The sequence below is a fragment of the Nansenia antarctica genome, assembly GCF_963989245.1.
Source record: "Nansenia antarctica genome assembly, chromosome: 2".
NCBI lineage: Eukaryota > Metazoa > Chordata > Actinopteri > Argentiniformes > Microstomatidae > Nansenia > Nansenia antarctica.
The window spans coordinates 68241831-68386009 of NC_137675.1; the positions used below are offsets into that span (position 1 = coordinate 68241831).

At 40.5% G+C, this 144179-nt stretch overlaps 1 protein-coding gene across 1 annotated transcript; it reads left to right on the top strand.

The window, feature by feature from the left end:
* Nucleotides 1-31319: 31319 nt before the first annotated feature.
* Nucleotides 31320-102969, top strand: hs3st4 (heparan sulfate (glucosamine) 3-O-sulfotransferase 4; the record flags this gene model as incomplete). Its single annotated transcript, XM_080550639.1, has 2 exons — nt 31320-31963; nt 102315-102969. The coding sequence occupies exons 1-2, from the start codon at nt 31356-31358 to the stop codon at nt 102967-102969; spliced, it is 1263 nt and encodes a 420-aa protein (XP_080406765.1). The 5' UTR covers nt 31320-31355.
* Nucleotides 102970-144179: the final 41210 nt, after the last annotated feature.

Genomic DNA, 144179 nt, shown 5'->3' on the forward strand with positions numbered 1-144179 from the left:
ATCCTGCATAGACTGTACAGAGACAGAAGACAATCAAGACACAATAAAGGCAATAAAGGCATATACTGTAGGAAACTAGATCCTTCCATAGGAATGACAGCAGTATGTGCTTTGATGCACTCATCAATCATATGCAAATGACCCAGGGGCAGGGTTTGTCAGATGTTCTTGTGATACCATTTGTCCATTCTATAGATGTAAGATGTAACTGTGTTCTGAATCTCTTTTAAGAACAATTATTGCTCTTGCTTTATTATTCTAAAGTACCTTCTTTGATGTTGTGTCTAAGGCTTTAGTACATGAGTCTAGAAGTACATGAAAGACAATGGTTTCTGCTCTGGTTGTGATCACTGGATGATTGCAGTTGGATATCAGAAGTACAGAAACAGTGCAGAAGTGCAGGAGCTGTCTGAGGAGTTCTCTTAATCTCTCAAGATCACAAGCTGTACAATATTTTGTGACAGGTATGGGTACAGAACATGCCTTTGTATGAAAATGAGAGAGCATCAAAAGCTACATTCAGTGCATAATCAATGACACATTTATATTAGAGTGGATTTGCTACAGTGCCTGAGTCAGAAAGTTGATTTGTTGGTCAAATGGGAAGACATTTTGTCACAGATTAGAGTAAATGTGTGAATTCCTGTGGATCACAGCATGTTCCATTCTGACCCTTACAGTAGGTCTTGTCCATGATGAAGTTTGAGTATATTTTCATGTGAGACAGAGGAATTTGAATCAACTTTTAAGTATTGCATTTGCGTAACCAAGACTTCATCTTTTTTGGTGATGATAGAAAATAAAGTATGAGATCTGACCTCCTCAAACCCATACAATACTACAGTACATCCTTTACACATGCACAAGTTAGCATGCTAATAGTATACTCTATGCCTAGAACCTTTTTACCAGTCACATCACACCCTGTCATGTTATGATGTTTCGTTTCTCAATCATATCTCACTGTTTTGCCATTTACATAAATTAGAATGTATCTGCTTAACGCACAACAAATAATCCAATGAGCTAAACCAATTATTCAGCTTCTGTCAAAGTAATTACTCCACCTACTGTTTCCATTAATATAATGGAGCTTATTTCTGAAGCTGCGCTTGTGTGAAAATCAAGACACCTTGAAATATGAAAGATTAGGTTCCATGTTTGGTTGACAACGCAATCATATACTTATCAGATGACTTGACAGAAATACAAACAAAACGCAGATCCAATTCTCTACATCTGAAATGTACTAGAGAGGGAAGTTGAAATTCACAGCTGTTGAGTTGGTCAGATTCAATATGTCTGTGACCTACATGTAGCTGTTGAAGATCAGCATGGCCTGAGGGCAGTACAAATACTAATCGAGTATGCATCAGCAAACAGCTGCCATTGTTGTTATTGTAGTGTAATCACCAATCATTAAAGCAGCAAATACTAAGGGGGAGTCTCAGCTTCGATATTTACCTTTCCAGTCATAAAATCGAGTCAAATAGTGCGGAGCTCCCCCATGACCAGTGTACTCCTACATGTTTATATTTGTCAAAAGAAAACCAATTCATTTTGTTCAGCAACACATACAGTAAAACAGTAAAGTGTAGTTGATATACACATTATCATTATGGACATTATTGTCCACAAGATGCTGAACTAAAGTAATATGGTATTTTAGAGACCCTATTCTACTATATCCTTCTCTGTATATATCCATGCATGTTCAACTTGCACTTGTACAAGAATGTGTACAGTACAGTACCGCATGTACAATATGTGTACAGTATGTATGTACAGTTTGGTTCTGGGGTTGGTTGGCTGACATTTGAATCCATTTTAGGATGGAATCTAGGAGGAGATGCAGAGATAAGAGAGCTCAAACAGCTGTGAGGCAGCTACTATATGGCACTTCATACTTCAACATCCTGTGTCATGTTGGAACAGTGAGGTCCTATGTTGCACACCACACATATGACAGGAACTAGTGCTATTATGCGTTGCATGCATTATGGATTTTTTTTTGAGAGCGAGTGGATAGCTCCCTGTACAGAACTGTCTCCCTGAGAAAAAAGTGCCAATTATATTATTAAAGCTGTCTGTACCAGTGACCTTTTTGCATTTGCTCTGTATGCTATTACACTCAATCAAGAAAGGTCAGCTGTGGACGTGGGTACCATGCAAAACCATCTGTTTTCTCTATTGTGTTAGCTGTTTGTTCATTCTGACCTAACCTCAGTGAATCATACACTTGGATATTTGCTCACGCCGGCCAGAGGGAATTTGCATTTGATTTGATATTTGCTTCCTTTGATAGAAAATGCAATACTGTGGATTGTGTAATACCACAATTATTGGTAGGGGCAGTTACTGGGGCCAAGGGTAGATCCTGTATAGAAAATGTATAATGAGAGGATGCATGGTTTAGTTTGCAGTTGAACACTGTTTTTTTTTTTTTTTTTTTTTAAGTTCCAAAAGGTTTGTACAGTGCACAGCTCCAGATGCTGGGAGATGTGTACATAATAATTGAAAACCCAACAATAGCTCGCTGGCGTTCTTGTTTGCTCAGACACATTTGAATGAATCACTTTCAAGGTCAAAATACGTTTAAGTTTTAGAATTTAAAAAGGCACTCACCTTTTCCAGGGTTCAGTCTCTCTCACTGTGGTATAATAGACCGTAGCAGAGTAACTAGGGTAAAAGAGGGTTTTGTACCTGTCCTCAAATTACTACTATTCTCATACTGTATATTATACAGGACGTGAGCTCTGTCTGTCCTTGGGTCAATCAGGAGGGCTTTGAATTGTTTAAAAACAAACAGAAGCATCGATGGTTACCTTGGTGACCATGATTGATTACTGTTACATTCGAGAGAAGGAACCCAACAATAGATCATTTGAGTCTCAACATAGAGTGGCATATTCACAGACAGCAATGATCATTAACAGTAGGAACAGTAATAGCCAGACTATACACATAGGTAATGATACTGTAAAACATTCCATTGTTGAGTGTTTCTAGCAGACTTTATAACACCTGTGTCTCAGAGACAAATCATAAAGGTTGACAAGGGAGCCATCCAGTGGAGAAAGTCTGAATCTTCTTATTCATTATTGGACAGTTTTTGCATTGCCATTGGCTGATTACTTTTTACCTGCAATAGCTGTGAAGCTTGTCACAGTATTTATAACTTATTATAATCAATACAGTACATACAGTTTTATAGAGCTGAGGTTAAGTTGAACTGTCAATTTACACACACACACACACACACACACACACACACACACACACACTCGCACGCACGCACACACACGCACGCACGCACGCACGCACGCACGCACACACACACACACACACACACACACACACACACACACACACACACGCACACACGCACACACACACACACACACACACACACACACACACACACACACACACACACACACACACACACACACACTGACAATCATACTAAACTTTTAGTTCTAAGAAAACAGAGGCTCTGAATGGAAATACTAAAGACCAACTGAAATTAACATTGAATATTCTCTGTCCTTGAGGACATCAATACACTCAATCAATATGTTTTGTCTCTGCAGGAGAGGCTTTATATCCAATATTTCATTGGCACTGCTGAACTACTTGGGATACTGCAACTACAGTATCTCTATACTCAAGGACATACATTTGGAAGGACAGTGGGCTAACCACAGGATGTTTGATGCAGATAGTTTCAGCCAAATGTGTGTAATTCTATTTGTCTGCCCAGAATGAGATGTACTGTAGCGCCCCCCACAGACTGACTTATGTTAAACCAAATTCAGTGGTGACTTGTTTTAGAATGTTGCCTTGCTTTTTTACACAAGAAGATGATAAAGCAAACCTTTCACAAACTAATATTCCAGACAGCATCAGGAAATAGCAGCACCGGTGTATCTGTCAAGCAGTGCACTGTATTTTACTGTGACCTGTGAGTTTTCAGAGTAAAAAATAAGACTGCCTGAAACTTAGCAGAGCAACTTCTACCAGAACAAAAGCATACATTTAGCCATATGTTATCACAGCCTCAAATTCATTATTGATTTGTCTTCCATGTTGCAATGAACTTTCTAATTGTGTTGAAAGTGACCCACATGGTAATGTATGAGTGACTTCAACTCTGTGTGACACCTCAGACCAAATTGAAAACAATGTTCATGATGAAAATTAGGTGATTAAGATATGATAGCAAAAAAAGTCTCCTTCAGCCTTAATGAATAATTACAAAGTTAGGTCCACAGGTTCTCTCTGTTGATAACCCGCTTAAATACTGCAACAAATGTCAAACAAATGTCTCACATTCAATTTCCTTCATACAAGTTGAAAATGATGCTGTTATTCCACTAAATGTATACCATCATATAATACTTCAATTGAGAGCTCTTTACAGCCTGTCAGAGGAGAAACTCTATGTAAGATATAGCCACTATAGCCCTTCTCCAGCATGTACTACCAGTCTATGGGTTCCAGAGCATTGACTTTGTTTGATGGGAGTTGTCATGAAAACCACACAACAAAACACTTTTGGATGAATGATGGCAAATTGAATTTCGTCTCCATTTGCTGAATGCCCTTGTACATGGATGCCTATTGACATCTGTACCAGGGAGGCCCAAATGACCAAAACCTCAAGTCAGATCAATAATCTTTCAGCACCGTAGTATGGCCAATCTATGTGAATAATTAACAAACTAATATCTCAGCAAAAAAGTGTTTTATGGGTCCTTAGAGTAGGTATGATCTACTTACACTCATTTCTAAACATTTGATACCTCTAGATGTCCATCAAGGAAAGCCAGTACATACACAGGCTTTGAATAAGATATGTCATCATACTCCATTCATCTTTGTCATTTTGACAACATTGTCTATCAATCAATAACTGTGGTGAAAACTAGTCAACATGAATAATGGGATAAATTAGGATTCCAAAAAGTTATCGATTATGAATTTGTCCTTGTCCTGGAACTCACAGAGCTTAATGCTGTTTGTGAAAGGAGCTCTTCATTCTCTTAATTTCACAACTTTAGGAAACAGTACGCTATCTATCCTAAACTCATCCTGTAATCCAAGGCGCAGGTTGTTTGCATTATGCCTGAAGTGGGATTTTGTAACATTGCCCTTTAGAAGTAAGGATGCAGTGGAGCTCATGAATCATGGCCGCAGTGCTTATCTGATACCCTGGTGGAGAATGCAATGCCAGAGTGCCAGAGAGAAAAGCCTGACAGCTGTGAAAATCAGCCCAGAATATTTTATGGGAAACAGGCTTTGTAGCAATCATGGCATGAGGCCTTGGCAAAGTGTAGGCCAGAAACATGGAGTCTGAAGTTATGTCTCTGTCTCCTAGGGTAAACAAGCCAGCATACATTCATTAGGGAGCTCTTGACTGGGCCTCAAATGTGTATTGACCAGCTGTGGAGAAATGAGAACCATTTCCCTCTATGAATTGAACACATTTGTTACCGCTTAGGATTGATTCTTTGTCATGGCAAGCATCAATACCTGATTGATTTGAAATAAGGAATTATGTTATCTCAACAAAATTGATCCTGGGGAGAAAATAAATAAATACTTATCTCTTTTTGACAGAATGACAAAATGGGGTCCAGTTGTGGCATTAAACATGAAAAAATAGGGCTGTGTTTTGAAACAAAATAGTTGCATTTTAATGCATTTAACAGCTTTATTGTGTGCACTGGCCAGCAGTAGTCCCCCCACCATCCCACCACCACCAACTCACAATGCCCTGGAGAAAGCTATCCAACAAAGCAACTCTGACATGGCATCAGTATTACATTTAACTGTGGTTTGAGAAGCCATTACCTTGGCACAGAGTAGACAGCTTTATTTAATCTACAAGCTGCCAGGCCTGTCCCCTTCCCAGATTGGCACAGCAGGTGCTTGTTCCTCCAATCTGTGGGGTTTGGCATGAATAATGTAATTTGATTAAATCAGGGGGCTGGAAAATCTGGCAAGGAATACGTTCAAATCAGACACCTCCAGGTAAAGGTATTATTATTAGTATTAACCACACAGTCTCAATCTTAGGGTGGACATGTGATGGCAACAACATTAGCTTTAATACATTGTCCTGCTTGCTCTTTTTTGTGTGTGCTTTTTACCAGAAGAGTTATTTGAGGTATTTGGTATAACTGAATATTGCTTATATTCACACATGTATGAATCCATATAATTTAAGATATATTTTAACATCTGGGCCGTATTTATTAAGTGTTTAGTGCTGATCTACGATCATTCATTCTAAACTAAAATGCTGACCCTAGATCAGCACTCTGAGACGCTTTATGAATATGGGCCCAATGATGTTTGCCTGGGTAACATTATATTGAGATATACAGTATGTGATATACCTCCCATATTGAATGGATATTCTTTTCATTATCTTGCTTCAGGATGGAGGGGCATTGTCCACGCTTGTCATTCATAGTGGGCCATTAACTCCTCCCATACATACAAGGACAAGGATTTCATTTGTAGGGGTAATTATGCCAGAGCAGAATGAGATGTCAGGACCACAGCATGAGAGATCAAATGCCATGGGGTCCTGCATTGTGAAGTCAGGAACTGAGGAATAAGAGCTTATCCAGGCTAGGGGGGTTAAAGACACAGCTAGAGTAAGTGTCAGAGATATCATGTTGGTGTCAGGGGGAGGTAGGAGAGAGTTGTCCTGCTGTTGAATTAGACCCTGACCATGCTGACACACTCTTTTTACCTCTCTGTGAACACATGTGAGCTCTGGGCACACATAGACTTACTTTGATCTTCAAATCTGTGGGGAGCTGATCCCCTACATCTCTAGATTTTAATTAGATACATATTATTCTGAAGTAATGGTAAAGATCCAGTCTTCAATCTTTACCATTGAAGATTGTGCTGATGGATAATTCGACCATTATAATGTATAACTGATGTGATTAACACTTTAACCCCCTCCCCAAACACACACACACACACACACACACACACACACACGCACGCACGCGCGAGCACACACACACACACACACACACACACACACACACACACACACACACACACACACACACACACACACACACACACACACACACACACACACAAGGAACTCTTTAGACACCTATTTGAAAAGCACTTTTTCGGACTGTTGTTCTGACTCATGTTTTCTTATAGTGCTGCTGCATCTCTCCATTCCTATTTCTCTGATAGACAGAATATAAATTGAAAATTTATATTGTCTTCTCCTGCAGACCCTGGTTTGCAAAAAAAGGCATTTTTCATGACTCTTGAAAAAGAGAGGGTATGTTGGTGGTGTCATCTGCTATGTGAGTTCTTGAGTTTTCCCTATACTAGATGATTTGTCCCACACCAAATCCCTGCCGTTTGTTGTGGGATGTGATCAAGTGTGCAGGCGTATCTGTAATGCATCATTGTGCTGCGCCACACAAGGCAATGCCCTAGTAAGTCCTCTTCCCCAGACCATTAGAGGGCATGTCTCTTCTCATTTCATTTTACAGTGGTAATTTACACAGGGCCTGACATGGTTAATCAAATAACTAAGCTTTTTACTCTACTTTTCCTGGTCTGGTCCATGCACTGTTAGTTGGGGATAATTGTGGGTCATGTTTTTTTACTTCATTTGCTGTTACTTAAATATTGTATTGTGTTGTTTTATTATTGCTGGCTTTTGCAGACAATAGGCTCTGGTTATTGAGCCACTACACATGTGCAGGAACAGTAATTCAATGCTGGGAGGTATGCGATCGAGTCTGCCATGTCCAGCAGATGGCAGTAGCTGAACAGGAATACTGTCCATTAGTTAGGGATAGCTGGATCTATGCTTTCACTTTGAGGTTTAGCTCTTCACATGTGAAGAATGAGAGCATAGAACCACCCAAACACTATAGTAGCACTTTTAATCGTGTCTAGATTTATGATGTCAACAGAGTAGAAATGCTCCCTGCTTCTTGTTTGAGATGAAATGAAATGAAATGTGTGTGTGTGTGTGTGTGTGTGTGTGTGTGTGTGTGTGTGTGTGTGTGGACATTAAATAAGAGGAGGGCGTTTTGGAAGGTGATAGAAAAAGGCCTTTGCCTCATATTCAGTGAAGTAAGTGCCCCTGTGAGTCATCCCTCAACCTTTTAGAGAGCAGAGTGAGGAAAGACATGAGGTGAACTTATAACCAAGCACTACATCAGACAGGAATGAATTGAAAGACGAAGTGTAAATTGCAGCAACTCCAAGAGAGATGAAAGGCAGAACCGAAGAAAGTTGAAATTGGAACTTAAAACAGGCCACAAAAAAAAAGAAGATGAATAGCAAATATAGATTGACTGTATCTAGTGCCTCACTCACCATGTTCTCCCTGTGGCAGGGTTTCTCATTTCCATAAAAGTTTAGTACCTTCATCTGACAAGAGAAAATACTTGCTGCTGCTCTAAAAGAACACTGGCCATGAAGAATGTTCCATTCACTAGCTCCCCTTAAAATACAGAATCTCCTTCAAGGTCCTCCTCCTCACCTTTAAGACACTCCATGGCCTGGCTCCCCTGCCTACCTAATGGCGCTTTTCCATTGACCAGACCGGTACGGCTTGGTACGGCACACATTTGAAAGTACGATATACTACGGGTAGGACATGTATGCCGACATGTGTGAAATGGAGCAACACGGAAATCTACCGGCATTTGGCTCATGTGTGAACGGCGAAAATGCATGTCTAGCATAGGCACAGCACATCGCCATAATAGCGATTTTTTTTGTTATGCTTGTTGTAAAGAAAAGTTCTATGATGCATTGAAATGACATTAAACTAAGATAATAAGATGGTTATCATAATTTCATCAAATATCAAATCTTTATTAATAAGTAATTACAGAAAAAGTAAATGACATTTTCCGAGAGCGAAATCTGTTGTGGTATTTAAAAATGGCGGTTAAGGGTGAACTCTATGAACATGGGATGACGATGTTGTGACGATTTCCATTGACCAATCAACGGTCTGCAGCGTCACACGTCACACACAGCCTGGCAAAAAGTACCTTTCGCTACCCCTATGGAAGCGGAGCTAAAATCGGCACGGCTCGGCACGGCTCGGTACGGCTCGTTGGCAGTGGAGAAAGCAAAACAAACCGGGCACACACGGTACGGTATGGTACGGTACGGTAGTGGAAAAGCGCCATAAGTAACCTACTCCACCCCTGCACCCCTGCACCCCTGTACGTGGTCTCCGATCCTCCAACACTGACCTTGTTGTCATACCCAGCATTAGGTGAGGCACACACTTGGCAACCAAGCCTTTTCTGCTGCTGCATCCACCAGCCATCCGATGCTCTGATACTTTCAATTCAAGATCAGACTCAAGACCCATCTGTTCAGACTCGCCTTACTACAGCAAGGCATGGGTTTTGAGTAACACGATTCCCTATAGTTTTTTGTATTTTTGTTTTCTTTTTTTGTACAGTGTCCTTGAGTCTTAGAAAGGCTTTTAATTAAATCTATTATTATTATTATTATGATTATGATTATGATTATGATTATTATTATACATACGTATGGGTATGTGTGTGCATATTTGCATGTGTATTTACTATACACATACTGTACCTCATTCAATTATTCATCGATTTAGTAATCCATTCATTAACTTTAAAACGATGCATACTGTACTACTGTATGACAGCAGTTTCATATGACACTCAACAATGGAGAATATGGGAGTCCATTGTAATGTGGAGCTGCAGAGTAATTGGCCCACAGTGACACAACTAAACAATACAGTAAGAGTTCTACCAAATTAACATTTCAAAGGATTTCTCAAAAGGATTTAAGAGCTGAACGTCTAACGTCAGACAGAAGCCACAAATGAGGGGTCAACCAACAAATGACCTAATGTTAAATAAGTGTGACAAGGAAGAGTGATAAATGTGTGAGATACATCTGAGGATTTATTCTTCCCCTGAAAGCTCTCCAATCCTGTCAAAAGAGAGCCATATCATTATCGCTGAGAAGGATTGTTTGTTGCCTGCTGAAGAGGTCCAAGGATGACCTTAATTATCTGTGCCATCATGCAGAGGGTGTATTACAGAGTTACTTGAGAAGCCTCTGGAAAGTATGCTGCATGTTATATTTTGATTGTGTGGCAAGAGCTGATACCCCCTCTCCTCTCCCCACGTGGAATCTGACGCCAGCACTAGGGCACTCTGGGGATGGATTCAGCAGGACGAGGCATTCAGCCAAATAGCACTGCCTCACAGCTCTGCAATTTGTCTTCCACCTCCACTGGACACTCCTCATGAAAACAAATGCACTCTCACCTTTGTAGCAACGGCGAGGAAGTACACAACATTATTAGTGACAACGATTCATTATGGGATGCTCACGGTTGTTATGGGATTCTTCAACACCACCCCCTTAGGATCCAGTTAGCCCCATATATGATTGCAGTAAAATTGGATGTGGGGAAAATATTAAAGTGAATGATATTTAGTGACCTGTGCTGTCCAGTGATGTTTGGCCTAAAGGGTTTCAGGACTACATCAAAGATAATAACAGAGAGCAAGTGTTGAAAATGCACTCCAGGGTCAGAGGCCAGATGCTGTATAAGCACTCCTGGTGCAGAAAGATCATAAAACATATGGTTGTCTATTGATTTTCAGGTATTTCTCTGTGTTTCTGTGTGGCCAGTGGCTGAAACAGTGTGGGATAGACATGTTTGTCATCTTTATGAGTGCATTTACCGTGCCTATGAAAAAGTGTAACTATAAAAACCTTGTAACTCAAGTTATTTCTTTTTTCTTTACTGAACAGTACATTTCAACCTACATTCTCCAATCTCTTACTCATATGACAATGTGAGAAAGCGAAAACATGACAATGTGAGAAAACAAAAAGAATGTCATGCACTGTAATCATGAAATGAATTGATACAATTAATGAATCTATGACATAAAAGAGTTGTGTTGTGGTGTCATCTGACCAAGACAATGATTAAGTAGAGTGCACATCAAACTGACAGTGTCATTGTGTTGGCTTACTTTAATAACAAAAAAGATGTAGCAACACCAAGAGTGACCTTTTCACATTGTAGGTTGTAACTTTCATTCAGTTGTGCTTAACATGAAGGTACGGAAAGGTCGTTGTAGGCTTGAGGGTGTAAACACTTTAATCCCTGTTTTAAAAGGATTTCAATGAAAATGAACTTTGTTTTTCATCCCTAATCAGAATTATGGTGGATATCTTTTTAATCAGCTATAGATTATGGGGAGGGTCCATGTCTCTGCTTGTTTCGTTGTTTAGTGGGACAGAATGAGTTCAATAATGCCAGCTCATATTCAGGCTAATTGAGTTTGTGTCTTCAAATAAATGCAGGTGGTGGCCTTTGTATCCCGGGCCTATTGCCACTACTGGCCATGATTGACTTCAATTATAGGCTTTGGGGATTAAGTTGACCCAGGGTGGAAGTAGATTGTCTCGCTCTGCATACATAAATGAGTTATCAATCCTTTATCTAGGGTAGCATCACAACTCAATTCACTGAGTGCTTCAATGGAAATGCTGTCACTTTTATGGAGCTATTAAATGCTAGGACTTATTTTCTCCCCTAGAGCCTAACAATCACACTCCGATTCATTTGCCACAAAATTACTTTGTCATCATTGTTTCCCATCAATCCACCACAAATGCCCTTGTTTAATGTCTTTTCCTAACAAGTCATCAGATATTATATCATATTGTTCAGAAGTCATTATGGTGGAGTTTCCTTTGTCTAGTTGTGAGAATAGGTTCTGTATGAGCCACATTGCAGATTGCCTCAGTGATCACATGGTGGGGCACATTCCAAAACACTTGCTCTCTAGTGGGCACTCATTTATAAAGTGACTGGGTTTGGGATTACCTGTGACATGCATGTTCTGTAACATTATGACCAGTGGAGTATAGATAGAGGGTGTTGTGTTTGCCAGTAGCCTTCTACACCCCTACTATCATGGGCATACTGTACAGTATCAAAGAGGCACTATGGTTTAAGATTATCTGGCCTTTCGTATCATTCTGAACACAACGGAAGGAAAAGGATTAGCATGCTTCAACTGATATGGATTTCTATACCATGGCTTGATCCTACAGTAGATTAATTAAATTAATATAATCTACATTATTCATCACACATACACTACCGTTCAAAGGTTTGGGGTCACTTAGAAATGTCCTTGTTTTTTAAAGAAAAGCACTGTTTTTTTCAATGAAGATAACATTAAATTAATCAGAAATACACTCTATACATTGTTAATGTGGAAAATGACTATTCTAGCTGCAAACATCTGGTTTTAATGGAATATCTACATAGGTGTATAGAGGCCCATTTCCAGCAACCGTCACTCCAGTGTTCTAATGGTACATTGTGTTTGCTAATCGCGTTAAAAAACTAATGGATGATTAGAAAAACCTTGAAAAACCCTTGTGCAATTACGTTAGCACAGCTGAAAACGGTTTGGTTAGAGAAGTTGCACAAATGGCCTTCCTTTGTTGAGTATCTGGAGCATCATATTTGTGGGTTCAATTATGCTCTCAAAATGGCCAGAAAAAGAGAGCTTTCATATGAAACTCGACAGTCTATTCTTGTTCTTAGAAATTAAGGCTATTCCATGTGAGAAATTGCCAATAAACGGAACATTTCCTATAACGGTGTGTACTACTCTATTCAGAGAACAGCACAAACAGGCTCTAACCAGAGTAGAAAGAGAAGTGGGAGGCCCCGGTGCACAACTGAGCAAGAAGACAAGTACATTAGAGTCTCTAGTTTGAGAAATAGACGCCTCACAGGTCCTGAACTGGCAGCTTCATTAAATGGTACCCGCAAAACACCAGTGTCAACGTCTACAGTGAAGAGGCGACTCCGGGATGCTGGCCTTCTAGGCAGAGTGACAAAGAAAAAGCCATATCTGAGACTGGCCAATAAAAGGAAAAGATTAATATGGGCAAAAGAACACAGACATTGGACAGAGGAATTGAAGGAGAAGTGTTATGGACAGACAAATCGAAGTTTGATGTGTTTGGATCACACAGAAGAACATTTGTGAGAAGACGCAGAACAAGTGAAAAGATGCTGGAAGAGTGCCTGATGCCATCTGTCAAGCTTGGTGGAGGTAACGTGATGGTCTGGGGCTGCTTTGGTGCTGGTAACGTGGGGGATTTGTACAAGGTAAAAGGGATTTTGAATAAGGAAGGCTATCACTCAATTTTGCAACGCCATGCCATACCCTGTGGACAGCGCTTCATTGGAGCCAATTTCCTCTGACAACAGGACAATGATCCAAAGCACACCTCCAAATTATGCAAGAACTATTTAGGGAAGAAGCAGGCAGCTAGTATTCTGTCTGTAATGGAGTGGCCAGTGGAGTCACCAGATCTCAACCCCATTGAGCTGTGGTGGGAGCAGCTTGACCGTATGGTACGCAAGAAGTGCCCATCAAGCCAATCCAACTTGTGGGTGGTGCTTCAGGAAGCGTGGGGTGACATTTCTTCAGATTACCTCAACAAATTAACAGCTAGAATGCCAAAGGTCTGCAATGCTGTAATTGCGGCAAAGGGAGAATTATTTGACGAAAGCAAAGTTTGAAGGACAAAATTATTATTTCAAATAAAAATAATTATTTCTAACCATGTCAATGTCTATTTTCTATTCATTTTGCAACTCATTTGATAAATAAAAGTGTGAGTTTTCATGGAAAACATGAAATTGTCTGGGTGACCCCAAACTTTTGAACGGTAGTGTACATTTTAGGTAATGTAAATTAATGTATATGTAACATTAATGTGTCTATGAAAAATGTGATGATAATAATCTGCCCTTTTTCTATTAATTTGCAGTCATCAGGAGGTTCTCATAAGATACTGTGTCAACTGTGTGTACTATAGCCACCATTAGGGTTTATCTAAAAGACATATCCACTAAAAAAATCAATGCAACAACACTGGAAGTGAAACAGAGTGACGATCCTTGTTTCAGTTAAGCATGACAAACATGCATGCAGCATTCAGATATCCAGTCGTCTCGTACTTTGCCCGCTACGTCAGTGGCTGTGTGTGATAGCATGCAGGGGAGAAAGTGCAGGGTCAGAGGCAGCCAGTGCAGCTGTGCATGTGTCACTGGAGTTAATGGAGGCGACGGTGGCTCTACTGTAACAGATTACAGCAGCTCTGTCAGAGGAAGAGGGGAGGCTAGGCCTGCAGCCCATCCATCACTGGGCCTGTCTCTCCTCTGCCTTAGTCTCCCTAAGCCGTGTGATAAAGGTGCATGTCAGCTCCCCTCTGCTGCTCAACTGCATCCAATCCCTGCAGAATCCACACACAGACGCTCTGGGCCTGCCTGCTTGCATGCAAGGGGAGGCTTAACACTGTGAGTCTGTACCTGCATCATGCAATGTGCACAGCAGGACTGTTACATACGTAGGCTTCAGCTTACACCTCCTCTGTTCTTTGGATGCCTGAGCAACTCTGAGAATTCCGGCCACATTTTTTTTTTTCTGCATAAAACGTAGTTCTCTCTCTGTTACCAAAGGCAATTATATGGGCCTGTGCTTATTGTGTGGTAAATCCCCAATCGGCTTGTCTGCTCAGGGGACTCTAGAATTAATCCTGGCTGGGTGACAGAGAGAGAGGGAGAGAGAGAGAGAGAGAGAGAGAGAGAGAGAGAGAGAGAGAGAGAGAGAGAGAGAGAGAGAGAGAGAGAGAGAGAGAGAGAGAGAGAGAGAGAGAGAGAGAGAGAGAGAGCAGTGCAGTGCAGTTGTTCTCATGGCATTAATATCTTAGCAATATGAGTTAACTTTGTTCAGGTTAACAACCACTTGGCAGTTGTCTCTCCATGCTCAAGATTACAACATTAGAAAGTATTTAGCCCATCAGGGCAATAAGCTTATGCTTCTTTTGAGATACTGTACATGTGTAAGCAGCTATTAAGTTGTCTCATTTCACAGTGAGTAGCCAGTATTCTAATTATTAGTCATGGAGAAACTATAGTGAGATAGTTCTATCTTTTATCGTTCATCCAATCCAGCACCAAACTCCGGACCTTTGGCTACAGAGCCTTCAGTGTGGCAGCCCCCACCCTCTAGAACTCTCTACCCAAGGATATCTGCGACTCTTCAAAGCTGCCCTTGAAACCCACCTGTTCACCATTGCATTCAACCTGTAGTAGCTGTTTCACTGTTTCTTGTTTTGTGTGTTTGTCTCTCTGGCTCTGTTCTGTTTGTCCCATTCCCTTGTAAAGCGACCTTGGGCATGTGAAAGGCATTTAAATTATCATTATTATTATTATTTTAGATATGTTCAAGGAAAATATAGACGGTTTTGGTGACCATTGAAACCCATGTTGAGTTGTAATATGAACAGTATCACAATTATTTCTTCAACCTTAAATAAGAGTTTTGTGAACATTATGAAGTTGGTTTGCTGTTCCTAGATTCATCAGTATGGGTTAGAAGTGGGGTTCTAAGAATTGTATTGAGCCCAGGGGTAGTTCAGTCGAGTGAGACTTGAGTCAATTCAATTTACTATACAGTAAGTAACTAGTAAGTAAGCTTAAGTAATACCTAACTAATCCAACAGTAAATATCATGTCCAGACTGAAGCAGTTGAAGAAAGAGAAAGTGTGAGATAAACAGAAAATCTGTAAAAAGGTATGATACATTTTGCAATAGGTGTGCTTCTGGGGGATAGATAGCAGGCACTGAGGTGTGACATTATGGAGGGTACCGAGTGGGTGAAATGGGGCCACTGCACATTGCACTTTCAAGTGGTTATATTTTAATAAGTATAATGACTATCAAAACTTTAATACATACAACCTGAGTTATACCGCTCTGCATGTTCGAAAGTTTAAATGGTATGTTTTACATAAAAGATGTAGGAGGAGAAGCAGGTAGAAGAAAATATGGTAAGTAAATTAAAACAACAGCAGTATGTTGCTTCACACGCACACTAATAATGTAGAAGTACTTGTATGTACAGTGATCAAGGTAAAGCGTGTAGGAGGCGTAAATCTGCACGCTTACACAAAACACTACTGTACATTATTGTTATTGTTGAGATTGTACATTTACAACCTGTATCCTGTGCATATGACCAATAAACTTTGACTTCACTTGACTTCAAGTGGTTATATATTATTTGGGGCGCCTGGTGTGGCTCTCTAAGGCGCATGCCACGTAATCGCAGGGTCCCTGCTTCGATTCTGGCCATTGACCTGTCCTGTATGTTGTCTCCTCTCTCTCACCCATCCTTGCTGCCAATCTCTACTGTCTCTATCCCAATAAAGCAGAAATGCCCATAAAACATATAATATATATATATATGTACACTAGCTATGTAATACTATGACGACATGGGGTTTAGGCAGCATTTAGGCAGCATTGCAGCATTAGGCATTAATGTTGTATGGTAAAGGTCAATTGTCAGAGGAAGGCATTGGCAAACTAAAAACACTTTTGTCAAAAATGAACGCAACCACTGTCTGTACATGCAGTAATACTTCCACTTACATAACAGTTAGGCAGTATTAGGCATTAACGTCTAGTGGTTAAGGTAAGAGGAAGTTGTCAGCGGAAGCCATTAGCAAACTAAAAGCACTTTAGTGTAAAACTGCCCCAAAGTCAACTCGAACCTGAGATACTGTAGCCCTCCCTAGCAAAGGATTCTTCCTTTTCTAGCTTCTTGCTGGTTTCCATTGCCTGACACGTTTAGCCCACACGCATGTTTAGCCCGTAACAACTATCGTGTGCAGGCACACATACCCTATAGATGACTGGAATGAGTTTATCATGCATTGATGAATTGAAGAACACTGATTACTTACATTTTCATTGAGTCAAGGAACACTCAATTTCGGTTGCTTTACAAGGTCTGTGCTCAGAGCAGCACATTCTCTTTCAAAGCATTGTGTATGGGTGTATCATTTGCATTTCTTCCTCAATTACATTCACTCATTCATTTCAATGTTCTCATTAACTGAGAGGGCTTTACAGAAGCTGTATGTTATAACACATGTTAGTGCAGTAGGGTTAGGGTTAGGGTTAGGTTAGCAGGGTTAGGGTTAGGGTTAGGGCATAGGATCTTGCCACACTACTAATTATGTGATTGAACACTAGAAGAGCTGTGAGGGGTCATGGTGACCCCTGTGAGTAAAAATGTTTTCTATCTTTGCACTCAATCAAATTTCAAGACCCTCCTTTCATGACTTTTCCTATATATGTGCGTTCTACCACCCAGTATCCTTACATTTTTTAAATCACTTCAGGATAAAATAGTATAAAGCTGTTTTGCAGTTTTTCTGTGTAGGAGGCAGGCTAAAAAAAGAAGCGCCCTCTAGTGATCTCTGTGTTCTAAAAAGGGGGTCTATTTGACCCCCAAGGCGGCTCTACTAGTAGGTAAAATAGGCATGGCTGTTATAGTGTTAAACATAACATAATAATAAAACAAGTTCCAACTAGGCATGAGAGAAGCTTTTGTACAGTTCCTTTACTCAAAAATACAAAATACAAAATACAAAATGAAAGTAACCCTTCCTTTTTCTAGCATTGTGACACCTGATATATATATCTACATATCATATAGCTTGATCTATAATCCCACATCTATAATCCCACATTTCATAGCATAATTATTCTTTCATAGGAGCAGGGTTGAAGTTTTTGGAAATCTGCCACCTCCACAGAGATATTCAGTTTGACGTCCCAAACAACAACATCCTCCCTAATAATAATATAAACACCCCAGACATGGATGTGCAGTGTTGAACCTGTTGTGTTTCTGTATGCACTCAATTAAAGGATGTAGCCACCAGAGACAGAAAGGCGAAAGTCAACCCTAGCAGTAACAACATGTTTATATGCAAACCGAGTGTCGGGTAGGATACTCCATTTGACAAAGTCCTTTTTCCAAAACAAGGAAATATTTCATTCAAGGGATCTCATTTCCTGATTGCTAACGTTTAGAAAATAGTCATTACAACCATTAGTAAGCTTTAATGTTACATACTGGTCCTTTAAGCTTATGGTGGCAAGAACAGATATACTATACTATACTAACATGTGTTTCCAACTGAGGAATTTGCCTTCAGCAAACATGTTCATGTTAGATGTGTATATTTACAGTCAGTGTGTCTATACTGTGTACTGTGTATACTATATATTCATTGGATGTTGTATTTTTTATGACACCACTCTGTTATGTAAGAAATGTGTGTTTATGGGCAACAGATGTATGGTCATAAACAACATGGTATTTGTATACGTTTTGATGACTATGGATTTCTTGAGCCCTACCATTATGGCTGTATCACTCACAATAGTCCCTAAAATAAATCTGGGAAATATAACATGGCCACAAGAATATTAACATCCATCCATTATCACATATCTTTCTGATGTATATTTACCTTCCTGGCTGACTTAAAAGCCTCATAATTCATGAATATGAGGCATTCTGCAATTATCCATGTCCCCTAACAATTTGAATTCTATTCTGTTTTGATTAAATGCGTAGTACAACGATCAATACAGTCATGCTTTGCTGTCTAAAAATTGAGCTCTCAGCCTGAAGCATAATTTCCTCAGTGGTTTATAGCAACTGGGCCTCAAATTAATGCTAGATGACCAATATGCTGCAAACCTTTTTCAGATTGTTTTTTAAATGCACCTATTTGTTTAAATCTCCAATCTCTGCCCTATCATTATGCTTTTCCATTAAGCCTAAAAGGCAGACAGAAAGCTGGCACATTGTACAGTAGGTGTCCTAAACAGACATCTGTGTGGCACTCAGCCTGGCCTGAAATACATCAAAGCTGTAAATACATGGATTCAATTAGTTGACATAAAACAATTAAACTTTCCTCCTAATTTGGTAAAGTGATGGATGCTCCTATAATAGCACACAGACAGGCGGAAAAGTATCATTGAATGTTTCAGCCGAACAATTGCGGTAAAAGGAAAAGACTGTAATATGAATTGCTCCTGCCTCATAATGAAACTTTGCTTTTCATTCTACATTCAATTTCCCTTCATCCCATTGTGCTGTATCATGGGACCTTGAGGTGTGTTGGACGACATGTTCTCTCAGAGTGAATAACTGTTGTGAGGAATACAGGGTCAGACTTACATTCATTTTGCAAAGGCCTTCTGATGATTCTAACACGAGCAGGGTGCTATTGGTAATAACTCAGTATCTGATACTGTATCTAATCCAGGTACTTGAAGTCTGTACTTGTAATTGGTATGTTTTTTGGGTCTTTTCCCAACAACACATGGGTCTAAGAGAGGCAGTACATATCAATGTAGTGAGAGCAATAGAAACATTATTAATGTGTTAATTTACAGGATAGGCGAAGTGTGCTAGGCTCAGGAGACAGCAATTTTTGGACCGAAGGAGATAAAGCTCAAGGAAACTATTTCTATGATGATGGGGATCAAATAGAACATATGAATTATTAATCACAAGCGTTTTGTCCCTGATGCCCTAAGGAAAAAGTGGCTACTGCTAACACAATCCCCATCTCATTTATTTTTATGGAAAAGTTATTAAAGTGTGTACTTGAGATCAAATGGTTAGCACAAGAGGAAACATGTGAGAATAATGAATGTCATAGCCCCGGCCAGAGCATTTGTGGCTTTTAACAGGCAATAGGAAATCTTCAGCCACCCAGCAATAAATTATGACCAAGATAAACTTCAATCCTCTATATTTATTTTATTATTTGGCTAATAATTCATTTTCAGAAGACAACAGTTGGCTGTCTAGTGGTTAGACTGACTTTAGGGGTTTAAAGATGATACAGAACATAATACTCATTAGGAAACCTGTATTATTCCTCAACAATATTCCTGAGATAAACCAGGTCTAACCCATTTATCAAAATATAGTATCTCTTGTTATTAGCATATTCTGCTGCATGCAGTACAATACAGTAGGCACCATGATGCATTATTTAACTTTCATACCTCAGAATTCCATTACAGAAGATAAACGCTCTCTAGCTATGATAATTAACCTGCTTTAGTTGTGGGCAACTATGTCTACTCATGGCCATGCTTACAATGATAATAACAGTAATTCTATGTGAACTATTAACTGCTGCTGGGGACATCCAATCAGGACAGTCTACAATACCTGTATATTGTTAAAAGCATACTGTATGCCATATAACTATGGTACAGATCTTCTTCTCTAACCCATCTATTTATCAATAGAAAAGGTATCTGACTTTTAGCAAATGTCACAGGTAATGAATTAAGGATTATACTCTCTAACACGTTTTTTTCTCTAACAACATAGACATGTGTTTTTTATGTTGCCGCTCCAGGATACCACATTATTTCATGAGACAAATAACACTGAAATAGATGGCTGTATATTTGGGGAAACTGAATCCAATACATAACATAGTTGGATATGTGTGTGTGTGTGTGTGTGTGTGTGTGTATTTTCCCATCTGAAGTACTGATGATGACGCTCACAGCAGTCCTCTGTGGTAGGGGGAGCTGATGAAGAAGTACAGAGCCATGGCCACCGGTCAGCAGTGTTTATGGCTAGTGTCATCATGGCTGACAGTCTCCCCCCTGTATGATTTATACACTTCCGACAGCGACCGGCACCTGCCGAGGGGAAGCAGCTTGCCTGTGGAGGAGTATAGAATTGTTTCATACATAGGTGTCCTTGATGCCTGAAGATGTAGTGGTATGATTTCTTTGGCATTACTGTCTAAATACTGTATGACAGTATGAGAATGGACAACAATATTTGGGGCTATGTTGAGTATCTATTGAAGGCCTCTGTATTTACTTTATACTGTAATTATTCACAAGGTCTCATTGCGGTCAGCACCCCATCCGCCTTCACCATATCAGAGTGGAGAGATGAGGAGTAAATCTACCAATTGAAACTGGGCATGATTAGATGGCCATGGTAGTATGTTGAAAATGTTGCTAGGACACCGGGGTCAACAACAACCCCAATCTTTGCCATAAGTGCATGTTATTTTGTAACCACAGAGAGTGATAACCATGGTTTCAGCACCTACTTCCAAACAATGACATGAGGATAGAGTAAAGGGGAAACAGTCCAGTGATGTTTTACCCTAGTACAGTATCATATTGCAAGTAACATTCTCCCATCGGATGTCAGCCTACTTTAAGCCTATTTTGTTTTATCTGTAGTTGTATGTTGCAGTTCATGAAAAAAACATTTGATGAACACACCTACCAGCTCTTTGTAACAGAGCATGATCATTTTCAAGCCATCTTTAATTGAATTCTGCATTTGTCATTTTGAGTACAATCGTCGACCGTACACCATAAACTAGCCACCGACATAAGCAGTGCATTGAAGTTATTATATAATTAGGTATTAAATAGGTAATACATTCTGAGCTTGGCTCTGGGGACAGTTACATTCTCACATTTCTATCACATTTCTCTTTTAAATGACACATTTTTGTTCTTGCAGAGCACAGATAAGACTAATTGGACAGTTGAGAGGCTCATGAATTGATGATATGGCTTGTGTTGCTTTCCATTCAAAACGTGGTGTGAATTAATGAAAAAGGTTTCTCTCCTGTTCTTTGAGTTCTCAGTGACCTTGGGTACGTTTGTGGGATATTTCTTTGTTTTTCTCATTTATTTTTGTGTCTCCTTTCGACATTGACAAATGAGGCATTACATGCATACTAATCTGACACATGGGGAGAGTATTGTGACACTCTATATTTGAATACTCTGAATAATCTGAGTCATACTGTAAGTGTTCGAATCAAAGTCCTCTGGCAGTTGAGAGTGTTTTTGCTTGGGCTGTAAATGCCATTTTTGTTACATCTTATGGTCTTGATTTAAATAGGATTTGTACAGAACAGCTGGGCAATATATTCTATATTGTATCAACATTGCTGTCAATCGATATGTTTCGAAGCAGAGACATCCATCACACTTGTGTGATCACTGAAGGCCATGTTGCAATATTCATGACACTTTGTGAATGCTTATATCCTATTATGGAAGTATACATCAATGTTTACACACCATGACTTCCTTGTCATGCAGAGAGTAATCAAGCAGCATTATAGCTATTGTACACATGCTGCATCATTCTATACACATTAGCCATCAGCTGAGGGTAAGGTAGGCAGTGATGATCTTTCTTTGAATAATCTCAAATAGACCTCTATCTTTATTACAATAACTGTTCAGTGTTGAGCAAATTGGTTGCTAAAACAGGTTTTTCTTCCTTACAAAATGATGTCACATTTCAGTGATAAGAACTCAATATATCCTGGAAGAAATGGAAACACTAAATCTGAATCTTTATCTCTTTTCTCTTGACACAGTAGATGAACTCAGAACCTCTGTCCATGTATTTTCCAAGCGCTGCGAGCAAGAGTGTATTCTTAGTTGTTCCTGTGAAATTTGGATGTTACCACTTTCATTGACTCTGTATGGAAAAGTACAGTATATACTTGATAGCTCAGTATCTGATCCATTTCCTTTTATCACATGGCATAGCCAATGCTAAATACTAAAAGGCCAACAATATTATGGCTGACTGCAGTTCAAATTGACTAATGGAATTCTATATGTGATGTTCGATATGCAGAGAAAAGCACATTTTCTTGAAAAATAAAATGTTCTGTGTCTCATCATCTCCTGGACTCTCTAAGGGCACAATGATCCCCTGTTAAAAATGACTTAACACTGACTGCAAATGATCCCTCCTAGACAATGATAAAGTTGATGATCTCTGGTGTCGATTTTCTGGGTGGTTCAGGGCTATAAATCTTACTCACCAGCAAAACCTTTTTCACCTTGTAGTTCTAACATAACATGAGAAATGATAAAAAGGTGAGGTGGCGCTCAACATTTTATAGGACTCCCAGCCTGAGGTCTTGAAAGGGCCAGCGATGCACAATGAATCATACACATACATTCTCAAGCCCATTCTCCCAGATCTGTGGCCTATTGAGGTTGTGTACATTTAAGTATGCTGTAAAACCACAATAGTCACTGCTAAAAATCTGAGGGTTAAAATGGGACTGACATGGTGAAATACAATGTTTCATGTTTACAATGTTTCATATCTATTTTGGCGAGCGTTAGAGTGAGAGACCGTGCTCTAGAAGTTCACAGTGACACGCACGCATGCAGTGTACGCACGTACAGTGGCCACGTTCAGTTTTTTCCAGAAAAGATTCCAATGTGACCCCCAGTTGCCAGGAAATACTTGATACTATGTTTTTAGCACTCTCAGAAGAACATCAAAATGATATGATGAAGTTTATCCATGCCGTGATAAACAATGATTTTGAAAGCATCACTGATTGGTGTTTACTAAAGTATGAACAATAGTCCCAAAATATTCATATTTAGTAACAAACTACAAAGAAGTTGTAGTTCTTACAGTACTGAAAATCGTACCGGCAGTATTTCAAAATACCCCGGTATTATTGGATACCAGCCCAACCCTAACACACACACACACACACACACACACACACACACACACACACACACACACACACACACACACACACACACACACACGCGCACACACACACACACACACACACACACACACACACACACACACACACACACACACACACACACACATTCTGTTGCATACTGTATGTAAATATGATATTGAACACAGAAACTACTTTGTTACTATTATCTCATTTGCAGTACAGATAATTCTTCTAATTACATCACATGGCTTTGTCGCAAAATATGCATGTATTGGAAGATACAGTACAATAATCTTTATGGTGCATAGTTAATTGCAACAATCAATTATTCCATTTTTTCATTATACTTTGTAGTCATTTTGAGGGTCATATTCAAATGTTCATGCTGTATCCAGTATGGAGAGAGCAAACCAGCAATGCTTTTAAAGTATCCATTGCTTCCCACATTTTGCTTGTGTTCTGCTCATTTGTTTATGTCTTGGAGAAAGAATAGTGTGAATATGTATATTTTTGTTAGACTGGTGGGGGTGGAGGCAAGCAAGCAAGGAAATATGTTGTATTCTCTCTTTGGTGCATGCCTGTCGTACACGGCTGCTGTTCTCTCCAGCTTGCTGTATGTTCACCCTGATATGCACCCTCAGGCAGTGTGCCTTTCATTATTTCTTTTGAAACTTTCATCTGAAGTCTCAGAGGGATTAGCCCTCTTGATTCCTGACACAGTCAATGAAAAACAAGCCGTATACTGGGAGGCTTACAGCCAGAAAAGCCATGCTCAACCCTCCCTGTGAATGTGGAGCTGTGTGATGATTTACACAAGTGGATGCTCTTCTTGTTTTTCTTTTCATGGCAAGGCTACGGTCATCTTCAATTTAGACTCAATGGTTTGAAACAGGAGTTTAATTCAGGAAATTGCTCAAATAGTTTCCATTTCAACTCAAATAAGAATAGTTGTAGCATGTATGATAAAGTAATATCACTGTGGATCTGTACGAATAATGGAATTGCACTGCTTTCATTTTGCACTACGGCACAGGAGCCAACTCTGAATATGAAAACGATAACTCTGATGGAATGGATGGAATTGGATGTGCTCAGGGGACCGATTTAGTAGAATTACCACTGTATTTAGCTTTTATATTTACAGTTTCATTGAATGTAAGCTGAGTGGATTAATCATGAGTGAGAACTGAACTGAAGCAATTATCCTACAGATTTTAATTGGATTTATCAGAATCAGCCCTTGTTATCCCTGTCTTTTGTATTCAGCTTGCATATACTGTAGCTTTGAACAACCGTGTGCAATTTGTCTTTTTAACACTTACACTTGCACATCCCATTCTTCATTAACGAGGGGTGTACCTTGGCTGCAGAAGATGTCAGAAAGATCTGTATATGAGATACACTTTTCACTTCATGTCCATGAATGGTAATTAGCCCTCTTACCTCAGGTGCTCTCAAACCAAGCGTGTCCATTTTAAAATGGACAGCACACTATGATCACCATCTATGCCTACACAAATAATGTTAGCCATGCCTGTTTAAGTGGTAGCTGGAGGAATGTTGCCATCCAGTTTTCTCCTGCTGTGGCGGGTCTGTGGATTATTAAATAGTGTCTCTGAATCCGTTGGGATTTCAATGCTGTGTGTGTTGATGCCCTCCCTCCGCATTCTCCTTTGAGCATACCTTTGTCAGCAGTTTCATTACTTTGCACTTTGCTACTAAGCAGGTGGAGCTAATCTATCTCTTTTGCCCTTCAGTTATGGTTTACTGTCCGGGGGACTGGACACAAGTGTCTCCAATAATCCCTTAATTAGGCAATGATGGACTATTCATTTAGTATGCAAAGCTGCAAATCTCCCTCTCCACTGAGCGGAGCCCCTCTGCAGTGGTACGCAGGCCAGCGCTAATGATCTCAGCAAGTGGCAGCAATCCATTGCAGCGCTGCAGCGAGGGCACATTAATCTTGCGGGTGATCCGGTTGATGAATGACCCTGGCCCAGAAGCCCTGGCAGATCCCGCCTTAATTATGCTGAGGGAGCCACACCTGGGAGGCACTGGGGGACGTCTTGCAGACTCAGGAATGGAACTCGGGAGCGGGGGCGGCAAGCCCACAGGTAGTTTTCACAGCGGTTCTGATAGAGGCTCCAAAGCACCCAGGGAGAGGTGACACAGTGTTTCCTGGTGCCACCACTCCTGGGAGGACATGATGTGGGGGACAGGCTCCCCAAGCACAACTTCGGAAAGGGCAAATGGAAGTCATCAATCCAAGACACTTCCAAATGATAGGTCGTTAGGGGCAACTGGTTTTTAGGTCGGCTCTGAATGAGACTCTTTGAGAAGCTTTCCTTTTCTGTGATTTGGCTTCAGCCGGCGCGTTTTCACTACTGCTCCAATGGCACCCCATTAATGCACAGTGCTGCTGTGTTGCGTGTTTGAAGATAGAGAGCTCAGCAGGCTCAGCAGGCCAAGTGTTGCATCAACTCCATATCGATGCCCCCAAGATACTGTAGCTCACTTGCTCACTGTTATGTGATACAGAAAGAAAGAGAGGGAAATTATACAGTTTCATCTAATCTGGATCCACATTTCTGCCTACATATTACAATCATTTTCAAAATATTCCTAGATACTGTAAGTGACGTTCAAGTAAATGGTAATATCCCGACAAACACACTAGTCTAGATATCTACTCTATCATCTCTAATAATTTAGTAATGCACAAGACCCTAATTAACTAAAGCATTTTAAGGATGGTATCTTAAAGACTTATAGCAGACTGTATTACACATTGGCCTGAGGTCTCTCAGCCAGACACATGATTAAGCATAAACCATAGCATACTCTTTAATGAAGGAAGAGCCAGGATGAAAAAGGTTCTGCTTCTTAAGGTCATGCTGCTGGCCCCTGGGTGATCCTTTGGGAAACATCTGATACAGTATATCTGAACCCTGGTGCCACAACTCAATCCTCCGTTATCCCCCCTCTTGTTATGGTCTCTCGGTCTTCATCATCTCACTGGATGCTATTGAACATATGACCTGTTCAGAGGTTATTGGATTCTTCCGCACAACAAACCCCATTGTGGATACTGTTGCAGCCAAGACTGCGACTTTTTATCTGGGGGCAAATTTGTGAAATCTCATTATCTTGTGTTTTGAAATGAGAATCAATAGGGATTTATCCTTTGTTGTGAGGAAATATGTATTCTATGTATGCTGTTGTCTTCAAGATTGGTTTAATTTGTCTCTTTCATTTATCATATTTACTGCTTTAATTGTTCTTCCTTTGGTCCCCATTGGTTTTTCACGAAGTGAAGCAACTCCGATATGGCCATCCTTGGAGCCAACTGCTGCATTGCAAACATGCAACAAATTGATTTAATTGCATTCACATACAATAAAATTGGGATCTAAAAGCTCAGCAGGAAATTGTACAAAGCTCAAATTAGTATTTTTTGGGGTGGTGGGGGGCAGCTGAATTTAATACACATCCATCACTTTTTTATCATCTAATTAGTACAGAGAATGGCAGGCTGGTCAACAGTAGTATTGATTAGATAAAGGGCTGGTATCTATCATTTCACCTCACTATTGACACACCAGCTATTTTGGCCACGTTTTCTGAGCATCTGACTTTAGCGCCGTACAGAATTGTCATCATATGCCTGATCTCCTAACGAAGCAGCTTGGTGTATTTAGACATCCTGTCTCCACAGCCTGTTGGCATTGTCTGTTGTTATCAATTCCCTTGTGTTTGCAGTGCATGGCATGTTTACTGACACAGACTAATGTTTTTCCAGGTATCTGAATGACCCTAACAATAGTATTCTAATAATAATAGTCGAATAACTTTATAAACACTTCCACTGATCTTCTCTAGTTCCATTGTTCACAGGTGGTAAGAAATGTTTGAATGCATAACCAAACTGTTCAAGTATTAACACTACAACAGCCGTACCTTTTTTGCCTACTAAAAGAGCCGCCTCGGGGGTCAAATGACAATGCTCAAGCTGCTATTTACACAGAACGACCACCAGTTGGCCGCTTGTAAATTAGCCTGCTTCCTACACAGAAAAACTGCAAAATAGCTTTATATTAGCTTATCTTGATGTGATTTTGATGTGAACGCACATATCTAGGAAAAGTCATAAAAGGAGGGTCCTGAAATTTGATCGAGTGCAAAGATATAAAATTTTTCTTTACTCACTCCTGGCTGTTCTAGTGTTAAGTGTTGAAGCAGTGAATTCATTCAGCTATTCATACCATATCATCTGATACTGTATATTTTATCCTGGTCACCTTGCTAGTCATTACATATCACACTGCATGTGTTGATGTTGAGTATATTATACTGTATAAATAAGCACCTTTAGATAGTATAAGAGTCTAAGAGTTAAATTACAATTAATACAGAATTAATGAAGTCCATGTCTTCTTGGACTATTAAAGAAAATAACAACTTCAAAAAATTCACATTTTAATACAGTCTATGTCATATACTGAATCTGTATAAATTCAGGAACTCAGGCACTAAAAATTAAATGCTGGTCTTGAACTATTGACGTCATTGTATGACAATTTTGAAGGATGTAATCAAAGTTGATTTACTGCAGTAATCCCTCCCTAATCTTAAAACATAAACAGTTCCAGAGTCTCTTCCCCCAGAAAAGAACAATATAAAACTCACCAAGCCTTGAAGATGATGCATCTTAAATATAGAATCTCAGTGATCTCTTTAGTACTACTACAACCTCCACATTTACAACCCACTCTCACCTACTGTAAGAACCATATCTATGCAGAACAACAACAACAACATTATGCACACAGATCTCAAGATAGACTTCAGCCCCATCATTCAGACTGTTTTTGGCCAATGCTCCTCTTATTGTTGCCCTCTGATGCTCTAAAATTCAACTCGAAAGAAAATCAGAGTGAGTGGAGAAATAGGTGTAGATGACATTGATGACATTCATTGACATGATAGAGTCAATCCTCAAGGATGCACCTTGTGATTCATCACACATGGTGCTTGATGACTATACACAATAAATTACCTCACTATGTCATGACACTCGTAATGATTTAGCTTTGTTGGGTGCCTTGCATGCAAAATAGCTGTGGCAAAATGGCAAGCTGAAGCTACATGATGCTTTGTAAATTGACAAAATGAGATTGTCATGAATGATTATAACTTTATTATGTCAAGTTTGTAGGCATACTATGATTATATTAACTATTATGACACATCTGGTGTATGAATAACACCCACAGTAACACAGGTATTGGGATGAAATTACACAACCAGTAGCCACCATCTCTCAGTGGTACACTGTAGACCATGCTGAAGTGGCTGTACCTGCACAGTGGTACAGTCTGCAACACATTTGCTGGGGAAAAGGAAGAAATTGTGTGATTTATTCACCTCTCTCTATGCAAGGGAGATCCCATTGGATTGTACAGTGTTTCCAATCCTCTGGGAATTCATTGGCCTGATGCAAAAGAGCTGCACTATCACTTTTTGTACAGTACTCTTGCAATGTGCAATATCCCTGCAATAAATGACCGAAGTTACACCTCTTTCTTGCCGTTCAGTACTTTACGTCTTTGCTTGACATGCCAAACTGCTAGTAACAGGATCTTGAAAATATAATGCACAGATACATTTGGTTAAATAGACATTCTCTCTGACTTTCAGGAATTAGTACTATAAACAGTACTTTGAAAGTGAGAAGCTCCCCATTAATTGTAGCCCAGTGCTTGCTGTGGTATGGATATTTTCTCAGTGTGAGGACAATGATGAATTTGGTTTTCTAATAAAAGGAGATTACTCTCAGGACCCAATCTTGGATCCTCCTTAGAAATGAAAATTATATTCAATGAACAATACTGCCTGTCTACATGTACACTCACCGAACACTTTATTAGAAATACTATACTAATACTGGGTAGGGTCTCCCTTCGCTCTCAAAACAGCCTCAATTATTCGTGGCATTGATTCCACAAGATGTTGGAAACATTCCTTTGAGATTCTGGTCCATGATGTCATGATTGAATCACGCAATTCCTACAGATTTTTCAGGTGCACTTTCAAGCTGCGAAACTCCCATTTTACCACATCCCAAAGGTGTTCTATTGGATTCACATCCGGGGACTGGGAAGGCTACTCAAGAACACTGAACTCATTGTTGTGTTCAAGAAACCATCTGGAGATGACTTTTGCTTTGTGTCATTGTGCATTATCATGCTGGAAGTAGCCATTAGAAGATGGCTAGCCCACATTGTGGCCCATTTGGGTATATCGGTGATGATTATGTGCATTGGCAATACAGATGCAGGGTCGAGTCTTGCGTGAGCTCAGACTGCAAGGATGCAATAGGCCTACTGTTTTCAGCAGCGTGATTGTTGCTCATCTTCCTATTTTGAAATGCACTCCAACCCTGTCAGGTGTATGTATAAGAGGTAGATGTATGAAAAGCGATGTCCACTTTGATATGAGTGAAGAGCTAATTCTCAATCAATATAATTTCAATTGAAGATATTATTGATCAGATTTAGTTATACACCCTACCCTCTGGTGCAATGTCCCATTATTACAGCTGGTCTTGGAGAGGTTTTTTGTAGAATGTGTGACATTGTAATATTCCAGAGAACACCAGTAGGGCGCAGGCATGAGCTACATGTAGAGATTCAATAATAATAATAATAATAATAATATTAATATTAATAATAATAATAATAATAATAATAAGTAATACAGATAATAACATTTGTTTTGTAAATAAATTGACTCATTGGTAGTACAAGCAAAGTTTCTTTACTATCTCATGTGAACTTTTATGGGGTTCCATTTGAAGGGAAAGTGTAACAAGCTATGCATTTGAATGTTAACTACCCTGAAATGAATTTACCTGCCCTGTCAGTGCCAGCCAAGGCACATGGGGGAGGAGGAGTAGTCATTCCGCCTCCACACACTATCTCAGTCATATTTGACGTTTCACAGTTTTTTTTTTATTGCCTACTCTGGCAAAGGATTGCGAAAAGTGGGTGTACACATTCAGCTTGTGCTGTTTGTACTACTGTATAGTGGCTCGGTTCGGATGAGCTCGCACAGCTGATACGCACATCGTATCTACCAATCAACAAAGGGCATAAGGACAACAACCAACATTCCTAGCCACTGAGAGGAGGCAATGAATGAATATGTATGCAACGGTTATTTACTTTCTACTGCACAAAGTTAGTAGGCATAGTGAGAGGACGACTGGGTGGCAGTTATGAATACCCTCATTGTTCGAAAGATCCAACGGATTTGTAATTGACAGTTTTGAATCTACTGTAGTGCTTGTCAGTGTACGGAGGAGTGGACCGGACTCACAGCTCAGCGGTTGACGAAGACGTGCTTTGCACACTACTTCAAACACTTTGCCGTTCCCTTTTTTCTTTTTCCGTAAAATGCCAAGACTTCGTCCATCACACTCTGCCCATTTCAAACCACGGTGCTCATTTGGACGGACGCCAGACCGCAGCCTTTCTAATCTGCAAATTCAGTCCAATAAATTGTGACATAGGCTGTCAGCGTTGGAATAAGAAATCGATACCTCAAGAAAGGGGACGCGATATTCTTCCGGAATTTTAACGATCTATTTCCCCTCTATCCTTTATAACTATGCGAATTGGCGGTAGGTCGGAGTGGTCCAGCTCCGCGCGTTTTCAGCCGGAGCAGTGCTGATAGTGACAGATTATTGTTGTTGAGTGTCCATGCAAGACTCGGGGTGGAAACATGTCTGGCCACTTCTTTGAGAGGATCACTGCTATCAGAGATGGCATTTTGGTCCAGCACTTCGGTTTTTACCTCTAAAGTGCCGCGGAAGATCTTATTCATGTTCACTCTCTCCCTCTCTGTCACCTACTTGTTCTACAGCTTGATGAGCTGCTACAACTCGTTACAGTTCCCCCTGCAAGAGAACGACGCGTACCCAGGGAGGCTGGTGACGGAGGAGACAACTTTCGCGACATTAAGGGAGCAACTTTATTCGACTTCCTCTCAGGGATATCTCGACGAGGAACTGGTAGAGGCAACTGCTGCCGAACAAACAGTTTCCACAGTCAAAGAGAATGTGGAAACCGAACAAAGGACACTGGAGTGGGTCAGGACTCAGGCGGCTCCAACTAAAGCCGCGGCGCTGTATCACTCCACCGCGCTGGAGAGGGAGCACCAGGAATTCAGCACCACGGACAACGAACTCAGGGTGAACTGTACCTCGGATTATGGGGAGAAAAAACTGCCCCAAGCCATTATAATCGGCGTAAAGAAAGGAGGTACCAGGGCTCTCCTTGAAGCTCTGAGGGTCCACCCCGACGTCAGAGCCGTTGGAAATGAGCCACATTTCTTCGACAGGAACTACGAGAGGGGGCTGGATTGGTACAGGTGCGCGCATCCACTTTCACTTCATCCATGTCTGTTCTGAGGTCTCGACTTCCAAAGCAAGCCATTGGTTGGCTTTTTCTACTTTTTAATATTTAATATTAAAAAATTATATATATATATATATATATATATATATATATATATATAAAATATATTAATAATTATAGTATAGTCATAATCCTAGTCATACATACAGTACAATTTCTCATTATGTCATAAAGTGTATCTCCCTGTACTGTACTGTAGGTAATCCATATATATATCCATGTGCATTAATTGCAAAATACCTTCCACATTGTGTAAATAATACCTATGGGTGTTCAGAACTGGCCCTATGCAACAGGTCTGAAGTGTGGTGGTGTAGTCTGGATTTGGGATGCCCATACCAAGATGTTATATTCATACTGTACTACACTAATCGCAACATCTTGCCTCAATGTGTCACAAATGTCTTTGTGCACACCTAGTCATAACAAGATAGTTACAAGATATTCAATATGATTACTTTGGCGTTCCTGTATAAAGTCTAAGATTTTGTCAAAGATTTGAGATTACAATTATGATCGGGTAATCCAAGTGTTTTACTACTCAGATCCTAAGTATTGTCCCATGTCTTTTCACCTGGGAATATTTCTAGATCTTACAGTACAGTACTCCCATCCAGGTTAATCAGTCAGAGGTGCTTCTTTTGTTTGCCATAACTATTCCTTATTGCCTATACTGTGATTTACAAGAAAATTAGAAACAGAAAGGGAAATAAAAGAATACATTGTAGGATTCAATCATGATCCGTGTGACACTAGCAATAAAGTGTCATCCCAGCAAAATTATGTTTGACTAAGGGAATGGTGGATTTCAGATGGACTCACTGAGCTGGTGAGAATGAAGCCAACACACACAGTCCCTGCGCCCAGAGCAGTGCTGTGGCTCTTTACAGCAAAGGCTGTGGCTCAGGGCTATGGGTAGGGGAGCATCTGCCTTCATCTCACTGCAGAGAGATGGGGGCTCTCGGATGTTCATTTACCCAGTGTTAATGCGAGCCGTTTCATTACGCTTACGGTGTGGGGCTCATTAGACAAGAAGGTGACAGGCTTACATAAATAACACCAAAGTGTGCTTGTGTGTTTTAGTGCCCCTGAGCCAACCAAATCCCTTAAGCGCTCTAAAATGTATTTCTACTTTCGTCCTCTGTGTAACGTTAACCTCGGGATGACGTATGCATGGAGGAATTTAAAAATCTGGTAGCCTAGGTTTTTTCACCCATGAGAAGGATATACACCGCCTGTTCCTGTTGACCAAAATGTAAAAAGTATTATGGTGTGACAGGGAAAAGGGTTCAGAGCTATGTGCCCTGTCCACAACCCTGATACTTAAGACAATACAGCACATACCCATTTTGTTATCTGTTAGGATATCATAATATTTTTGTTTTGCTTCTGCTTGAAAAAAACATCACTTCACTGTGCTCTGGCTAATCTGTGGCTAATCTTATAGGACTGAAATCATGATCAACTGATGATGACGACCATTTAATGTTGCTTTAGGAGGCTGAGTCTAATAATCTCATCAAATGCACTGAATCAATTTGGATGTGCAGCGGTGGCACATTTTACACTTTGTGATGGCGTGGAATCTGTAGGTCTGTGGAGAAAACCAGTTATTTAGTCAGAGAAGCCAGTAAAGCGTACACAGCCGGAGGTGTATAGTGTTGCTGAAGGTGTGCTTGCCGTGGTTTAGTGTACCACAGAAGCCTGATGCATATGGAATTCATCATGTATAAATATCAAGTAAAAATGGCTTTTTATGCCTCATCCGCTGGGCATATATATCTCAAGGAGTATGTTAATCTTCTTGTTCTTGAAATATGATGCAGCACCCTGGTGACATTTATTTTACCGCCTGACACAATGTTTAAAAGGCTTGTCGGGGAGGACCTTATGCCTTGTTAAACTCCTTACCGCTTTTGAAGACAAGCTATAGTTTTTATCGAGTAGGTAATTCTTTCTGTGTGTCATATGATAATAGCTCTGCTATCATTGGAAGAATCACACCACTGCTGGGAAGCCAATCGTGGTTTAAATAGGTGCTGCAAAACAACAGAGGATTAATTGCACTGGTATTTATGAACAACTCTATTGCTTGTAATACAATTGATTTTTTTCGGGAGATTCTTTGGCTTGTCTTACTGTGCACAGATCATATTGTGTGAGCTGTCAATGAAATGCATGGCTCTGAAATGCCTCTGAGGTCTCCAGGCCCTTGTATCCTTGTGTTGTGAAAACGACGCTTTGACCTCGTAAGCGATAAAAGCTGAGGATATGTGACTGTAAATCTTTGTGAGCTGTGTTGTACCTTTGCAAGGCTATGGCCCTGTGTTTCACAATGTGTCAAACAGTAATGTCACATTACAATACTGCTCATAAAGTGATGAAGTAAATATCAACATTACTACAGCTACTAGGGGTGCAACGGTTCAGTTGGCCCACAGTTCGGTATGAACCTCGGTGTTTGGGTCACGGTTTTGGTTTGGTTTCAGTAGCCTATGTGTTTTGTGCGTAAGGAGAAAATAAATGCTACAATTTATTTACAAACTGTTACTTTACTTTATTTTGCTTATACTTATGGAACTTTAACATTCAGACACATTCCAGAATATGACTGGTATATTCTAATATAAAGTATAATATTAAAAATATATGCTTAAGTATAAACAAAAAACCCTTTCAAATGTAAAAACATTAAATAAACACTTTCAAATGTAAAAGTGCCTCTTAGGCTACTGGTATAGGAGAATTAAAAGCTTGTTAGGCATATTACCGTATGTGCATATACGACACGCATGAAACAATTAATGTATCTGTTCACTGTTTTCGTTCCCTCATCATTGTATTCAATGCCAAAACCGAAATGACCCCACAACGCAGATTTGTAGCAATCCGGGGCTTCCTCTGTTGCCATGTTCTCAACTCCGCTCGCCATGAACAAACATTTGAACAAGAAGCAACTGCATTCCAGACAAGCTCGACCTCCGACTTTCAATGGAACGCAGCATAAACTGAAAAACCGACATTCCCTAGTGCGTATTGAACCGTGGATGGCGAACCGTTCGGTTCAATATAAAACCGAGAACCGTTGCACCCCTAACAGCTACTGCAGCAGCATGGTTTTTCTAGCTCTCCATCCTCAAGCCATTTCACCTCAGGTAAAGGCTTTTTTTCATTTCTAGATGCTGGCTTTCATATGATGTAGCCTTTAAAGAGAGATGAAAAGAATCAGCCTTTTCATCACCAAGGACTTTTCTCTTTGTGTGAGTTGCAATGTGTTCAGACCTACGCAGCTCTGAGGCCCACACAGTGGTCTTACCTCAGCCAAGGCCATACAATGAAGTGCTCTCATTCTTTTCTCCACTTTACTATTCATGGTCTCTTGTTTTGCGCTGAATGGTGCAAAGCTGCTGCAAAGAGTTTCACATCTCCATCTCTTTTTGTAATAATACATTCTAGAAGTGTTGGGAGTGTCAGAGCACCATGTCTGACTCTGTTACTGTGGGACTGCATGTACTCAAGCCCCAGCTTTATCCGCACCCTTCAGGAGTAAGACAGGACCCTCTGACAGGAAGTGTGTGTCGGAGACACCGATCCACTGCTGAGCAAGGCAGCAGAGAGTCTAAATCCAGCGTTTATCCCTTGTTTACCCCTTCCTCAGCATGAAGCTCCACATGCAGCTCAGCCCATGACTCTTGCTACCAGACTTGGGGCCTGTGACTCCAGTCAGCCGGGAGATGGGATGGAGGGAGGTGGGCCAGATCCCTGAGCAGGCTAGATGCCATCCCTCCATCCTCCAGCTGGGCCTGTGTGCTGCTGCAGCGCCTCCTCGTCTCCGTTCCTCCTCAGCACGGCAGAATCTGCCTACCCCTGATAAGACAGTGCCAAGGCTCGCAAGGACGCACCTCTGGGTACTCTGATGCCAACGCGGCAGTCATGGAATTAAACTTTTTAATTAGCAGTATGCCCCAGTGCCTGTGGAGTGAGTGGACTGCTGCAGTCAGGTCTGTCTCAACACCCCCACCCCCTTTTCCACTTGATTAAGCTCCCAAGCACTATAGAGCTTGTGAGATTCTACCAACGTCCAAAACAGCAATCATATTTATTTCCTGTTCCAGCATCTTTGACTGCTGTCAATGCAAACATGATACATTGTGATGACATAAATATTACCCAACAACCAGTGAGTTAAGAGGGAAATGAGAGAAGTGGCCATCGGAGAGGTGTGTCGACAGGGAATTGGTATAGGGAAACGTGAGGGAATGCTCTCCTGAATGGTTCTCTATCCCACTATTCGCTACAATACTTTATGATCGAATGGCCCAATAAATGAGTGTTCCTTCATTAGTAATAAAAATACAAATATATAGCATCATTTTAAATTGCACTTTTTTATGTTTACGTTTGTGTATTAATAACTGCATATACTTTTACAAGCCATTTGTTTCACTAATGTAAAATGTGGCCCCAAGATTAATATATATTGATATTTATTGTGTCACTCCGGGGTCAGCCTTTAGGTTCATCCCTATTCGGACATGATTAGTTTTACAAGGGTAATGTAACCGAATTCAATGATTACAATGTGAAACGTCAACATGGCCATCTCCAGACCTTACTCTGGGTACTAGTATTAATGGCTCCCCAGGGAAGTGACATAGATGGTAGTAGTAGGAAAGTCAGTGTTAAGTGTTAAGATATCCACTGTAGGCTTAGCCTACTTTTACTTGCTTGGATATTTTACCTGCACATATTGGCAAGCCAATTAACGCCACTACAACATAATTTGACAAATAACCATTGTAAACCAAAGCCTTATACCTCATTGTGGAGGACACTGAGGCAGAGGTGAGACCGACGGGTCAGGTCGTGGGTAGAATTTTACACACAGGGACAATATTCCTCAGAGTTTCAAAGGAGGAGCCATAGGCACATAGGTCCATGGACAGACCTCCGTTTTTATAGCACATCTATTTATTTATATAGCTAAATAAAGCTATGATATTGTGATCCTCATCAGAAATCAAATCATGACATTAGAAAACTAAAACCTGTTCTCCATCAGTCATTATGCACAGATGTTACCATGCTGCGGCTGTCTGTCCATGATAAAATGTCTCTGTAATGGAAGATGGAAGGACAAAATGGTATGCTTTCCTCAAAAATCAAGTGATGTCTAAGCTCATAGGCACCGAAGCTTGTGGTGATCGGTTGTAATACAGTATGTTATAGAGCCTATCCACAATTATGGATATTATCATATAATTTGTCAAAAATGTGTGCCTCATTGCGAACATCCAATGCTCCCTGTATGTTGTGGCACCAGCCCTGCTGCCTTTAACAGTCAATTCTGGATGAAAAACACAACATGAATGACATGGGTAAAACTAATCCAATGCGAATCATCCTCTGAAAAACAGATGTTGCAGGGTAATAACTACATAACCAGTACTCCCCTGTAACACTAGTCCAATCCAAATAGGGCTTAAGTCTATTTCTATTGTGACACAAGAATTATGAAATAAGTAATACTGATGCATCCGTTGTGGCTTAGGGAGAGAACTCTCTCTGGCTGTAGGCTAGTGCAGCCAATTTCATTCTACTCCTGCTCACTATTCACATCAATGCCATTCTCTCTTTATCTCTCTCTCTCTCTCTCTCTCTCTCTCTCTCTCTCTCTCTCTCTCTCTCTCTCTCTCTCCCAATCTCTCTTTCTCTCTCTCACCGATATTCATTTCCTCCTACTGCCTTGCAAAAAGCTACAATCAACTTCTGATTCCAAAAGTTGACTTTACTTAAGGTTAGAATTTAATTTGCCGATTTAATTTGCCAGCACAAAGAACTGGCAGTGGCATTATTTGCCATCAAGGCTTAGACCCACTTTAGGTGTGTGTCTAGCTAAATAGAATTCTGCTCTTCTTCATTGACAATGGGGAAGCGGGGAAGTCTTAGGCCCATATTTCTGTTCCATACCATGGAAGGATTGCCTGAAAATGACAGCCACAGTCCTGCCTGTTAAATGATTTATTTTGGATCAAAAATAAAGTATAAGCTGAAGTCATTTTAATCTTAAAAGGATTCCTATCTCCAAGGGATTATTTACTTGCCACAGAATTGCCATGATGTGCTTCTAGTCAGAAGGAACAATGATTCCATTCGGCAGAATACTGGTTTACAGCCATCTTTAAATCTCTGCGAATAAGACTTCCTTGGGACAAATAAGCATGTCAATCATACTTGTCAAGATTCCAATTTTCCTTTCGCCTCTCATCGCACTTGCGCTGTGCATGCCCCTTATCGGCTGTGAAGGATGCAGTCTCGTAACACACACCAAAAAGCGGGCTGATGCATTGTTTCAGTCAAAGCAGAAGCCTGACAGGAATGGCCATGAAGCCAAGACACAAGGGCTGCTGGGAGCATGTTTCAAATAGTGCCCATGACCTGACATGTACTTCTGGAGTGTGTTATGCTGAGGGATGTGGGAGGATGAAAATCATAACTTCTCCTTGCATGCTTCAGGCTCCACCACTATTATCATTCCACCTGCACATCCGTGATATGTTACAGTACATACATTGCCTATACAGTAGGAAATACATCAGCTTGGCCATATCGCCATAGTGAAGGAATTACATTAAGATCGGAGGCTGGATGGGATGGTGCTTTTTGCCATAAACAATAGTCTTATTTTTCAAGGATTCATCAAAGTGTCAAATTAGGAGGCAAAGTTCTGCTATTGATATGTGTTGGTCCTGTCAGCCAAAAGCAGCTTGCGACATATGACACCATCCATAGCTCAACAACAATCTGACAGGCTTAATTCAATTATGGCAGTGCGATGTGCTGAGACTCCGGAGGTGTGAGCTAATTCCTCTGTTTACACCCCTGAGTCACTGTCACAAACAAAGACAAACAGATTCATTGGCTTCCAGGAGCTTGTTTGCTGTGATTGTCCCATTGCCTTTGAAGTTTCTCATCGCTTTATGTTGTTTATTTATTCATGCTCTTTCTTTCCCTGAAAACACCATGGGGTATTCCGCTAGAATAATTTTAGCACAGTGTGAAACAATGTAGGAGCTGAGTATTAGATGTGTAAACTGCGCACAACACAGTTCTTACACAGAGATGATCTAGTTGAGTGGTGATTGGAATTTTCAGGAGGAAATCTTCATCTGGAGTTTTTTGGTTTGTTTTTAGATCACTCTTATGCGATGTATTTGGGTTCTGAAGTCTCAACTGCCATTTTCAAGCATGCTTTAGTAATCAGCCATATGAATGCTTTCCCCACCGTCAGTATGGCGGAAGTTTTTCTATACAGAGGCTACGGCATGTGCCAAACTCCTTTGAGACTTGGACTAAGCCGAAAGGATGCTTTTAGGGATTATGCTAATTAGTAATTGGTGTATCAGAAGGTGATTGTTTTTCCTGGATAATTTGGATTATTGGCATTAGAGATTTAGGGGAGAGTTGACGTGCTTTGCCTCTCTAATAGGGCCATTAAGTCCTCCCAACCATGTGAAGCCAACTCTTAGCTAATGTGGGTGATACTTTCTGTTTATTTCTCACAGCATGCCCCGCCACACACACGCACGCATGCCTGCATGCACACACTTTCACACACTTTCACACACACACACACACACACACACACACACACACACACACACACACACACACGCACACACACACACACACACACACACACACACGAAAATGTGGTACAGAGAAATCATATTAGTAGATAGATGTTTGTGTGCTTAAAAGAGAAATAACATTTCCTTGGATTTTAACTATACTTCAAAGGGTGATATGCACACAGATAGACTGAATGAGCCCTATTATGTGTGGTAATATTTAATTACTGTACACATAACACAACACACCGTAGACAAACAAATGAAAAACAAACACATACAATCACATGTTTCCCCAAGGTCTTTATTTTTCCTTGAATTGGTGAACATGTGATTTTGCTGCAAAGTTTTGTATCATAGGAAATAAGATACAACACTGTAGATGTCAAACTGCAGTTACAGTATATTCAGTAGATGTAGTTCAGAGTGAAAAATAGAAGAGGGAACATGCCAATCCATACCCAGGCTGTAGCGGGATTAAGCTCTCTCTCTTTTGTCTGAGGCTTTTCTTGAGATATGTGAGCTACACTTGGTTATTCATCCGATTCATTTTAAGTATGCTTGGGATGACACCTTCTACTACAATCGACTTCCAGTTTGTTTCATGTCTGCAAGACAAGAGGAGAGAGAATCTTAAGTATGAATTGATTTTTAAATAAGCATACATTTACCTTCAGACACCTGCAGAACATATTGGGGTTGTGCTGTGTTGCAAACAGGCTATTTTAATTGATCTCTGTGATGAACAAGGAGGACAGGCCTCCATGTCTGTTGATTCAAGGTGACTTTGCCATCACAATCCTATACTGTGTCCTTTAGTTTTTTTTAAAGGGCCAACTTACCATGAAAGCGCATCTTGGCAGAGGTGAAAAGGTAGCAGTGCTGTAACTAATGGGTTTATTTAATTTAATTTACTGCTGCTGCCCCAGGATCATAGGAGGCATGCTGCCCACAGTAAGATTGAGGTTGCTGTGGGAAAGAAAGAAAGATTAACCCTCTTTTCAGAAGGGCAAAATTAACTCTCATGTCATGCTGGATTTTCTTGGCGAGATAGCATGCTGTATAAATCTGCAGAACTAAATGAATACAGGTTTGTGGTGAAATGGAGCTCTCCAGCTTATTTCTTACAAGGTCCCTCATCAACGTCACACTTGGGCCGTGCTTGCTGGGCTGGGAATCGCTCATAAATGAAAGATTTGTAAACATGTCTACAGATGGATGCAAGGGAGCATTTGCAACAACAATGCATCTTGATTCAAACATGCCAACCAAAGGCCATTCAGGCATATCTAACCCAACTCAAGTTAAGCTTATTTTGGGGACACCGGGCTACTCTTGACATTATGATTAAAGGTAGAGGATTCTGTGGAACAGCATGGGATCCTATTGCGGTCATTATTAACATGTGCTAATAAGGAATTTATCTTGGATGCCATTGTTTTGGTCACACGTCACACCATATCTGTTTCTATCCACATTGTCTCCAATTAACAGTCTCTGAATTTCTGATGCAATCTGTGGAATATAAATGAAGCAATCCCAGCAGCCCCTGGCTCTGCATCATCTCAGCCCATGCTGAATTGCTCACTCTTAGATCTGTTTTGTAATAAACCCACTTTTTACAGGACTAAACACGTACTCACTGTACCTTGGGTAAACTCAACAAACGCTTCAGGGTTTAGAAAATTAATGTGGCATGATAATTAGTTAACCAACAGAGCGATGCCAGAGGAAGGAATTTTACACCTTGTGTTTAATAACAGATAGTTTAATTTGCCTTGCTTATAATGGGCATATGTTTCTTCAAGCTATTTTATGGTTCCAGTCTCATTTAGCTGGCTCCTTCTGTTCTGTTACACAGATGGATCTTCACAAACACACTGAATCATTCTTCTTCCAATACATCTCGGGTTTGTGGTGGCAAAACAGTGTAAAGCATTGCGAACTACAGACAGAAAGCGAATGGCTGGCCTACTGTACAGCTCAATCAGATAGATGTTGTCTAGCCAGTGTTCTAGAATTAGAATTTTAGCAACACAGCATCTGCTCAATTACTATGCTGTCGACACACAGTATTATTACGATCCTTATGTCCCTCACACTCGTATGTCTACCCTACGTGATAGCTTTGAAAAGAGAGTGTGGTGTAACCCGCTGTATTGTTAATGCAAAACGGAAGCACTCTGTAGTGTGACGTCTGCCTCAGTGCTCAATCAAAGAAACAGGATGACATTTCTAGGTGGAAAGTGTACTGCCCCCCAACCACCCCTATGTAATTTTAGAAATGTCAGAAAGCCTTCACTACATTCCAAAGAATGGCCTAAGTAATTATAGCAATATGGCAATGAATATCTTTGTAAAACAGTGTATTGCTCAGAAAAGCGTTGGCAGCACAAAGGGCCTGCCCCCCACCTCATATAAATGGTGGCCCACAAAGATAGGCATGGCCTTTGTGCTTGCATATTTTATTCCTTTTGTTTCCTCAGTCAAGGGCCTTTTTTCCATCTGGCTTGTGCATTATCTGAATGTGAAAGACACAGCAAAGTCCACCACATGTTCTGTCAATTTGTGAAACTCCACCAGAACAATCCTGGGTGATAATGGAGGTAATCATCAGGCCTCCTATGGCAGACACAATTATGGCAAATGCAGTCAGCCTGGAGCAGCCATGCATGCGATGAAGGGTAAGACACACTAAATAGTCATGTCCACCTACTTTGAAAAGCCTGTCAATCATGAATATGTATTTGTTATAGAGAACGCCCGTGTTTCAATGTGGCAACATGATACATTAAACACATTTTTTGTTTAGTATAGCTAGTCAAGTATAGCTTAAAGGCACCATATGTATGATTGCACCTTCTTTTTCCTGCAATGGGAATAACATCTAACTGAAACAATAAAACTGTCAATCATTTTCACATGTTTCAATAGTTACATGACCTTGAAACTAGCCAAGGACCTGTGTGGTTGAAATGCAGTCGTTATTTAGTTGGGAAATGTTTGCAGAAACATGTCCACGGAAATGAGCCAGCCAATGGAGACACTTGCTAAACCCAAAGTTTCAAACAAATGGATATTTAAAATTATACAACAGTTAGTTCCGACCAAGTAATTTGATTGGACAAGAGGCATTCCATGAGTGCCGATATACAGTATAACAGCACTGGGACTTTTAACTATATGTATCACTCCGCCGCACAGGTGTTCTATTAAATGACCGAGAACAGGAAACGATGGAGCAATGTACTATCTGATGTCAACTCGTCTGAATCACATTCACACATGCCACCAAAGCGACTGTCAACCGAGTCATATTTCACTGGTTGCACAATAAATGGAAACGTACAGATAAATGTACACGATACAAAGTAGCTAGACTGCGGATGTTTGTATTCAGGTTACTAGGCAACAGTCCAGTTGAAGTTCAGTTGCGGAACAATTTTGCGGAACAATTTTCAATTATTTGTTGGCGGAGCCTAAATAAATTATTAAATAAACAAACAAATCATAATCTGTTGTTGCTTATTACTGTTAACTAATAAATGACGCTGTAGAACTATTGTATAAAAGCAATATCACACTCGAGGTCGTGCTGTTATACTGAATACCTGCGGCCTTGTACCTACGACCGAATCATAGCCGTGCTGATATCCAGTATAACAACACTCCCTCTCATGTGATATTTCTTAAATATATTATCTCTTTATTCCTCAAACAAAACTCAGACAAGGATGTAATGTCAAACATGAAAAATTATCTGAATACATTTTACAAACTTGCCTTGCTCCCAGGCAGTACAGTAGGTAGCCAATGAGCCACACACATGCAAGTCACAGGTTATATGCCCAAAGCAAGTGGTAGATGCCCAGAAATGTCCTGAACATTTTGGAAAAGCAAAGTCAGGCAGAAGGGTAGGATCTTGGCAGGTACACGCACTGTCAGAGACTGCCAATGCATCTTAAGTAATGATTCAGCATGGTTATTTTATTACATTTTCAAGGGGAAATAGCTACATATTGGGTTACCTTTAATTTACATTCAAACACACAAACACATGCAAATGTTAATGAAATATTAGAAGCAGTAGATGCTTCATCTCGATATCATGACATCATGACATCCTGCTATTCAAACAAAAGTGGTCATTAACCAGTAGCATGATAGATTAGTAAACCATTGCAATCAAAGATGGTGTTTACAGCTCTACTCATTGCCAGGCACTAATAATGAGCAGCTTATATTTGTGTATGTACAAGATGGCATCAACCATGCACTGGTTCCGATTGAAACTATGCAGGTCCCTGTGCTGTATATCTTCTAGCCTGACTGGACCCTGTTGAGGCGTGATGACCCACTGGTTTGATTCAGTGTCATCAAGGCAGCCCCCTGAAAACCATATCAGGGCAGCGTCTGGGTGTGATCCCAGCCTCCTCTGTCCCCATGTTGCGTCTGGGCCATGTTTGTTTTGGAGAGAGCCCCCTGCCTCCACTGTCCTCTTTATTACTGCAGCCCCTAATGCTTTGATTTAATGCACTCTCAGAGGTCAGATATTGCGCTGGCAGCCACAGACCACTTCCCTCTTCACTGCCCCATTAATAACGGCAAACAAATCTGGGACACACTGTAAATTTCCTCCCTGGCATATTGGAGCTGTTTGGATGTGCCATGTGGACATCTTTATTATGAAGAGGAAGTATATCTCCAAAGGAAACACTTGACAGTTTGTTCTATTCCATCATGTCCAAAACATGTCCGCACTAATTAAAGGTACTATTCCCAGCAGGATAGCTGCATTCTATTACAAATCCTTTGAAGATCATCACGTTTCTGTTCATGATGCATTAGCCATGTAGAATCAGTCATCAGATTTGACCATCATGCAATCTCCTTTCTTTGAGCAAACCTGTTATTTCCGACTTCCTCAAAAATATTCTCAATCTCAGTGGTTTCTTCAGTAAAATCCAATGACAGTGCCTTGTAAAGACAAGGCATGTGTATAGTAGGAGGCATATTAGTCCAGAATACGTTTTTATGTGCGTCTACGGCTAAATCCCGGCTTTAGCAACACATGTGTTGTATTAAGCAGTGGTGCAAACTTGTCACCTTTCGGCGAAATTCACAGTTGTTACCTCAAAAAAGGTCACCCACGTGAACGGTGTAGATCTGCAAAAACATCTTTGGGAGTGGGGGGAGGGGCTTGTCTACGTCCAAGTCAGATGATGTGCGAGCTAACATCTTCTTCTGTCTGCTAAATTCCGCTGCTGTTGAAAGTCAAGGGCCTTTTTTCATCTGGCTTGTGCATTATCTGAATGGGAAAGACACAGCAGAGTCCACCACATGTTCTGTCAATTTATGAAACTCACCAGAACAATCCTGTGTGATAATGGAGGTTATCATCAGGCCTCCTATGCCATAGAATAACTTTTAGCTTCAGGCATCTAGGTACAATTCCAGTGTGAAGAACACAGAGTAACCTGTTTTCGAATTAATTATGCAGGTGTTAAGTTCAGGACCACTGCTACTTACACGTGCATAATTGTTAGACCACCGTTAGTGCTAGCTCTATCCATCTACCATCGCTAGTACTAGTGCTATCCATTTAGCACCGTTAGTGCTAGCGCTATCCCCCCCACCCCCTCACCTCCTGTCGACAACAATGTCCTCCGCTAAGGTTAGCCACGCATAGATCATTTTCTTCATTTTCAGGCAACATTTTTTTCACCTTTTTGGGCCATCACCAGTGATTAAGAGACTATCACCAGAATACATTTACCCAATTCAATGCAACCCAAATTATAAAGGAAAACAAACCTTGTTAAATGTAAACAAGGGTACAATGTATTCTCTTCTCAGACAGGCCTGTACTCCATGGAATATCATGGCTTTGTAGCGGCACAATTTCAGCACAAACATATCAGATATCCTTTCATCAATGATGCGGATGTGGTTGGACAGGAGAATTATTATTGTTGTCAGCATGTGTTTATCTTGATGTAGCCCCCAATAATCAAGTTTATCCAGCAAGCACATTTCATTTGATTCAAGTGCCATTGCAGACAGAGCCCTTTTCTGAGCATTTCGGGGGAAGATTACCATTTTCTACTGTAGACTAGAAAAAAGACTATAAATTAGTTATTTTGTAATCATTTTAAATGTTTAACTCATATTCTGTTTCTAAACACAGTAGACAATATATTATATTATCTATACAACTTGGGAAATATACATTTTCTAAGTTAGATATAGCCAAAGGGTAGCAAAGCCCCCATTTATCATTTCAGTATTTGGACCTTGACGTTCTTGAGAATTATCAATTATAACTTGTGCAAGGGATATCTGCTGTTTGAGGTGGTTTTCAAAGCATGTGTGTCCAACGTTGCCTGTAGAGTTAATTAGTTCACAGTTGCCTTTAAGTTATTACCAATAAATCTTACTCCCACTCCCACTCTCTACTGGACTCACGTACAGGTGTCCACAGACATGGCTGAAGGAGACACGGCAAAACTCACACACATGGCTGTTCACCCTTCTGTAACCTTTCTCTTAAGGCCTCCCATTTGGGTTGGAGCTGCATACAGTACTTTGAAATGATTTATAAGTACCAACTGTGGCTGTGATCATAAATGAATCATGCTGGACTGTATATTGCTCCAGTAGAGATTTGTAGGCAGGAAAAGGCTACAGTAATGCTGAATCACTGAAGCAGATGTCTTTATATAGACAAGGCAGGTAGCATATTTGAGTAACAGATACTCTGGGGACTGAAACCTTTCAGCATGCTTTCTGTTAGGGCTTGTGATTTACAACATTGCCAATGACAAAAATTGCCCTGGAAATGCATAGGACTCATTCCAGTTCTCTGCTTACACTCTTCTCCATCTTGTTTATACACCATTAATCTCCTTCTGCATCCTCCTCTTCACTTTTCTTATGAAAGCATAAACTGCCCCAGGCTACACTCATGCAACAATGGTTCACATTGTCCATAACACAGAAAAGCATTCACCTAAGTCACAGGAGACCAGAACTATTTCAGCAGTATTGGCAACGTCTGTCACAGAGGAACAGTAGCGATGACAGGATTGTTTACGATTAAGAAGTAGAGATTTTTGCCACTAGCGATCACTTGATTATGTTGTGAAATTATCTTTACCAAGAGTGGAATATTTATTTCACCCCCTACAAAAAAAACTGAAACTGAAATAATCAAAGACTAAGCACTAATTACACTCAAGAACAAAGGAGTGTTTTTAATGGTGATCAACATCAAAGTTAGTGGAGGACTCGACTCAAATGGGATCCTTAGAGAATATGAATTTTGTGTGTGTGCGTGTGTGTGTGTGCCTGCATGCATGCATGTGTGTGTGTGCATGCATGCATGGGTGTGTATGTGTGTTTTTGTTTGTGCTGAATGACGGTAACATTTTTTATGTGTAAAGTCTGTGATTCTCTGATGATTCACGCTTTGCTCAAGGAAAAAAGCAAAATGTTGGTCTGCCCCACTGAATAATCAACATCATTAGGAATTCTATTCCTCTCCCTTTGCTATTAAAAATGAACGGGCCCGCTATGGCTGCAAAACTTGGCAGCAGGGACTTAGTCTTGATTTGCGGGGGAACCAATGAAACGGCTTGGCGGGGGCGGGCATTCTCTCAGATGTTAAGACATATGAATTATGCAGAAACCAGCTGTTCCAATATTTATCACTATGTGTGAATATTCTTTAATGCATACAGGAAAGCCATAGTCATTATATCTGTTACATATTTAGGCTTAAATGTGATTGATGGATGCTAATATATGAAATATGAGGATATTAGAATTACATTCCATACAATTCTTAGCAGTGTTAACAATTGTGCTGTAACACTATCCCAATAAGATGTTCTCAGCTGTTCACTAGTAAGCAATCTCGTTATTACAAATTTCACTGTAGTAAAATTGATAACTGAAATTAATTCTAAGACAACTGGGTGAGTGAATGTATCTCATGTTTTTATACCCAGACAAAATTATACACTGGAGCATTGTTTATGCGTCAAACCAGGCCTCATTCCAGATTCCTGCTCACAAAGAAGCTCAGAATTAATTGGCAACACAAAAGTGGAGACACAGCAAACAGACACCTTTCTCACTCAGTCCACCATGCAAATAATATTCAGTATGAGAAAAGGAAAGCCAGCTGTCTTTTAAGTTTCATCCCCTCGGTTCTAATGCCAAATTCAGTTGAGCTGTGCAGTGTTTAACCTCTCCACCCCCGGATCCCCAAGGCTCTGGCAGGAATATCCTGACTAAAATTAATGCAGTGGTGGGCGGTGATCGGGGAGGTGAATGAGGGATTGTGAATGACGGTGAGATAATTGGGGTCTGCTGCAGCTCCCTTTCCCCTCTCAGATCTGGGGACAGGAATCGAAGGGAAGAGAGGGGGGAGGGTAAAGGCTTACTCAGCAGAGGAACCCATTTGAGGTGGGTATGCATACCCCCTGCTACCTTCTACTCTCATAATGGCCCTTTAGTACATTCTGAGTGAGTCTGGTTAGATATATTGCGTGTGGCTTACCTATATTGAGAGTTACTCCTCAACCGTGCTGTCAGCAGCCCCCGTGGAAAGTGCTGCCCGTGCCCGAGGGGGAATGGAGGGAGCTGCTAAGTGGTGCACCTTGGCGAGGCCTGTGTTTACCCCCGAGACACTCACAACACTGACACATGCTTTCACTTTGACTAATAAATCATTGAAGGTCTGATGTGCATCGACGGGAACGCAGTGTCAGTTTTGATACTTGATTAGCATTTCTGTCACTTCACTTTATGCTTAACATAACTCCAGCTGCGCAACTCAATTCGCACTGCCCATCGGCATGACAATGACGGGCCATTCTTCAAACTGACAGCCTGTCATGACAACATGTCCACTAAAGGAGAATCACACTGAAAGTCTTGGACACTTGCAAATATATATTTATTTTGTTTACACACAACTGCACAACCTCTCTTAATACCGGTGTCACCGTATCAGACAGTATTGCTCACTATATCTTTAACACTGCCTTTTTGTCATAGCTTTTTACATTTGCACTTCATGCTATCATCATGGTTTATGATGCCTACAGTCCTGTTATGAGTGTTAACTATCACTGTGTTGTGCAAGGAAAAATCGATGGTAAGGTCTCACTTTATTCCACTGCACCAGAACTAGAATCTCAGACTGCCTGTGGAAAACAGAGCACTGCCATGGCTATTAAAATGTAAGTGTGACTTATTAATTTATCAGTCACAGTTGTAAAATGTACTATAACGGCTCTCCTTACAGGACTGGAGAGGCCGGATAGTAGCATGCCATCCCTCTGATGATCATGACCATGCTCATTTGAGAACTTGACTTAACTTGACCTTGAAAGTTCACCTTGTTTACCCCAGGTGACTTTCCATATGGTAATGAGAGAATGGGTTATTTCTTCCCTGAGGTCCTTGTTCAGCCTTGGTACTGTATGTGTTGATATCTGTCAGCCTGGTGTGCTCCATGTCTACTGGACTATTAAATTGCTCTACTAAGGTTCTTATTCCTAGCCTTATCCCTGTGCACTTTTACAGGGCAATGTTTTATTTTTACAGGCAATTTTGATAAATCAATCTCTTATGATTTTCTGTTTTTGCTAATGGTCAAGGGTGGTTTTGTCAGACTCCAAAACAATCAATAATTATTATAATGGTTAACAACAAATTGCGTACCCTGTAATTGTTAAATAAACTTTTTTATATTCCGTACACATTTCTTTTTATTTGCTACATAATAGCATTATAGAATTATGTGAGGTCTTACATGGTTTTGTTTGTTTTATTAGTATGTGTCTTAACAATGCCAAGCTAGTCCTCTGGGTTTAGTGGTAAGCTCTGATTCTCTTCCAGAGTTGGTCAGAGAATACACTTTGGGGCCTGACCCTTGCTTGAAGGCTGATGACCTACATTGTACTGAATATAGCAGATCCTATTTGTCTTCTCCTCTGAGGCCCTTTGATTCAAGAACATAAAGGATATAAAGAAACACATGATTTAGAGAAAAATACACTCTAGGGTATGTTGTCATTCCTCTAATGGTTTTGTCTGTCTATTGTGATTACATCTCATCATGGTATTGTGATGTGGATACTGAAATAGCTACACAGCTTAATGTTAGACTTTATTTTATTCATATTTGGTTGTAGCTATATCTTAAAAATAGCATTATGCTCTCCCATCAGAAAAGATATTGAATGTAATCTGAGTTTGCATGTTTTTTCTTTGAAATGTCAAGTCGCCCTTCAGATGACAACTTGTGTCCTCTGTAAAGGTCCAGACTGGAGAGTAGATCACAACAATGATAAAAGCCTAGTGGAAAACTTCTGTGACCTAACTAACCTGCACAATGACTTTGACTAATTGGATGTCATGGTCCGTGGGGTGCTGGTTCAGAATGCTAAGGCTGTGAATTAATATTCCACCACGTTCTGCTTAAGAGGAGACCTCAATGTTAATATCAGGTAACCAGCAACAGTAGCTAATACTTTACATGAAAGTTGCCTTTATACGGGTTTATTGACAGTAACTGATTTGTTTTACTGTCAACAAACCAGTGACACTTTACTTGAAGCACCCTCTTATAAATCCTTATAAACATATTCATGATTATAAGGCGATACCGTATGAGATTGTATAGCACTTATAAGAGATTGCTTAAAAAAGTGTTATGAAATTATGTGATAGTAGTTTGGTATTAACCGATGCTTGACAACCAATCAATCTTATTTGGTGACTTACAGCATTTGTGACTTACATACTGACTTACAGTATGTATTTGCTTTAGACGGTAAAAAAACAACACCTACAAATGATATACTACACTTGTTTTGCTCATTTAGTGAGACAGATTCATATAGTGCCAACACATTCTTCGGTAACAAGCTACTGTACATGCTAGAGAAAGAGATGAGAAATCTTAAAAGCAAAGTCCCATTTTGATTTTATTCTAAATAGATTGCACCTCTGCTGTATATTTTCCCGTCCCAAGACATTGCTGCAGGCTCCTTCTTCCCTAGCTGTCACTCCTGGTGTATTCCTGCCTCACTCTATCATATTTGTTGCTATACATATTTGAGTATCACAGTAGCGCCAGTAATAGCCTTTTAGTGCAGGCAGCTGTACATCTGCAGCGCTATTACAAGCTCTGACAGCTTTAGTGGCACAGCTGCATTAACCCAAAACCGAGGGGAAAGAACTGCTTTTCTCTAGGCCAGTCCCTCCTGATCTCACCCCAACACCATTTTCGCAAGTTGAGCTCACACCTGCCGAAACGCCACACATTGATCTGTGGAAAGTGAGCTCGGTCATAAGGCATTACTGCATATGCGTGACATTGAAATTGTTTTATTTTCACACCGTAGTCAGGATACGGATTTGTTCTGCAAAGATCCAAATCACTGGAGAAGATTTCACAGTAGCTACATTTGTCCGTTGTGAGCCATGCATTTTTCCTTCCTGAATGGTCTTGTTTGATTCATTAATGTCTGGATCAAAACCAAATTGTTCCTCAGATTCATTAGTCAAGGTTAAAGACAAATGTTTAGCGGTTGGATTGGATGCTAGCCCATATTTTGATATTTATTGCTACTATAAATCATTTAAAATTTGGCAGTTTTATTGGCAGACCAAACTTGATTCTGGCCAAAAACTCTGTCTTTTCGGGAATCCATTTAAAATCAATTAAGACACAAATGAACCTCAAGTAATGCTGTGTCTTGATTTAAACCTGCCCATATGTTAAAATGTAAAAGAGGCAAATCCTCAGTCTCTTACTTGCAAGCACACACCCATTACTATGTTTGACAATGCTCAGATGTTTTGCTTTAGAAACTTTAAAAACACCATTGCAAAAAATACACTTTCAAGTACTGAAAGTCTGTTTGATTCAACCTAACTCCAGGGCCACACTGGCTACTTCTACCTCAGCAGCGCGTGTGCGTCGCGGAGCTGCTGCGGCTCTCAGGCGTGCGTTGTCCACACAGACAGCATGCCTGTTGTGGCACTGCTGCTGCGCTGCTACTGCCAGCTCTATTTTTCTACATTGAGTTTCCCTTTGATAATGGCCATCAATAATATATCATATACATCAATGCTTCATTTCATTATACATTTCATTTATATTTAGTTTAGACAGGGAAGTGTGTGCTCAATTGTAAAAAAAAAAAAAATACTACTAATAAAAAAAATGGAAAAAAATATATACAGCAATCCCTCTTCACTCGGCCTGGCTCAGTTTAAAAGCCATTTCTATGGGGGGTTTCAGGTTTCTGTTCTACTGGTTTCCAGAGGTGGACTTATCAAGAACTATATAAATTACATTAAGAGGGGGACATTACATTATAGCCGCCAACCAAATCTAAAACTGTGTAAGCAGATGTTTTAAGTTCAGTCTCTGCTGAATCAGAAGTGCTTTGCGTTTGTCTTACCACTATATCTTCAAGTTTGAGATTTCCCCTTACAAATGGGTAAGTAGGCTCCTCTGTTATTTGTTTAATTGTAAAACTGCATGTTGATCATGAAGAAAATAGACTGCCTAGGACATATTATTATCTATTTATTTTTATGTAACGCTACTTTACTTAAAATAGTTTTGATTAACCTCCTTGTCTATTCGCACTTCCTAAATAATAGTTGTTTTTTTGTGAGTGTGAGTTGTAAACAGAAGGAAAGCCGTAGCGCTTTATCTCTATCAAGACTTACTGGATCGTTTAAATAGCTCAAAGTAGGCTACAAGTTTCAAGTTTCAAGTTCAAGTTTCAAGTTACATCACATTACACGAGTGTAAGAGAGTCACATTCTTAAGTTTTGGTACCTGACATTGCATTGCAGCACAAAACATAAGGCAATAGGCATAATTCAAGATAAAAAAGTGACAGTAGTACAGGACATAAATGACAAAAAATAATAGGCATAATACAAGATAAAGGTCACAATAGTGCAGGTAAGAAAGGATACACTAGCAGTGCAACTAGTGATAATAGATAGTTCAGTAGTAAAGTGGCTGTGAGCTTAAGGTTTCCGTAGTCTGTATACATGGGGTGTGTTTGGGGGAGATAGTCAATTGACTACGCTCTGCGGTTGTGGGCAGTGTAGTTGCCATGCCAGGCAGTGATAGACCCCCTCAGTATACTCTCGGTTGTGCCTCTGTAGAAGGCCCGCAGGGTCTTCGACCCCATGCCAAACTTCTTCAACCGCCTGAGGAGAAAGAAGTGCTGCTGTGCCTTTTTCACCACCTGTTTGGTATGCACATCCCAAATGAGGTCATTAGAGATATGGACGCAGAGGAACTTAAAACTGCTGACCCTCTCTACGGCTGACCCATTGATGGTGATGGGGTCCTGTTTCCAACCTTTCCTCCTGAAGTCCACCACCAGCTCCTTGGTCTTGTCAGTGTTGAGAGAGAGGTTGTTCTCCTGGCTGTACTGAGCCAGGTGGTCGACCTTTCTCCTGTAGGCTGTCTTGTCGTTGTCGTTGATCAGATCACTCGCTGTTGTGTCATCAGTGGCGTCATCGGTGGAGTACAGTAAGATGTACAGTGTAGCCTCTATATCTGACACGGTCTGGTGAAAAGGTCCACATGCTGGCAATTCTCAAGTCACACAAATAATCAAAAAACTTCTTTAATAATAAGAAATAAATGTGTTTTCCGTTTTTTTTCTGATTATGAACGTTTTTAAGAGCCCACTCAATATAACAAACAACAGTTTTAGGATTACTAAATACTTAGAATTTGTATTATATACATTTCTATATCCATGGTCGTTATGGCAAACGCAGATAACGCATGTTCCTCCAGCATCCCTTAAGTCTCCTGTTTGGGAGAGCCATCGGTTCTCAAGGCTACTTACTTACCTACTTACTCCGTTGTCGAGAACACAGGTTTTGAGTAACACATGTTGAAAGTAATCGAGCCCGATTACGTTGTTTCCTCTCGTGCGCATTTCAGCTAGCAAATCATACCAGCCCTTTATAAACAAAAACAAACTACAACTGTGCACGACTTATCCAAGGCATCTGCTGTCGCTCTCATGAGTGATGGAAGGACACCTTTATTATTTAGACTTTTTTTTGGTAACTGGTAACTAGACTGGAGATTTAAGAAAGAAAGACCTACTGTTTGTTTAGTAAACCAATGTTTAATAATAATAATAATAATAATAATAATAATAATAATAATAATATTATTATTATTAAGAATAAGAATAAATAAATGCGATGGTTGCAAATGCGTGTTTTGATTCAGAGCGATGTTCACCAATTCTCTGTTTGAGTTGTACCAACATTCAAATAAGCATATCTTCTTCAACTATTTTCAGATTTCAATGTATAACACAGTATTATTATTTTTTTAAACTGAAAAATTACCCTGTCGTACCTGGGGACTTTTTCACCAGACCCTGTCACATATATATAGACCTATACTGTATATGAAGACACAGCAGCTATTTATTCATTCAAACATTAGATACGTTACTTATCTGGAGTGAAAGATGACATGTCATGCATCACAAATAAATATAGACAACCTTCTGAACCAATCATTATATCTACGAAGGACAGCTGGTGCTTAAACACGAAAACTGTAAGTAGCCACTGCTCCCCAGACCTGGAATACTTGACTGTTAAATGCCGACCCACATACCTCCCTAGGGAGTTTAACGCGGTGCTAATTACATGTGTGTATATAGCGCCTAGCGCAGACAGCAGAGTAGCATTGGCGCGACTATATGAGGTCATCAGTAGCCAACAAAGCACTGATCCACAGGCTATTCACATCATAGCGCGGGACTTTAATCATGTCGACCTGAAGGCAGTACTACCCAAGTTCTATCAGCATGTGAAATGTGCAACGAGAGGAGAAAAAACACTGGATAAGGTATACACCAACATCAAACGTGCTTACAAGGCTAGTCCGCTAGCTCATCTAGGCATGTCTGACCATGTGTCAATCCTCCTGATTCCTGCATACACTACAATGGGGAAAAGTGCTCCCATCACCACTAAGACTGTCAGAACCTGGCCAGAAGGGTCCGCTCCACTGCAGATCTGCCTAAATGACACCCTATGGCAGGAATATGAGCATGAGGACCTGGAACAGTACACGTCGTCGGTTCTGAACCACATAGTGAACTGCACCAACTCAGTCACCGTGGACAAACGGGTCCGGGTCTACCCCAACACGAAGCCATGGATGACTGGGAAGGTCCAAAAACTGATCAACGAGAGGGACAACGCCTTCTTCGCAGGGAAGAGCACACCGCTGTACAGCTCCACCAGGGCCAACCTAAAGCGCGGCATCAAAGCGGCCAAGGCAGAGCACAGAGAGAAGATTGAGGAATGCCTCCTGAGCAACGACTCCAGGCGGATGTGGCAGGGGGTTCAGCAGATGACAAACTTCAGAGCCAACAGGCTCACAGCCGCAGAGGACGACCCCCTGCTGGCGGGAAAGCTGAACACCTTCTACGCCCGGTTCGACGAGGGGCGAACGGAGGTAACCGCAACACAAACACCACTCTCTCCAGCTCTCAGCAGCCTCACCCTCACAGAGCATGAGGTGAGACGCGTACTGAAGGCGGTGGACCCCAGGAAAGCCTCGGGGCCGGATGGCGTCCTGGGACGGGTGCTGAGAGACTGCGCCGACCAGCTGGCCGGGGTTTTCACCAACATCTTTAACCAGTCCCTGTCCCAGGCCACCGTCCCACCCTGCCTGAAAACCTCAACTATCATCCCAGTCCCGAAGAAAAGCACGGTGAGCTGCCTAAACGACTACCGCCCGGTGGCACTCACACCAATCATCATGAAGTGCTTCGAGAAACTAGTCCGGGCCCACATACTCACACGCCTCCCGCCCAACCTGGATCCATACCAGTTCGCCTACAGAGCCCACAGGTCCACAGAGGACGCCATAGCGACGACTCTCCACGCCACTCTATCCCACCTGGAGAGGGGAAACAGCTACGCGAGACTGCTCTTCGTGGACTTCAGCTCCGCCTTCAACACCATCCTTCCAGACAGGCTAGTGACCAAACTACTAGACCTGGGTCTATCACACTCTATATGTGCGTGGATCAAGGACTTCCTGACCGACCGCCCCCAGAGGGTGCGGGTGGGCCCCCACACCTCCACAGCCCTCAGCCTCAGCACTGGGTCCCCCCAGGGCTGCGTGCTAAGCCCCATCCTCTACAACCTCTACACCCACGACTTCACCCCCGTCCACCCCAGCAACTACATCGTAAAGTTTGCAGACGACACCACCGTGGTGGGATGTATCTCGGGGGGGGACGAGGCGGCATACAGGGATGAGGTAGAGCAACTGAGCAAGCTGTGCAAGGTTAACAACCTGCTGCTAAACAAGTCAAAGACTCAGGAATTCATCGTAGACTTCAGGAGGAAAAAGTCCGAGAACCAGCCCCTGCTCATCGACGGAGAGAGCGTGGAGAGAGTCTCAACCCTCCGATTCCTGGGACATCACATGCGGGATGACCTGGCCTGGAAGGACAACACAAAAGGCACCATCAAGAGGGCACAACAGCGGCTATACACCCTGAGATGCCTCAGGAAAGAACACAACAAGCAGGAGATACTGGTGGCCTTCTACCGCGGCGCAGTGGAGAGCATCCTCACCTACGGCATCTGCAACTGGTTCTACAGCTGCACAACAGCGGAGAGAAACGCGCTACAGAGAGTCGTGAGAACAGCACAGAAGATCACCGGCGCCCCCCTCCCCTCTCTGGAAGAGCTGTACAACACACGCTGTCTCAGGAAGGCCTCCAAGATCTCCAGGGACCCGACCCACCCTGGGCACGTACACTTTATCAGGCTGCCCTCGAAAAGGAGGTACAGGACCCCGGCCGCTAAGACAAACAGACTGAAGAACTGCTTCTACCACAGGGCCGTCAAGGCCCTGAACACAGCAAAGGCCTAAGTTCTGGGCCCAGGACAGTCCGGACGGATTGTATGGCAGCTAGTGCTGAGGCACAAACATGTACATTTCAAGCCTGCAAACTGTGACACTTTAAAATAACGTGAAAAAATACTTTTGTGCAATATGACAACCCTAGTTGACTATCTGTGCAGTATAGTACAGTGGATTGTGTACATAGCCTTTATTTATGTAAACCAGCTCCTTACCTTCTTGTGATTTTATTCTTTTTCTAAATGTGTTTTTTTTCCCTTTCCTAACACCAGGGGAGCCACCCCTCCTAAATTTTGTTGTTTGGTACCTGTACTGTAGCAATGACAAATAAAGTCCATTCCATTCCATTCCATTCCATTCCATTCCAACAGCTGAGACAACTTCTTCCCATGCTTGTTCTTTTTTTCTTATATTTTACAATTCTTATTCTGTGGTTCATAGAGCTCTGTGTGGAAAAAGAATAGGCGAGCCTCAGACTCTCTAGATGGCATGTAGCTGCAGCCACACGTGTGAGACGCAAGGCCCAAGCGGGCTGTGTGGCTGCTCTTACCTTAATTAGTTAATATGGCCAAAATTAAAAGCAAGAGGTTCCGTGATGCACACTCGACACTCACGCAGGATGCATGTCCCGGGCTTAAGACGCCATGCTGACAGTAAGATTTCAGCACTGGAAAATATAAGCCCATGCTGGTTTCAAAGGCTTGAAAACCTGACCCCTATCATGGCAAGCACAAACTGAAATTGTATTAATTCAAAGGCTCTTACGGTAATTTCTCATTGTTGATCTCTCGTTGCAGACGCCGCGGCTCTATAGTTCGTCATCACAAGATTAGTTTCTATTAATGGGTTTCACACCTGCCATTAAAATGGAAGGTCAAATATTAGAACTAAGTGCTATTCAAATCCTCCACAATTGAATAGTTGAATGGCCAATTAAAATCCCAGTTGGAGGTTGAGATAAGGGAAATTAGCCTTCCTTTATTCACCTGCCCTGAATTTGGCTTTCCATTCTCTTGCCATTCCTCTCTGTCACAAAAAATAAAGATTTTTCTTCCAGTTCTATCATGCTGGTTTAATAAAAGATGGAATTAGAGAAAAGACAATGCATGTTTGCACTCCCCCTGGCTGAGGTAATGGCCTGGGGAGGCTGATTAAATACCACAGGAGCCGCTGTCCAACCAGCTCATTCTGTCCCTTACAGTATGTGGGTGAAGCACACCATTCCATTGCGTTCACACCCGCCCCTAGAACAGAATGAAATTAGCCACACATCCCACATATTCCAGGAAAGGCTCATGGTACTTTCAGTCTCTTTTCTTTCTTCTTGTTCCCTCTTTGTTTTTTTCATAATTCTGTTCCTTTTTATTGCAAATGGAAATCAAACCTATTGCCTTTTGTGTTAACATTGCACATTAGATATTTATAGAAGTGCAGTTAACAGAAGACGGGGGAAAGTTCCTCCAGATGCTTCAGTTTCTGCACCTAGTATCAACTCTGTGAATTCAGTCCCTTGGTGGCTCTGTGGAAGACAGATGCAAATATGCAGGTCTGAAAATAATTAGCTTGCTGTGAAATTAAACAGATTTTCCAACTCCACCAATCTTGAGGGTTCTCTTATGTTTCAGGAATTCTGATGACAGTGAAGTATGCCAGTCTCAGACATCCCTCGTCCAAGACATTGTTGCGCATTTCCCATGACAAGTCAACTTTAGAATGGCCGCTATTGCAAAACAATTCTCCAGTAGTATTTGCCTTCTGAAGGGAAAGCCATAGGCGAAAACAACTATTATATGCCAATAAAGGTCTTGCTACATTGATGTTGGGAAAGGAAAACTACTGACTGACCAATCTCGTGCTGCAAGTTTGTATTGAATCGAAACAATCTTTGGAAATAGGAACTAAATTATTAGGCCTAAATTATGACACAAATGTTTAACAAAATATACGTATATAAGGTATATACATATGTATATGTTATGCCTACTCGCAGATGACTTGGATGAGACGTAGACTCCCGAGAGTAACTATCTCTAACATATTCATCACAGTATTTTGATTATGGATATCTATGGAACAGTAAATGTCTTACCAGAATACGAGACAACAATTTCTCAGCAATTGCCCCAGTTCTCCAACAAAACATAGCCTACTGATAGTACTGCCGTGGGCGGAGATACTCAGATGGGGGGCGGTATAATTGTAATGAGACCCCATCTTGTGTGGGAGGGGGTAGCCAATCTGAATTTGACTTGACTTGTTGAATCACATGTTTTCACCAGGGGGCGGCTGGGGCGCAGGAGATCAGCGGTTTGATCCTCAGGTGGCCACATGTCAAGGTGTCCTTGGGCAAGACATAGAAACCCAAATTGCTCCCAACGAGCGGGCCGGCGCCTTGCGTGGTAGCTTGCCGCCATTGGTGTATGAATGGGTGAATGGGTGAATGAGAGGCCATTGTAAAGCGCTTTGGAATAAGGCACTATATAAGTCAGTCCATTTACCATTTTCAGCTCACAAAAAACAGACTCAATTGCTTTATTTCAGTTTCTGTTTTTGTAGGGTCATCAGAGACCCAATTGTACAGCACAAGCACCGAAAAAGTGAGTTTTTCATTACATGGGTCCTTTAAATTGTCTAATTAAGTGATCAACAAGGCAAGGTTACCATGATTGATTGATTGATTGATTGATTACACCAGTGCAACGTTTAACCTATATCGTAAAGATGCTAGTTCAAGAGATACATATCAGAGGATCTTGTGTTCTGTGGTGGGAAAATATTCAGTGGCTATAAGTGTACATCGCTTTAAACATTTTTATGACAAATGAAGTGTTGTTTTTGGACACTGTGATCACAAGATCACTGTGATTTGGCACAAGTTGAAGAACAGTGTAGAAGATGCTGCCTCTGGATAACATAAGGATGATGGGATCAAAGTAGACCATAATATGTACTATAGTACAGTAGTACTGCTTAGAATAAAATGGCACTCTCTAATTGAGTGGTGAAAGTTCCATGTCAAACTCCCCCTCACTTTGATATGAAACTACATACAGAAACTTAAATCTTCATTTCATGTAATGAGATCAGATTGAATCTTGTGTCATATACTGTATACAGTACAACATGTTAGTAAATCTCCCTGCGTTACAGAGATCACTCTTTGATGTTTATTCCAGTGGCCTGATCCTGCTCTAGCGTTCTGCATGGCCCATGCTGTGGAAACTGCCAGAAAGCTCCAGTTGATCCTCTCTCATTTCAGTGCACTCAGCACATTGGGCCCATAATGCCTTGAGTGCTTGCCTGAGCCACATGACATCACTCATTGAAGCCACTCACCATTCTAGTTTCTCTTCTGTTATCCATGGTAACTACTAGACTGGAGATAGTGGTCTAGGGGGGAAGTTAGGGGGAGGTGTGTGTATGTGTGTGTGTGTGTGGGGGGGGGGGGGGGGGGAGGGACGGGGACAGGGGGGGACTTCCAGAGAAGCCCCTCATGCAGAAGGCGAAAGCTTGCCTGCGGCATGATACACAAGAGAGCTCACTGGCGCACGCTAATCTGGCCACCCACCAGCTCTGACCCATGTGTTTCCAGTGTCAGCAGCAGACTCTAGGACAAGCCTACCCCTCCATCACTGTCACCGCCAGCTCTAATGAGCACCATAGGGCACAGGGTCAATGACTAGGCTGATTTGCCTACTGATAAGCGATCACCAGGAGCCACAGCAGTGTGGACACAGAAAAGAAGACTTCTCTGAATTTTTTTGGCTGGGTTTTTCAGTTATAATGGCTAATGCAGCTTCACATTACCTGTGTAGTAGTGAATGTGCCCACACTGATCGTCCACCCACCCCTCGTAATACTGCCGTGACCTACGGTACTGTGAAAGTTTCAGGGAGACCTAGACAAATTGTCAAAATCCAGCTGTGTTGCTAAGAGCACAATGTTGATACACAAGGATGAACACGATGAAAGCTCCTAACTTCAGGCTAAGAGCCTTTAAAACTTCAACGAACAATGACAGATTTTCCCCTCTGAGCCTCACATGAGCAGAACTCTGTCTTACAAGGTGCACAGTGCTTCAATGACTTAACACTTTATCATTTGTAGCTGATCTTTTGTTATTCCTAATGGTGGAATAAGTGATGTGAGGGGGAAATTGCTCCTCAGTGATTTCAGAATGCCATTCAAATAGGTAAGCGATTACAGCCTCAGCTAATTTACATGTGATTATGCAGCTGTTTCGATAGAAGAAGAGAGGATGGCTATAATTGTCTAACTTTTAGCATGTAATTATACAGCAATTTGGTTGCTGTAATCTTAGATGCTATGGTAAGCACTGTGTGGCAGAATTAATTACAGAAAGGGGTGCATGTTGCCTCGATACAGTATGCTCTCCTTTTTGTTCCCTTTCCATTGTTCCTCATTTTCAGCTTCAGAATGAAGTGTGTTTTAAATAACAATCACTTTCATCTTCTCTGCTGAAAGTTTCCTTTGTGTGGGAGATGGCAGTATGACCTATATTTTTCATTTCTTGACGTGCGTCGGTATCAGACTCTACATTGTGTAGAGTCAACATCTAACATAGGAATGAACAAAAAGGGAAGAGTAATTATCTCATACCTTCTCAGGCCTGAAAGGAGTTCATCTCCTTGTGTTCAGTGGATAGCTCCTTATCAGCTGGTCACTTTACCAGCTTATCTCCCTCTCCCTTTTAACTTCACTGAAAGTGCCATCGAGCTGCTGATGACTTTAATCTCCTGAAATGAGGCCCATATTTAACAGAACTGTGGAGCCAAGAGCATATGAAATTTCAAGCATCAGAGGCTTATTCTCTGTCAGTCAGCACTGGATCCATCTGCTGGCCCCTCGCAGAGAGTCTCAGTTTGGTAATTCTAGATACACACTTGATGCCTTTATTTTGGCAAGGCCTTCCACGTCGGACTGTTGATAGGGGGTATTGGCAGTTCTCAGGAAGACTGGCAGCAGGCGTAATCAATCCGGCCATCCTGTGTCAGGGGGAGACAGCGGAGCCCAGAGACTGGCTATCCATCAGGGAGAGCAGGCAGACCAGGCCCCAGCACTACCAGGATCACCACCAGGCTTGTAAAAGTGCAACAGCCTTGTGCATAAATAAAAAGGTTGTTTTAATTAGGTGGTGCTCTCTTGAAGTTTATTCAATGCTCCGCCTCCTAAGTGCCATTAAGAGGTGGTTAAATAATGCATCAGGTGCATGGTGAAAGGTAGATTTCTCTCCTCACTCCAAGGATTTGCAAACATTGTTACCATCTCTGAAACATTAAGGGAGTGATTTGGCCTCTTTTAGCCGCCCCCACTAGAGACTTGAGTTGTGTGTGTGGGAGTTCTTGCTCAGAGGACAGGTACAGAAGTTCTCCTAGCTGCAGGGGTTGAAGAATTCAAGAAATTTGTAGTATTGAAGGTCAGGGACAAACTGAGTTACTGTACTGTAAAGATATACTGTATGAGTTGAGTTGGAAGTCTTGCATTGTCTTACATATTCTTATTATAAGACACCTGTTTTCTTTTTACATTTTAATTTTTTTAATGATAATATATTCTTATATTTGAGATGTTCTTGTTTGTTGAATACATGCCTGCAGTGGGTGTTTTGTTTGTCCGCCTCTATGTGAGTCATTATCCTCATGTTAAGCCGTTGGGTCTAAAGTATAGTGTCGGTGTCTAAGGGCCCACGGAGTGTTCCTCTGCATGGTCTAACTCTGTAACAGGGCTGGGGGGGGCAGAGTGCCAGCCTGCTTACGGAGGTGACATTTGTAGTAAGTGATCCGGCACCGCAGCAAAGGCCCATTAACAGCGTATTGGCTTTCATATGAGTCATGTACCCTTGCATCCTGCCCCCTGCCATGGATGTGATATAAACACACTGACATCAGGAACCAGAGGAGATGACCCCGATCTAGGGTGCACAGATCAAACCACTGCTTTGAACTGCGTTGAAGTTGTTACGGGTAAAATTGCTATCAATTTGTATCATTAAAAAGCTAATCTTTATGATGGAAATCGAAAAAAGAATTCTACCACCATGAACATTAAACAACAAACCTCACAGAATAGCCATTATCCACCCCATCGTACACACTCATTGAAGATGAGGTTCCCAGTGACACGCTAACCCCTTGACTAATGTTCTCATACTGTGTAAGTGCCATAATGGTGAATTAATGCTCTGGTTGCACAATGTGTACATTGTGCAACCCACCCGCCGTGAGTTCAGTAATCAGTGTTTGTGAATATTAAGAAGACATTATTGTTTGGAGCTTAAACAGAGATTCAATGTACCCCTACACCAACTGTGCTCATCCCTGTGCCCCGAAGACAGAGAGAGCTGATTAGGACATGCCTTTGCAGTGATACTAAACCCTCATTGACATGAAATTAACCAAGGGGATACCTAATCATCAGAATATCTACTACTGTATACAATTGGATGATGTAGGTATGTGTCTCCTTTTTCCACTTTAAAAGCAATTTTAAAAGAACCAACTCTCACATTCCCTCTATAACCCCCCTGACACAGACACAGACATGCACGCACGCACGCACGCACTCATTCACTCACGCACGCACGCACGCGCACACACACACACACACACACACACAGTGTTTTTGTTCTTTGTTTACAGTATATACAATACCTTTGGGTTTTGCTATGGTTCCACCATTGCCAAATACATTTTTGTTTCGACTGACATGCACATGCTCAGACAAGCCTTGTAAAGAAAAATAAGGCTTATTGAGAGAGCTAGAGCAGTGTTTCCCATAGTTCTATCCTAAAGTTACGTGTGTTTGAGGATCTACGCCCCTGCCCAACCTCCCTCCATTCATGCAAACTAATAAAGCCAGCACTGAGTAGAATCCTGCCAAAGGTCCAGAAATACTAATTACCTGCTGTTTACTGAGCTTTGTGCACCCCACCTTTCTTGGGACAATCAATAATTACACACAAAGGCCAGACGAATCAAATCGCCCTGATAACCATTAGAATGAAATTGGATGAAGTTCATTAGAGATGCCTGAGGCATAGTCTATAATATTCAATATCGGAGACAACCAACCCTCTTATCCCCTTTGTCTTTTGTTCTCGTCCTGTGTAGAAGGCATACAAGTCAGAGTTCTAAGACAATTAATTAAAGTCTCAGACGATAGGCAATCTCATATATATTGCCTCACAGCGTCTCAGGAAGATTAGCTGCATTTGATTCACTAGGTTTCTGCTCCTGTTTAGTTATTTACACACGCCATCTCCACTGTTTGTCATCTGGCTTGAGTGCTCTGATGTTGCCATCACTGCTTGTGCTCAGTGTCTTCATGGGCTGATCTAGAGCAAACATAGCTTCCACTATTAGGTCTTAAGTCCCCTCTCCCTTCCAAGATGAAGTCTTAAGTCCCCTCTCCCACCATGGCACAAGTAACACCTATGTACTGTAGATGTTTCTGACAGAGACATGTCAAAGAGTGTAGTATAGCTTGTGTATATAATGAGGCTCCCTGATGGTTTGTGGTGTTTTCTGTGTGTTGTTATCTTGTTTGTAGTGTAAGGTTCATTCTATTACTTTCACTGTTTACAGAAAAAGAACATTGCCAGTTAATCAATATACTTTTGGTTTACTCTGAGTAAAACACAGTAGTATAGTTTTGGGATTATAAAAGATACAATCCACACAAAAGGTCATACTTACATATTCAATTAAGCCCTGGTACAGGATGGCCTCTCTGATAGCATCTGGAGAGTGGAAAAGTGTAGGAATAGGATGTTTAAGCCAGTGTTTTAAATGTCTGGGTAGGAGCGACAACATATGCTCTGTGAAGACTTGTTTTTCTCTCAAATTCTGTAACCTGCACTGAGAGAGGTCACAAGCAGACTTAAGCAGACCTAGGGGCTATCATCTTGCGTTTTTAACCATAGCACATAGGGATTGTGCAGTTTGTTGCACCTTTATGATCTAACTCATGTGTGTTCATAGTTCTCTGATTTTTATACTCAGCCCACTGAACCAGATATAATATTACCCGTGCATAACCAAGGAATTACCTTATATTAGCTATGGTGGGCTTTTTGCATATACTGAATATGCATAATGAATGGTAATGTATTAAAATCCTGTCAAAAGATGTTACCAATTAGAGTAATTATATGCACATGCTACTCATTAAATCATGTCAACTGTACGGCATGACTGAAACACAAATTAGTCTATGTACCTTTGGATTCAGCCTATTTTTGTTTTTTGTTGAGACCTTTGACTACACAAACAGAAATATTCTCAATTACACCACAACACGCTGAGTTATGAAGATATGCTACAATTTAATTATACAGTACCTATTTCATGTCTGTAGTCATTTCAAATACAGTGAGTATGTCCCTACAAGTCAGATTAATGTAATCCGCAAATGCTCAGGTATTCATGATTCCCCAGGGTTCTCAGATAAAGTGAGTTGAATTGGACTGAGTGACCTCTCACCTCTGACTTTCCAACCAATGTTGTACTGTACTATTTCTAAACCTTTATCTAACGTGCTAAGGCAATTGCTGTAAGAACACCATGACAAGAGGACCTGGCATGAATGGAACAAGAAAAAACTATTTACAATATAAACAATGCCCTGTGTGAGTATTGGGACAATGACATTTTTTTCTTCTTTTGGCTCTACACACCAAAAGTAAGACTTGTGATAGGGTCTGGTGAAAAAGTCCCCACGGCAAGGTAAAGGCAAAGTAGGGGCAAACTTATGTTTTAGGACATGTTCACAACCAAGGACTGTGTGATCATCTAATTATGTGTAGTTCTGTGTTTTTAGCATGTTGATGTTCTATCAACGAGTTGTGATGTGCTACCAACGCAATTGTAGCAAACACGTCTGTTTTGATTCAGAGCGATTTTGTCTGGTATTTGGTTTGAGGTGTACCAACATTCAAATAAGCATATCTCCTTCAACTATTTTAAGATACATCATTTGAAAGCTTACAATCTGCACTTTCATAATCTGTAAAAAAAAAGAAAAAAAGAAATGACCTTGCCCTACTTGGGGATGTTTTCACCAGACGCACATTTTGTGCAGACGTAAAGCTGTCAATGTCTAGTATTGATTCTAGGCTTTGCATTAGCCTTTGGAGTTTGCTATTGGTGTCTGTCAACATGAGAACCAAGGAGGTGTCAAGTAAAGGAAGCCATTATTAGGCTGAAAATCAGAAAAAGTTCTGAAACGTAGCCAAAACCTTAGGCTTGCCAAAATCAACAGTTTGGAACATCATTAAAAATAAAAAAGATCACTGAGCTCAGCAAGGCCAAATGGGCTGGTAGTTCGAGAAAGACTTCCACAGTGGATGAATGAAGAATGTTCAACATAATTAAGAAAAAACACAAAACAACTGTCCCACAGGAACATTCCTCAGGAGGTAGGTGTGACTGTATCAGAGACTACCATCCGCAGACTACGTCACCGGCCAAACTACGCTTCACTGCAAGATGCAAACCACTAGTTCTCCTCAAAAACGATGGTCAAGTTACAGTTTGCTTAAAAGAACAAAAGTCTGCAGAGACCTGGCAGAGACTTATAGGACAGATAAGATTCAAATGGTCATGTACCAGAGTGATTGCAAGAGGAAGGTTTGCCCAAGATTTACAGCATACCACCTCATCTGTGAAAGATGCAGGGGGTGTGCAGGGGGTGTTAGGTTTGAGCATGTACAGTATATCTGCTACTAGAACTTAACAGTTATTGCATGCAGGCAGTTATTGTTGACCGAATACTAAACATGAGAGCTTAATTTAGACATTTGATGAATTGGGACTATGCATAAAAAGTGTTGTAATTTCTGAATGGTGAAACCAATACACAAATATCACCAAATAAACAGATTTAAAATCCAAACTTTTGGAGTGTAGAGCCGGAAGGAGAAGAAATCACTGTCCCATGACATACACAGGGCACTGAATATAGTAAGATGTGCATTTATTTCATATGTAGTGTAGTGTACCAAGGCTTCTTGTTTGCAACTTTCACTCATCTGTACTTTAATGTAATCAAGGCCCATTGTACTGTGTCCACCTTTCCAAGGTGGGAAAGAGCACCATGAGTATTGGTATGCTCTACCCTAGCTTCCACCTAAAATATTCAAGAGGTGTCCAGGGGCCATTCTTAGCAGGTTTAGTACGAGTGCATCACTTGTCAAACAGCATCGATTCAGCCTCTGACTCAGCTGAAACAAAAACAGAGACACTGGTGTACTTAAGAACTGCTACTTTCCACATACACGTGCTCACTAACCCAGTAAGGGAGCATTCTTGATGTGGCCAAGCCATTTGCTCTGCCTATAAAATGCTTGGCTGGTTTTCTCTTTCTCCTTTTTACTTTGGTGAACATATTGGAAACCACATGCCGTATAAACAGTTAAATGCAAGGAGCAAGGACCAAGTCACTACCTGTCAGGAGCAGAGAGGGCAAACTTAATTTATCACAAGAAAGGCCTCTTCACCTCTTTATACTGTCTTCAAAAAACGTTGTGTGTATTGATTTCTGTAGTCATCATAGATGTGTGGTGTCAAAAGCTGTATGTCTCTTTTTATTTGACCAAATTCATAACCAATATCCTCAATATTGCTTTTAAAAACATAGAAACACGATTTGTATTTCATTTAATTAGTTTTTTTAGACAGTGTGCAAGAATATGTCTAGAGTGAACATTTGAATACTGTGCTATGACTGTTCCTGTTCCGCAAATTTGATTTTTCTCCCCACTCTCAGCCTCTCTCACCACAGGTTTCTTTTAACTGTGTGTCACAGATGTCCAACCTGCCTCCAAAGGGAGGTTTGCTAGTTCTGGTTCTTTCTATCTTTTTCAGACTGAGGACCATTATTTACTGTGAGCTGGAGGAAACCTTGCTTCACTCTTGTAAATGTATGTCTTTCAAGTTTCTCCTCGCGCAGTCTATGCTGTAAATCAAATGAGCACAATCCTCTTTCTTCTCTTCATCTCCTGAGAGACATTTTGTTTGAGGGTTCAGAAAATCATACAGTTTAGTCAGGGTTTGAGGGCATTGTTTACTGTGTTAGCAACACTCATCGGAGAGAATTCTGACGTCTTATAAAACAATGGCACATGCTTGTTTGAACAGAAAAGGTTTATTTTGTTGCTTTGTCTTTTGTAAATGTACTGCCTTGTCACCCGGCTATATTTCTTTGTGTTGAAAGTGTGCTGGTGGTGTTATCTTTGATAGAGATCTGTGAAGGCCACTGATAACCTTTTAACATGCTTGTCCATGTCTGGTTGAGTGCTTGATGAAAAGCGAAGAGCGTCTCAAGAACAGAGGGGAGGTGAAAGTGCTCCCCATGCCCTTCCAGTGACATTATCTCAAGTGAGATGCACTGCGAGCGGACAAGACTGGAGTGCAGAGAACATCTCAGAAAAACTAAAGATAACATTGATCAAGGAGACAAATAGGATCCCGTTACAGACCCATGCATCACCACCTTCCCATGACACTAAAACCCCAGAATGTTCCAGAAACATGCTAGTCTGGTGCAGTAGAAGTAAAACTCACCAGCTACAGTAAGAAGTGCTCCATGATACTGATTACAGCTCAATGTTGCGGTGTTAGTAACCTTCTTATCACGATGAGACTAGAATGATTAAACAAATCAGAATCTAAGGAACTATTGAGGAAACTGTGGACTTTAAAGCTATATCGATCAAGTCAGGATGAATGGGATAGTGAAGGTCTTAAAAGGCATGGAGAGCCAATGACCTCCTTAATCATTCTAGCCCATACCACTGGAGACCCTCCATCATTACCAATACAAACACCCTAAAGAAATACCCTATCATGGCCTCACATGTTTCCATGCCATTTGGTATATTCTGTAGCAGACATTAGCTTTGAGCAGACCTTAGCTTTTAGCGCCTTTTCACCCAGGGCATATTGCTTACAAGGCGGAACACAGTATTTCCATAAAGAAATATCCAAGCTTATTCACTGGAGTGTTTTAGCTATTATGAGGAGTGCCCTCTGTAACAATGTCCCTGTCCCTGACCAACTAAAACAGCACAATGAATAAGTAAAAGCCTTATGCCTGGTTGGTGTCCTAAGGTGTTTGCTTTAGGATATACTTTAAGCCTCCTGTTAAAAATGGTTTGTTCAGTTCCATCCACTGTTAATCTAGCAGTATTTCCTCTCCCACTCTGATTAGTAAGAAATCCATGCGCCAGTTTAGAGAGGGGTTAGCCTGCTTGACAGTTTCCTCTGTCTCTCCAAAAAGGCAATTTCTATCAAAAATCTGGAGGGTATAGTATACAGTTTTTCTATACCTATTTTCTCAGGTAATTACGAAGGGAAGCCAACCGCCTCCTTAATGTCTATAAGAAAAAAAAGGACAGTAACAACTTCATGGTTTAAGGAATCATTTACAGAAGAACAAGTCCATGCTCTGGGCCTAGCTGTGTGGTGTGTCCCAAGAACTGAGTTTTCAATCAGCTCTTCTAGTGTTTTATCCAACTCTTCTAGTGCTTTATCCAACTCTTCTTGTTTTACCCGATCACTAGTTTGAAGCAGTAAACAAAGCATTTACATCTCATGTCAAACCAACCTGTATGTTAACTGGTTTGATCCCTCACCATCACTGGGTGTAGTGAAAACCAGTTCCAAATGGTTGGCCTGATTAGCCTGTTTCCCAACAGTCTAAACCTTACCAGTCTAAACCTAAACCTAAACCACCCATTATGCTTTTTCACTTTTTTTTGGTCTATCTATTTAGCACTTAAGCAACGTAAAACCAGCATCCCACCACACACGTTGGTCATGCCCCCCCACCCACACCCTTCCAAGGTGTTGGTTCTGGTGCCAGGTCTGCTTCCTGTTGCTCCAATAGCCTGAACATTTCAAACATAATAGTTTTGACAGGTAATACCAAACACTTAACCAAACACTTAACCAAACACTTAACCTTGCTATTAAACCAAATTAAGTCTAATGTCTGCCTCAGACAAAAGTGAATAGATCAAAATTGAGCAAAAGACAAATTTATAAATTATTAACGAAAATATGGATCATGGATACACATTCGCATTCTAGTACCGTCTTTTTGCTAGTAATCCGTTCCTTCAGATTCCAACTACCTGAGCTCCATACTGACTACTGATAGTAGTCTTCAGTCTCCAGTTTCAGAATACAATCCGAGAAAATATTCAATCAGATGCCTCCACCCACTGTCCAATGTCTTTATAAACATAAATCTCCATTGTTTCTGATGAGACTGGATGTTGTGCAACAGTAGTGTTCATGCAATATCTCTCAAAGTGTTAAGTCTGAATTCAGAGCTATCGAGAGAAGATTCAATTTGATGTCTCCACACACTGTCTAATGTCTTTATATACAATCTCCATTGTTTCTGATGAGGCTGGATGTTCCTCAGTTATCTGAGGAACAATGACAATTTTCCTTGATTACTCCCATGTAATGACTATTGGCTGCAGGAGAGGGTGACTTGATGGATAACTGTACTTCTACTACCCAGTCTACTACCCTAAAGGTGTTGCTATTACACCTTCTTATTGTTGTCCTTAGTCTCTATGAAGAGCTACATTTTGCATAACCCGCTCCAGACCTCCCCCTTGGCTGTGTACAGTATTGACTATCTGGTCACAATCATAATGATCAATCTTTAAATCCTTACTAAACCAAATATCCTACTGTGACACTATCCTTCAGGTTGCATGCTATTCATGTACTATATGGGCATGATCTGTTACTGCTGAGATTATTGCTATGTCAGCTTCCTCCTCTACCTACCTCAAACGCTCCTAATAACTTGATGGGACTCACATTGTCTTGTGATATGCCCAATTTTGCCACATGCAAAATAAACAACACTTACACTGTCTAGCAATAGGTGACACGTTGTAGTGTTTTGGTCCGTGTCGCCATCAAAATGTTCAGACTTTTATTTTGAAACACGGAAATACATTTTAACATTGTTGAAAATCACAACACAATCTCGCTAGTCAAGCCAAAATACTGCAATGCAATGGATTCGATGAGTAATCCCCACTGCTACCTAGTTAACTATAACACTACTTTACATTGTTAGCAGGCTCACAAAACAAGCTGTGTTAGTTAACTAGCGATATGTCTCCATAATTTTCAACGCCAAAATGTATTCACATTTTCCGAAAGAAAAGTCAGAACATTCAATCAGATCCCGACATGCGGACCAAAACACTAGAACGTGTCACCTATGCCCTGTCTTACCATATGCATAACAGACAACCATCCCATTGGGCCTGTCTGTGTGAAAGCTTTTACAATGGTTTGCTATGTGTCCACTCTCCCCACAAACAATAACTCTCCCTCCTGGACCACTTTGGTGTAATGTAACCGTTATGTCTTGATGCGCTCCTACCTAGGTGGGTAGAAGAAAAACAGCTACAGAGTAGCTTTTGGTTGCTGTGAAGTTTCTGACAGTTGTGTTAAGTTTTGTCATTGTAAGGGGTTTTACAATCAATGTGTAGTGCAAGGGCCAGTCTTGGGTTGGCATCGCTCTATGGCACCAGTGCGGACTTGAAAAGGTGGTCCTGCTGAGTAACTCACTGTAAAAGCTGAAAGCCTCCATTAATCTGGATGCATAAGCTTCTGGGTGCTCATCTGTTTCCATTCTGACCTCACCAATCTTCTCCCTATCAACCCACAACTCCAAGTAATGCATCTTTCCTTGCTCTCTGATCTGCATTCTTGTCCTGCACATTCGGTGGGAGGGCAGTGGCCATAACATTAGGTAGACAAGCCGAAAACATTATACATGCATCAGTATCCGTTCATCTGTGCAAATCAACTGTATGGTTGAGGAAGCCAAGAATTGCATGGGATCCATGGGTTGTGAAAGTTCAAATTTACCAATGACATCGACCAAGGTAACTATCTCAGGCTGAGGCTTTAATGGCTTAACAGTTGTTGTAGTTGCTATGTGCCTGTCCCTCCTCATCTTAGATGAATAGAAGTCACAAGGAACATGACTGTATCCACATCACTACCAAATGGTGTGTGAACACTATGCTCTGGAGACTCTTTTCAATGTGTCTACTATTAATGTCATATCGTAACAGGTGGTATACGAGTTTCACTCTATTTAGCTCTGCCTGTGTGTCTTCCAGTTAAAGAGGACCTAAGATCTAACTCAACCATATTCCTTCTATAATCCAAATTATAAGTCTCTGCAGAAATGTTAGCCTGTGTTTAACAAGTCCAGAGAAATGTATCTTTTTTCATGAGCTGGTCCTGAAGCCCATTTTCCTTCTATAGTGTGGATATTCTTTTCTTGAACTTTTTGTGTGAAGTCCTTGTAATGCTGTGGCTACTTTTTCCATATAATTTTCTTAGGGTTACTGGTGAGCTCACATATAGCCCACTCATCGGGCTCATCTTGTCTCTCTAACCCTTTAGTATATCAGGTCATACTTATCAACATAGTACCCCAATAGCACTATGAAACACACACTCAAATCTAATGAGAACATCTGAAGACACTTTCTTCAAGCAATCACTTTATAATTTACACTGACAATGTACAAGTGTCCCTTCTATCCCAATTACTTAGGGTAAACATTTTAAACATCTATATTATTGAAAACTATTTCATATAACACATCCAAAAGTGTCCTTTAATTCCTAGGTTGTTTTTCTGAGGGGAAAATCGATCGTTTGATAAGGATGTCCAGAATCCGGTTACTCTTGATCAATTCCAGTGCTTCGGAATCACATTTTCTCTTATTCCCCAATCATCTTCTGGAAAATCCCTTACTGGGTGGCTCGCCATTTATACCAAAATAAAGGACCATATGACAACTTCCAACTTAAAGGAATCATGAATGAATGAATGAATGAATGAATGAATGAATGAATGAATGAATGGACTTTATTGTCATTGCTACAGTACAGGTACCAAACAACGAAATCATTTACGTGTATCAGGCAACACCGCTAGTCCATGACCCCTCAGCTCTTCTATTGTTTTACCCCTTTGGTCTATCAACCACTCCGAAGCAATATACAAAGCACTACATATCCATGTCATACCAGCCTGAATTAATGGATTGCTAGTTCCAAATGGTTGGCCCGATTAGCCTGTTTTCCAACGGTCTAAATCGTACATGTCTAAGGAATTTCTTTATCAGCTTTGCAAAGCGGTAAATGGAATTAGGCGTGGAATCTAAGCTGTCGGTATCTCCCTCTTCAGGCGTTGTCCTGACTGAGTAGCATTTTCAGATGAAGGGGTGCTGTCCTGTGTCGGTGACTCGATCATTAGAAGGTCAGCAGTACACAAAAGAGGACAGCTTGCACAGCCACCTCTCAACAGGGATCATTTCATCTCGTTTACATCACAGTGGGCTCTCTCACAGGGCACTACACTCAGGAATGTGACGTGGCTAATAACTAGAAATATATAAATAAAACACCTCCAGAAAGGGTGGCCTGCCTGGATATATAAAATATCTGTTTTGAGATGCAAATTTGTCATTAAGCAGACACTGTCACCTCACATCCCTGGCAGCATTGTCATATGGCTGACTGCTGCTGTCTGAGCGTTCAGTTTAATGATGCTACTGGTAATGAGGGCAGTTTTGAAGAGACACTATTGCTCCAATGTTAATGTCCAGTGGATGTGAACATGAGGTTACATCTACCTTGAATCATTTAATGAATGTTAAACACAACTTGGCCTACTTTTAGGGGTATGAACGTTGCATCAAGAAAGGGATTTGCTATGACTTTAGACTGTATACTGTATCATATACATAAGGGCTATGAGCAAGTGGATAATGCATAATGTACTTGTACTAAGTAAATGTACTAAGAGGATAGTAGAATCCTGTGCATTGTCTATAAATAATGTTTTCCAACTTTGACACTATGCATGCTTGCTTCCCCCTTGAAAACATCTACCTTCTTTTTAAGTGTCTCCTATTTGTATTGGCTATCCGAGTCAGAGGCACAGTTATGTTCACATGTTCACTGCTTGCTGACAGAAATGCAGAGCACTTTGTGATGGCTACAAGTGCCTACAGTAATGGCTGTCCTTCCTAGCCAGACAGCTCTCAACTGACGGCTGTGATTGGCATGATGGACGCAGGGCTTTGGATTTCAATTACAGCACAAACCCAGTCCCTGTGTCTGACACACACATCGATAGACTCCCCTCTCATACACAGACCAGAGACTGCACATCAAAGGAGAGCAGTACCCCAAAATTCACTCACTGCTAAATCACTAAAAACACAGGCAATGCATTCTTCATCCACAGCTTTGGGGAGCAATTAAGGTCTTAGCATATTTAGAGACTTGAGTATTTAATTATAACAGTTGTACACTGCAAGGCATTACTCTGGTAGTTGTCAGCTAAATTGAATCAAATTAGAATCTCAGTTTTGGCCCAAATGTCCAGCTTTTGAAGGGACACTTTGTATTGCTTTTATGTAGGGGCTTTAAGGACAAGCCTCCTGAGGTATAATTGGCATTCAGGGTATGCTGGGTTCTCTTAGATATACATTTTTCATACCAACGTCATATTCTGCTTTTAACTGGAGAGAGGAAGTTGGGCACTGAATTGTTAGATTTGCCCAACGCAAAATGTAGAAAATGAATGACCTAGTTTATGTTTCAGGAATAAGATGGGTGGAGAAATGGACAAAATTCGGCCACCCCCCTCTCTCTCGCTTTCTCTCTCTCTTTGTCTCTCGGACTCCTTTTCTCCATCGTGCATTCTTTTTTTTGTTTTTCTAGTTTATATGAATACATCTTGCTCTTCCCCTCATTCCCTCTCTCACTGCCTCTTGTACAGCTTTTAAACATTGATAATACCGGCAGGGAACACAGAGGCCCATGTGGGGAGAGTGTTGGTGACCTCAGGTGATGTTGAGCACCTGCCTCTCTGAGGAGAGTGTATGAGGAACAGCTCAGTTTATGTTACTGTATGCTTTCAGAAAGAAGTGTGCAGCCTTGCTTTCCCTGACTGGTGATGAATTATTTTTCTCCTCGCCAGTCCCAGATGTGCCTTTGATCGCTGTGTCTATTTTTACTGCCTTTCATTGTCACCAAGAAGTGAAATTGATAGAACAAATACAGGGTCTAGTATTATGCAGCATGGAAATATGTGGAAAATATCAGTCCTGCAGTCGTTCTTACCTTAGACACTTCTCAGATGTTTGGCAGCAAGCTGTAAATTAGTGACACATTTATTTTCATTACTCCCAAGTTATGTATGATTGATTGTGTGTAGAGTGGCAATAGTTGTTGGCAATAGTCGAACACCAGGCACAATTCAGTGTGATGAAGAGGATGGGCATAACCACCACACACCTCATTTAGGAGTCCCATTTTAGTCACGGTTATGTTAAAGCATCATAGATTTTTCCCTGGCACCCAGTGTTCTACTGATTGCTATGTTCATGTAACTGGCACGAAACAGCATTCCCCCTGTGTTTTCCGAGAATGTGGTGCAGAATGTCATGCCTTTCTCTCCGTGCCATAGTAAATCCAGCTTTATATTTCCAAGGAGACGTTTAGTCATACCTCATTTGGTTTGAGGATACTCATCACGCTCAATTAGTTAGTCTATGTTTTTGTTGTCATTCCTTTTAATAATAATTATTGTCTGTTTTATGCTCAAATGAAATAATTACTGCTTGTGGTAGATCTCTAACTTGTTTTGGACCAAACATTGGGCTTGTAGAGAGGTCTCCAGAGCATTGGCGGGTGTAGTTGCACAAATATTTGCCCACACATCACCTGCTGGTCTGCATTGATCTGAACAACTGGGGTTTAGATAGAATGAGCACTGTTGGTCATAATGCTCTATAAAAGCAGCACAACTACAGACAAGTGCCATGCGTTGCGATTATTGTCCTAAATTTCCTGAATTTGGTGGATTTGACAGGATTAATGAGACCCATAAAGCTCAGTTGTGCTCTGCAATTTCCAGATGTCGCAGTGTAATGATTGATGTTTGCTGCCTCTTTGTCAGCAGGTGTTTGGTTTTTGTTTTTGTTTGGTTTTATCCATGGAAATGATCTGTCTTGGGGAGTAGAAAAGAAAGGTCCTGGATGTCCATAACTATGTCATTTGATACTGTAATGCAATCGAATGAGGTCGAGTGTCTGTTTTATGAGGTACTTTTGAAGGCATGTCTTGAGATGAACCAATTTGCAAGCAGATACTTTTGCCATTGGTGAGAAATGTCATAGTTAGTGCTCTTAATATATAACCAACCTTATGAAGCAAAACTTACAATTAGCCTAGTACAGACAGCATAATAGCAAATAATCCCGATACAATATGCAATGTCAGCCCAACGTGTAACGTTCTCAGAAGGTAATCCATCCTTTCATGAATGGGGCTAGTCACACATGCCAGTTGAAAAGGAATAATCAACATTTCAGTTGCACTTTGGTAAAACATTGGACCAATAACAAGTCATGCTGTACACCTAATTCAATGAATAACTTAAAGGTACATTAGACTCTGGGATATAGTGTCACAGCTGTGAAAACAGCAGCTTTCATCAAATATGTAGTCAACAAGATCGAACAAGAGCGTCCAATCATTTCACTGCCCTTCACTTTCACTTTATTTATTCCCATGTCCCTTGGTTTCTTCTTTTTTGGTTCCATTTCTCAGAAAACTAACCTAAAGTAAACAGTTGCCTGGATAAGAACCAAAGATATTAAAATTCTGCCTGAATCGCTCACAACTGCACCACAAAAACTTTTGATGCATGGACTCTGTCGCAACACGCTCTATTCTCCAGTCTGTTGCATCATGTTTTTGAAAGTCTCGTTGTTGCTATGGCGTCATATGCCAGAGTCTATCTGGCATGATAAAGATTACAAAAATAACCATCCGTCAAATCTCGGAAATACATTTCAACTGTCATTCATAATGGCTAGAGGAGTTCTTTTTGTGTTTCCTAAGAAGATTAAATGATTAAAGGATAAAATATGAATCACTTGTGGACAACCATTAATCTTCTATATAGAGTAAGACTGTATTCATATTCATATTCATAGATTGGTGATCCTCAGCATCTGAAAACAGTGGGCTGTATTTTTTTTTTTTTAAGAACTCAAGTGCATGCATTAAAATATATTCAATGTGTTGAGCTACTGTAACTTGTAATTAGTATCAGCTCAACAAAATGAGCTGAACAAGCCCCTGTTATATACCAAGCTTAATTAGACCCTGGTTTGTTTTTATTAATTTACAAAGCTCACATAGCCACTTCACTCCCCTGCCGACAACTCTTTGTGACCAACAGGTATTTTCAGAGTATTCTACTGCTGGGGTCCTCGGGGGCTGGGGAGTTGTGGGTCGGCATTCTTATCCTTGTATCAGCCATGTGTGAAAACAGCAGAACTTGCATCAAAAATAGCTTTTTCCATTCCTGTAAGCAGTTTGCCTTTTGACACATTAGTCCTTTGGTTTGTGGGGTCCAGATTAAGTCAGCATGCTATCATCCAAACCAGGCATAAGAGATACGGAATCTAATTTACATGTGTTGTTTTGCTTTAAGCATAAACAGCCAGATGTTCTTTTTATGTGACTGTCACAATTAGCAAATAACGTTCACACATAAAACCTGATTAAAATTCATGCCAGGAAAAGGATGGTTGAATAAAAAGCAAGGTAAGAGGCTCTTTGTAGTCACCTGATATGGTACTTTTTCAAGCCTTGTTGTTGGTTAGATTATTGCCCCAATTTTAATTTACATTCTAGGAATGTAAGTAAGCACTAGTGTTAATTGAGTAACAGTGATTGAAGGGCCTTATGAGAATTGTATTTTTGAGTGATGGAATGCACCTGTTATCTGTTACCTGTTACCTGTTATGCTCAGTCATGTTTTTTCAAACTAAACAAAATGTCACATTGTAGGGTTAACCCTTTTCCATAACCTCAGATTTTCAGTTGACCAACCTTAGAAATCCAAACAGATGCTGTACCTACTAATGTTCATACATACATACAGGCAATGTGTGTTGTTTAGGTATTGCTGGACTTATGAATCCAGATATTGATCCTCTACTCATATTCAACAATTAAGACATTCAACAGTGTATTGGTTTGAATAAACACAACAGTTGGTTGTTTGACTCAATCAAAACAGTATTACAGTGAATATCAGCTATCTGTATTTTCGAATGAAAGCCAATTTCAGAATACAAGCAACCTTTTCCATTCTGAGGAACAAATTACAACAGGACTATTTGTTAATCATTGACCTGCCATGTAGATGAAGAAATAACAATTCCTCTCCCATGATATTATGATAACTTCTGATTCCTTTTTAAAAATCATTTTCTCCAATAGCTGCATTTTCCCTAAATTTCCCCCCAAATACATGACATTCTCTGATGTAAGCCTTCCTTATTGTTACCATGGTAACCACCAGTAGTAGATGAAAGCTTGACGCAAACATGTCCTGTTTCTTTATCCATCCCAGTAGATGTGAGTCTAGAAATAAGGTAAAAAATAAATAAATACATATATTGTTCTTTTTTAGACATTAGCTGACTCCAAGGCCACACTTGTCAAGAGAAGTGTCAGTGTGCTCCTCCGCCTTTTATTATGGTTGCCACTGCTGTCATTATCAAGCACATTTTTCATTTTACAGCGCTATTTCATTTCTCTTCCCCCAGATTAAGTGATAAGAGTTTAAAAGTGGTTTTGACATGTAGATGATGGACGAGAAGAGTAAATAAGCCCCACAGCTCTGTACACTTCAGACAATGTCTGAAAGCAGGATTGCAGAGGGGTTATGTCTCCCCCGGAGATGAAAGGTACAAATCTTGGTTTAGTCTGGGAAACATAAATATGTGATTTTTAGTTGTTGATGATCAGAAAATTAGGAGATAAAAGGAAGCACAGTTCTTTTCTGTCTGTCTATCTTGATGTTGAAGATGAAATGAGAGGAAGAATATTTATAGCTGCATTTGATGGGAAAACACAATTAGAGCCTAATTTTACATCAAATTGGAGAACACAGAATCCAGTACCAGTCTTCCCAAGCAAGAGAAGTGTGGATGGTAGTGGGGCTTATTGCAACACTATCATTGATGTTGATGAAGATGGTGATGATGACAATTATAGTGTGTAATGGCTGACAAATCTTGCATTAATAGTTAGGAGTTATTGTTGCTTGAAGTAGCAATGAATAACTAGCCTCTTCAAACAGAAGTTTCTACTGCCCACTGACATTGAGGGATGTACGCACTGCACCTCACTTGTCCATGAGAGGAGGAGCACCATGACAGTCTGAGCATTATGTAGAGGATTATATTGCAAAGCAACTGTAATTGATTAACCATTCAAGCGTTGACTCGTTCAAAGCGGGAAAATTGAATTCTGACCTCAATGATGTAGCATTTCAAATGACAGGTCTTATGTAAGTGACTTTGAATTCTGTGTTCAATGGTGCACGTGCATTGTAAAGGCCCAGGTGTGTGCACGTGCATTGTAAAGGCCCAGGTGTGTGCCTGTGGCTTGTGCAAAGAATCTCTGATGAGTTCTCAGAAATGTACATTCAGTCAACTTTTTTCATCACTGGGCGCAAACCTCAGCGATCCAGAACTGTTGATAGCTACAGTAATGTAGCCACTGCTGTGTTGTGGTAAAAGCCTAAAACACACTTGTAGTTCTCCTACAGTTGACTCCCAGGGCCTCTGTATGTCTCTGCTGTGCATTGGTGTGCTTTAATAGCCCTGCCTCAGTGTCTCTCTGGATTACTATGTAAAAGAACCATTTACTTGGTCAAATACACTATTTTAGAAGAAAAGACAGTCATCTATATTTGATGACATTGTTTGTTTCCGACTCTCCGTTTTCTCCAGAGTGCCATACTCTCTGAGCCATGGAAGCTTTGGCATCAGTTCATCCAACACCAAGTACATTTTTCATGGGGAAATGTGTGTGATTCTTTTTCATGTGAGCAAGTTCTAGCCCCAACCCCCACCAATAAAGGGGGTCTCTTACAAGACCATCAGAAATGAATTGTTTTGTGTACTAGAGAGAACGGCAGAGGAATAACAGTGTCTGCAGGTCAATTTAGATGGAGATGGCAAGACCTCCAAAAGGTCATCTATGGCATTTCTTTATTTTTCCAGTTTATAAAGGGCATGTGTTGTAGGGCATGAAGGGCAGCTATGAGTAAGGGGGGGTGGTGACTGGCACATTGGCCTGGAGGTCACTGGTTCACCCCGTAGCCATGACATGTTCTCACAACAGTTCTATAAAGGACTCAGCAGCAAAACCCAGCAATCTTTGAGGCAGCAAAGGTCATAGACATTGATTCCAACTAACTGATGTCACGTTACAGGTCTGGAACTCTTCACACTATCCCGATCTGCTCAGCAGTCAGAGAGGCTTCCAGTCCATCGTAAACTAATTGCTGTAAAATGGAATTGGCTGATAGATTGGTTAATATCAATCCCTGGCATATTTATCTTTAATTGGGCACAAGCATGTTTTTGGCTCTGATCTGTGCCTGTTGTTATATGACATTTAACTGCATTGACTGACATTTTATTCACATTTTTGTTCACAAGATTTCACAAGTCCACCCTATCAAGACACCCATCAAAACACTTCTGCGTATGTGGGTAATAGCTTTTTTTCCCCAAACCACTTCTTTGTGCAACCTTTAGAAATGGCTGTGCTCTGAGGGAATGAGAGTCATTTGCGACAGACATTAGGCAAAGATAACATAGTATTGAGCGTAAAATGAAGAAAGAAAACCAATGAGTTTCTCTCAATACCAAGGGGTCATCTGTATGGAGAGATGTCATTTCTATAGATACAAACAATGTTACATAGGTACTGTGTTTTCTCATGTATCTTTGCCACGTACAAATGGTGATTTTCACCCACATGATGTAACTAGAAAGGAAACTAGCCCATTAAATAAAGACAATATAATAATATTATATAATAATTACTTATTAGACAAATAGTATTATATGCTTATATAAATTGCAGTCCTGTTTTTATCATAATTGTGTTTGGAAATAGTTGATATTTGTACTCTGTTTGTACAGGTCATTGAACAAAGACAACGGCTAAACATTATTACTTTGATCATGAAAACAGTAAAAGCGACTAAAAAAGGTATCAGTGCCAGTCAGTGCCAGTGTCAGCAAGACTCTTAATTATCCTGTTTCTCTCTGGGGGTCAAACGCAGTGTCTCGTTCCAAAAGGCTACTATGCAGCTCATTTGTGCATTTCGCTTAGGACCAACCATTCCACCTTGTTCGTAGTGTGAAGGATGAAGTTGGCTTGGACTACAGAGTCTTTCAGATGTGCAAACATTCTCTAGGTAAAAAAATCCCAGATGTGTACAAGCATATAGGAATAGGACTACATTAAATAGATATCGATGAGAAGCCAAATTAATGCTATGTCTAGTTTATGTTCGTCAAATTCTGTTTTTGCTCTCAGGAACCATTGAATCCATCCATAATGGGGAGGTCCACTGGTGTATGGCCTTGGCTGGCAGTCTTGTGTGATAAAGACGTGTCCGACCAAACAATTTGGATATTTGAGTGTTTTTTTTCCTCCAGCTAGTTAAGTCAACAGTTGCTCAGAATTTCTAGACTGAACCACATCAACATGGTTTGACAGGTATTCAGAACCTCCTGTGCCTCTATTTTAGACAGCCATGAGTCGCTCCCAGGGCCTTCAAAACATAGCTCATCCCACACGAGATGGAGAATGTCAGTGTTTGAGGCAGACTCACTGCACAGGGAATGTGTGAGCAGCCTGCAGCCATGTGCCCCTCTGTCATCGTCAGGCCCAGTGACAGGCAGACAGGAGCTGGGGCTTTCTGAGGCTCAGCTTGCAGTGTCAGGGAACCAAAGGGGTCCTGTGGTGTGTTATCTCATTTTGGAGGTGGTGGTGGTGGGGGTGGGGGTTCAGGTCAATGATGTGCCAACTGTCCATGGCTGATTCTCGCAATGTGCATGTAAGAAAGGCAAACTGTCAGATCAAAACTTCACAGTGAGTGATTCAAATAAGAATTCAAGAAATTGGGGATAATTGAAAGCTTGTGCAAATTAAGTGGGGGGGTGGTTCTATGTCTGTTTTCTTTGAACAATTTTCCCTACATCAGAAAATGATGTGTTAGAGAATTGTAACAAGTACAAAATCAGTTCTGTGAAGAGGATGTTTTTACTCAGAATAGCTCTCAACTGACTGGTAAAGGGCATGTTTATGAGAAATGAGGGTTTCAACGTTTATGAGAAATGAGAGTTTTAAAAGAGACGGTTTTCCAAATTGTTGTTTCAATCAGTCCCTCTCTTTGGATCTTGCCTCAAGTAGCAATTTCAAATCCATCAGCATTCACTTTGGAGAAACAATATACCAAAAATGTGTCACAGAAAGTCACTGACTTTCTCACTGAAGCAAGTATCACCTAACATATTATTCTAATGTCTCGTTTGGAGCACTTAGGCAGCATGAATAATTACAGGTTGCAGTGGGAGGGTGTGACAACCGCGTCACTAGACTGTGTGGGGGCTGGTTGTGTATGCTTGTCACAAGTTGCACATAATGCAGCCCCAAATGGATATCAAATGGATCAATAATGGAACCTTTGTTATCTTACTAATGTCTTTAAGATCAGTGAGTCCTCATTCATAAATTATTATTATTTGTTTTATTTATTTTTTATTATTACTATTACTATTAGTATTATTATTATTATTATTATAGTAGTAGTAGTAGTAGTAGTAGTAGTAGTAGTAGTAGTAGTAGTAGTAGTAGTAGTAGTAGTATAATTGTATTATATTTTTTATTATGTTTATTATTTACTAATGTTTATTTATCTATTAAATAATTAATATTATTTTAAAAAGATTATGTAGAGCTACAGACAATATATGTATATATTAGTGTTTGAAAGATGGCATAGATAGTAGCATGGCACTGTTGATTTGAGAATACATATTTATTTCCATGGAGAGTAATTTATCACCATATGGTCGTTTGGAAGAATTGTCTACATGTTGTGAAATAATTCCAATCTGCATGAAGCTAATCTCAACCCTCACTGTTACATTGTGAACAGTTGAGATGCAGTTCACTTGGGGGTATTGTATGAGATGGCAGCATCATTAATCCATTAAAGAGAGAAAAGAATCTTCTTCTGATAGCTCACTGCCTGTGTGATGCAAATCATGAGCTGGACCCCATGATAATAGTCTTGTTCTCATTTTGTGGCATGCAAAGCTATTTCTCATGAACCTTGCAGAGACATGCACCCAAACCGTTTATAACTGAATTTTGCCATATCATCTCTTGGAAAATCAATACACAGTTTATCCTTATCCAGTGTGTTGATATTTACATAAAGCATGCATATTGTCAGATTTGAATATAACATCTGCAGCTTGTATATATTACAGTTCTGCCTACAAATTTGAATATGCTCATTTGAAATGTGATCATGTGAAATAAGCAAGCAGGGGATTAATTGACTGGAAAATTCCTTCCTACAGGCTTTTAACTGCTGTGCTCAGATATAAAAAGTGTCCATTAAAAACATTAAAGACCCCAACCAATGTAATTCATCAGCAAATGTGACTATCCTTTTTGAGACCCGTTTCTTATTATACAATAGCCTAGTCTCGTGTGGCAAAATTGTTCCATACTTTAGTGTGTCACAGCCAAGTAAAGAAGAAACATGAACACAAAACGATATACTGAGTCAGTCCTCGATGGAGTGAGCTTTGTTCAAAAAGGACACTCTAAGTCAGTGCTAGTTGTCTGTCAGGTGGTAGAACACCTGTTTACATCGAGACAATATAATGTGACACCTCGATATGGCAGCCTATGTCACTTTGATATGGCGGCCTACAGTCTACACACCTCTCTGTAGCCTACAGTATTGTTGCTGGTATTGTTGGTCATTACTGTACTATGGGAGTGTTGCTATTGTTTTTGTTCCCACCACCACCCCCGGCCTCCACCTGCTTTGGTTCAGCTCTGTCTGTATCTATTGGGGGGTTGATAGATGTATGGGCTCCCTGCCATTTAATATACATGTCTGTGTTTATAACTCTCAGGCAGGGAGCTCTCGGAGCCACCCAAATATGCCAAGCCTAATTGTATAATCATTTTATATTCAATAAATGTTTAAAGTAAGATGTGAGTGTTCCTGACTGAACTTTATTTATGAACAGGGCTAGTGTACATAACGATGATGAGACAAATCAAATATACTTAAATAAATATACTTATACTGAGCTGTTAGAGCCAGTAGTCAATCAGTTTATTGATTGTTTATTGTTGTCCTTTAACAACTTTTTTTAAGGCTGTATTGATACTGTTTAAGCTCCAACTATATAGCCTCTTCAAATCAGCAATACCGTTCCTATGAGGATTGAATGCACCAAACCTAGTCGGTGGACGGATTTAGCTCAAGTTCAAGGACTGGTCAACTTAGCTCTTACTGTATGTACAATACAGAGTAAAGGCTACTTTAAACCATTGAAAGAATAAAGAAATTGTTGCCATGTCACCACAGAAGTGTATTTAAGAGAATGTTATCCTTCTTGTCTATTCATAACATGTTTATATAATTATGATAGATTATGTGTTGTCCACGAAAAGGATCTCCCATGGCATGACATCTTTATGTGATTTTAAGACTAAGTAGATTTTAAGATCTACTTAGACACCATTGCTTAGAAGAGTGTCCATTCTCAACCAGGAAGTATAGACAGCATCGCTGGATGGTGTGGGCAGAGGATACATTTGTTATCAAATTCATCAAAATATCGTACTTTTGTAGCATTGTCTTTTGAGCTGTTACATTCTTTGGTATAGCACCTTTTCTTTTTTTTTTGACTCCGATCTAAACTTCAACAGCCACATGAACTTGATAAGTAAATCAGCCTACTATCACCTGAAAAACATAAGAAGAATGAGAGGTTTCATGTCCAAACAAGACCTTGAAAAACGACATACATTTGTTTCGAGTAGACTTGATTATTGTAATGTTCTACTAACAGGCCTATCTAAAGGAGCTGTTCATAAATTGCAGCTCATCCAAAACGGTCCTAACGAAAACAAAGACGTTTGAACACAGTACACCAATCCTGGGATCTCTACACTGGCTACCAGTCTCTCAAATAATTGAATTCAAAGTACCGGTACTCCTAATTACATCACAAAATGGTCTTGGACCAAAATACATATCAGATCTCCCCTAACCCTATATTCCAGCAAGGCCCCTAAGGTCAGCTGAGACTAATCAGCTAATCTTTCCAAGAGTGAAAACAAAACACAGTGAAGCAGCTTTCAGTCACTCTGCCGCGAAATCAATGATCCCAAGAGAGGGGAGCAGAATTGTTGTCTCCCCGTTCACACTGAGAAATCCAAGAGCATATTGGTAGAGAATTTAAGACTTAATGTATGCAACTACGTTATATGATTTTCATCTTCCATATGATTAATTATTTGTTTTATTTTGGAACATAATTTTTTTGTCAACTACCTGTATGCAGTAAGCTGTGCTAATGAAGACATAGGGCCCTATTATGCACTTCATAAGTCTTAAGCAATAAGACGAGGCGGTAGATCTAAACTTGAGACGTGGAGGCGTGGTAAAGGCCACTTTGCTATTATGCGTGCGGTAGTGGGCGCCTAAAACCCGGCGCTAAGCCCAGAAATTAGTCATGGGTGAGTTTTGGGCGTCTTCTCAATCAACCCAATCAGCGTGCCAGGTGCCATTCCCTTTAAGAACCGGCTGCGTTGAGTCTTTAACGCTATGCTATTATGGAAGTCCTAAGAAGGAGGTCAGCGCGCTTCTCTGCAGAAGAAAGTAACAAGCTTGTGCATGAGGTCAAGGCTCGTCAGTTCGCAATCTTTGGAACGGCGCGAAATCCTCCCCGAGCCGAGGTGGTGAAACAGGCGTGGGAAGAAGTAGCAGCGGCCGTGTTTGAAAACGTGCATGAAAAGTCTAGCGCCTAAGAACTTTTCAAACCACTTCTTAGTGCTAGGCGCAAAGTCAGATCGCATAATAGCAAGGGCGCCTAACGCACTTCATTAACATATGAACACTCCCACAATGAGTAATATATGCACGGGAGTCTTACGTCTTATGTGTGGGCGCCTAGGGACACCTGCATAATAGCAGTAGCGCGTATGAAGCGCATAATAAGGGTGGCGGTAGGTCTTAACCTGGCGGTGCGTCTTAATTAAGACTTAAGACGACAAGTTAAGAAGTGCATAATAGGGCCCATAGGCATTAAGGAATTAAATATTTGTGTTGATAAATGTATTTTAATCGGTAGTTTTGAAGTAGAGATGTTTTTTTGGGCAAAAAAAAACAATCCAAGCCATACCAGCCTTCTCGATAGCAGAAGGCTGGTTGTCATGTTAAATTTTCTTCTTGATATTCTGATATTATTACCTCAAGGAAGAACCGACGATAACACGTCTAAAAGTAAAATTTGGTTCTTAGATAGGGAAAACTAGAAATGTGTCCTTAATCTAGGGTAAATCCACTTCCCCCCTCCTCCCTCATTATTAAGAATCTTCTCTTTGAAATAACATCTGTTTAGGATTCCTCGCAGTAGGGGAGACACCAGAAAGCCGCAATGCAGTTTGCTGTGTCAAATCATCTGATCACAGGGCTTAATTGAATGCTGATGAAAAACCAGACAGCAAGAGATAGTCAGCTGAGAAAATGTACTTTATCTCAAGTAATTAAAATACAGCGTCTCACTTCATATCAAATTATTTGGTTAATTTTGTACCTTTTACTCCTCTACTTTGGAGCCTCAAGAAGCCTGATGATCAATGTACCCCCCACAGTCAGAGGTCCATTGTGATGAACTATCATTGAACTTCCTTGGAATACAAATCTATTTGTATAACCTAGTATTCTGTGGCATGACATGGTTTGCAATGTGCTATAGCCTAGAAACAGGCTTGTTACCATAGAATAGATTGAAAACATGATCCCTGATGAGTGTTGAGTGGAGTACTCTCAACTTAAGTACCCTCAAGTAACCAAGCTCAAGCATGGGTAGCAGTCCCTGTGTGCTTTCTGAGGCTGTACTGGGATGTTTTATCCCGTTGTACCCTGTCCAAATCAACTTAATGGCAGTGATTAAACTTCTGGCTGCAGTGACTGTCTCCTGTAGGCTGATGACAGAGGTTATAGGGAGTTCTCAGATAGTGAGTGTGAAGGAACCGAAGGAACTGCTAAGGAACTGAGTCCTCCTTGCTCTCAAGATTTGAAAGAGCTTGAAAATGGTAGATTAGCTTTTATGGAAAGGTTCCTGTCTAGACTCTATATGGCTACTATATAAATACAACACCACAAGCAGGAAATTAAGTTTAAAAATGTTAAGTATGCAAAGCTTCAGAAAGTTTTACAGGCTTTTTCTTGAGTCTAAATCATGGAATTTCTGTATTGTTTGATCGTCACCGAGTTAAACCAAACAATCTTCTAACAAGTACATTTTTTGATCCAGTATTGTATTACCTGTTTCTGACATTCATATTAATTGTAAGGCATTGGACCATACTTAAACAAAGGACACTGACTGCAGTTAAGGAAATCTAAAGTGGGTCACAAGGAAGTTGTGTGAGGGTGAGTGTTAAAAGGAGGCCGTTAGAACTACAGCCTCCGAGCAGAAGAGGAAAGCTGTAATTTTACATGGAATATATCTGCATGTAATACAGCTGAGGGAATCAGCCTCAGTGAAAATTATGCCAAAGGCCATAATTGCATTACCACACAAGATTACTTTCCCCTACACATTTCTGTACCCATTTATTGAAATACTGTTCTTCAATATTTGCAGGACAACTTGCTGAATTTCGATTGGTAACCAGTTTGTTACCCTACAGTAGATTGTATAGGATTGGATATAATACTGCAAATGGTAATAACTTAAATTCAGTTTTGACCCTAGCACAATTACTGTATGGCCTCCCTAGACCTGAATCTTGAACTAAAAACCAATATAACATCTTAAATAAACAATAATAGTGTACAATATGCATCTGCAATTGGAATTAGGTGTGGGATACAGTAGAGAGGAATGTAGACCAGGAAAGAGGAATAGTATATGCAATATCACTGAGGAGGAGAAACAAAACCATTTGAGATTCATGTTTGTTAACAGAAAAAAAAGAGATTCCCTACATTATTATTCATGGATGAATTCAGTCTTTTAAGACGAACTGTCATGGAAAATGGTAGATTTGCCATTCAACTTCATTTCAATATTTATTTTCCTCCTTCGGCTGAGTTACTGTTGAAAATCAAAAATATAACTGGCTAGAGTAGAGCACTCAAAGTGGTACGAGGGGAGAAGTGTTGGCTGTCAGCTTTATCCCAGGGGTGCTACATTGGCCAATGGCCACCTTTTATGCTACATTCTTGTCGTTTTTGAAGTAGAGCAGTGCCTCTTTGTGGCAGGCCTGAGCTGCCTCAGCAATACTGTACTGCATCCCCTCCCCTCCCATATATGTTCAGTATTATATGTATTTTGCCATTACATGACGGCAGTAGTATGTATCTATTGTATAGTACATTATAAGCCTCCTGAAGTTGCTGTTTCCCTGCAGTGCTCTATCCAGTGAAATGTCTTCTGTTTACATTTTTGAGGTGATGTCGGCAGTGTTGCTTAGCAGTCAAATTTTTCATCCCTCCTGCCTGCTAAATTAAGGTTTTCAAGGTTGGGTGTGCAGCTGGGGATCGAAGGACAGGATCTTCCATCACTGTCTGGAGATGTATCTTATTTCCAGTTAGGAAATGCTCTGTGATACTGGAGCACTCTTTCATCCCACAAAATCCTGGCTTGGAGCCTTCCCTTGGCTGACTTAGCTTTACTCACTTCACATCCCTTTAATGCCAACATTTGATATAAAAGACATGTTTGAGTCTATCCATTTGTGCTGATTCAAACTTAAATACATCAAATGTCCTTTAAGATAGTATTCTGTTGGAACGCTGATGATGTTGAATGAGCAGTAGCTGATGCTAATAAGTCGGTTAGCCCTCGGTGAGCCTAGCGAAAGATGAGAGAGAATTACCTCAGCAGCTCATATTTCCTCGTAACCTTGGTGAAATGTGCTGTTAAATAGGTTATTTCAGCTGTGGTCAGAGAGACACAGTTTATACTTAGCACTGTCTTAACCCTGGGTTCACATCAATTTGTCACACTAGACAGTGTTTTATGAGTCCGTAAAGTTCCTCAACAGTTTTCTTTTCCCTCCTCATGTTCAGAAAGGAGACATGGAGTTGTGCTGAGAGGAGAATATTTGTCACTGATCTTGCAGATACTCCTGGAAGAGAGCAATATTTGAGATTACAGCACAAGAGAAAAAAGCCCTCGGAGATGAGGGCTTAATATTTTGGTTTTATTTCGTCCATAAACGCTTGACACATTTATTTTTAAGATCTCCCTTTGGCAGCAGGGATTACACAAGTTAATCTGTATATCTGTAAAACATTATCCTGTCATTTGCGATGTGTGTTTATGGCAGATTCACTCACAGTGTCAGACTACCTCTGTTTGGGAGATTAAGGATGTGTACAGTGGTTTATTGGAAGTGCTTAAACAAACTGCTCATTGGGACAAAGGCCTCCGAGGGCTGCATTGAGATCCATTCCAGGATTACACACATATCTCAACCCATCTTCAGCATTTCAAGCCAGTGAGCTGTTCAATGGCTTGGGAGAGCCATTTCACACTTGATATGTTCTCTGTCCCCTTTTCCCAAAGATAAAGAAAAACTTTATCGAGTATGAATGTAGCGTATTGTCTAAGATTCACCTCTTAACATGGTTGCAAGTGCTATACTGGAGTGCAGTGATATTGGATTCACATGCTACAGTATGCTTTGATCCTAAGAATCATAAAATATGCATGAAAATAAAAACTAGACTTAAAAGGGCACTGTTGGTGTTACATGAACCCTGTCCAGCATAGAGAGAGACATTAAATGGAGTGGTCTGGCAGTAGCCATTTTTCTATTTTTCTTCTAGCAAGTTTTCTATTTTGACAGTGCTGTTAATCCTCTGCCCTCATATTGTGAAACAAGGGCCCTTCCTTTAGTTCAGACTGACACTGGTCTCCAATTCTTTGTGTATGGAATCTCTGTAAAGGATTCCTGGAGAAGCATCATACAGTACTGTATGAGATTGGAATGTTCTACAAATAATGTCAACAGGAAATTCATGTATCCATTCATGAATGTATCCATTCATGTCCACTCCATGCAACTCTATACTGTGTGTATTTATCAAACAATAATATATGGTGACTTAACCATTCCCTGAAGACAAGCAGCATTCTGAAACCCTTTAAAACTCTTTTGTTAGACATTGGTACAAAAATAACATTCATGCACTAACCAGATGTACTGTAAGTAAACATATGTGTAACTCTGTAAGTCTTACATTAGAGTGCTTTTTCTGTGCTTCCCCCAACTCTACAATTCATATTTAAGGTCTGTCACTCTGAGTACTTCCCAGTATGATGCAACTACTGCAGTTCTGAAAGCGCTACAGTGCAGTATGAAAGCTTGTCTCAAAATGAAAGCACGCTAAAAGCATTTCACAGTGGTTGAACCTAGATTTTGTATTCTAAATCCATGGAATCGTTTTTTTTCTTTGAAGTTGTCATAGAAAACACAGACCAGTCTTTTGTCATTTTGACAGAATTGAATAGACAACTGTTTGTATGAATGGGTATAGCTGTTCACAAGTCAGGTGCATCATTTTAGGGTATTTTCAGCTCACGGGTTGAATTGTGCAGTCTGTGCCAGCTAAAGCACAATTTGGATTAGCAAAGGTTCCACTGATAGGTCAGCTTAGTCCTTAATGGAGCAGCTTAGGCCTTCTGTACATGATCATAACATTCTTAGCAGTCGGTGGTTGCCAGCGTTCTGTTCTTCGCTGTGGCCTGCTGGGGTGGAAACATCTGTGCCAGGGATGCTGCGAAGCTAAACAAACTGGTGAAGAAGGCCAGCTCTGTGGTGGGGACCGGGCTGGACAGCCTAGAGGTGGTGGCAGAACAGAGGATGGGGAAAAAACTGGCGGCCATGCTGGCCAATCCCTCCCACCCGATGTACTGCGAGCTGGCGGGGATGAGGAGCAAGTTCAGCCACAGATTTGTTCTCCCCCGTCAAAGTACAAAAAGATTTGGACAGTCCTTTGTTCCAGCTGCACTCCGACTCTACAACCAGGCCCTGCAGGGTGGGGGAGACCTGGAGCTGGAACTTTTGGAACTTTTTACTTATTGAGCCTGCACTGTTTTATGTATTTTATTGAATGTTTTCTGCTTTCTGTATTGAATGTTTTCTGCCCTAACTGAGCTGTTTGACAACAAAATTTCCCCATTGGGGACAATAAAAGGTTTTCAATCAAAGCCTGTTTCCTTGTGGCCAGATGTTCCAGAATAAACATCAGTGTAATCATGTTGCCTTCCCCTTAAACCCAACCCTGGTGTTGTCTTTTTTGTGACAGAGAAATAGAGTGGTGCTTTCAGATTGTGGTACTTTCAGATTAAGAAGTAACTGTCCAAATGATCAACAAACAACAAAAAAACAACACAGAATAAGTGGGCTGATAAGGAGCACTGAGAGCGAATTACCTGCCAGTGCCGACATGTTTTGATGTGTATGGTCTTCCTACAGCATTAGAGATGCAGTATAAAAAACTCATTATCTACTGACCAAGGTTACTGTGTCTTCTTCTCGGAACTGCTGAACAAACAGTCATATATGTGTCCTATATTTTTGTTTGTGTATTTTGACGGGTTATATCCGTTGGTAGTGCATTGTGCAGTAGGGTTGGATGGTTTCCAATTTTTGATAAGCCAATTTCAAATGATGGAGCCATATACTTCAGTACTACAATACATTTATGTGAAAACACCGGAAGCACAGTTGCAATACAATTAGGCTACTTCATAGTTTCACAAATATACGTAAGTGGAAAGGCACACTTTAGTAGGCTACACCGTACATGAAAATACAAGAAACACTTAACATACCTAGCTCTGCTGATGGAGGGTGCAAGGAAGAACTATGAAGAACGACATCTTGGAACAGCATCTTAATTGAATGAGCTGCAATTTCTCTTAGCTTGGTTCTTACAAAGTTTCAACTGCTGCTCAAGGTATTATTAGGGGTAGCATGGTACCCAGGTGAGCATTCAAGCACAACTAAGGTCAACTAACCACATTTGAAAAATAACGTTCCCACATCTACAGGAGCTTTTGAAGATAACCCATTCTTGGTTAGCGTTTGCAGGAAAAGTTCTATACAAATAAAAGTTAGTATTATTATGATTATTATGATTATTATTATTATTATTATTGTGATGTACAGTATTTTCATTAACTACAAAAGTATATGTTTCTGTTGTGGCTTCCTTTGTAAAACGTTATCCGATTTTAAGAGGAATGTGCCATGTTTGTATTTGAATGACCCATACTCCTTTTTTCCACACCACTTGTTTTCAGATATCTTTCCTTTGCATGCTTTAAAAACACACCAAGGTCAATACAGTTTTTGTGTATTAAGTATTGTGCACCAATGTTGAATTTCAGTTCCTGATCAGCTCCTTGATTCATTAGATTCACTTTGGTTGGATTCTCATATCCAATGCATGTTCTGTTCCCTGTCCCTGTGTCAATATGGTGAAGTTCTGCTTTGATATAGGAACAGTGCTTGTTCTGGAAATTTAGGAATAACCATTGGTAAATAAATACAAATGTAAAAACTCATTTTGAATTTCAAAAATCTAAAATGTCAAATCATGTTCCAATTTCAACTCAGAACTACTCAATTAATTTAACAATATATATTGACTCAACAAGAATGTCTAGTTACTCCCCCAGAGTACCCATATGTGTAACTTTGACACATATCCATCATCAAATAAGAGTCAAATGCGCTACAGAGAGTCGTGAGAACAGCACAGAAGATCACCGGCGCCCCCCTCCCCTCTCTGGAAGAGCTGTACAACACACGCTGTCTCAGGAAGGCCTCCAAGATCTCCAGGGACCCAACCCACCCTGGGTACGAACACTTTACCCGGCTGCCCTCGAAAAGGCAGTTCAGGACCTTGGCCGCAAGGACAAACAGACTGAAGAACAGCTTCTACCACAGGGCCGTCCAGGCCCTGAACACAGCAAAGACCTAGGTTCTGGGCCCTGGACAGTCTGGACGGATTGATGGCAGCTGCTGGACTGAAAAAATCAGGTGTAGTGCTGAGGCACAAATATGTACATTTCAAGCCTGCAAACTGCGACACTTTAAATAAATGTGCAATAACACTATTGTGCAATATGACAACCCTAGTCGTCTATCTGTACAGTATAGTATAGTGGATAGTGTACATAGCCTTTATTTATGTAAACCAGCTCCTTCCCTTCTTGTGATTTTTTTTTAAAGTTTTTTTTTTTCTTTCCTAACACCAGGGGAGCCACCCCTCCTAAATTTCGTTGTTTGGTACCTGTACTATAGCAATGACAATAAAGACCATTCATTCATTCATTCATTCATTCATTCATTCAAATAAGAACCAACAAATACATCAGTAAGGGTGATAATGCAAAGAACAGAAATTCATAATTGCCTACAATTCCCGAGCAAAAATTGTCTCTTCCGTCGCAAGGGCATTGTGGGTAATTGTGAATTTCTGTTCTTTCTGTTGCAACTAATGTACCTGTGATGTTGGTTCTTGTTTGATTGTAACTGTATTACGTCTGCGCTTATGTTCATGCAAGTGTTTTGTCAGGGTGGTTGGACCAGCACCCATTGATATGAAGTCTGTGCAAATCTATAGGTCCGACCCTTCACCTTGGAACAGCCAATCACGGTTCTTCACCTTTGGGACACTTGGTGGCGTAACGGTTCGACTCTGGGTTCGATTCCGGCTGCGGACATATGCTGCATGTCATCCGTTCTCTCTCTCTCACCCATCCTTCCTGTCGAGTTTCTATCGCAATAAAAACAAAAATAATATGAGTGGGACTGCCCCACTGAGAAAAAAAATAACTAAAAGGTTCTTCACCTTTGAGGAACTTTGTGGTACACCCTTAGTACATATTTTATTTTATTTTTATTTTGCGGGGGCATCCTTTGAAGAATGCTTTTGGATTCCAAATAGAACCGTCTTGGGAAAGGGTTTAACATGGAACCTAAAAGGGTTCTAAAAGGCAGCCAAGTAAAATGTTTTCAAGTTGAAACAATTTGGATGTTTTACAGGGTACCTACTAGGTTAGGAGCACAATGATTTACACATTGTATGTAAATCAAGAGACGGTTTGTCTGGCCTCTATTAAGCTATCACATAAACACTATACACATGTTACTAAATACTATAAAGGAGTGGAATTTATAGACTACATTTAAGCATCTAACACTGTACCCTTTACACAGAGGCAATGAATACTAGGACAATATTTCAATGCCTGTATTACATAATGTAGTGTAGTAGACTACTATACCACCAGCCATCTCAGATATTAATCCCGTTTGATCAAGGAAATACAATTTTACGTTACAACATCTATGCCTCTCCAGCCTATTGATAATGTTCTGTTGATTTGTTTCGATATATAGTATGTGGCTTTGTCATACAAAACTCTATATGGAACTGATCCAGCTGTTCTAACAAAGAGGATTGATCATTGGTCGTCATGCACTATACTCTAGCTGACTCTACCTCTGTGTAATCTTGCTTTGTTCTTTCAAAATGAGAAAACTCACATGCAGTGTGAGTAATCCTATGCACACTGATTTCATGAGCTGGGATCATCAATAAACAAACAGGAAGAGGCCAAAGGGCAACAGGAGGTTATGTTCATGATCACAGTGTTTTTGAAAAATGTGAGTGAGATTAGTGGAAAACCAGGATAAACTTGAAATGGAAATTGCATTTGATCTTCCAATGAATTGATCTAAAAAAGAATATTTTGCAGCTCTGCTTTGACCCAACATTGCCTGGTTAGATACCTAAGAGAGACAACAAAACATAAGATTCTGAAGGTTCCTGCTGGCTGGTTATTTTCTTACAGATGGATAAATAAATACAATTTTAAATTCATTGAAAAATGGAGGGAGACTAGCAAGTCAGAGAGAAATTAAATTGAGGTTCAGTGGTAAGTTTACACTCAAAGCAATACTACTACATCAACAACAAGTGGTGTATATTGACTTTACTTGAGTATTTATAAATCTGGTGACTTTTACTCCACTACACTTTCAAAAGAAAGAAAATGTGTTATTTTACTCTGATACATTGTTCACTGACACCCTCATTACTCCTTACATCTGTAGAATAAAGTGAGGACTCTTCATCAAGACAAGAGTCAGGTTTAAGGTTGTAGCAGCATTGGTACAGGATAGGAAAATAGGCTACTATCCAGGACAGGAGAAGGTAATTATATATATATATATATATATATATATATATATATATATATATATATATATATATATATAATACATTTTAACAATGTGAGAGTATCACTAAACCAATACAACTGTACAAATAAATACACTATATTGACAAAAGTATTGGGACACCCGAACATCACACCAATATGTGCTTGTTGAAGTTCTCATTCCAAAACCATGGGCATTAATATGGAGTTGGTCCCACCTTTTCTGCTTTGCCCGTTTCCACTCTTCTGGGAAGACTTTCTACTAGATTTTAGAATATGGTTGCAGGGATTTGCTCCCATTCAGCCACAAGTGCAGAGAAGGACTGGCTCGCAGTCGGCGTTCCAATTCATCCCAAAGGTGTTCGATGGGGTTGAGGTCAGAGCTCTGTGTGCAGGTCAGTCAAGTTCTCCCAGACCAAACTCGGCAAACCAGGGTAAGACTAACGTTTGCCAGAGACCACCTAGACAAATACCATGACTTCTGGAACAATGTGCTTTGGACAGAATCCAAATTTGCTTTTTTGAGCACAGTAACAAAAGACATGTTTGGCGCAAACCAAAGACAGCATTTGAGCACAAGAATCTCATACCCACTGTGAAGCATGGGGGTGGAAATGTCATGGTTTGGGGCTGCTTTACTTCAGCACGGTCTGGCCAGCTCACCATCACAGAATCTACTATGAATTCTTTATTGTATCAGAGAGTGCTTGAGGAAAATGTGAGACCATCTGTCCAAAAATGTAAGCTGAAACGGATGTGGACCATGCAACATGACAATGACCCAAAACATTCCAGTAAATCCACCAAGGAATGGCTCTGGAAGTCAAAGCCCGTATATTAATCCTGTTGAGATGCTGTGGGGTGATTTGAAACAGGCTGTGCATGCAAGACACCCCTCAAACATCACACAGCTGAAATAATTCTGCATGGAGGAGTGGGGGAAACTTTCTCCCAGTCGATGTCAGAGACTGATAGACAGTTATAGCAATGTCTAATTGAGGTTATTTCAGCCAAAGGGGGCAAAACCAGCTATTAGGGCATTTTAACTTTCCTACTTTATCTGCTTTGCTCTCACTTTGAATTTTGATACTTAAATGTAAACTTAAAACCAGAGACTTTTATTAAAGTAGCATTTGTACTGATGGATTTTTAGCAAGGTACTTATGTATGACTTGTGGCTACTTTTTACAGACCTGTAAACAATCAAGAGATCAAAACAGGGAATAAAGAAGATGAAAATATCTCAAATGCAATTTCAGTCGGCAATGATTTTGAGGGACTGTGGTGGTGATTATGATAACAAAACTTAACATCCTACAAAAATACAGTAATTACCTGAAACCTAGGGGAAGATACTCTCTGGATTGCTAATGTTCTCTGTAAGTAATGCATAGACACAAAGAATTGTGGGGAAAAACTGTTTAATATTAAAGCATGGTGAAAAGGTCCGCATGTCGGCAATTCTCGAGTCGCTCAAATGAAAAAAGAAAAAAAAACTGTTATTTTGCATATTACGAAGGTTTAAGTGTTGAAGAGCCCAATCAGTATAAGAAACAACCGTTTTAGGATCAATTTGGGTAAATGATACAAACTTACTTTGATGTGTTCAAAAGCAAGGACTGTGTGATCATCTAATTATGTGTAGTTATGTGTTTTTAGCATGTTGATGTTCTATCAGCATGTTGTGATATGCTAAACATGCAGTTACTGTAGATGTTCATAGCGATGCAGTTAAATGTTCTGCACTTTCATAATCTGGAAGAAACAGAAAAATTATCTTGCCCTACTTGAGGACATTTCCATCACCAGACTCTGTCACATGTGAGTGAGAGGAGATCTGTAATAGTAGACCAACATGCTGACAGTCAGACAGTTAGTGGAGTCTCGGCCAGCTCCAACTTACAGTTTGCACAAAGTTTTTGCAAGTTCCATGAACAGAACCTATTCAGCTGACTCAAGCAAATACTAAGATGCTGCATTCTTGCCGTGGTATAATTGTGCCCATAGAGCACTATAGAGCATGTCTGAGAGAATGCAATTATTTTTTTATTTTTTTTATCTTCAACCTGGTAGTACAGTTAATTTAAGCTATTTGAATTCATCCTGCATCGTAACCTGCATAGATAAAGTATTATATCTAAAAGTACTCTCTGTTTTTAATCCAGCCTATTTATGACAATGGCTTGTAACATGGATAACCTACATTCCGTGTCTTCCATGGCTGGTTTTATATCACATGTTTCCGGGGGTGGCTTGAGCCATATGGACTCTTTCCAAAGTGAAGTGGTTTTATGTCTTTTATGCCCACATGTTTATCCATGCACTAATGGATGTCCTTCACTCTTGTCACTCATGCAGAGGCCTTAGTCTGAGCACAGAAGAGTGTCATCCATGGTCAACTGCAGCAAAATCTCCTAAGTGGCCAGATGAGTGCTCATAGCTGTTTCCCAGGCTAGGAAATCTATCAAGTTCAATCTGTCATATTAATCGGTTCTGCTTAACTGAACCAGATCTGCAAAATTTCCTGGATGTAAATGTTAGCCCTTGCCATTTCACATACTCAGGTGTGACTACCAATTACTATTTTGAGTTTATTTTTTGCCAATAATTTCACTGCAGTGTTTTCGGTAAGGTAAATAAATGACATTGAAAGATAACACGGTTGAGTGATCATTTTTACTTGTCTATTCACTGGTGCTCTGGAGCAGAATACAGCACATCACGTCTGCTTGTTGTTGTAATTGCGACACCAATCATAGAATATTGAGGGCTATTGTGAGCAAATTGTATGTGTATAGCCTCAAGCGCTCTCATCAGCTCATCCAAAGGCACAAAAACAAACAGAAGTGAGGAACGTTTGGAAGTAACATAAATATTCAAATGAGTGGCAGGTTTCTATTGTTGTCCTGTATTCCAGTGCTGACGAACAGTCATGTTTGAACATGTTTGCTTGGGGATGGGTATGCACAGTACTTCATTGCAAAGGACAGCTTGATTTTTTAATCTAAGCCAATATTGTCACAGATTTTAAAACACTGACATCGAAATTGAACTTGGAAGTTGCAGATAGCATCTTTTGAATCATTGAGATGAGATGAGACTATTCCTATTTCCTCCTATGGCTTTAATCTCATGAAAAATAAGCTAATTTACAAGTCAATGTACAATATAATGGCCTAATCATCCAGTTTAATATGATATTCCAAGGATCCATAAAGGATTTTTTTCTTGCCTTTGTTTTATTTCATGATGTTCTATGTCCAAAGGGCATGTGAACACTGCTTCAGATCTCTGTACTGCAGTCTGGTGTTGTGGGTAGAGAGGAGCCTTGCTCCCGCACTGTTGGAAGTGGAATGGTCTTCAGGGGATCTCAGGAAGAGAGCAGGGAAAATGGTTTTGATCAGGACCAGCTGTCAGTTCTTTCCTTAACTGTTCTATTGAAGCACACAGTTCTGCAGGAGTATAATGGGCTTATTTACAACAGGGAGGCTGTGTTATGTTTTAATTAAACTCTAATTTCCACCAGCCATTGAACGACAACGTTGTGCTCGATTTCCAGAGCTCTGCGATGACTGCTCTGCAAATGACTGCTATAGGTGGTTTGCTTCTACACCCACTTAAACATACAAAAAATACTTCCTTTTGCACTAAGCATGGCAAACAAATGTTTTCTCCCTGGATAACGCATGTGGACTGCTCAGCAACGCCCCAATGGCTTTGACATGACATGTCGGCAGAGCTATGGAGTACATTTCTGCCACAGTGCCATGATCAAGCCAAGCGATAGATTTGGGGGAGTCTTTATTACTCTGCCAGTGCTTATTAGAAACTACCAAGCTTTTCGGCAGCAATGCTCTTTATGCTCCGAGAAACAGCTTGGCCCTATTAGTATCTGGATGCAAATAACCATGAACCTGCAACTCGTCATGCCTCAAAATATTCCCCTTTAACTGGTTTGACAGGACATAATGAAACATAATTCATTGAGGAAAATGCCTGGACATGTTTCAGAGCACGTTGCTAGTACCATTTGTTTCCAGTGGGCATTTAAGAGACGTCATATCAAATGGCACTGTTGGCAGCCTACACAAGCATAGATGCATTCCCATAATCTGTTGTTAAGAAACTCCAGACATGCCGAATTCTGCATTCAATTTGTCTTCATATCTAATGGCTTAAAGCTGCTATGGTTGGTGGAGCGAACCTGCCCAGCTATGCTCTAATAGAGCTGGCAGTGTGGCCTAACCAAGGGCAAAGGTGACTGTCCACAGACCTTTTCTGCATCTTCTGTTTGGTCAGATAATTCAAAGGACATGTCATGAACAGGAGTCTGAAACACCTGGTTGAAATGATCAGTTCTGTCATCTCACTCTTTTTTTTTCTCCCTGTATCAGAAATCATAGAGTGAAGCAATTAGATTGCTTTTAGCTTCAAAGCACTGAAAGAAAAGCATTTCGAGACTCAAAGGACTGAGAGCCAGTTTCCAAGTGCTGTTCATTATAATATTTTTTTCCCTTTTTTCACTTCAGCACAGCATTTGTGTATGGTATAAACACGACCATTTCTTCCTTTTCATATACTGTATTAGAGAAAATTAGTTCTCACGCAGTATACAGTATATGAAAAGGAAGAGATGATCGTGTTTATACCATACACAAATGCTGTGCTGAAGTGAAAACAGGGGAAAACAAATATTATAATGAACAGCACTTGGAAACTAACTGGCTAGTTGTGTTGTTTTCCTTCTTGTTAAGGTTGATTTAATTATCATGTTACCATGCATCGGAAAAGCTTCAACAACAACTGAGTGATTCATTATTTTACAGGCAACTTTCTGTCTTCACACTTGTGAAAGTGTGTATAAATAAAGAGCTTTAGTTATGCTAAAGTACAGGAGGTAAATGTTTTGAGATCTGTTCTGTGGTATAAGTCAGTAAACAGCAGATGGTGAGCGGGGCCTCTTTAGCGCTATGCATTTTATTTACCTACCCACCTGAATGACCCATGTTGAGCTTAGCAGCTGATGCGGAGAGGAACGGGAGTTAACCGCTTGCTCTTGTTTACTTCGGTTCCACTAGAGTGCAAGGCCAGAGGAGTCATCTTTGCCTTGCACAGGAAAATTAGCTTGTTTATCAGCATTGTGATTTTTGTTACGCCTCCCTCCCTCTGACATTTGAGATGTACACGATCCATGACTGATTCATTCCCAATCAAAATGAGTTCGACCTCAATCAGAGATGAAGGTATTAGGTGTGTGCAATCTCCATGTTTTTGTAATTAAACATATAATGAGTCGCATTTAAGCCGGATGAGGACAATAGCTTGTTATGTGCCTGCATGTCTTATATGAAAAGGTTACCTTGAACACCATTTATCTGTTGTGTCAATGAGATATTTGCTCCAAAGAGGCATGACACATTACCACCGAGACATAGCTCATGCTCATAGTTTTACATTGGATGTTCATTACATAGGTTGTTTCAAGGAGATACACTGTGGTCTGTTTTATTGAGTTTCCTCTCTCTGTGCTTTCGTTCATACACAGTGATAGCACACCCTTGTAACATCGAACATGCTTTATAGTTGACCTTAAATAGCCAGCTGCTGAAGACCTTGAAAGTAGAAAAAACATCTTTAGCCATTCATTACGGCACTGAGGAAGTGTGCAACATTGATGGAATAATGAAAATTAATACTCCTTCCAGTCACTATGGTATCTGTAGATATGGTTTATATCCCATTACACACTCCGAAGTAGCCACAGCTCTATAGTGTCTTGGGCCGAACATAATCCAGGGGGAAATTACCCATCAGGAGTGCAATACTGTTACAGAAATGAAATTACCAAGCCACTTGTGAGGCTGGAGGGCCAGTGTCCATGTGTGCATGTGTGTGAGGGGGTCGATATGTACATAACAGTTGATATGTTTCGCACAGTAAATTGGATTCTGCAAGAGAACAGTTCATTTAGAATGTGTCCGAGATGCAAATGATTGATATGGTTATATCGTTGCCATTGAAGGTTTGTGCTGCTGGCCAGCTAGATGGAGAAACATGTAAGGAAATTGCTTTTCATCACAGATGTATTGAGAACACTGTCCACACTGTATGTTGGAGAGCCTTTATAACAAACAAGTATATGCTTTTTTCCATAACATTTAAATAATATGCAGAGAAAACAACATCATTGTATGATATTGCTAAACCTGATTAAACAATGATTTTATGAGATTAAACATCTCAATGCAAAGTAGTTTGTATTAGATATTAGATACAGTAAATACTGAGCTATTTGTTGTTAGTAAATAAAAGCTGTACTGTATCATTCATAGGTTTTAAATGTGACCAATTTAGTACAACATTACTTCTAAACAAATGAAACAACAATTGCAATGAAAAACAATATAAGCATTTTGATTTGCTTGAGGCAAACACTATGCTTTATTATCCATAGAAACAAATAACATATACTGTAGGAACAAATTTCTCTTTTGTATGTATGAATTATATCTTCCTCTGCATTGATTTATCCCCCAACTCGGTCCCAGAGACAAAGTTGAACATAATATGTGCGGTACTGGCAAATGCTTTCCCGTTATCCCTGAGATAAATCTTTCAAGGCAGGGGCATTTCTGGTCTACTACAAATGATTCAAAGAAGCTCATAATTAATCACTGTTCCCTTCAATGAACAGCCTCTAACCTTAAACATGGGATAGTGGAAAAGAAAGGGACAAGTGCCTGCATACAATGCAAAGGAACTGGATGTTAATGCAGAGGAATGGAACTCAGGCACACAGTGTGGAGCACACAGAATAAATGTATGACAAAACAATACCCCAGGCACCGCAGTATTAATGATATGCAGTGAACTCATTATTAAAGTTCCAAAACAGCTCCTGGAGTAACACAGATGGAGTCAATTAAGCAATGAGCATACTTGTGAGCTTGCCGTTTCATCTTCTTTCTTTTATCTCCTGCATATTACTCCACGGATGTAATTAGCTGTATGTTTCTCCTCACAACATAATGTCCAGTGATAATAACAGTTATTTTCACTTGTAATTTCTGTAATTTACTGCTTAATAAATGTACCAATTTTGCCTGTACCCTGTCCTTGGGTATCTAATTTGTGTTACAATACAGAACGTGTTGATTATGAACAGTGCTAAGCTATCTGCTGATTCTGCTGCTTGTCTTTGCAGGGACCTGATGCCTTCAACGCTGGAGGGACAGATCACTATGGAGAAGACACCCAGCTACTTTGTGACCAATCACGCCCCCAAACGCATCCACACGATGGCCAGAGACATCAAACTCATCATAGTGGTCCGCAATCCAGTCACTAGAGCCATTTCAGATTATACACAGACTCTGTCCAAAAAACCTGAGATCTCAACCTTTGAGGTATTGGCCTTCAAGAACCGGACACTGGGCCTAATAGATGCGTCATGGAGTGCACTGCGTATAGGGATCTACGCACTCCACTTGGAGAGCTGGATGCAGTATTTTCCTCTCTCCCAGATGCACTTTGTCAGTGGAGAGCGGCTTATTGTTGATCCTGCGGGCGAGATGGCCAAGGTGCAGGACTTTCTGGGACTAAAGCGGATCGTCACGGATAAACACTTTTACTTCAACAAAACGAAGGGATTTCCCTGTCTGAAAAAGCCAGAGGACAGCAGCACCCCGAGATGTCTTGGCAAGTCTAAGGGGAGAACTCACCCCAAAATTGACCCTGACGTTATCCGCCGACTGCACAAGTTCTACAAACCCTTTAACATGATGTTCTACCAAATGACTGGCCAGAACTTTGAATGGGAACTGGAAGAAGGTAGTGACTCTCGTAGCTCTCGGGACTAGCAGACCGCTACAAGGCACTGCAAAGCCACACCACCAGCCTTCTCAATAAAGAACTACTGTCCCACTTCATTCTCTGAGAGAGTGCTTGAGCTTGTCAATCAATCATGGCTGTCTTTGCAAAGTGTCTGTATCCATAGCAAGAGTTGCTGACCTGCTTCTCTCCTTCAATACTAATATTGTTGATGGTGGCAAACATTGTATATATTATACATAAAATATATTTATATTTGTGAAGAGGAGATGATTTTATTCCTTTTGTTTTTAAAACATAGAGCTGATATATAAATCATGTCGACTATGACGATGCATGCGATGAGTTAAGTGTCCTTACCTCCTGAGCCCTAAGGGTAAACTCTGCCTGTTTCTTCTCCCTTTACTTTTCATGACGTTTGTTGCCCTCACACCCACTCACTAGCATACAATACAGAACAGGCATCCTACTTTGAGGTGACTGAGACCATGAAGCACTATGTACGATTTCTTTAATACTATCCCATCCTGCTGGAGAGATAAAAGAAAAGAAATTCCAGTCTTACAGTACAATAATACCTTGACATGCAATCATGTTGTATTTGAAGTTGTCAGTGTACCTGTCCTACAGTAAGGGAGACAATCCCTTTTTGTCAACCCAACTTAACCAAAGCATACCTTTAGTTTCCACAGAATATATCTATATATATATAAGTTGCTCTGCACTCATAGATAAATGTTTAATACAGATGTACAATGCATATCATTCAGTAGTTTTTTTGTGTTTCATCATTTGTTAAAGGCTGGACATTGACTGCATGCTGATGGACACATAACATGTGGACAACTATAGTATAGTACCTATGGAATTGACATGTATCAAAAAGTATGGATTTCCCACAAGTGATCCCTGTGCATTGAAAGATGTGTGCGGTTCTATTATACATGGGGAGCATCTCTTACAGTCAAGATATGATCATAGATGGGATTAATTTGACAACTATGATAACACTAGATTCACATTGGGGGTTATTCTTTCATGGCTTGAGACCTGCGGGTCATTATCATGGCAATAGAATGTCCTCCTTTAGGCTTAGTAAAACAAGTTGATGGGGTGAAGAACAACAGAGGAGGACGAAACAGAAGGGTGTTAACAAACATCTGCTGCAGCACAGTCTTCTGTCATTAGAGATTAATGGGTTGTTAAGTAAACCTGTCTCTGGAACATTGTTGTCAATGTCAAAGTAAGAATTTTGCTGTAGACAAATGCTGCACAGGTTTACCCAGGACATTGCATAACCATGTAGACTGCATGTATCTACTATCTGGAATGATTCTGTCTGTTAAGGAAACATGATGTATATCGCAATCCGCTTGTGATAATCCCCCCCCCCCCCCCCCCCCCGGTTTGTATACATGGTACAGATGATAATAACAGGGTTTTACAGTCATTTTCTCTGCTTTTTATAAATGTTACTTTACTTATGCTTCACCCCATGAGATAACAGGAGTGACCTGAGCCATCATCCTTTTGCATAGCTTTGCTGTGCTTCTGTCTGCTGTCCCTGGACTTTTCATCAATTGAGACAATCAATACAGTCAATGAGTCAATAAATACAGTCTTCTACACATCAATGGTTGGCAGAGCTATGATGCATTACACTGTTAATGTTCCCTGTTTTCTGGCCATGCCATTCTGGATTGGTTCACTCACTGCCCGGCCCTCCTGTCACCCTGGGGAGGCCAGGTCCGGGAGCTAGTTACACAGAGCAATTGATTCAATCAAGGTAAGCACTATACTGCCCTTTGCTGAACACTTTCCTCAGAGGCTGACAGAGTTACACCTTCCACTTTGAGGCTGGTCTGTGTAACCATCCCCTGGTGTCTCCCTCTGAAGCCCTCCTTCTCTTTTTCATTCCCTGGAGTACACTCACATTTCTCACAGGATTTTGTCTGTGCAGCATTCTCACTCTAGAAGGGAGAGGAGGGATCATAAAATAACATGGTTACAGTTTTACTATGTAGGTTCGAAATAGGGGGTTGTGTCAAATGATGAGATTTGTTAGGGATTCTATGTTTATTAACACATATTTTAACTGGGTAGTAAGACTGTAATACACAGGAAGGCAAAGACATGTAAATAATCGTTCCATTAAATCTTAAAAATAAACAAATAGTCTAGGAGCTACTGTATGTTTTCCGTTAAGTATATATTTTCTGCCTAAAATGATGGTTCATTTTTGCTGACTTTGTGAGGTTGAGAAGCTAGAGCTATGGGGGAAAATACAGAAGAATAGTTGTAAACACATAATATGCTTTCAAGAAATACCTCTTTGTTGTTTTCTCTGGTGATGAATACATTTCACATATCTTCTACAACTGAATTGTACAAAGTCGCAACATTGCTACTTCCAGAGGTACAAACTACCTTTGAAGATGAAGACCACTATTTTTGCTTCACACATTGTTCAGGTACAGAGATGAATGTAAAGACATACTGTACAGTAATGTTTCTGGAAACCAACCTAAGACTTTATTCAATGTACAAAACGTGTAAGTATCTTCTCTTTGTGCTTGCTTATGCAAAGTCATTTCCACATCCACAAACATAATGCATATGGGGATCCCCTGCAAAAGTCAAATCTCTTGTTCCAACCTTTCATTAACAGATGTATGCACCTTTTCATTTTACGTCTGCCTTGTTTTAGGTACACACTGTCTGGTGTCTATGGAGTAGTACTTTGATACACCCTGCGAGAGTTCCACTGCATGAAAGACATGCAAAGCTGTCCTCTACGTGTTTCTCCCTATGGGGATCATGTGGTTCAATGGTGCTATCAGCAGACAGAAAGGAGCGCTCATAGATGCCAGGAGGAGACTCACCACTCATCTCAAACACTATTGTTTGACTATTGGTTTTCTTTTGTACAAATAAATTATTGTTTAATAAAAAAGTAGCTATGGATAGAGAAAAACATCATTCAGGCATGAAATAAATGTTCTTGTAAACCAATTTCATACGAGCAGGCTCTGTTGTGTCTCCGTAACACAAAACTGACCAGGTTACTTATCTCTATTTATCACAGTCCCACCCAAACTCTTTCCTAAAGATCTCTCCTTCAACTGGTTCATTTGGTACCCAATTATTTACCCTCCTGATTCTACTTATCTAATCGATTTAACCAAGGCAACTTGGTATTCACTTATTTTTGCACCTGCACTAATTTCTTTATAATTTAGTTTTCCTACTACACACATGATTCCCTCTAAACCAACATATGGAATTGGTCAATATAAACCTCTTATGTCAGATAAAAAAAGACTGGTTCTGATTAAATAAAGATTTCATGGTAAAAACTAAAAAAATCTATAATTGCACAAGGGGTTCAGATACTTTCAAGCATCTCTGCATTATAATATAAAGCCATTGCTTTCCGAAGTATGTTTAGAGGTCTGCAAAATATTGCACACATTTTAAGGGGGAGAAAAAAGAGGACTTCACTTTTGAACAGCTGTTGTGAGTGAAACTAACGTCAAACGTCAGCAAAATACCATCACATTTAAAATGACGTGCCTACGTCACAAAAAATCACATGACTGGTTTTGTGCAAAACATTGTCTCAAACATAGTCTCAATTGGGAACATACAATGTGTGTTGTCAATACAATTTGAGTGTGTTGTCTTTAAACTGACTGGGTCTGCACCGCTTCAGGTTGCCCTCATCTACTGCCCACTGACAGCTTCCACTACCTTCATGTCTGAGCTGTCTGAGTTGCTCAACTCTGTCTGCTCCATGTCCCCATCCACACTCCTGCTTGGTGATTTCAATATCCATGTGGACTCCAGCAGCTGCAGGTTTTCCTCTGAATTCCTGTCACTCCTGGACTGCTTAAACATCATGCAACATGTCCAAGGTCCCACCCACTCCTAAGGCAACACACTGGATCTGGTAGGCTCCACTGGCCCACCTCCCTCCCATCTACAGTGCCTGGACCTGGCTGTATCGGACCACCATGCCATTCTCTTCTCTGTTCCGGCCTCCCTGTCCAAGCAGCATCCTAAACGCACCATCAGGTTCAGGAACACCAATTCTGTGAGCGCACAGGCCCTATCCAAACTGATAGCTACCCACATGGCCTCGGTTCCGCCCGACACCACGGTGGATGGCCTGGTAGCCCACGACAACACTGCTTGACCTCAACCTTGACCTCAACCTTGACTCCCAGTTGGAGAGGCTCTCTAAAAAAACTGGCCTCACGGTCCCCCTTCTGGCCTTTCGAGACCATGTGAAAGCCTACAACTATTCTCGTCTCATTGGCTCGCAGCAAAACAACCCCAGAACACTGTTCTCCACCATCAACCGCTTACTCCGCCCTCCTCATGCCCCCTATCCCTCTGGTGCCCTGGATCCCGAGCTCCAAATTCCAGGATTTCTTCCAGGCGAAAGTTGACTCCATCCACCAGCAGCTGCTGGCGCCAGCCCCTCCCCCTCCACCCGCACCTCAGCCACAATGCTGTCTCTCCTCCTTCTGCCCTGTGGATGCTCCTCTAGTCGCCAAGTTGGTCACCATGGCCAAGGCCTCCACCTGCTCTCTGGACCCCATGCCCACAGCTCTGGTCAAGGACTGCCTACCCACCCTCTGCCCCTACATGGTGGACATTATCAACCTGTCATTAGAACCTGGTATAGTCTCCACCAGTTTCAAAACTGCCTCAGTCACCCCCATCCTCAAAAAGCCTGGTCTGGACCCTGATTACCTTCATAACCACCGGCTGATCTCCAATCTTCCTCTCCTCAGTAAAATTCTGGAAAGAGCAGCCGCCGGCCAACTCCATCATGTCCAACCATGAGCTCTATGAGCTTCAGAATACACCACAGCATGGAGACCTCCCTCATTAAGATCATTAACAATCGCATCGCTGCTGACTCATCATCCTCATCCTCCAGGACCTCTCTGCAGCTTGTGATACTGTCTCCCACACCATCCTCCTAAACCGCCTATTCGACCTCCTAGGTCTCACCGGTACAGCCCTCTCCTGGTTTCAGTCCTACCTCTCCAACAGGGGACAGTTTGTTACCATCAATGGCTCCATCCTCTCAGCTCCCTCCTCAGTCTCTTGTCAACTTGCCTACTAGTAGGGTCCAAAACCAAAATTCCGTGACCACTCTCTGGCTAACGTGTTTTGATGATTTATTTGACTTCTAGGGACCTTTTATGAAAAATTTAGCCTCCAGGTCCCTCCCAAAAATCCCGTTTTTTTTTGCCAGAGGGCCAAATCCAAAATACCTGTAACCTTTAAGGCAGGTGAATAGGGTAAAAATATTAACTAATAGCTATCACTATGAAACTTCCCCAGTTAATCACTTACATTAAGACAATAATTTTTTGTATTACAAGTTTTCTGAAATTGTATGTTTAAATATGCAAATGAGGCGTTACCTAATTAAAAATGCGGTAATTTGCATAACATGTCTTAATTTGCATAAGAACTTAAATCTGAACATTGGATAAAGCCAGGTTAAAAATTCTTGTTTCATCTTGTTGACATATTAGAGTCAAAGGCTTGATTAATAATTAATAATGGTAGCGTACGATAACAATAGGTATGGGAGGTGGCTGCCTGACTTCTGGGCAATGCTGACTAGCTCTCCTTGCTGATCAGGTCGCCTTCCTTCGGACTGATTTCACTCAGTCCATCACAGGCAACCCCTAGTACTACATGGCCTGGGACATGAGTGTACAATGAACAAGGGCAGCAAAATGAAGTCTGGCTGGCTCTCCATCCTCTAGAATGAGAAGCAGCTGCTAGTGCACTCCAGAAATATGAACAATGTGACCCAGATCCGGGCGGCTCACAACGCGCTGGCCGACCGAAAAGAAGCCAAGAAGAAGCACATGCAATGTGGCCACGGATGCGAGAGGATGAGCAGTGTGTGCAGGACCTGGTCGCATGCATGCATGAGTTTGACTCCTTCCCGTTCGACCCGGCCTCACCCACCCTCCGCACCCTACAGTCAGCCATGCCTGCCTCTGATGAGCTCATTGCAGACTTCAACTCAGCCCGTGCTGCAGGAGAGGAGAAGTTGACCAGCATTTTACGAGACAGAGTGTTCAGTAAGAATACCTCCCTCCATGCATCCGTCCCATTGAGCAAACGCTTGACATTTGCCAAGGGGCCATCCACGAAGAAACCTGGGGAGGAACCCAAGGTTCTGCTGAGATGGAGCAGGATGCTCTCCAGGCAGTGATCGACCTGGTTGAGGTCAGTTAACTTGTGAATCTCCCAGAGTTGTTGGAACACTGTGTTGTCGAGGAGTGTATGGCCTTATTCAACTCCAATGGCACATACAGGAAGACGCAGAAGAGCAAGCTCATCCAGAAGCTCTCTCTCCAATCTGTAGTTCTGAAAGGACCTTACATCGCTCTCGTCGACATGGGCATGATTTGGAGGATCAGCAGAAGATCGACAGACACAAGATGACACCCCATACAAGTGGTCGGACGACGTCCACAAGGTGTCATCCATCATCCTTGCCCGCCATGGTGATGCTGACCGTATCATCTGTGTGAATGACCCGTACGATGGAGCATACTCAACGAAAGATGACGAGCGAGACCTGCGGGTACAGGGTAAGGCACATGTCCCCAACACCTACATGAAATTGGGCGACCCCTTCCCCTCTGCCAGAGTGTTAAAAACGCTGCTGTGTAGCGTCAGCAACAAGGTGCGGCTGCAACAACTAATATGCAGCTACCTGACCGACCTTGCACAGACTGTAGATGCAGATATTGTTTACTCTGTTGGCTCTCATCGCACCAACTTGTCAACACAACAACCAATGCAGAACTACATCTTTGCCCAGTCTGAGGCTGACACCATCCTCTTCTCTGCTTATGCAGTTCTGCGTGAGTCAGGCTACAGTGGCCCTGTTGTCATAGATGCAGCTGCCACCGATGGCGATGTCGCAGCAGCGGCCATCTCACAGCAGTTGCCGGGTATGCTCTATATCAAGAGAAAGCAGGAGATAATTGTATGCCGTGGCCTAGTGACTGAGGAGATGGCAGACTGTATTGTGCAGCTACATTGTATTACAGGCTGTGATGCCAACTCAGGCTTCTATGGAACAAGGAAATTGTCGGTGTATGACAAGGTGGCTAAGAGCCCTGTGGCAAGACGGCAACTCTCACGGTGTGGAGATAGCCTTCACCTTGAGGAGGAGGTGGTAGAGGAGCTCTTCCAGTTCACACAAGATGTCATCTATGGCCACAAAAAGAGCAGCACCATGGCTGAGGCCCGTGCCGAGAAGTGGAAGAGAATGAAAAACAACTCTTGGACTTCATCCGTCTCCCTCCAGATGCAGAATGCCAACACTGTCTCCGTGCCAACTACTTGGCATACCTAGTGCGCCACCCCTCCCTGAAGCACCACCCCTCGCCCCTCGGACATGGCTGGCAGCTGGTGGGTGGTCACTGTCGTCCTGTCCGCCACACACAACCTGCTCTCCCAATGAATCTACCTGCACCAGGGCCAGCTGAAGACAAGGAGGAAGATGAGAGTGAGGAGGGAGATGAGGAGGAGGGAGAGGAGGATTCAGAATCTAGTGAGGCAGAATGTTCTGATTCAGAGTGATCATATATGTTTAAAGTGGTTCAATTGTTCTGTTATAACTATTCAAGTTACAGCTATTAAAGAGCTTATTTTGAAGTATAATTACGTCTCTTGTTATACATTCATAATAGTTGATACCCTGGTGGCAACTAACGGGCATCCAATTTAACAAACAAATTAATCAAGCCTTTGACTCTAATGTCAACAAGATGAAACAACAATTTTTAACCTGGCTTTATCCAATGTTCAGATTTAAGTTCTTGAATGTTATGCAAATTACTGCATATTTAATTAGGTAACACCTCATTTGCATATTTAAACATACAATTTCAGAAAACTTGTAATACAAAAAATAATTGTCTTAATGTAAGTGATTAACTGGGGAAGTTTCATAGTGATAGCTATTAGTTAATTGTTTTACCCTATTCACATGCCTTAAAGGTTATTTTGGATTTGAATGAATGAATGGTCTTTATTGTCATTGCTATAGTACAGGTACCAAACAACGAAATTTAGGAGGGGTGGCTCCCCTGGTGCTAGGAAAGAAAAATAAATAAATAAATAAATAAGGGAACGGAGCTGGTTTACATAAATAAAGGCTATGTACACTATCCACTATACTATACTGTACAGATAGACGACTAGGGTTGTCATATTGCACATAGTGTTATTGCACATTTATTTAAAGTGTCGCAGTTTGCAGGCTTGAAATGTACATATTTGTGCCTCAGCACTACACCTGATTTTTTCAATCCAGCAGCTGCCATCAATCCGTCCAGACTGTCCAGGGCCCAGAACCTAGGTCTTTGCTGTGTTCAGGGCCTGGATGGCCCTGGGGTAGAAGCTGTGCTTCAGTCTGTTTGTCCTTGCGGCCATGGTCCTGTACCGCCTTTTCGAGGGCAGCCGGGCAAAGTGTTCGTACCCAGGGTGGGTTGGCCCTCTGGCAAAAAAAAACGGGATTTTTGGGAGGGACCTGGAGGCTAAATTTTTCATAAAACATGTTAGCCAGAGAGTGGTCACGGAATTTTGGTTGTGGACCCTACTATACGTGAAATAAAAACGTATTTTCTCAAACTTAACAGCAAGAAAACAGAGCTCATGATTGTGGCACTTAGGGCGCTGCTCCGGAATGTTGGTGACTTCGTCCTCGAGGTTGACGGCTGCCCCATCTCCCCATCTCCCGAAGTCTGCAACCTGGGTGTCATCCTTGACTCTACCCTCTCCTTCCAATCCCACATCAAGTCCATCACTAAATCTGTCGTCTTCCACTAGGGATACATTGCCAGACTCTGATCGTCACGCTCAGACTCTGTTACTGAAACCCTGGTCCATGCTTTTGTCACCTCCCGCCTGGACTACTGCAATGGTGTACTGTTCGGGATACCTAACAAAACCCTGGACAGGCTCCAGTATGTCCAAAACTCTGCTGCCAGGGTTCACATACACCAAGCTGTGGCAGCAAATCCCCCCCACCCTCATCCACTCTCAATTGGCTTCCGGTCAAGTCCCGCATCTCTTACAAAATCCTCTGCCTCACCTACAAGTCCCTCCTTGCCCGCGCCCCCCAGTACTTATCTGACTTCCTCCACCCACATGCCCCTCCCCGGAACCTGTGGTGCTCAGACTCGGGTCTACTTGGTACCCCCCACACCAACCTGCGAACCTTCGGGGACAGAGCATTCAGTGTGGCAGCCCCCACCCTCTGGAACGTTCTCCCTGCAGTGATCCGCAACATCCCTACCCTGGACTCCTTTAGAACGGCCCTCAAGTCCCACCTGTTTGCCAAGGCCTTCGGCCTCTATTTTAGTTGTTGTTTTTGTTTGCCTGACTGTTTGTCTGACTGTTTTTTGTTATTTTCTTAATTTTATTTGTAATTTTTTGTTATTTTCTTTTCTTCTCTCTGTAAAGTTACCTTGGGTCCCCTGAAAGGCGTTATATACATTTAAGTTATTATTATTATTTGAATGGTGAGATGCTTTAGAATGCATTTGAGCAAGAATCAGCTTATCATACACGTTACTGTTCCTCCAACATGTGTGACCTACCAAACACTGCATGGAGATAACATAATTAAACTGTTGTTGTAGGGGTGGAAAAGGGGCAGACTTCTTTTTCATTCCCACTTTGAGTATCAATTACAGACCTATTTACAGTGCATGGATGCCTGCGTTGTCTAGAATTACTCCTCTAACGCCTTCAGGACCAAGTGTCGTCTAAAAGATGCATTATTTTGCCAATCAATAGCTCCTCCTTCTAAAGGAGACTAATTTCTTTATCAATCATTACAGGTAATGGTCTCATTATTACACTGTTGATTTATTTTCTGCTGAGTGGATATTAACCTTTTGCCAGCAAACATTCATTATCAGTGTGTGAGAGGTACGGTCGCGTTGTGTTGTGAATTGGAGTCTCAGAGCTACATAAACAAACCTATTCTAGCATAAGGGATGCTCCATGATGAGAATTAGACATCTTACTGAAAGACTCTTGCAGTCAGTAAGATGCCGTCTATGTAAGCAATTTACCATGAGAGGAAGGGGGTTGTGGAGACATTTACCACTGGTACAGGGTTGTGGCATGAGGCGAAGCCGCTTTTCTACATCAGCCACCACATTATTCAAAAATAAATACACAGTTGTAAAATTAAATTCATTTATTTACAATAATTAATCGTTTCAGAATACATATATCCTTCCGCCACAGAATATAGTCCCATAAACAAGATCAACGATTGCATTGTAGTAGGTCAGCACAGGTGTTCTTAATCAGATTGATTGGGAGGCGCATTGATACTGGAAATGCGGTCTGAACTGAAGGTTGTTGGGGTATTTACCACTGTTGCTAGCCAATCAGAATCTAGTATCCAAACATGCTGTTGTAGAATATGCATTATAGTATACTGATATAGTCAGTCATAGTCAAGTTTTGTTGTGTATTTTTTGCCCTGAATGTGGCAAAAGTGGTCACAGCAGTGTGTTGTTTAGTCATGCATGTCTTTTGGAACAATTATCATGCTCTGAAAAACCATAACTTAATGCCAGGTAATCAGAATGCAAGGCACGGTGCACCTGGTAACTGCTTCCCTCTAAGCATAATGTGTTGAACGCACCCAATAAGAGTTAAACCTGGTCTATACAATACATTGTAAATAAATAGACTGTAATCTCAGTGATACTGATAGCATGACCTTACGCATTTTTTAAAATTATTATCTTACAGCATACTTTTGCATACTGATGAGTCTTAGAATCTTGCCTTGTAATGTGCTCTTGAATCATATGGACAATAGAAATCCTGGGATAATGTTCTACATATTCACTTCCTATTTTATTCTATTCGACATATTCTCTTCCTATTCTGTGAATTAAGATACATTTGCCTTTACAGAACAACTCTAGGAAAGAGTTGTAATATGCATATTAGCATTCAAGAGAGAAAAATGTCTGATGAAATATAGCTTGACAACTAATTTCCATTTATTAGGGAGGCATGTTGACTTGTATTGACTTTTAATTCCAGTGCTTATTGGGCTCCCTGTTGCTGACAAGTGGTGGTATGTGATGTATGTGTGAGGTGTGTATGTGTGTTAAATATACACACAAGCCTCTTGCATTGGAGGCATCATGTCGGAATGCAACTACAGTATGGTATGCTTTATAAAGATACTTACCCCACTTAGTGTAGATCATGCATTTCAAATTATTTTGGGAAGTTTCCATTATTAATTAGCCCCCTGTGCTATGTGTTTCTTAAAATGAAAGCTGATAATAGAAAGCTAACAGGGTTGTTCTAAAGTTCTGTTTTAATAAAACCAAAAATGTTTATAACCCATGCATAACACATTCATAATACAGACAGTACATGATATAGATATAGTTCCCTGTATAGTTCAATTATTATGAGGTTAAAGTAGAACTATCAAAAAAGATCTATCAGAAAAATAGCCAAAACCTTAAACCTACCAAAATCAACAGTTTGAAACATTAAAAGGAAATAAAGCACTGATGAGCTCAGAAATCACAAATGGCCTGGTAGGCCAATAAATACTTCTACAGTGGATGACCAAAGAATGCTATGCATCTATGGCTTCCACTGGAACAGGTTCACATCACTGATGATGTACCAGCTGACAGCAGCAGCAGGATGAATTCTGAAATATCTTACATACAAGTAAATGCCTCCAAACTCATTGGACAGCACTTCTCATCATACAGCAGGACAATGACCCAAAACATACTGCCATAGCGATTAGTTTCTCAGTGCCAGAAAGTGGAAAGTTGTTAAGTGGCCAAGTCCATCTCCAGATTTAAATACTATTGAACACAAATTTCATTCATTCATTTTCTGAAGAGGAGACTGAAGGTAAAACGTACTCAAAATGCACATCAATTAAAGATGGCTGCAATACAGGCCTGGCAGAGCATCACCAGAGAAGATACCCCAGTGTCTGGTGAGGTCAATGGGTCGCAGACTTCAGGCAGTTATTGCAGAGAGACTCTGGGAGACTCTGTCTAAGACTATGGGAGACTCTGTCTAAGACTATGGGAGACTCTGTCTAAGACTATGGGAGACTCTGTCTAAGACTATGGGAGACTCTGTCTAAGACTATGGGAGACTCTGTCTAAGACTATGGGAGACTCTGTCTAAGACTATGGGAGACTCTGTCTAAGACTATGGGAGACTCTGTCTAAGACTATGGGAGACTCTGTCTAAGACTATGGGAGACTCTGTCTAAGACTATGGGAGACTCTGTCTAAGACTATGGGAGACTCTGTCTAAGACTATGGGAGACTCTGTCTAAGACTATGGGAGACTCTGTCTAAGACTATGGGAGACTCTGTCTAAGACTATGGGAGACTCTGTCTAAGACTATGGGAGACTCTGTCTAAGACTATGGGAGACTCTGTCTAAGAGACTCTGGGAGACTCTGTCTAAGACTATGGGAGACTCTGTCTAAGACTATGGGAGACTCTGTCTAAGACTATGGGAGACTCTGTCTAAGACTATGGGAGACTCTGTCTAAGACTATGGGAGACTCTGTCTAAGACTATGGGAGACTCTGTCTAAGACTATGGGAGACTCTGTCTAAGACTATGGGAGACTCTGTCTAAGACTATGGGAGACTCTGTCTAAGACTATGGGAGACTCTGTCTAAGACTATGGGAGACTCTGTCTAAGAGACTCTGGGAGACTCTGTCTAAGACTATGGGAGACTCTGTCTAAGACTATGGGAGACTCTGTCTAAGACTATGGGAGACTCTGTCTAAGACTATGGGAGACTCTGTCTAAGACTATGGGAGACTCTGTCTAAGACTATGGGAGACTCTGTCTAAGACTATGGGAGACTCTGTCTAAGACTATGGGAGACTCTGTCTAAGACTATGGGAGACTCTGTCTAAGACTATGGGAGACTCTGTCTAAGACTATGGGAGACTCTGTCTAAGACTATGGGAGACTCTGTCTAAGAGACTATGGGAGACTCTGTCTAAGAGACTCTGGGAGACTCTGTCTAAGACTATGGGAGACTCTGTCTAAGAGACTATGGGAGACTCTGTCTAAGACTATGGGAGACTCTGTCTAAGACTATGGGAGACTCTGTCTAAGACTATGGGAGACTCTGTCTAAGACTATGGGAGACTCTGTCTAAGACTATGGGAGACTCTGTCTAAGAGACTATGGGAGACTCTGTCTAAGAGACTCTGGGAGACTCTGTCTAAGACTATGGGAGACTCTGTCTAAGAGACTATGGGAGACTCTGTCTAAGACTATGGGAGACTCTGTCTAAGACTATGGGAGACTCTGTCTAAGACTATGGGAGACTCTGTCTAAGACTATGGGAGACTCTGTCTAAGACTATGGGAGACTCTGTCTAAGAGACTATGGGAGACTCTGTCTAAGAGACTATGGGAGACTCTGTCTAAGAGACTATGGGAGACTCTGTCTAAGACTATGGGAGACTCTGTCTAAGACTATGGGAGACTCTGTCTAAGAGACTATGGGAGACTCTGTCTAAGAGACTCTGGGAGACTCTGTCTAAGACTATGGGAGACTCTGTCTAAGAGACTATGGGAGACTCTGTCTAAGACTATGGGAGACTCTGTCTAAGACTATGGGAGACTCTGTCTAAGACTATGGGAGACTCTGTCTAAGACTATGGGAGACTCTGTCTAAGACTATGGGAGACTCTGTCTAAGACTATGGGAGACTCTGTCTAAGACTATGGGAGACTCTGTCTAAGACTATGGGAGACTCTGTCTAAGACTATGGGAGACTCTGTCTAAGACTATGGGAGACTCTGTCTAAGACTATGGGAGACTCTGTCTAAGACTATGGGAGACTCTGTCTAAGACTATGGGAGACTCTGTCTAAGACTATGGGAGACTCTGTCTAAGACTATGGGAGACTCTGTCTAAGACTATGGGAGACTCTGTCTAAGACTATGGGAGACTCTGTCTAAGACTATGGGAGACTCTGTCTAAGACTATGGGAGACTCTGTCTAAGACTATGGGAGACTCTGTCTAAGACTATGGGAGACTCTGTCTAAGACTATGGGAGACTCTGTCTAAGACTATGGGAGACTCTGTCTAAGACTATGGGAGACTCTGTCTAAGACTATGGGAGACTCTGTCTAAGACTATGGGAGACTCTGTCTAAGACTCTGGGAGACTCTGTCTAAGACTATGGGAGACTCTGTCTAAGACTATGGGAGACTCTGTCTAAGACTATGGGAGACTCTGTCTAAGACTATGGGAGACTCTGTCTAAGACTATGGGAGACTCTGTCTAAGACTCTGGGAGACTCTGTCTAAGACTATGGGAGACTCTGTCTAAGACTATGGGAGACTCTGTCTAAGACTATGGGAGACTCTGTCTAAGAAGTCTTGTAATTTCTGAATGGTGAAAACAAAAGCTGAGATGTTATTGATTTCAAATCCAAACTTAGAGCCAAAGAGTTTAGAGCCAAAAGAAGAAAAAACGCTTCACTGTCCCATTACTTATACAGGGCATTGTTTTAAGGTTTTTTTCGACACTTAAAGATCCACTACCTAGTTTAATGTAGTATGTTTTGGTCCGAACTAAGTGCTTTCTAAAATCTGGTGTTGAGTTTGGGCACTGGCCTTTATGTACCTATTTTATTGATGATGCGTACCTACATGTTTGGCACTATTAGAAAATGTAGCATACTGCATGTATGTTTTAAAATGTTCAGTGTGGCCAGAGAAGTACCGGTACAGCAAAATGCTGCAAGATACATGAAACTCAATTAGTTGAGATCAATTCAATTGTGATAATTGTCCACATGGATGTGAAATTGTGTATCAGTTTGGCGGCGAAACTGAGCAAATAGACCACTTAATGAAGTATGCTGATATTGCATGCTAATATCATAACCCAGCTCCATGACCTACAGTGTACTGCACATTGGTATAATCACCGAAACATCTTGCCTCATTGCCATCTTAAATTCACAAACATCCGGTTTTTGGATTTAAATGTATTACTATACATACATAATATTACCCTTTTTCATTCAGCTTCAGTATCTATCTACACAGGTCAGTATTGTGAATTGTGGACATACTGTACTGGTGGAAGTGAGAGTCTCAAACAATAATGGAGGGAAAAATATGCAAATGCCAAGCTGTTGTTTTTACGTCTATGAATAAGAAAGTACATCTGGCATGGTAAGACACAAAAAAATGCACAAAAACATTGTTAGTTGGTATTTCAATACCTTTGCTGAAAAAACATGTCACTCTGGAAGTTTACCATGCAAATGTATTCTCCCTTGCTTGCAAGTGACAAAGCAGCCTACTGAGGAAGCACAGGGTACATGCTCTAAAACATAAAGAAAGTCTTCAGGACATGCATGCATGATGTTGAATCTTCTGTCAGCATCCATGTTGCTTGTAAAAAAACATTACTGTATGACGTACATTTACAGAATTGAGAAAGTGACAACACATTGTTATAGCAAAACGTACATACAGTAACTGTGCTCATCTGCACATTTCCACAAAGCACCACCAAAGGGTTAAAAAAACGTAACGACTACATAGTTCTTTGACTTACAGTAGGTAGCGGCTAAACAGTAGGTATTACTTTGAGTGGTTATGGTAAGGGCTATGCCCCGACCACACTAGTCTGTCAAAAAGCAGACAAATTTAAAAAGTATGAAGTCACTTTCTGATTTAATCCGTGGAATTTGGGCATGACGTTTCAAACAAAACACTGCAACCAAGCACCCTCAACCCTCCCTTGTCAGGATTGGTTAAACGGAGGTACGGAATGTCAACATTTAAAGTCCTCCAAACTGTGACTAAGTAAGTGAATCATCTATCCACCAGTCATTGTCTATTGTCCATCAACCGATGACTTGGAACAGGACCTCGCTTATTTTGTATGAATTCATACAAAAAGCACAAGACCAAATTCAAAAATGAATCCTTCGACCTGGTTCATGAAAAGCTACGAAGGTGACTTGCGGGTGGTTAGGCAGTATTAGGCATTAACTTTCAGTGATTAGGGTAAGGCTTTACCTTCCAGTGGTTAGGGTTAGGCTTTACCTTCCAGTGGTTAGGGTTAGGCTTTACCTTCCAGTGGTTAGGGTTAGGCTTTACCTTCCAGTGGTTAGGGTTAGGCTTTACCTTCCAGTGGTTAGGGTTAGGCTTTACCTTCCAGTGGTTAGGGTTAGGCTTTACCTTCCAGTGGTTAGGGTAAGGCTTTACCTTCCAGTGGTTAGGGTTAGGCTTTACCTTCCAGTGGTTAGGGTAAGGCTTTACCTTCCAGTGGTTAGGGTTAGGCTTTACCTTCCAGTGGTTAGGGTTAGGCTTTACCTTCCAGTGGTTAGGGTTAGGCTTTACCTTCCAGTGGTTAGGGTTAGGCTTTACCTTCCAGTGGTTAGGGTTAGGCTTTACCTTCCAGTGGTTAGGGTTAGGCTTTACCTTCCAGTGGTTAGGGTTAGGCTTTACCTTCCAGTGGTTAGGGTAAGGGGAAGTTGTCAGGGCAATGTATTAATACATTGCATCAGCAGCAGAATAAGCAAACAAAAACATAACACATTTGGCCCCAAAGCCAACTTGAACTCTTGAGGTTCGAGTTGAAAGTCCTGGTTATGCCCGCTCACCAACCTCAATCAACCACGTAGCACACCAATCTTCCTTTTTCTAGCCCTCTGCCTGTTGCTATTGCCTGATACGTACATGGTACATTTGACCATGTTTGCTAATGTTTGGACATTAAATTGAGTTGCTCTGTTGTACCCTAACCTTGACACATACATGATCCTGTCAGGCCTGTGAGAGAAGTGTGTCTCAAGCAATCTAACTTAGTAAAAACCCACATGGCACAAACAACAAGAAGGTGAGAAGTACATGTTTGTACAGGTTTGTGGATCTCATTTAGATACAGTATGTTTCTAGTTCTATACTTTGCCAGTACTTACCTTTTCCCTTTTTAGCATAACAGAAGATTGCTTGTAACTTGTCAAATGTATGAATGGCCCTGCGTGAGAACCTTGTAGCACAGGAGAGCTTAGATTTCCAGCGTTTCTGTAACTCAGACTGGTTCTCCAGGGAATAAGGCTTGTGTGGATTTAGTGTAATGAACCTTCTTGGGATTATGCTGTTGTTTGCAGGTATTCCCAGCTCACTGTCCAGGCTGTCAAACAGACTCCATATGTTAATGCATTCAACAAACAAGACTTACTCGGGTCTACCAAAGGCCAATTTGTGCATTATAAAAGGGGGCCTAAAGACAAAGACTGACTTTCTCATCAACCAAAGGTCAGAAGGGAGAAATGCATTTTATTATTATGTTAAGACAATGCTCTCAATGGTTTATTAACTTAACAAACTTACGTAACAGATGTGTACTGTACATTTAGTTATATAACACCTCAAATGACAGGACATGCCATTCAAACAATCACACACTCTTACATCAAAGCAACTGTTATATCATTGTTTTATCATACCTGTATTTTCCCTGTGTTTTTAAGACATTTTAAAGTATTTCAACCAAAACAAGTTTGGGGCATCAGGATGACCTTACATTAATTTATAATAACTTAATAGTTCCACAATGATAGCCTTAAGTATTTGGCTGCTTCTCAATAATTATAAAATCTCACATTTCCACTAGAATGAATGGATTCTATGCAACCCTCTCAGCCTTTACAATATATTGTTAATCTTTTAGTACAATACTGTAATTCCTATCATAATGGAGTAATTACTGTATGTTTAGGAATGCAATATTTCTTCTTCTAAATATGTTGATAACCTCTGATGTCTTTAGTGAGTTTGAGGGTGGCCTCAAAAGTTCACTGGTATACGTATCTATTATTTATTATTTTTCCAAGTGGTAATTGTTGTCATACTTGTCATTTAGTACTAAGACCATCATTTCAAGAAAAATATCATAATCATAAGAGGAGTGGCTAATAACTTTAGTTGTAACTGGAGTGACTGACAGAAGTCATAGATGTTAAAAAGATCATATGCATTATGATATTTTATGTATAATATACTGTATACTGTACGTGAAGTGTGACTGTCTCTTCAGCAGAAAGATCAGAGAATATGAGCTGGCTCTTTTGAGTCAAGCAAGTCCCAGGCAATTATGGCAGCAAGGCCAGTGAGAGACAACCATGTTCTGTTCATGAATTTCGATTGATTCATAGAATCGTTTGAATGGTGAGGAAAAATGCTTATCATTTAATTGCGTAGAAAACAGACAGCACATGAACTTACCAGAGATAGTGAGCCAGGCATGTTGAGCCAAACCCCCCAAAATAAACCATTCAAAAACTGCATTCAAAAACCAGCAAAATTATGATTGGAAGACTGGATGCAATCGGGGATACCTCATGGGGGATGAGGGAAAGTTTTGTGATGCACAGGAAGCATGTGAAGGGAAGTATGGAGCTTCCACTCTCTCCTACTGGAGCTTCATTAATCACAAGGCTGAGTCAACGATGGGCAGATTGTTTTCAGGAAAACACTTTGTGCTACTCCCAATTATAATTTAGATGCATAGCTTCCAGTGATGAAGTCATTGATCAGATTCAGGGTGAGGAAAACCACTATGCAGAGGGTAGCGGAGAAAATAAGCCTGTTTTGAACACAAACACTCTTTGATGTTTCAATGATATGCAAACACCCCATACAACAGAGAATTTGTTGAGCTTCAAAAACTAATGAAAATATGAGCCAGACCACATTAGTTTTGTTATATAGAAGTTGAATGTGTGCAATGCACTGAAAGAAAATAGCAAACCGAGTTAGAAGGAATTTGAAAAGGGCACTGTGAGGGGTTGTTAGCCGTCTTGAAAAGGAACTCCAAAGTCCAATTCACAAAGAAATGGATGTCAAGATGTAATTAAATGATCAGGTGAGTCAATAAGGCTAGAAACCTTAATGCAACTGCAGTAACTGTAGCCAGCCGCTAGTTGCATATTGTATTAATCAAGGTGGGTGGATTTTTTTGGCGTAAATCATGCATTCATGTCAATGGGAGATTTGCGCAATGATTTAACTGCATGGGTTTGGATTTCACCTTGTATTCAACCCTTTTTGATCTCAGTGATGTAGCCAACCAATCAATTGAGCTAACTAGCAATATAGCTAGTTTGTGTTTATTGGAATGTTTGAATGTTTATGAGGTTCGGAGGTGCATGTGAATGTGCTGTAGACCCTTCCTGTCTACAGTCACCTTACCATTAAAGCCTGCATGTACCACTGGTAAAGTGTTTCTATGTTTACTAACCAGGGAGAATATCATAAGATATTCTATGCAGAGAGAAACTCCTCCAGTCCAAATTGCGTATAGAATGCCCATTGAAGTTAAATAATCAACTGCTGTAGTTGTCATGAGTAAGGCCAGATTAAATTGATAGATTATACTAGGCAGACGGTATTTTTCGGGCCCTACAGGCGTTTTGACATTTGGTAAACAAACATAATTACTTTTAACTGCCACGTGATTATTATGCTCATTAATTTAGTTTATTATTAATTTAGTTTATTATTTCTCTATTTATATTTCGGTATTCATACACAATTTGTTTGTTGTCTGTTGTCATTATTTATAGTGGAAAGTATAGCCCTACAGTGGGGTGCAAATTTGGGCACCCCTGGTTTAAATGTCTGTTACAATTAATCTCCAAGTGATTGAAAGCAAACCTGAACACTAAATGCTACAAAGTTAAACATGACACCTTTCTGCAAATTTGAATTTATTTTTATTTTTATTTTTCAGAGTTTTTAAATGCTAAAAAAAGGAAAAGGGCCCTATGCAAAAGTTTGGGAACCCTTTTGGATTATTCTTTGTTACCTTTTGAGAAGATGATTACTAAGGCCCAGACCAAGGTGATTTACTCGTTAGGGCTTCAATGAGTCAGGTGAATATAATTCCAGGGTTGAACTATATATTCTGAAGTAACTCCATGACTTCTAAAGTATCCGACTGCGGTGGCTGTTGTGTCTGGTGTTCAAAACCATGGGTTCTTCTAAACAGTTGTCCAAGGATGTCAGAATCAAGATAGTTCACTTCCACCATCAAGGAGAAGGCTACAAAAAAACTCACGCAATGTTTCAAACTACCCAGAAACATGTCAGAAACATCATCAGAAAATGGAAAATAAATGGAGCAATTGAAGTCAAGGCAAGATCTGGAAGACCAAGAACATTTTCAGATAGAATGGCCCGAGATCTGGTGAGAAATGCTCAGAAAAACCCACACATCACTGCAAAAGAGCTGCAAAAAAGAGTAGCAGACACCGGTCTAGTTGTTCACAGGACAACAATATAGCGTACCGTAAACAACAAAGACCTACATGGCAGAGTTGCCAGAAAGAAGCCTTTCCTACGACCTCAACACAAAATTAAGCATCTGAAGTAAGCAAAAGAAAACCTTGAGAAACCTGAAGCCTATTGGAACAATGTGCTTTGGACTGACGAAACCAAAATGTAACTTTTTGGCCATAACCAAAGAAGGTACAGTATGTTTGGAGAAAAAAGGATGAAGCATTTGTAGAGCACCTTGCCAACTGTCACGCATGGAGGTGGATCCATTATGATTGGGGTTGTGTAGCAGCTTGGGGCACAGGCAATATTGTGCAGGTGGAAGGAAGAATGGATTCCACCAAATATCAAGACATTCTAGAGGCTAATGTTCGAAGGTCAGTCCAGAAATTGAAGTTGAAGAGAGGTTGGGTATTTCAGCAATACAATGACCCGAAGCATACCTCAAAATCAACCTTGAAGTACCTCCAGGAAAGACGGATGAAGGTTTTGGAATGTCCATCACAGACTTTTGAACTTATTGAAAATCTGTGGAGAGATCTCAAACATACTGTGCATGCAAGAAGGCCGAAGAATATGTGACACAGTCTGATCATTTGGTCCGCATGTCGGCAACCAATCAAAATGTTCAGACATTTCTTTTGAAACACTACGTTTCAACGTTGTTGAGAATCACAACACAAACTCACTAGTCAAGCCAAAATACTGCAAGGCAATGGATTCGGTGAGTAATCCCCACTGCTACACGGTCAACTATAACACTACTTTACATTGTTAGCAGGCTCACAAAACAAGCTGTGTTAGTTGACTAGCGGTATGTCATTGATTTTCAACAACGCGGAAATGTATTTCAGAGATCATTACAGATCATTACATCAGATCCCGACATGAGAACCTAAGCATTAGAACGTGTCACATATTTCTGAGCTAGAGGTGTTGTGCCAGGAAGAATGGGGACAAATTCCAAAAACAAGAATTGAAAGACTCTTAAAGCCCAATGCACACAGCGTGCGATTTCTGTTGCACGACAACATTCCATTGTTGTCATGAATGGAATCGAATTTTCGCCGTGCGATTAAAATCGGGGCCGTGTGCATTGGGATGCGATTTTCTCATAGACTTCCATTCAAACTTCAAAATGGAATGTTGGCGTGCAACAGAAATTGCACGTTGTGTGCATTGGGCTTTAGCTGGCTACAGGAAGCGTTTGCAAGCTGTTATAGTTAACCGAGGACGATTTACAAAGTACTAGCTGACAGGGTTCCCAAACTTTTGCACAAGGCCTTTTTTCCTTGTTTTATTATTTTGAAACTGTAAAAAGTGAAAAATAAAAATGTATCTTGTTTTAAAATGTGATGAAATGTGTCATGTTTAACTTTGTACCATTTAGAGGTTAGGTTGCACCCCACTGTATATTATACATACATACATTTCATGTATATTATACATGTATATGTATATATATATATATGTATATATATTATACATACATACATTTCATGTATAATATGCATTTTACATGAAATTTAAATGTGTCTTCACTTATTCAGATTTAGATATTTAATGGAAAATATTTACAGATATTAATATTTATATTTACAGATGCTTTCTCCTGACTTGTGATGTCATCAAAATCCTGAGGTCGTAAATCCATTCTCAATTGCAGGGCATAGGTGTTCGTTTTTTTTTCCATTACAGTTTATCTCAGGTAGGTTTTCACACGTTCCAACAAAGAAAATGACCTTTCTCCTGAACAGTTTGCAATAATGTCAGATACATACCAAAGGCAAATGTCCACATTAGGGAAAGCATCCCTCAGGCCTAGCTCTCTGACCTTCTTATACGTCCATGACTGATAGTTTATTTTTCACCATTGAGATGAACTGGCAAAATTGTGCTGAAAGTCCTCCTCAAGATTATGTGGGTATATTTCTTTCAGATTGTCTGTCGCTGCACACATTTCTCCAATGTACATTGCTTTGTCTTTTGTAAGGAAACCAAATTTCTCCTCCACATTTCTGTATCCTTCTTTGCGTCGTTGCAATTCCTGTGACAAGCAGTCACAGATTACATAATGTGTGTCAATCAGGAACACATCGCGTCCTGAACGTTGCACCTCTGGACCTGCAGACTCACCGAACATGACTTTCGGTAATTGAGTCTGGCTTGTGGGCTTTGAAGGGTCAGAGAGAAACTTGTGTAAAGCCCGTTTCTGTCATTTCATTCTTCCTCTTCATTCTTCTTTTTTGGCGCTTTGCTGCACCGAAAGCATACCGAAAATGAAAAGCTGCTAACAGTTAGCCTATATATCGCTGCTGCTAATATACAGTGATAATCTCCACTAGACCATCAGAATAAGTTTCCACTTGCATATTGGCGCTAACATAACATTGTGTATGTTTTACATTTAAAAAAAATACAATTATAACATTTTATAAAATATATAAACATTGAAATAAAGTTTTAGATCAGATTTGTATATATATATATATATATATATATATATATATATATGCATGTGCCTAGAATGCCAATGCCTAGATCCGGCCGTGAAAGGGAGATGATGTTTTTTGGGTCTTGATTAAAAGTCAGACTTGATGCACCCCAGATTCAGCCTCTCCAGCCATTTCATTACTGAATAAGAATCATGTCATTAGGTGTCAGAGCAAATCAATATGCTGACAGGGTAAGGTACCTCCATTGCTATCTCCCACTCCAAACCTGTGCATCGACTGCACACACCAAGCAAGAAGAGGGATGAGGTCAAGATTTGTTCAAATCAGCACCTCCCTCCCCCAGGCTAAGATGGGGGGAATCGCTCTTCGTTCTGCGAGGCAGACTGTACCAAGGAGGCATCATTAAATTCCTTCTCACTGGTTATTGTGCATAATTCATATCCATCCGTTGAAATATAAATGTTGCTGTGTTGCAGAAACTCTGATAGACCAAGGCACAAGATGAGGGGCAGGACTGAACCCCAAGTGGGAGTTCAGGTTCAAGGAAAAGGCAAGAGTGAAGAGCCCTTTGGACAGTTCTGGACTGCCGGCAGGTGAATCCATTTTGAATGTTATCATGAGACACAAACTGAACCGCTGAATAGATCAATGGTCATTGTAATTGCTCATTATGGATGGCATTTTCCTCTTCTAATTGCTATGCGCAAAACATGCAAATCACCAAAAATACCGATTGCATCAGGGCAATGAAGGTACACTTCAATTCCGGAAGTGTTTTGAAACTGCAATTCAAATCCAAATTCCAAATGTATTTATTTATTGAAAACCCATTTTTTAAACCTAATTATATACCTAATTGCAAATCAATTAACTTCTGTAATTAATGGAATTTAAAAGGAATTTGTCCCAACCCATATTTTTTTAAACTGTCTTTTCAGGATAATAATAATAATAATAATAATAATAATAATAATAATAATAATATACTGTAATGAGTGTGTGTCTGGACCAGCCAGTCAGCACTCTTACTCAGACATGTGATTTGGCTCCTGCACACTGAAATGTTCATTTCCCTGCCATTCAGAACACCTAATTGCTGCAGGCTTGACCTGTGCTGCTTGGCGAATTGAAGCAGTAGATACAACATGTATGACGATGTCCACAGGGTGATTAACATTTGTGCCACTTGTTCTAAGTTATAGGTCAAAACTGTATGTATTTGATCACAGACTGTACCCAGGTGACCGCATTGACCTGATGCTGGATAGCTTTCAGCCAAAATATTTGACTTTGAGGGCTTTAATGTGGCTGTGGATATAGTGGAGGGGGCTGCTCTCATACAGGTTCTGTAGATCAGCTTCCCAAGGGCTGTTGCTACAATTGTTCATTTATTTCAATTACCCCACATTATTCCATCGATAAAGAAGAAAATCATTCCAGTGGCTTTGGGCACTTTCATTCTCAGAAAAAAAGTAAAAGACAGAATCTTCCATCATATTCATCCAGTCATCAGTGCACCACTGTAATTACAATACCGGTAAATGTATTTTACTCAACTGATGCACATGACAAGTAGGATTTTAAAGTCTTTTTGTGGCTGCTCCGGGGCCGTCAAATAAATCTCTTTTTTTAAACCTGGAATCCAGATCCAGAATGACTGGTTGTCATTTCCTCTGAAGAGTACTATGTGAACACAGTGGAACACTGACTGTATCATGCAAAAATGGTTGTGTGACTAATCTATGAGACAAAGCTTCGGCACCTGCATGGATGGATGGCACATCAGTGTGGTTCGGAGTAGTAACTGGTTCTTCACAAATTGTCTCCAGCTATCGATGGGGAATGACAGCTTTCTTTAAATGGCAGCAGTCTGAAACATCCAACAATCATTGAAAACTGTAGGATGCACTGCAAAAAGTAAAATCTAAGTCTAATATATGCTTGTTTTTTGTCTCACAAGATATCTCCCTTAGAGCGTTTCACTTGTTTCAAGCTTTTGTCCTTAATTATCTTAACTTATATTCTAACTTATTACTGAGATTGTATTACTGGTTCTGAGTAACTTAATACTTGAAATTAGAATTACCAGAACTATAAAGCTATTTGATCAACACTGACGAGTACAAAACTGCTTTATTAAGTCTTGTTTTTGTATACGAGAACCAGATAGGCTATTGTTGTCACAATAACTTTCACTTTCATTTTCGAGCCTTTCGTGTCTGCGATTGGTTTAGCGCTAGTCTGGCTTGTGTCACATATTTCCCCCCATTTTATTGCTTTTTTTCATGTTTTTGAGAGCTGACTTTTTGCTGTGTATGTTGACTTTGGCACTCTGGTCTTGATAACTTGATGACTTTAATGTTATAAAGGTTGACTGGTTTCCCTATCGAGCTGCTTGCATCCTGCTCTGTTTAGGACCACATTTGATCTTTCCCTCTACCTTCAAGCAACCCCATTTTCTTACACATAGTGTGTCGCATCTCCAAAGCTGATGGGCCCTTCCCAGTGTTGTGCTAGTCTGTTCCCTGCTGGGCTTGCAAGAGGATCGATACAGCCTCAATTTATTCTTCCTTTAGTCGCACCGATCTAGCTTCCCTTGTTTTCCTTGCTGCTATGAGAGTAAGCGCTCCTCTTGTGCCATGATCCCCTTGGAGTGATTCAGTGCACTCTTTCTTACATCCTCCCAAGCCCGCTGAGTTGGCCTTCTTTCAACCTCTGAAACATCATCGGTCTGTGAGCGCTATGTTCACTGTAAAGGGTTTATTAAATCATTATTTATGGTGACACATTACATTTTCCCGCAATTCTCAATTTCCTACATGATAATGAAAATAATCCAAGACTCAAATATCACTTGTGTTCATATTATTATTATTTTTGTTCATCCTTTTTTTGTCAAGGTTTTACTAAAGAATTCAATACTGCATGTCTGCCTCGCTCTTTAAACTTTGCTACACCTTATTTTATGCAAACTACAATAAAGCACATGTGGTCTCTCCTTTGGAAATGATAGTATGCCAGGGTCATTTAGGGGTGGCCTTGAACTGTGTTGACGTAGTTCTCACCTTTAGTGCAGTATTAATGATGGCCGCACAGGCTGATATAGTTAGTCCAATCTGAGGTGCTCATCCATTTTCCTCTCCCTGTCACAGCACTGTGTGGAGAAGGCATGTAATGAATAATATACCAGAGGACTAACAGCAGGGTAATTACAGGATAATGAATGCACCTGTGTTTTGCCCACAATGTCAGCAAAAAAAACCTGGCAGTATGTTGAAAATCACTGCTGCTCATCCCAAGAGTGCACTCACTCACTCTCTGGTGAAACATAGACAGAAGCTGGTACAGTATGGAGCAGAAATGTAGAGATGGCATGCAGTTAGTTTTCCTATAGAGTTTTCTACTGGACTGTTGGACAAAACAAACCACATACTGTGCTGGTACTGTAACACTATGGAATATTGTCTTTCTCTAAAAGCACCTTTTCCATATTTTTTAGATGGAGACATGTACAGTAAATCATTCTGGTGTAAACTACAGTGTGAACTACAGTTTCATATTTTGTAAGAGATCTGAGGAAACCCCAAAATACTTCAGATTCATAATGTGAAGGTTGTGTCTTCAAAAATCTGTACCTTGGTGGCTGAAATATGTAAATACAGTATGGGTCAAATAATAATTGAAATGATTCCTAAACTAGTAAGAATAGTATATGCCTATAGGCTAACATAAACATCTTACATTCAGTGTTAATCATAATAAAAATGTGTTGGTAATTACCTTTCTTATTGAACGTAATCGCCGTCCATAGAAATCGAGACGAACAGCACAAATACATTGAACAAATTGTGTTTGGATGCTAATGTAGGCTCACAAAGCCAGGAGCAACACTTGTACAGATGTGATGTAGTCTGCCGTTGTTGTTGTTGTTGTGCTTGAAGTTTGCGCATTTCTGGGAAAGTGGAGACGTATACAGTTGTACAGTGACGTAATGACATGGCTCTCTAGCCCATGGAAAAAACTATTCTTAGAAGGTTCGCAAATTGAACCGACTGTGAACCGGCACTAGAACCAGCCCAGAACTAGAACTAGGTTTGCGTTGGTGAAAAAGAGGTATGAGTCAATACATTAAAAAAGAAGAACAAATAAACATTACATTTAGCATTGTGGACAATGCACACCTAAATGACATATTATGACAGTGGGTTTTGCATGTCTGTAATACAATATGTAAATCATATTGTGCATATAATAGAAAATAGGAACAATATTGTAAGACAACATTGGTATCTATAACACTATGGGCCGGTTTCAGAGACAAGGCTTAAGCCTAGTCCTGGACTAAATCACACTTGGTTGGAATAAAAGGCTTGTAGCAAAGAGAAACACAATGTGTCAATACGAACACTACAGAAGGCCTTGTTGTTAACATGAATCTCTAACCTATACTGTACATGCTCTTTTCTGTCTCTCTCTACCAAGTGTATAGTCCTCAAAATAGCATCCGAGTCTAATGACCAAGTCGATCATCGTGGTGTTTTGACAACTGTGCTAAGGATGGCAATTTGATTCAAAGTTGACAAAGTTTGTGTTAATTTTGGCAGGCTTTTTAGTCACTAAGAGGGCTGGTTTCACAGACAAGGCTTAGGACTAATCCTAGACTAAAAAGCATCTTCAATGGAGATTTTACATTGAACGTGTGATTTAGTCCAGGACTAGGCTTAAGCCTTGTCTGTGAAACCGGCCCTATAGTCTTTGGTGTTTAGATGAAGATGCACACCAGTTCTAGTCACACCAAGTCACCTCCATTTTTCTTAGTTCCAGTCCAGTTCCAGTTGATGAAAACTGAAAACATCCCAGTGCAGTCTCAGTCCACAAAAACTCCTGGGGCCGGTTTCACAGACAAGGCTAAGCCTAATCCTAGACTAAAAAACATCTTCAATGGAGATTTTACATTGAAAGTGTGATTTAGTCCAGGACTAGGCCTAAGCCTTGTCTCTGAAACCGGCCCCAAAACATTTTAGTCGAGTTTTCGTCGCTGACTAGACTAAAATGTTTTGGGGGTTTTCTGGACTGAAACTGCACTGGAATGTTTTCAGTTTTCCTCAACGGGAACTGGACTGGAACTAAGAAAAATGTAGGTGACTTGGTGTGACTAGAACTGGTGTGCATCTTCATCTAAACACGGGTAATAAGCGCATGCAAGTACCAGGGCTTCACTAAGCTCACGTAATTAGTGTGCTTGCTGTAGCAAACATCACTATTGTTCTTGTACAGATATATTATATTTATTATTATTATAGCAAAATATGCCACGGTACTCGTCCCACAGTTTTGGCACTAGGTAGACATGAGAGGTGTCATAGCGTGCGGCTCGTTCCCACTCACATTGCTATTGCTTTCTGGGAGGTTATGGAATATGGTTTACCCACAATCCCACTTTCTGTGGAGAAAGAATCCCATAATGGGAGAATGTTCAAATCCTAGAGTGGGAAAATTATTTTTTTCAAAATGTTTACACGTTTTGTAAACTGCTGTGTAGACTACAATTGTAAGTCCACATACACACATTTTACATCTATACATTCAGCGACTCTCATTGTCACTCAAAATATAACAGTAGTTTGAAAAGAATGTATAGTTTTAATTTTAGGGCCGTTTGTTTGACACCTAGCAAACTCAGTTCGGAGGGAGCTAGTGCTAGTTAGCTTGGCAGGAACTAAATAGTGCTTGTGAGGAGGGGTTAGGCAGTTAGTTAGTTAGCTAGCACTAGTTAGTTAGCGCTAGTTAGCTTGGCAGGAACTAAATAGTGCTAGCTAATACAAGTTATTGTTATGGTGAGTAGGCAAATATTTCTCCAAAACAGGGAGTGATAAACAATGGAAGACCAATGCTTGAGCTTAAGGGCCTACTTTAAATGACGGGACAGAAAATAACACGTATTTCAAATTGAGTAGTACTGCAACTTGTCCTGGCTATTAACGCATAGCTAGCCATAGCACTGTAGCGGGAACATAGATATGGTTTTTAGGATATATATTTTGCAACTCAGACATTTCCCTAACATCGTTTGATTGGTGAAGTGCACTCAGCCCTTGGCAGCATGCCAGCATTTGGTAAGCGAGGTAACTTTTCATACAACACTTCAGTAAAACTAATAATATTTTTAAAATGCAATACTATCCTTTATAAGAAGAGATCCAAGTTGGTGTGTCCTTGGTTAGCTTGGTTTTGCACAAAGCTCATCCTGCGGGAACATTACATGCAGTAAATCCTCGATAATGACATTTACCATCTTAAAGCTTACAAAGGTCATCTATGCTTTTGCTGTGGAAATGAAGACCTGTCATAGAGAGGTCATTATAAACAAAGCATAACACACCATACCAATTTGTGCTGTGTTATTAAAGAGGTATAAAGTGATGGGCACTATCATCGTAAGACATTAATGGCACCAGGCATAATAACTTACATTGATGTAGCCTATTAAATGTGACTTCACCTTCCCCAAAGCCTTTTACTGATTAGATGTTACACAATTTTGAGTTAATTACAACATTAAGACTGCCTTGAGTCTAGAGCAAATGCTGAGGTGATGTGGCTATTGGTCCTATGTTTACCATATTCACAGGTAAAAAAAAGTATTATCTGCAAGCTCCACAAGCTCCAATCTGCTTTGTTGTTAAAATAATATTTGGTTGGTATAAGCAGGTGTTGGATCATTTCAGGCTCATTAGCTCCTTTGGACTTCCTGTGATAGCAGTAAAATAAGCTGGAAGAGACTAGGACAGTGACGGAGATGACTGACCTTGCCTAGGACAATCCCTCTAAGTTATTGAGTCTGGATGGTAATGACAGTTGAGAAATGCTCGGGTGGATGAGGGAGAATACATCATTTGTTAAATTCTCTTGATATTGACCTCTTGGAAAAGGATGGACTCATTCACTCTCACTGTAGCTGGAGTTGAGGTCCTGGTACCTTGTACTTTGGTACAGTGATGCATGGGACACCGTCTGTGTGTGTGTGTGTGTGTGTGTGTGTGTGTGTGTGTGTGTGTGTGTGTGTGTGTGAGTGTGTGTGTGTGCGTGTGCGTGTGCGTGTGCGTGTGCGTGTGCGTGTGTGTGTGTGTGTGTAGTTTGTGTATCTTTGACAAGTCAAAGATCACCAGCAATGAGATAAACATGGTGTGTGCTGCAGACAAGAACATGCTGACACAGCATAATCCAGACATCACTGCAATATATGGGAACCTTTATAATAATTTGACTGTCTGTAAATATACAACTTGCAAACTCTTAGACCGTAAATATCAGGTGTAAAGTTTTATAAAACGTTGCATCCTTGAAGATATATAGAAATAACATTCTCCCCTTGCTGCAAGAGGGCTTGTTTGAGTTGATACCCAGAGTTGATCTCTTTTTGAAATGTAGGTATGCCGGCAACGTTTTTTTTGTGCATGGGGTGAATCTCTTTTCACTCAATGTTTAATTGGTCTAATTATGAATGTGGTCATACAGTACCAGATGTATATAACACTCCCTGTGTGAGGAAAATAAAAAGTCCTTCTGAAACTGCTCAGCCCAGAAAATCTTTGTTTACCTTCTTCTCTTTGTTTGCTTTTTGTTGCAAGGATATCTTGTATCTACTGTCATTTTTACTTTTCTTATTCACAGGGGACACTAACTAAAACACTAACACACTAAATAAAAGATCAGAGTGTATAATATTGTATACTATTGTAGTAAAGGTTGTGGCAAGATGGTTCTGTGTTACTTTATACTGTAGCTGTATTCAAAACCAGATCATGCAGTCTATCTATCCGGAAGCAATTATTGAGAAATGTATGAATTATGAACTTTTTACCAGCTGGGATATAGTGATTACTCTTTTAAAAATAAATAAAGTATGTTGATCAAATTACAGCTGAGCAAGGACAGAAAGAAATGTCTAAACCAATCAACCGTGGTCCCTGCCAAAATGTGAATTGTTGATTTCAGCAGGAATTAATTGATCAAGTTAGTGCCCCATCTTGAACAGGTAACTATATAAAATCAATCCATGTTAATGTTAATACCTGGAAAGCATATTAGGCAACACTTTTCTTGAAGTGTTTCTCATGTTACATCCAGTTTAAAAAAGTGTCATAACACATGCCAAATGGTGATTATTTCTTTTTTTAATACTGTACAAAGGCAGAGTTATGACTTATTTATTTGCCTGTCATGACCTACAGTATATTCATTTGCATTATGGTATAGTGTCATAAGATATTGACCTAGGTTATAATAACAGTGCCCCATAAAGAAATTGCATAGTATTATAGTATTATAATAATTGCATCTTGTTGTGTACTTATGAAAGACACCTGACTGCTCCAGGAAATTAGGCTCTTTAGGTCTATCCTGTAATAACTTCACAATGTAGGCTATTTAAAACAATAAGTCGCCTAGTGGGTTAGATGAAGACTTGTTTTTGCTATCTTGCTAATTACTGTAGAACAGTGTCTTTGAACATGGATGAAGAGACCAAATGAAGTGGTGGACATTAATTATGAAGAGACTTCATAGGGTGACCTCATCCAATAATACATTAAATGCAAGTATTTTGCAGATAAATAACCCATTGCTCTTCCATTATAATACACATAGTAGCTCCTGTCCCAAACTAGGCCCCCTCTGCACAACCACACATGGCACAAAACAATGTTACTTATTGTGGCACTAAAGCTTATAGGCGTCTGGTGAGAACTCAGTTACTAACTGCAGTTACAATGTACTCCCCTTGCTGTATATGTGTTTGCTGTGCTGTGACAATGAGGCTACTAGATTGATTTGCACCCAGTAATGACAGGATGACAACCAAAACACATGGTAGCACACATTTAATGTATAATGTATATTGATGTATATTAATTAATAATATATTTAACCAGATCTTATCCACCTCATTTTTCTGGTTTTCTGCTCGAAATGACATGCCCACAGTGAATATAGAATATCTCCACAATCACAAGGGCCTTCATAATGATCTTGTTATCAAATGAAAGCTAACACCTGTGGGGTGTCTGTAGAAGTGTCAGAATCAAAATCTATGTTACTGTGTCAGAGTAAATAGAGCTAGAACATTATAAAACATCTCAAATTCAGTCTCCGCCTAAAAAAACAACAGCTTTTACAGTGAATATCACCTTGGAAACCTGATAACGAAGCCCAAATCATCTAGGAATCAGTACTCCAGGGTCTTGTCTTATTAGTACTTGTGCCAAAGTCGATGATAGTAACGTGAGCAAATGCAACTTTGTACCTGTTTTAGTACAGGTATGTTTAGGCGGACACCTATATGTTTAGGCCATTTGGAGATATGTTGGCACCATCTTTGACCTTTGACCTTTCTCATGTATCAGATTTTTTTGGGTTGGCCGATTTCAGATTTTTTTGGGTTGGCCGACCAATGGTATGGAATGTCGGCGTTGAAACCGGACATGACACATTCTCCAATTGGAGAAAACTGGATGTGACTTAGGCCGTGTTTACCGTCTCTGGAAAAAAAATGGTGGCATCGTATAGCATGCAAAGTTGTGAAAAAAATGTGATATCGATGAAGAGAATTGATCGAGGTAAACTCTTTATATCACTTCGGATGCCCATGGGGGTCCGTTGGCTCCTTTGCATCTTGCGGTCTGCTCTTGGGCTGAACTTGCTAGTTCACTAGACTGACCATGTTGGCAGTTGTTTTAAATGTTCTCCACTTGTAAATTATTTTCTGGATATTGGAATGGCTGATTTGCTCTTTCGATCTCACCATGGTGATACCACTCACTTCTACAATCAAGAGCAAACCAAACTAAATGTCTGAGCTTTAAATAAGACACTTCACTTGCTTCACTTAGGTCCTTTTTCTTCGGGTGTGAAGAGTAGGGCCTCCAACGAGTTTACGCCACCGGTCTCTGTCCCTCGCCACAGCAGCCGCCGCCTCCCAGGATCTTAGACCCAGCATGTCACGCTCCCTCTCGACGGTTCTTCTCCAGGTTTCTTTGGGGCGTCCCCTTTTTCTTCGTCCATCAGGGGTCCATCTGAGGGCTATGCGTTGATGGTCATCCAGGCTTTTCCTCAACACGTGGCCGATGTACTTCCATCTTCTCTTTCTGATCTGGGTGCTTACCATCTCTATACCAGCAAGTTTTCTCACTTCTTCGTTTGACACCCGTGTAGGCCAGAATATTCTCAGCATCCTTCTTAGGCATTTGTGGACAAATGTGTCTAGGCACTGTTCGTCAGCCGCTGTCATCTTCCATGTCTCATAACAACACTGAGATTACATTTGACTGAAAGATTTTCATCTTGGTCTTCCTCCGATACTGACTGCTGTTCCACAACTTCTTTAAACGATGGTAGGCGTTCCTTGCTTTTCCTATATGAATCTTCATGTCTTCAGAAGCAGCACCTGACGTTGTCATTGTTGCACCGAGATATGTGAAGGTGTTGACGTCCTTGAGATCTTTCTCATACACTGTGAAGGCTGTGCTTTTCTTGGCGTTCATCCTCATCGATTCCGTTTTGTTTGCATTGATCCTTAGCCCTGTTTGTAGACCATATTCATTCAGACGGTCAAGCTTTTGTTGTGCATGACTCCATGATTCTGCTAACAATACTATATCATCTGCATAATCTAGATCTTCTAACATGTTCATCATTTGCCACCTGATCCCTGTCTTTCCTCCACTCAGTGTTCTCCTCATTATCCAGTCTACAACTAGTAGGAACAAAAAGCCTGACATCACGCAGCCTTGCTTCACACCTGACTTTACCTCAAACCACTGAGACTTCCTGCTGCCATGCAGTACTGCCACCTTGCAATTATAACCATTGCAATAAACTTGTCTGGTATTCCATATGCCTTCATGATCTTCCATATGTTTAAATAAGACAGGCTCCTCCAAAATCCTCTCTAACAATGTTCTAATCATTTTAACCTGATTCTAATTTTAGGCATTTTAAGTAGTATGTCAATGTGGGAGTGTCCTGACTTTCTCCTCGCAGTAAAATTGCATTTCTATTAATTACATTTTACAAATAATTTTTAAATATTTGTTTTCCGTTTTGTTTGTTTTGTTATATTACCTCCATCTCTCAATATTGTTAAAATGAAGATCAAATGTGCATGTTTAAATAGGTTGAAAAAGACAATGATTTTCATGGGATGTCCTATCTTTTTCACATGACTAGCTATCGTGTACAGTATGTAGTTTCTCCTCTCACTTATCGGGAATGCAGCTTAAGTTTGGATGATCTCAGTATTTCATGTTCATCCACAACTGCATAATTGCAACTGACAAGGAGAATGGCTCATAAAGGATATGCCTGAGTAGAAGTCAGACAAATATGCCCTCCCTAAGTCACTAGTGTGCAACTCTAACAACTTCAAATTACATGTTTGTTGATTAACACTCAAGAAGAGGATAATTAGCCTTGAAGAAAAAACACTCATCAGGTAACCTTTGATGTTTACGGATTGTCTGTTCTTTATTCCTGCTTCACTGTTTGTACATGTGCAATAATTGGTTTTGGAATCTAGCAGGAGTGAAATTAAGTAAAACTAGAAACGTCTGTAATATCCGAACATACATTGTTCTAATAGGGTGTGGTATGCATTATGGAAATTATAATCTACTGTACATAAATAAATATTGAGTTGCAATATGTAAAAGAGTACCATTTGTGGTTGAAATAGTTTTTCTCTGATACTGTTGTCAACTGACTTTTTAAAAGCACATTTTCAATAGGGGGAAGTCTGTGATTGATTTAAGGATAAGGCCAGAACAGAATTAACTTCAAGAATGTGATTACTGGACTTTTAAACCAAAGTCTGAAGAAGTAGGACTGTGTATGTATTACAGGACAATCAAAGCAAGACTACTCACAACCTCCCAGAACTCTGACCACCAGAGTGTGTATGGCATCTGAAAATGATTGTGTTGACACAAAAAATATTAAAGCCAAATGAAAGGATGAAGAGAGAGACAGTGTTTATCTTATAGTACAAGACGGTATATATCTGAAACTACATTGTTATCTATGCTATAACATCATATGAACCTCATAATGAATCAGCCTACTACTGCATGTAAAGGTTCAAGGTAGAGGTCATGCATACTGACACAGAAATGTTGTTTTCGAGAGAATATTGTCTTTCAATGTACTTCTCTTGTGGACCTACCACAAGAATTCTTGAATATTATATGTTTCTGCTTCTGTCTACTATAGTACTGTACTGGTGTTGAGGGGCTTCTGTATAACATCCCCACTATTTCTCCCTAATACAGGCTCCTACCTTCTCCCACTACCCCTTTCCCAATGAATGGCATCAGCCGTTGCGTTTGTTGCTTTGACAGCTACTCTAATTGCCTTAGGGCAGCAGATTCCCTGGTAGAGGCCTAGGTTATTTGAAGGAAGGGAAAAATGAAACCATATGTGAGCATCATAGTCTTGATAGGACCTGCCTTTGCACTGTCAAAGACCTCTCAGATTCAGGGTCATGATCCAGGCTAGATCTTGGAATTCCTACGAGCCTTGGTATCTCCAATGTTGAGAGGTAATACTAGTGTTGATAAAAGCTACAAGCTTTTTTTTTTTTTTTTACTAACTCCTGACATGAGAATCTTGAGTTGTTATGCATTTTCTTCCTAGTCATGTGACTAAAGGTAGACAATGGCACAACTGGCTTATCCTTGACTTTTTACCCACAATTACATAGATGTTATGTTGAATAGGAAAATATCTGTATTCATGACAGGAAGGCCACATGCAGGACTTACTATTAATACACTAACTATTTTTTGACAACTTTTTGCAGATTGTTATCTAGCTTGCATTCCAAGTCAAGGATAGAATCCTCTTTTACACTTGATAAACAACTTCCTCTCCAGAATGACACAGTCAAGTCTTCGGGGACAAACACACACTGAATTAGAAGGAAACCAATAGGAAGGGAATGTAGCAGTATTTAACATGTTGTTATCTCAATACCCAGAAACGACATACATATTGTAGATATTTGGTCAATTTAAGCAAGGAAAAACGACATATTACCTTTAACTATATGTTGTATACAATGTGTTGCCATACTGCAGTTGTCTACTATTTGCAATCACATTCACATATTTCACATGTCACAAAGTTGGTAAGCAGACAGTGGCATTGGTAATGAACAACCCTTTAAAGATGTCATGTCATTCTAATAGCCTTAATTGTTCCTCCTGCCCCGTCCATCCCATCTCTCCAATAGGCAATAGGCCCTTGCTTGTGGGTTTAAAAAATATAATTGGAGAGTTTGTATCACGATTTATTTTTTATTTTTTACCGTACATAGGCTTGAAAGCAGCCAAAGAACATTATTTGCAATCAATGTCTACTTTTGTAAACAGAGCGTAAAATGAGCTCCGAAATTGGGAGCAATAAAAATATCATCCTGCAGCAAGAACAAGTGTCTATCCCCCTCTGTCCCACATCGAAAGTCAATTACGCGCGATGGATCAAATCGAACATTGCTGATACGGTCATGTTTGGAGACTAGTGCTTTTAATTCGTGTGTATTCATTAATTATTTCTGCTTTATACAGTTTAATATACTGTATTTGATAGCATTGTTTAGAAGCAGCCCACAGGTGTGGGTTATTTGGGACCCAGTTTGGCGTCATGGTAAACTGGAGAATGAGAGACGCGTAGTAGTTTGTGCGAGGTAGCATACTTCTGTTTGAATCCCGCCTAGTGTTATTATATGGGAAAAGGTCCATACAGATTTCTTCTTTCCCCCAAAAATAATCCCTATCAGGCATTTTCCCTCCTGTCTCGTTCAAATGATTCATTCAAATGGTCAGATGAGAGTCATGATGAGAGCGCAGTTTGTGCGAGGCAGCTGAGCTAGCCTATTAGGTTATAGGCTATCCGTAGCCCAAGTTGTAAAAGCGCATAGCCTGTTTAATTCAGTATATCATCCTTGCTTTATGTCAACACTAGGTATGGAATCCCAGGAATGGGGCAGGAATCCCATTGAGCCTAGATAGCATTTGAGGGGCAGTTGAGGTGAACAGGACATTGTGGATGCGCAGTTCGCTTATGCCATGGACTCCACACGCATTGTATAGAGATTGGACACACCATGGAATGTTGCATACAACTTAATTTAATTATGACAAAACCTAATGTGTTAATATATGTGTGAGTAATGTAGCAGCCTACTTTTACAGTTTGTAAACCGCCTACAGTCAGCAAAATATGATGCGTTAATACCGACCATCGAAAATAAACAAAATCGGAAAATAAACAAAACTGTAACGGAGGAAATTCTCATTTTAAATTGCCTAATCGCTTTTTATGGGCAGCATATGGACATGTTGAGTCTAAAACCGCGCTAAGGTGCGGTCTGAAAAAGGTTGCTCTCCTTATATTATACTGGGGATCTATTTGACACATTGACAACCTATTTTGGGGGAATGACAGGTTCTATGAAACAGGAAAGGAGCATGATTCAGAAATGTATTGTAATAAGTGCAATTTGAATAAATGTGGTGTATTATTTTCTGAGAACCAAATGCATGGCATTGTTGTAATAATCCTGTCAAGAACTGTCAGCAGTCCTTACTGGTGACTTGAAATGAAACAAAGCTCCAACATTGTGTTTCTCACTGACACCGTTTCTTTTATACACATGGCACATGGTAATGATGCCTTATTTGCATCACTCTTTTTTTCGGGTCTGCGTTTCGGTTGACAGTCTGTGACATGTCAAATGATTGCTGTCAAATCCAATGCAAGACAATCTCAGTTACAAGGTATTTTGCCGAGATCCCACCAATGCTCTAGATTTAGGCGAGTCAGGGATTGTAACTTTATCAGATTGCGAGGAAGCAGCTGCGTTGGGGAGGGTTTATCCCTTTGGGTATACTCCTGTACTGTAAAGAGTGAATATGCAAAAAAAATAGCATAATATTGTCCATGGACCATGGTATCAGTTCATGGTATGAATTGAATTACATTTCATGCAGGAAAATAACATGAAAATTACCATTATCATAAGGAGTTACCATACAGCATACTCTTTGCAAGGGCAAATTCACCTATCCTCAATTGAGTACCTATTAGAAGGAACATTTGTCACTCTGAAAGTTGAAGAGATGATGCATGGTCTCTTGCTTTACTGCTTAAGATTTAAACAATTCTGACATATTTATAGCATCATTTAGCTAAGTGACACCCATTTATAGAAAATGTATGATCTTTTCATGAATACAAGATGATTTCATCCTTGGAAATCAAATCTTCTAAAGGGATAATGTTATACATAGCTGTAAATTGTTTAAATTGGATCTGTTAATTTCTAATCAATTGAATAGAGTATGACTGGATAACCTCTATAATCAATGTAGTAGGATATACTGTTCAGATTCATGTCACAGCTCATTCATACAACCCTTCAGTACCTTACAACTAAACATTCTCAGAAAATAGTGCTAAATGGCCAAGATATATTGGTAGCGGAAGGGTACCAAGTTCACATGATAAATAATGATCAGTGACCAGTGGCCTTTACATACCTATTTCACATTTTGTTTGTTAACAATTAAAGATACACACATCATACCACGATTTTCAAATGTCCATTGTGGCCAGACAGGGCAGCAATGCGCAAAACTAGCTACATGTTTCACCTTTAAGTTTTGAGACAATAAATATACCTTCGTTTTTTGTAAACACTGTGTTGTAATAGAAATCAAACCACCCATTCACGATTTGCCAGGTTTTTACAGGTCAGTGGTATGCCTACGATATGGCTGTGGAGCTGTCCACTAGCTCAATGGTGCCTCCGATTAGCTTATTAGATAGTCTGGTTAGTTAATCTAGTGAGGCAGGAGATCACAGGGAGAACAACGGGTGATGACCATCAGCTGCATGCACAATGTAATTCACTTGCAGTCTGGCCTCATTGGTCAAGCTCAGAAGGTCGGTCAAACAACACATTATTGTAAAATGTTTGCAGCTGGTAATACACATTTAGTAATACAGTGTTTAATGTCCCAGATGTGAAATTAAATTGGCTCGAAAACATCTGCACATGTATCCATAAATTCCTTTGTAACTACAATGTTGTTACTGTATGTATACAGTAGGAATAAGGGAAATTTAAGGTAAAGTGTTACCAACTGTTTAACACAGTTTGAGTGACTCTTTGACACGACCAATGTAAGCACATTGTCCAACATGCAGTATCTGTTTGACCTGTGATAGAAGGAGTTCCAATTGGAATGCCCAGCAGTCATGAAGTAATGTAACCATCTTAATTCCCATCTCTCTCCACAAAGGAGAAAGTAGAGAGGAGATCCTGACAGCTTTCAAATCTAAGCCTTCACATGGTGTCAGAGAGGGGTGGATAGTGAGAAAGGCATGATCAGGACAAGTTAAATTTGAGCTGTAGCTGTGATCAGTGAAGCAGGAAGGGGTGTTCAATTAAATATTTCACCTCAGCTTGTGCTGTAGAAATGTAGTCCCAGGGCTGTCAGCCTTCTCGTCACAACATTCCTTTGCAGGAGGTGGAGATCTTTTAATGAGTAGAAAAATGGAATGGTTTTGCTTATCATTGCCATTACCCTTAATATGAGAACTGCAGATGTCTTCTTTAAATCTTAATCCTTATCTAATAAGAAATGTGGGTTGCTTTTTGTGTGAGTTTTGTTTTTTCAGTTCTTAAACATATACTTATTGGAAAATTACAAGATCCACAGTTCGATTTTGATATGATAATAGATCTCCAACAAATCAACCAAATAAGAGCTAAAAGACAAACACATTCAGATATCAGACAAGATATCATCTGTCCTCTCAGCTACACAGCACTACACAGCACAACACAGACCAGAACACTGGTATTTCGCCCTCAGTCGAACCTTTGTATTATGCAAATGAGACCATGTAAATACATAAACATGCCATGCATGTGCTGGATGTGTCTTTGTGTGTCAGTCTGACTTATACCCACTATGGCCTTAAGGTGTTTTCTCACTGGAAATGAGCACTGTGAAATAAATATAGAGCAAATACTGTTATTACAGAGCACTTCTGATTTTATAAATAGATTGTCTCCTATTGCAATTTTAATTTGCATCAACAAGGATGTTATTCTGAGAAAGAAATCATTGATTACCAAGGAACAAATTGGAAAGACACCCCAACAAATGTAAAGCACGGACATGTATATGGTTCTAAATGCATGGACATGTGTTATGGTTCTAAATGTTCTTTGTCAAAGGATGTGCGCCATTCAAAAGTAATAACATAATTGTTACCATTTGAAGTTACTGGTTAAACTTACTGATGTAACATCTTACTCCTTTAAACACCATACTGTACTGTATGTCTTGGTCATGCTTCTGTTAATGCTGAAGAAATATTCTTGAGGTCTGTCAATCACATGCTGTATGTAAACACAGTATTGAATCATATTGTTCTACTGCAGCATGTTAATTTGAAATCTGCATTATTTTTTTAGAAAAAATATGCCATCTGACTAATCAACCTGATATTTAAATTAATCTTGTATGCACTGTTTTATATGTGTATAATTGTTGTTTTTTTATACAGTAATAATAACAATTTAGAATTTGCAATGGTTATGGGTACTGGGCATGTGGTGGTTGACATGTTTGCTACCTCTCTGAAAGTGATCCTGGCCTATCTTTGGCAAATGTTTATTATTATTGAAGGACACCAAATGTAGCAGAATCAAATGGAAATATAAAAACATTTAGCATTGTGAAGACAATTAGCATTGTGAAAATACACATCACACTCAAACCGAGGGGGCTAAAGTTCTTCACCAGAACCTGTTAATTAAACACAAGGACTAATGACCAATTGTTGGCACTCTGCAGTGCTCCGAATGTAAATATTAATTGCATAACAGATGTTTTCTTATTCCACCTTCAGCTGCTCATGTAGAGAATATTCATCCTGGAGCATCCTGGAGAAACATATTATGGTTACCTACCTACACAATAATACAAGGAGTGACAACTTAGCAGAGTTATAATATACATTTGCCTTTGTATAATATATAAAGGAAATACTGTATGTAACTATATAGGGACCTTAATTCATGCCTGTGACTGAAAAAGTTATTGGGCCTACAGTATGTTTTCCATACACTTCCCTTTCAGACTGTAACAAATATTTGCAGCAAACATAAGAATATGTAGCTAACATTTGTCATCTTGAACACATACAATATCAGGTACAGTATGATCCATAACCCTGCATTGCGTATCTGCCAAAAACAAATGGAGAATGTGTTATCTTGTTACTGGCTAATCCTTG